Source organism: Triticum urartu, chromosome 2A (genome assembly GCF_056163025.1).
Source record: "Triticum urartu cultivar PI428250 chromosome 2A, HENAU_Tu73, whole genome shotgun sequence".
NCBI lineage: Eukaryota > Viridiplantae > Streptophyta > Magnoliopsida > Poales > Poaceae > Triticum > Triticum urartu.
In genome coordinates this window covers 13,866,783-14,010,961 of record NC_141874.1, presented here as the reverse complement: position 1 = coordinate 14,010,961, position 144,179 = coordinate 13,866,783, and the positions used below count along the sequence as shown (strand labels likewise).

General features: G+C 43.0%; 2 protein-coding genes and 1 pseudogene across 2 annotated transcripts; all 3 read left to right on the top strand.

Moving 5' to 3' along the window:
• The first annotated feature begins 91,071 nt into the window (after window positions 1–91,071).
• Window positions 91,072–116,938, top strand: LOC147982913 (uncharacterized). The gene is made up of 11 exons (XM_087540583.1): window positions 91,072–91,163; window positions 91,307–91,417; window positions 91,512–91,578; window positions 92,692–92,819; window positions 92,894–93,228; window positions 93,306–93,370; window positions 115,954–116,079; window positions 116,183–116,250; window positions 116,587–116,664; window positions 116,742–116,807; window positions 116,923–116,938. Exons 1-11 carry the CDS (start codon window positions 91,072–91,074, stop codon window positions 116,936–116,938), a joined length of 1,152 nt encoding a protein of 383 aa, XP_087396709.1.
• An 8,719-nt stretch (window positions 116,939–125,657) lies between these two features.
• Window positions 125,658–127,368, top strand: LOC147982912 (tyrosine N-monooxygenase-like). Its single transcript, XM_087539395.1, has 2 exons — window positions 125,658–126,626; window positions 126,748–127,368. The coding sequence occupies exons 1-2, from the start codon at window positions 125,658–125,660 to the stop codon at window positions 127,366–127,368; spliced, it is 1,590 nt and encodes a 529-aa protein (XP_087395521.1).
• A 9,595-nt stretch (window positions 127,369–136,963) lies between these two features.
• Window positions 136,964–144,179, top strand: part of LOC147982911 (uncharacterized) — a 13,630-nt pseudogene continuing 6,414 nt past the window's right edge.

The window sequence follows — 144,179 nt, the reverse complement described above, 5'->3', positions numbered from 1 at the left end:
CACCCAGTGGCAGTCAGAGTCTTCTTCATCGCAGTATGACCCAGCTTCACCTACGGGTATCCGCCAGGCTATCCCTGGCAATAGACCAACTTAGGCCAAAAGCCTAAGCTTGGGGGAGTACGTATTTCTCACCGACATTACATTCATGTTCACACACACTCATTGCTAGATGTCGGTGCTCATACTCTTTCACTGTAATATCCATGCTAGTTTATTTTCTTTTTCCTGCTTTCTTCTTGTGTGTTTAATAAACCTTAAAAAAACAAAAAAATAGTAGTAGTTTATTTCTTTGCTGTAGTAATTAAAAAGAAAACCCAAAAATATTTCCCGTTCTTCTTTTGCTTGTTGGGAGCTTTCCCGTGTAAATAGTTTTCTTTCTTTTCTTTGGGGTCGAGAAGACTATATTGAAAATGCTTAGTGGCTCATACATGCATGATTGTTTATTTAACTTAGAGCCCATATTACTTGTCTTCTCTCTTGAGTTGAATGCTTGCAGATTCCAGCTTAGTCCAATGCACGTGCACTCTTATTATTATACACATCGTTCGGTCGTGCAAGTGAAAGGCAATAATGATGATATATGATGGACTTATTGGGATGAGAAAAGCTGGTATGAATTCGACCTCTCTTGTTTTTGTAAATATGATGATTCATCATTGCATATTTACAATGACATTTAGAGATTATAGTTGCTTGTGCCATGCTTGATTAGCTATGAGTTATAATGGTTTACCTTACGTGCCAACATGCTATTAGAATGATTATGATGTGGTATGATGGGATGGTATCCTCCTTTAAATGAATTGAGTGACTAGACTTGGCACATGTTCACGCATGTAGTTGAATCAAATCAACATAGCATTCATGATATTTATGTTCATGGTAGATTATATCCTACTCATGCTTGTATTCGGTGTAAATTAATTTTAATGCATGTTTACGACTGTTGTCGCTCTCTCAGTTGGTCGCTTCCCAGTCTTTTGCTAGCCTTCACCTGTACTAAGCGGGAATACTGCTTGTGCATCCAAACTCCTTAAACCCCAAAGTTGTTCCATATGAGTCCACTATACCTACCTATATGCGGTATTTACCTGCCGTTCCAAGTAAATTTGTATGTGCCAAACTCTTAACCTTCAAATGAAATTCTGTTTTGTATGCTCGAGCAGCTCATGTTTCAACTAGGGCTGCCTACATCTTCCATGCTAGGTGGGTTATTCTCAAGAGGAGTAGTGGACTCCGCTCCTAATTCACGAGAAAGGCCGGGATGCCCAGTCCCATGATCCAAAAAGATCAAAGAAAATCAAAATAATCAAACAAAACTCCCCTAGGGCTGTTGTATGTTGGAGGCACTCGTTGTTTCGAGCAAGCCATGGATTGATGCTTGTTGGTGGTTGGGGGAGTATAAACCTTTACCATTCTGTTTGGGAACTGCCTATAATGCATGTAGTATGGAGGATACAGCCATCTCATAGTTGTTACGTTGACAGCAAAAGTATGCCGCTCAAAATGTTATTCAATCTCTATTTTAAAACCAAGCTCTGGCACCTCTACAAATCCCTGCTTCCCTCTGCGAAGGGCCTATCTATTTACTTTTATGTTGAGTCATCATCCTTCTTATTAAAAAGCACCCGCTAGAGAGCACACTGTCATTTGCATTCATTATTATTGGTTTATATTGGGTATGACTTGCCTGGATGTCTTTTACCATGAATTACAATGTTTAGTCAGTCCTTGATCTTTAAAGGTGCTCTGCATTTATGTTTTGCGGTCTCAGAAAGGGCTAGAGAGATACTATTTTGTTATATCATGTTATGATTATTTTGAGAAAGTGTTGTCATCCGAGTTTTGTTATTATAGCTCGCTAGCTGATTATGCTATTGATATGAGTAATTGTGAGACCTATGTGTTATTGTTAGTATGGTTAGTTCAAAATATTTGCTGAAACTTGAATGCTGTCTTTTCATGTTACAACAACAAGAGCAAACAGAGTTTGTAAAAGTTTTTCCTTTTCTCTTTCAGTTTGTCAACTGAATTGCTTGAGGACAAGCAAGGGTTTATGCTTGGGGGAGCTGATACGTCTCCGTTGTATGTACTTTTCCAAACACTTTTGCCCTTGTTTTGGACTCTAACTTGTATGATTTGAATGGAACTAACCCGTACTGACGCTGTTTTCAGCAGAATTGCCATGATGTTGTTTTATGTGCAGAAAAAAAAGTTCTCGGAATGACCTGAAACTCCACAACGAAACTTCAGAACATCAATTCCAAAGGGTCATGGTAGTTTCGTTTTTTATTAGGTCATATGTAGTTTAAGTATAGGTGTTATGGCTCTTTTGTTGTATGTGCCATGGCCGCTTTATATTCTAGGTGACATGGTATTTTGATTTTGCAATTTCTCAATAGGTCATGGCAAAAATAGTAGAAAAACTCTATAGGACAAAGTGATAAGTATATAACTAATGACATCGCAATTTTCATGGGTGATAAACTGAATTTGTGTGGCAACTTCATAATGACACCCGATGTTAAAATCCAGAAAGTGGCAATTTTGTCGTTCTATTTGCCCATGGCAATTCCTACATCAGATGTTCTATTTCAAGTGTGTGTCCCTGCATTTTTAAATCAAATGCGACCACGCTCACATACAAACCATGGCAAAAATTCCACAATCCCAATAGATTCAAGTAGCACTACACTAAATAAGCATAAATAGTTGAACAAGAGAAGAAGAGGGCGGTCAACCTTCATGAACTCCGTGGCAACGACCTGGTCGCAGCCTCCAGCTCCTCCTAGTGCCCTCATCCCGTCATTGCCTCGCCACCTTCCTCCATCCTCACGCGGGACTCCTCCTCCACACATGCCAAATGCAAAGTTAGCGGATTTGCATCGTCATCTGTACATAAGGTATATATATGTTAGGTTGGGCTGGCCCATTATCGATTCCATTGGTCTGTCTTTTCTACTTTTTCATCCAGTTTTTCTCCAATTTCAACCTATTTTGTTTTGTTTTTTATTTCTATTTTTTCATATATTTTGTGGAAACACGCTTGCATAGGTCTAATTGCTCATGTCCATTTTTAGTCATAAGCTTTTTCCTCATGCATGAACATTTTCTTGAAATGTGAACATTTCGCAGGAAAACACATGATTTTTTTCATTATATGAACTTCTTTAATAACTTGAATTTAAATATGGGATATATATTCTAGTTGAACATATGATTTAGTTTCATAATATATTTCAAGAAAAATGGATATAATAATATTGCTATTATATAAATAATTGACACATTTTCCCAAAATAACAAAATAAAAATCTTAACATGCCACTCGTTTGCTGGACCATAATAGAGCTGTTGTTGGGATAACAGTCTCCCACGTCGTTTTATGGTCGAAGGAAGTAGGATGGACCATGGCTTGCCCAAACCAGATCTGGCGTCATATGCACCCATTAAACTCCATTTGGCAACTGGCGCACACCCCCTCGGAACGAACAGGCCGGCCCATATGAAGCAGTGTACTTTTTTGTATGGGATTTATGTGTTTCGTGTTGGCTGGTTACTCTTTGGTTTTATTTTCTTTCTTTTTTGTTGTTTTTCTTTTTTCCATTTTCCTGATTTATTTTGAAATGAGTGAACTTTTTTCAAAATCGTGAACTCTTTCTAAGTCTTGTGTTTCTTAAATTTATATGAACTTCTTTCCAAAAAACTAATTCTATTTTTTTTTCATATTTGCAAAATTTATTGAAATTATGAACTTTTCCTAGTCGTGAACTTATTTTAAATTCTTGAACTTTTTCCAAAAAATATATTAAATCTTGAACTTATTCCATCTCACAAAGTTTTTCCAAATTCCTGAATTGTTTCAAAATTTATGAACTTTTTCGAATCCATAAACATTTTCCCAAATTCTTAAACTTTTTTCAACCAATGGGAATTTTTTGAATTTGTGATTTTTATTTATAATTTCATGAACTTTTTCAGAGTAATCAATGGTCAATGGCCTTGGTCAATGGCTAGGTCTATGCTCGATGAACGTGGCGACGTTAGCGAAAACCAGCGAATGAGCGAGCTGGCCGACCGAGCCAAAAAGAGATAGCGTGCTAATGGGCCGCAACCCGCGTGAATCATGTGAGCGCCCTAGAGTTTCCCAACGCCTCAAGCGCTAAAGAGGAGCCCTCCATGGCTTGGGCGTTCTAGAAAGAGGAAAGTATAGTTTTCACCCTCAAATCCCTTTGGTAGATCAAACCCCCCTAAACTCTAATATCATATGACTGCACTTCAAACTTGACAAACCGGTTTAATCGTGCCTGTGAGTGATTTTGAACATTTGATAGGCTCTAACTCACTCATCATCTGCTCCTCACGATCAATTCATTGGGGCGGGGCAGAGGTCCTCAAGCCCTTCTCTGCCGAAGCAGGTCAGTACTGGCTGAAGCGTCGATTCTCGTGATGCTTCCTCTGAATTGACGTCGAGGAGGCGCTCCACACCAACTGCGTGGACCGACACGTGGAGGATAGGGTCGACGCCAGCATGGGAGAGGAGTTGTGAGATTACTTAGCCTAAGCCACCGCCTTGAAGCATGTTGCACACGCCATTGGGGAGCTTCCGTGCGACCGTTGACGGCATCAAGCCAACACCAGTCGCCTCGATGCAATGCAGGCGTCCAAGGTCTGCCGCATGGCCAACTCCTGCTACTGGTCCATGCACAGGTTGGATGCCACTGCCACCATCCTTGCTGGCCTTGTCAGCCTCGGCCCGGCCACCGAGTTCGTAGCATGGTAGCGTGATTTTTAGTTTTTTTTCAAAGATTCCTGCATTCATCAGGATCTTTTGTTTGTGAATTTCAAAAATGATTGCAGGTTGAAAACAATTATGCATAGCTGAAAAAATCACATATTAGATTTTTTGATAAAATTTTAAAATCTTAATAAAAAATGCTCATGCATTTAAAATAGTCTAGGAATTTAGAAAATATTCAAATATTCAAAAATATTCATATTTTTTGGAAAATAAATATTATTTTGTTTAGAGATAAGAGGTAAATTAAAAAAAGGAGAAAAGGACAAACAAAGTGAAAATAGTAAAAAAAATTCTAAAAAAGGTCAAAAGCTTGCCAAAATCGAATGGAAATGAAAATGGTTAAAGCTACATGGGCTGGCCCATTACAAACCTAGCCCGTTGGGGATATGGAGAGAGCATCTAACTAAGCAGCAGGGCGCGGTCCAGGAAAAAGGGTAGGAGTCTAGCTCTACCTATCGCCGTTGAGTTTCTCCCACCTGTCCGGTACATGATCCGCTCCGGTCTCCTAGTGCCATACCCCGAGCTGAACAAGGGGACGACGGGTCCGTCCGCCCGGCCTTAGGGTTTTGGCGAATGCAGTCCTTAGAACTATGAAGGGAGAGGAGAGTGCAGAGGCCATTAATGAGACAGTTTTGGTCCTTATTACAGAGGTAGACAATCCTACTCTACTTTCTCAATTCAGACCCATCAGCTTATGCAATGTTCTCTACAAGATTGCATTTAAAGTTATTGCTAACCGGTTGAAAGTTATCATGACGGACATTATCTATGTTGAACAATCAGCCTATGCTCCTGGAAGGCTAATTACAGACAATATCATATCAACCTATGAGTGCTTACACTTTATGAAAAGAAACAGGGCAAAGAAAAAATGTTTTGCAGCTCTAAAACTGGATATGATGAAAGCATATGATAGAGTGGAATGGCAGTACTTGGAGGCCATCATGCTCAAACTAGGCTTCAACCAACATTGGGTATCTGTTATTATGGGTATGGTCAGATCAGTTTCCTTTTCAGTTCTATTTGATGGAAAAAGTTTGGAGGAATTTAAACCATCACGTGGTATTCGACAGGGAGATCCAATTCGACCTTATATTTTCTTAATAGCACCGGAGGGCCTTTCGTTCCTATTGAAATCTAATAAGTCGTCGAACTTAAGTGACATTAAGGTGGTCTCATCGACTCCCCTAGTGAACCATCTTCAGTTTGCAGATGATAGCCTGCTGTTCGTCAAGGCGAGTGTGGAAGGGAAAATGAGGTGTAAAACTTGTTGAATTATTACTGTCTTGCTTCAGAACAGAGAGTAAAGAGAAATAAGTATTTGATCTTCTTCAGTTAGTGATGCCCTAGTACTACTAGATAAGTTGTGAAGCAAGCATTACAAGTGCCCAATGACTCCTGCAAGACCCATCATCATTAAGCACCAGTATACTGAAGGTTGTTTACTACCCAACCACAGAAATCTTGGAAGCTCACCTGGGCTTGAATCCATCACAAATATGGCGTGCAATAGTTGATGGCAAATACGTTTTACAACAAAGCTTAATTAAGCGCATTGGGGATGGCCTTTCCATGCCAATATGGGACTGTAACTGGGTACCTAGGCCGCTTTTACCACTTACACAAAACCCTCCACAGATGGTTCACAAACTGATTAATCACATCGATGCTACTTGGAACGTGCCCCTGGTGAGGCAAACTTTTCAGCCAATGGACACAGATGCCATCCTCAGCATCCCTCTGTACCAGCGGCATACAGGATTTTTGGGCATGGCACTTCGAGTGCAAGGAAATTTTTTCGATTTGCTCTGCATACCGAATGTTAGAAGATACTACATAGATAAGGAGGGGAAATTGGTTAGATGGTACTGCCGAGACATCCTACATGCAGCAGGCACGGAAAGAATGGACCAAGTTGTGGAAACTTACTATACCATCTAAAATCAAAGTTTTCATCTGGAGATTGTCACAACAGTCACTGCCAACAACAGACCTCCATCAGCACCGGCATATGGGAACGACAAATTCATGTAAACTGTGTGGCCGAGAGGACTCATGGCGCCATTCCCTCCTAGATTGCTCTATGACGCGCTGTACATAGGCTTTGGCAGATGACTATCTGGCAGACCTAGTGGCTTTGGAGAAGTCGGTTATTCAGAAGGAGAGGAGAAATCCTGATCGTCGCCACAAATTGCTCCCACCACGATCAGCTCATGTCAAAATCAATGTGGATGGGGACTTTGCTCGTGTGGGAGATAGGAGTGCAGCTGCTGCCTTTTGTAGGTATGCCAGTGGAATGGAGTCTATATTGGTGCCTCGGCTTTGGTTGTCAACAACATACGTACATGATCCAACATGCATTGACGCCCTAGCTTGCCGGGAGGGCTTGGCTTTGGCAAAAGACCTACAACTTAGTAGTGTGGATATTGCACCTGACAACTCAACGGTAGTGCAAGATATCAACCAACGATCCCAAGGAGCTTATGGTAAAATTAGCAAGGAGATCGTCGAACGTAAATCGTTGTTACATAGTTGCTTTTTTTTGATGAACATAGGAACTTCAATCTCAAGGCTCATAGCCTTGCGAAGCAAGCGACAACTCTAGGTATAGGACGCCACATCCGGCTAGGTCATCCTTATGATCCTATTTCTGTACCGGTAAACCTTCTTGAGCAATAAAGTTTTGTATGATCACCTAGAGAAAAAACTAACTAAGGGTGACCCCTTGCGGGCTCCGGAAGGGTCACTCTTTTGGCCTGGGAGCGCGCCAAGTGGTGCGCCCAAGCCGCTGCCACATGTCGTGTGTTGAGCACTCCCTCTGAATTTAGTTTTTCTGCTTTTTATGCATTTTTGGTAATTAGATGTTTCCTTTCATTTTTATTCGCCTTTTGTTTTTCAACCGGTTTCCCTAGGTTTTAGAGAGATTTTTTTTTGCGAAGCATAGTTGAGATTCTACAAAAGGGAAAAATATATGGTTCGAGAACCACAAATTTGCTTCTACGAGAAGCTCAGTTGTGCTTCTCGAAAAACATGTGCTTACATAGTAAGCACATAGTCGCTTCTCATGGAAGCACATGTTTGCTTCTGTTAGAAACATAGTTGTGCTTATCGTAAATAATATGCTTCCACGAGAAACACGGGTTTGCTTCTTATAGAAGCACAAAACTTTTCTTTTCAAGAAGCACAGAGATTTGTTTCTCGTGGAAGCACATATTTTTTTCCTTCTCGAGAAGCACAACGAAAAAAATATGTGCTTTCACGAGAAGCACAGATTTGCTTTCACGAGAAGCACACTATGCATCTAAAAAAAATGTTCTTCCACAAGAAACATGGAAAAGAGGAAAAGGTCAAAAAGCACAACCGCGCTCTCAAGCTCCGGTTTTTCTTCCGTTTTTTCGTATTTGCTTTTTTGCTTTTTTTTGGTTCTTTCTTTTCTTTTGGTATTTGGTTTTTGGGTTTCGGGTTTTTTTAGTATCTTGGTTGTTCCAGGTTTTTTCATGTAAAAAGTTTGTTGAAACCTATTAATATGGGATTTAGTTTCGAAGATCTCGACACGAGAAATCCAAGAGTGAAAACTGTTCGGGATTTGGATGCACGATTCAAGAGATAAAACATTTTGAATAAATGAACAAACAGGAAATGGGAAAATTTCTAGGTTACAACAAGCAGTGCATCACTTGTCAGCGTCTAAAAAATTTGGGGAGTAACCTTTGCAAATGGTAACTCTAACGGGTGATTTTGGGGTATTTGACGCCTTAAACCCAAAATATAATATTTCAGTTAATCTTTTTGTGTATGTGTGAAGATCATACTCTTATTAATCGTCTGCTTGGGTGATAGAGGCAAAGGTGTCCCGTCTTTCAATGAGATGGTGGCTGTCGTTTTTTTGGAATAGACTTTGACGATCTGACTACGAACGTGCGAGGATGTCAAGCCTTGCCAATCGCTAAATCAACCCCGAGAGGTTATTGACGGTGCCGGAGCACGATCAACCTGACCACGAGGTCTGTTTCCTGCATGCAAACAAAGAACAAGCAAGAAACTGAAATTGCAGAATGGATATTGCGATTATAAAAGGAAAGCTTTATTAATGAAGGTGGGTTTTTGTGACGTTTTTTTCTGGTTGTAGAAGTTGGAAACAATATTTCCTTGATTGATGCTCACTATTACAAAGTACAGAGAATAAGTAGGGAAAGTGGAGCACCCGTCACCCTACAATGTAGGCACGCAGGCCATGGAGCGGCATGATCCAACAAACCCGGAGAGTACAACAAGATAAACGTTACAATGTACAACGCTATATACACAGATTCTAACACCCCCCCCCCCTCAGCCAGAACTCCGTTGGGAAGGATGTTCAGGCTGTAGCGAAAATCTGTGAAGACTGGAGACGGCAACCCCTTCGTGAAAATGTCTGCATATTGAGAGCTTGATGAGACATGAAGAACGCGAGCTTCCCCAAGAGCGACACGGTCACGCACAAAGTGCAAATCGATCTCAATGTGCTTTGTTCGTTGATGCTGAACTGGGTTGCAGGCAAGGTAAGAAGCACTGACATTGTCACAGTAGACTAGGGTTGCACAAGTCGGAGGGAGTTTGAGCTCATGGAGAAGTTGGCGTAACCAGCAGGACTCAGCCACACAGTTTGCAATGCCCCTGTACTCAGCTTCGGCACTGGAACGTGAAATGGTAGGTTGCCTCTTCGAAGACCAGGAAATGAGGTTGTCCCCAAGAAACACACAGAACCCGGAGGTGGACCGACGGGTGTCCGGGCAACCTGCCCAGTCGGCATCGATGTAGGCAAGAAGATCCATGGAGGAGGACTTGAATAGCTGAAGACCATAATGAGACGTGCCTTTGATGTAGCGCAAAAGCCGTTTGACAAGTTGCGTGTGCGTATCCCAAGGGGCATGCATGAAGAGGAACACTTGTTGAACGGCATAGGCAATGTCTGGGCGGGTAAGGGTGAGATATTGTAGGGCCCCAACAAGGCTACGGTAATGTGTAGGATTGGAGAGTACAGCGCCGGTGTGAGAGGACAGCTTGGAGCTTGTGTCAATGGGCGTGGAAACGGGCTTGCAATTTAGCATCTTGGCGCGCTCGAGAATCTCAAGAGCATACTGCTGTTGGCACAAGAAAAGGCCAGAGGAGTTGGTGGTGACATTGATGCCCAAGAAGTGATGTAGAGCACCCAGGTCAGTCATTGAGAACTCGGACTTGAGAGAGTTGATGATATATGTGAGGGTGGTGGAGGAGCTAGCCGTAAGTATGATATCATCAACGTAAACGAGCAAGTATGCAATGGAGTTACCGTGGTGCAAGATGAAAAGAGAGGAGTCACTCTTGGATGCCCGAAATCCCAAGTGAAGAAGAAATGCCTAAAACCGGAGAAACCAAGTCTGTGGGGCTTGCTTAAGGCCGTTGAGGGACTTGCGAAGAAGGCAAACATGATCCGGTTTGGAGCTATCCACGAACCCCGAAGGCTGGCTGCAATACACTGTCTTGTGAAGATCCCCATGAAGAAATGCATTCTTGACGTCGAGCTGGTGAATAGGCCATGAGCGAGAAGTAGCAATGCTGAGTACCACACGGATGGTTGCTGGTTTGACCACCGGGCTGAAAGTTTCACCATAGTCCACACCCTCCTCTTGAGTAAAGCCACGCATGACCCACCGAGCTTTGTAGCGAGCAAGAGAGCCATCCGGGTTAAATTTGTGCCAAAAAATCCATTTTCCCGTGACAAGATTGACACCTGCAGGTTTAGGCACCAAGGACCAAGTAAAGTTGTTCATTAAAGCAGTATATTCCTCGAGCATTGCCTGGTGCCAATGTGGGTCTTTGAGGGCTGATTTGTAGGTGGGTGGGATGGGAGATATGGTGTCGGAGGAGGTGGCAGCAAGAAATAAGCGTTTTGGCATAAGATAACCAGTTTTAGCGCGTGTGGACATCCTGTGTGCATTGTTGGGTGGCTGAACTGGAATGGCATGGCGAGGGAGGTGTGGCACAGGCGGAGTGGACGGTGTGGAAAGCGAGGAGGATTCGGTGGGGACAGGAACATAGGACGCAGCTGCATGTGGCGAGTGATCCGAGGCGGATACGGTGGCAGACGAGCTAGTGGGAACTGATCGCGAGGGGGATCGGGGGGTAGTTGGGGATACAGGCGCGCTGGACGAGGCGGATTGGCAGCGAGCGGGGGGCGAGCCAGGGGTGGGCAAGCACGTGGCGGAGGGGGTGGGAGAGGGGGTTGCGGGATTGGGTGGCTGAGTCGCTGGTGGAGGAGGTGGGGCCCCGTCCGAGGTAGGTGGAGGTGGGTACGGGCGATCCAAGAGATCCGGTGGGGTCGAGGCTGCATGGGGATTTTCTGTGGTCGTGGTGCTGGTGTGCCAGGGCGGTGTGGGCGTGTACGGGAACACGTTTTCATCAAACGTGACATGGCGCGATACAATGACGCGGCGAGTGGTGAGATCATAGCACCGATAGCCTTTGTGCTCGAGTGGGTATCCTAGGAAGATGCAGCGGGAGGAGCGGGGAGCTAGTTTGCGGTCGGTGGTGGCATATAAATTGGGAAAACATAAACACCCAAAGACCCGTAAGTGTGAATAATCAGGTTGTGTGCCATGGAGAAGGTAGTATGGTGTGTGAGGTGCAATGGTGCGAGAGGGGCGGCGGTTCAGCAAGTACGTGGCGGTGTGGAGGGCCTCGACCTAGAACGGGGGAGTGAGGTTGGCTTGGAGTAAGAGCGTGCGGACGATATCGTTGGTTGTGCGAATGAGTCGTTCGGCTTTACCGTTTTGTGGGGAGGTGTGGGGGCAAGAAAAGCGATAGACAACGCCGTTTGAGGAGAAGAAGGAGCGGAGAGAAGAGTTGATAAACTCACCTCCGTATCACATTGCGTGGTTTGGATGATGACATGAAATTGGGTGTGAACATATGTGAAGAAGCGTTGGAGGATAGTGGAGGTGTCGGACTTATGGCGCATAGGAAAGGACCACGAATAATGCGTGTAATCATCCAACAGAATGAGGTAGTATTGATATCCAGAGAAGCTTACAACCGGAGAGGTCCACAAATCACAGTGAATTAATTGAAAGGGAGCACAAGTTTTGCTAGTAGAGGAAGGAAAAGGGAGACGTGGTTGGCGTCCTAGTTGACATGCACTACATACAGAGTGTGGCTCCTTATTACAAACACTAAGAAAGTCGCGAGATAATGTGGACAGAGTGTGAGCGCTTGGGTGTCCAAGTCGGCGGTGCCACAACGCCGAGGAAGTGGTGAGGAAAGCGGTCGCCGTCGCCGGATTATTGCCGATGAATGGATATAGGTCGCCGGTGCTAGCGGAGATCATGAGAACTTTCCGAGTGCGTAGATCCTTCACAAGAAAACCACACGGATAAAATTCATTGGAGCAAGAATTATCTTTAGTAAACATGCGAACAGAAATAAGACTAGTGACGATGTTTGGGGAGACAAGAATATCGGTAAGTTTAAAATCGTGAGGGGGGAGGACGGTAGATCCAGTGGTAGTGACGGGAAGAGAGTGACCATTGCCAACAAGAATGCTGCGAGGTACATGCGTTAATGAAGAACTTGACGTGGTGAAGTTACCTTGACTGCCCGTCACATGGGAAGAGGCGCCGCTGTCGAGGAACCACTCGGTGTCGGGAGTGGTGGGGAAGCCGGAGTTGCTGTAGGCGGCGTTGAGCATCGCAAGGTGCTCCCATGACGGCGGTTGGAGCGGGTAGGACGGAGGAGGCGGTGCAGGCTAGTACATGGGGTAGGCGTGCGCGTGGGAGCCGGGGCGTGGGCCGAGGACGCCGTCGGCGTTCGGCGGCACCCATCCAGAGCGGGGTGAGGGGAGCGCCATGCCGTAGGGCGCAAAGTAGCCTGTGAACGGCGAGAACTGGAGCTGCGATCCAGATCCGCGGCCCGACTGGTCGCCCCGGCCACGTCCACGACCGCAGCCACGTCCGCGGCCACAGTCACCGCCATCGGCCGAGCGATCACCGCGTCCACGACCAGGGGCAGGCTGCTGCTGTTGAGGAAGGTGGCCCTGGGCGCGGTTGTTGGTGCGGTCTCCACCGGAACCGCGAGCACCACCGCCGGAGCCACTGCTCTGGCCGCGGTCACCACTGGGGAGCGCAAACGCCGAGGCGCTCTCCTCAGCGGTGCGCTGCGCCTGGGACTCTTCGACCAGGATGACCCGAGAGAGGACGGTGTTGAAGGGCAGCTCCTGGTTGCCGAGGACGACTCGAATGGTGTCGAGGCCGTGAAGAAACTGAGTGCGGAGATCGACCTCGGTGACGGCGTGCTCGATGTCGGCGAGACCGTCGGTGAGGAGTTTCATGCGCCGCGCGTACTCGGCCACAGGAAGATCGCCCTGCTTGAGGTTGCGATACTGCCGGTTGAGGATCATGAACCGGGCAGCACGATTGGCAAGGAAGAAATCCTTGATCTTGTGCCAGAGAGCGAAGGTGTTGGTGGCGCCGCCGACGTGATCCACCATGGAGTTGGCGAGCATGGCGTAGATCCAGATAACGACGTGGGCATCGAGCTCGAGGTAGGCAGCATCGGCGTTGGGAGGAGGAGGATGCTCGATGAGAAACTTGACGCCGTGGCGAATGAGGACCATGAGGAAGAAGGACTTCCATTTGTGGTAGTTGTGATCCGCAGGGTTGAGGAGGAACTTGATGTGGTTGGAGATATGGTCGTTGTAGATGGAGAGGCGGGGGCAGGGGGTGGTGGCGCCGTAGTGGCGGAGGAGAAGAGAGGGGCGAACTGCGATCCGGTCGCGGCGGAGCTGCTGCTGAAGAGAGAGGGTGCCGTGCCGAAGACGAACGGCGGGGAGGAAGTGGAGGAGGAGGCCGCGGCAGTGGTGGCGGCAGGCGCGGTGGAAGTGAGGGAGGCCGGAGAGGTGACAGAGTCCATGGCGGCGACGGACGGGGAGGAGTTTGTGCCGGCCATGAAGGGGACCTGGAAGCAGCTGATACCAAGTTGGAAACAATATTTCCTTGATTGATGCTCACTGTTACAGAGTACAGAGAATAAGTCAGGAAAGTGGAGCACCCATCTCCCTACAATGTAGGCACGCAGGCCATGGCGCGGCATGATCCAACAAACCCGGAGAGTACAACAAGATAAACGTTACAATGTACAACACTATATACACAGATTCTAACAGTAGAACACAAACAAAGTACGCGAAGCTACAACTATGGCGAACTTTTGATTTAAACAAAACTAAAGTCTAAATAGTGCCTTAAGGGATGTATTTTTAGGGGAAAAGAGAAGGGATTTCATCCCCCATTGGCAAGGTGGGACTAAAACACTTCCTGAGTCATTTCTCCTACAATACGGACTCTAAAAAATAGTCTATAAGTAGTATTTTAAAATTACATGGGACTGGCCCAAAAATAAGATGGGGCAACACCTATATTAAGCTATGGACGAAATTTATGAAAGACCATCTTGTATATTTCGTCCATGTCCTTGTACGTCAACATGGTGGCTCCAAAGTGCTGAAAACTCCACCAAAAACTTTGTTCTTGTTCCCCATGCACATGCCATCATCTCCATGCTTGATCATGCTCCTATGTTCATTCTTCTTGTCCAATATAGACCCTTCATTTGTAAGGAAAACAAATGTATTTAATTTAGGCAACATCATATTCTCATGAACATTAGAATCATTACCAAGAAAAGAAAGTACATGGTAATTTAATTGGCATGCACGAGTTCTAGTAAATGGTCCCATGTATGTAACAACAGGGGCTGTGGGTGTAACGTTGAATCCAATTGGGTTGGACAGTGCACGAAATAAACCTTCCAACAAAAAAAGAATCACCCAATTCAGAGTCTGGATGCAAAAGTTCTTGGCATTTTGAGTCAGGTATGTCTGTGCAGTACGAATCTGAGTCCAGAACGTGAGAGACTTGGACTCTATCTTCTCTTGGGCTAAAAGTGACGAGAGATAATTTCTTGAACAACACCTAAATGTCTCTTTCTCCCTTATCTACATATGTGGATTGTACAAGTGTCCGGTAGTTCTGCAATTAGGCATGAAACAAAAAGAGGTGAAGTACTCTTGTTCTGTATAGTATAAACTAGTAAGCGTGCACGTGCAACGCATGTATAATCGTAGAGAGAAATTTCTTGAGTCATCCTAGTTAAGACATAATTATCTCATATCAAATATGCACGCAGCGGACTTCTCAACCAGACAACCATACATAATTAACGTAAACACGCCAATACAACAGTACCTTAGTCAAACTACAAGTCAGACCAGAGATGTACATTTACATCACAACCAACTCCAACTGTGCCTAATGACCTACAAAGGTATTCATACAATATAATGGTTTTGAACGTGTAAGGTATATCACAAGCTGTATCAAACTGCATGATGAGTGCGGTGCAGGGACGGGTGATCCGAAAACAGTTTCCCTTTATTTACAGAATCACAAAATAATCACCAAAAGAGAGTGGAAAGCATGGAACATTGGGTACTATTTTCTCAAAGCAGGTTCGACCAGGGAATTTCAGATTGCACTGGTTCTGCATATGTTGCATGTGTCCATGGACTGAAAGCAGAAGATGCAAATAAACAAAACTAACAGGACATGTTAGGTTGCATATACTAACGTTAGGACTGACACAATATATATATAAACTACACCTTCAGCAGAATCAGTAAGTATTCTGCTTGCAAGCAACACAATGGCTGGCAAAAGTTATCTTCTGAAAAGAAACACAATCTGCTCTCTTTCTGTACAAGTACAATCCGTGAAACCTCTCTCCACATTCCATAAATTTGATCCTCTCACTACCATTATCTACAAGCACAATCTGCTTTCTTTCTATATATCAAAAAGGTTCCAAAGTCGCAATCTTCTCAATCCTGCAAGAAAGAAAAGGTGAGTTCTGAACCTTCCTCTAACAAAGTCAGATTCCACAGTTCACCCAATTAAATCTTATTGTGAGTAGTAAATTTCTTCCTTTTTATTCTCACCACCAAAGGAGTCTTTTTTCATAGCACAGAGCAAACATGTATGTACAGAGGTCTAATAATGAACCCTCCTATACATGTTCACGAGTAAAGCAATTAGCTTTGATGGCCTTACTAATTGTACAAGGCTCCAAGAATCCTCCTGTGCATGTATTTACATATAGGTCTAATAACGGTAAACCACGAATCCTCCTATCACATGTTCACCAGTAAAGCAATTGGCTTTGATGCTCCAAGAACAATATTCAGTAGAATAGCAGTAGGGGGACATAGTAAATCTCGACAGATAGGAGGGAAACTGTGCAGTGATGGGACTGAACCAAGGAGCCCCATCCGACCACGACAGAGGGCTTGACACCCTTGAGGCATCCGAGAGCAGTGCGAAAAGGTTCTGCCCGCCCGCCACCATATACTGCAGAGGCACACACAAAACAAAAAAACATCAGAAACCAATTCCTGGAGAGGGACAAGGAATTGGAACGGGAGTGCAGGTCCGGACCTCGTCATGGCCGGCGAGCGAGATCTTCTCCTTGTTGAAGACGGCGATGTCGAAGTCGAGCGTGCGGCCCTATGCCATGCAGCCGCCCCGGTACCATCAGCATACAAAATAATCTCCATCACTGGCCATAATCTAGTCGGGATTTTAGCATCAATGTTGCATTTTTCCAAGCAATTTATGACCAGGAAAAAGTCATGTTGTTCATATTATATACAACTAAAAATAAGAGTATAGGCATCGATGTTATGCATTTCAGCAAAAAATAAAATGAAAAGGAGGTTGAAACCCCCGGCCTCTGCATCGATCAGTGCGCACAGCCATCTTTATTAATTATTCAACAACGGGTTGACAAGAACATACATCAAACCACCCGAAACCACCACTCATAACTACAAACTCGATAATGCGGAGTGCCCTCACTCCCACCATCTAGAACCGAGGTCATCGCCGGTCCGCCCGCATGACGCATCAGGAACCTGCACCCGGTTTAGCAAAACTAAAGCGTATACCGCATGCACACGTTTTAGAAGCCGCCATCACCATTGAACCGCTGACCCATCTCCAGGAAGGAGATCCACATCATCCTTGCCAGGCCAGCCATCCGTCGACGCCGCCACGGCTCCTCCAGTGCCACCGCCCTGCGCTCTTCCATCCAGATGCATCCATCGCCGAGGCTCAGCTGCACCATGCCGCCAAGACCTGCCGTCATCAACGCGGTAGATGCCACGCCGCTCCACCTGCCAACCTCCACCCACCGTCGTCGCTCGAGCCCTGGTCACCCGGAGCCCACCGCCTACAGCAACCCTTTCCCATAAACCCAAGCATCCCAAGACGGCGCCTCCATGGAGGGTACGACGCACATGGCGCCGCCGCCGCCCAATCCAAGGCAGATTTTGAACTTTCTTCTGGGAGGGGGGTCGGGTGTGGATAAGAGGGACCTCGATTGTGCCTCCAATGAGGAAAACGACATCGAGAGACGTCACCACTGCCGGGCCAGTCGACCAAAGTTTCCTCCGGTCCCAATCTTATAATATCTATCTGTTCTGCTCCAGATCCGACAACCTCGAGCTGCCATCAACCGGAACCTACGGGGAAGAGAGTACCATAGGGGAAGTACAACCCTCCAAATCGGTTGGCGAGGAAGGTCTGCTCTGCGCGCACCACCCCGCACCACATCCGCGTCGGGGAGCAGAGTCCCGAGCAAGAGCAGCCGCCCCATGGAGTCAGCCAGACTTTAAGATTTATGAAAGTTCATTGGTTGACTGACTTTACGATTTATATGACCAAGAGATGCAAACACTCAAGAAGTCCAAAAAAATTAGCCTGCCATTAGCTTTGAGATAACTGTAACTCCCCCTGACGTACAGTTGCAGCCACAGAATATGTTGGACATTCAGATAGACCCGGACTTAATATGAGTCCATTGAGAAAAATTAATGTGATGAACAGCTTCCCTATATGTCCATAACCTACTCTATTTATCCACCTTATGTTCCAGGGTCCCCATCATACAGACCAAGGTTTCGAGTTATGCGTGTGGTAAGAAATGCATGTGAATCAAGTAAATTGTGATCTCCTGATGCAAAATGTGTTATGGTTACACCATAAGAATAAGGTGTTTAGAGTAGTGTGAGTTACCTCCCAATCGGTGCCTCTATCTGAAGATCAAACACAATTCTGTATTTGTTCAAGTGTAAACATTAAGTTGATCTGTACCTAGCACCTGGTCATTAGTACAAAAGGACCTTGTTACTGACTGCAATACCTTCAACCAAAAAGTGAAAGATGATATTCAACACGCATGCACACACCTTTATGAGGAAATAAAAGACAATTGTTACTAACCTCGGCTTTCTGTAAAGTTGATCATGGTTGCCGTGACCATAAAAAATTGGGTCATTACGAAATATAATCCTCGAATCATGAATAGTGTACAGAAGCAATGCATGTGCACTTTCAGAGCCAACAACGGATCGGCTTGGCCCGTTGCCCATCTGGGGAAGAAAGAGTTTCTAGATCTGCACATATGCAGTCTTCAAATCATTAGAACTAATTCTTCTTGCAGGATTCAATCATAGTGACTATCACTGCAATTAACAACAAAGAGCATATACTCAGCCTTAGACAAGTAGCACAGACCAACCTTTTCAGCTAATTCTTCTTGCAGGATGGTCCAAGTTCCTGGAGCTAAAAAATTGCAGGCGGCGTTAGATGGCAGCACTGTACTTAGGCTCAAGAGTACCATGGTTACCTTGGAGGACATGTATAAAGGATAAACAGAAAAATGACTAACCATTAATACATTTGTCTTAAGTATACACATGTGATTCATTCAACACGTTAATCTGATGCATCCAATAATTAGATAATTACATGTGGACCTCTTTGTGTGTACACTGTATATACCTTGAGCGTTACCGAAAATTTGGATGCCATTGCCGGTAGTGTAGCTCCGGCGATCAGCACTGCCGAGCCTTCCGGTGGCGCACCGATTTCCCTTCGGTTCATGCCAACTTCTGCACATCGATTGGTTCTACCATACACACTGCATGCACATATAGTACACAACAATTTCAGATTTAAGCCTGGAAACAGTCATACAATTCACTCCCGATTTAAGATTGGGAGGCTGGGACGAAGTACCAACCACAAGGTAATGAATGTTGAACCACATACTATAGGTGTGTGTCAATGAGCTCTATATCCAGAGAAGTATCTCACTAATTGTTTTGACCCTTTTTATAGTCACTGTACATCACAGCAGTAAGCATAAGATCGAGATATTCCTGAGCAATTTTCCGTTGCCTATGCCTATGCTCCAATTTCCTTTGCACCATTTCCTTGGATTGCTTTGAAGAAAAGAGCCGGAGAGAACCATTATTTGTGTTGTAGGTTCATCCCTAACCAGATTGTTTTCAGGAAAAATGTTTTGGTTGGTTAACAGAAGAAGAAATAGAACGGAGAAGTTCTTGGCTCGGCGGTGGATCGAGGGCTGGTCACGTAGTCCTGGCCGGAGAGGACCTCCGCGCTGTCTGGTGCTTCCCGGTTCTCCACGATCCGAGACCCTATCTGACAGCCTGCAGAGCGCGTAGGTGGGGCAAAGTGGAGGCGTACCTAGGTTGCTGCCGCGCGCACGGAGGAGCAGCTGGAGTGCTGGGCGGCGAGGTCAGTGAAGGAGGCGCGGCGGGCGAGGATCTGGTCGCGGAGCTCGCCGAGGCGCGCGGCGACATCGGTGCGCGTTGTGGCGGAGATGACCCGACCCTTGGGATCCTTCCCGGATGTAGGACGCCCGCCCCGTCTCCTCCCCCGCCGCCGCAAACGCCATCTCCCCATTCCTCCGCCGTTTTCCGCTCCGGTTGCTTCGGGGGTTGGTTCCGTTCGCTCGCGCCCTCGATAGCAGAGGAGGAACGGCAGGCGGCGGCGGCGATGGGAACAGGAAGGAGTTCTGTGGCGGCTAGAGGAGGGGCGCTATGGCTGAAGTTGGAAACGTGATGTGTTTTTTTGGAAGCCGAGACGTGATGGCAGACGGGCAGAACATTCAATCTTGTCCATTCGTTTCGATGGCAGACCATCGAAGTAATACGGGCTCTCAGATATAATTAAGTGGAGTAGATCTGACGGTGCTGGTTTTCTTGTGTACATTAAGTTTGGTTGGTTTAGACTAATTCATGTTTGCTCTTTTAATAGTAGTATATTAATAGTAGTATATAGATAAATTATTGCATAACTTTTATTAGAAATCACCTCAGTTAATTACGCATAAGCAATATTTGTGATCATATCCAAGGTAGCCATGTCCTCTTCGTCCTCCCATTCTTGAAAACAAAGCCGTCATCGGCGTTACTTAATTTGAAATGTGGCTACCAAAAAAGACAAGGTGTACACGTCATGTATGTATATGTCATCCATTTTCACTTCTCTTGGTTTTTGCACATATGACACATGTTTACATGAGTAACTTTCATATGTTATGAAATATAAAGCCAAAATATTATCACAAGAAGTAGAAGGCATAAAAATATTGCAACTCAGTTTGCACATATAAGTAAAGCCCTTATTCATATCAAAATATTAACAATGTTCATCATTAAACCATCCCAAACATTGGTAAATAAACTTTAACTGCTTCAAATTTACATTCTACAACATGCTTAAATAAGCAAACATACAACAAGTCATTTGACACAAAATCATCACCAAGATTAGATGTCATAAAAAATGATTAAACATTGGCACAATTATTTTCAAACGTATTTGAGCCAAATCTGATTTATTTCCTGATTCACATGGTTCTTTCGCATCAACAGTTAATTGAATGGGTGCACTCGACATTGTTGATATGTAGATGTTTGATCACATGACACATTGATAATTGTAACACGATTCACTAAAATAGGTGTTATGCTCAAATCAATAGGTAACTCAACACATGATGTATTCAAGTCAACTAGGCATTCATCATCCTCATGTGAAGTTATGTCATAAATACCTTTAGTGTTACCTTGTTGCAATGACTCGGGTGCTTAGGTACGGATGATGGTAATGTACCATAAACTTGAGGTGATACCGTGCTCACAATCTGAGCTGTGGCCGCTCTAGTAGGTGCATTGAGGGAGGGTACAACCAGTGTTAGTGAGCCTCAACTAGAATAGTAGTTGTCATAGTCTCCCAACGCATTTTTCCTATATTTTTCTCTCAAACGTACAAGTACAGACATATATACTAGTAATGCAACATGGAATATAACAAAATATTGCGCGAATGTCATGGTTTAAACCATGAAAAAAAATCTATTCTTTGAATCATCTTCAGATTCATCTCTGTCACAAATATGCATGTACGATTTGAACTCCTGGTAGTAAGCATTAACAATGTTACTTCCTTCTTTTAATTGTTCTAATTTGCGAAGCAATTCACGACGATAATAAGCAGGAATAAATTGGTCTCTTATTATAGCTTTCAAATATTTCCAAGTTGTGGGTTGGTTATCAATGTTTTTCTTACGATGCCCACTCCACCCAACAGAAGCAAAACCAATAAATGCTCGAGTGAAAGCTCACACTCTGTCAAGTTCAGAAAAATCATGGCGGCTAAAAACTATTTCTACCTCAAGCTCCCAATCAATATACATAACAGGATTAAATCTACTCTGAAAAGGTGGTAGAGAGATAACTTGGTCGTAAGCTAGTGTGTGTAGTCGCACCTCTCGTGGTGGTGAAGATGTGTCCGTCGTCAAAAAACTTCTATCTCCGGAACCTGTCATGATTAGTAGAAACAAGAAACAAAATCCAAATAATGTTCCTATGAACTACTAGGATATGGTGGTAAAGCGCTCACAGTAAAGCAATTATCAATATCTTACAAGTTCCTGCCATGTAGCAGGTGGTGACCGGCAACCAGCGGTGTCGAATAACTCCAAAGATTGAGTAAAGCGATTGCCAGGTGAATGTATGCATACACGGTGTAGAAATATGTGGATCTTGGAAGGCTTAAATATATGGTTGCAAAATATTATCAATAATCAATTCAGAGATGCAGTGTTGAATAAACGGTTAACAACGGTACTGTGCTGGTTCTAGGCTAGATTGAACTACAGACACGAGCCTAGAACACTAATGGGGTCACGGCGTAGCACGACTAGCAGCAACATAGGATATGAAGTAGCTCTGGATAACAAGATATACGCGAAGATCACAATGGCAGTAAAGATAATGATGATAAACAAGTTCCAAGCAGGATATACCAAACACTCTCTCTCCTACTTACCTCTGGAAAAAATGTGCCAATTTTCTGATAATTTTTCTCAAGAATGCTACTAGCTCAAACTTTTCAAAGCAAAAGATTCACTCAATTCCGAGTTGAAATGAGGAGTCAAAAAATTATAAAACTAGCCTAAAAACAGGGAGAAACTATGATTGCGAACTTCGAAGGGCAAATAGTCCTATTCAGGAGCTGATTTGGAAGTCAAAATAATGAACATGTTTTATGAACTATTCAGATGCGGCTCGTCGATAGCTTGAATTTGAGTATTTGTGGAGCCAAAACGGACTTCATATGTGGAAGTTACACCTGTTTTGCTGAACAATGCACAAAATAGATTCCAATCTGAATTCACGTACGGGACTGAGTCTAGATAGATCCAAAATTAGGTTTTTTTCTTCTTATTTTTCTCTCACTTTTCTCTTTTTTCTCATCCTTTTTGTTTTTACTTTTCTTTTTCTGTCTTCTCTCTCTCTCCAAAACAAACTAGGTAAGATGCAAATTAGATCAAGCAAAGATGTGAATGACCTCAACTATGATTATGACAATGGACGAGAGGTAGCATGTGGTGGAAATTGATGGATGGGGTGATAGACAGTGGAAGGGACAGAGATGCAGTGGCGGCATGACTAATGTGAACAGAAATGGAAACTCTAATGGAACTAGACACTAAAACCAGCAACTTGACACGACGATGCAACCGATAATTCAACTATGCAAACAAAGAAAATAAAATTGCAAAGGCTCAGACTGGCCTGGACAAGGGCTGAACAGATCAAACTTTTTTCATGATTTTTTCTTGGACAATAGGTAAGAAAATAAATATAATCTAGGGATAATTGGAAATTCTCACCGAGCAACCTGAAAACTGATACCACTTGATAGAGGCAAAGGTGTCCCATCTTTCAATGAGATGGTGGCTATCGTTTCCAGTGGAGTAGACTTTGCCGATCCGATTACGAACGTGCGAGGACGTCGCGCCTTAGCAATCACTAAACCAACTCCTATAGGTTATTGATCACGCCGGAGCACGATCAACCTGACCACGAGGGTCTGTTTCCTGCACGCAAACGAAGAACAAGCAAGAAACTAAAATTACAATCTAGATATTGCGAATATAAAAGGAAAGCTTTATTAATGATGCGAGGGTTATGTGACGTCTTTGTTTGGTCGTATAACACAAACGAAGTACGCAAAGCTGCATCCATGGCGAACTTTTGATCTAAACAAAACCCAAAGTCTAAACGGTGCCTGAAGGGCCATATTTGTAGGGGAAAAGAGAGGGGATTTTGCCCCCATCCGTTGCAAGATGGGACTAAAACACCTCCTGAGTCGTTTCCCCTACAATACGGACTCCAAAAAATAGCTTATAAGTAATATTTTAAAATTATATGGGTCTGACCCAGAAATAAGGTGGCGTAACGCCTATATTAATCTATGGACGAAATTTATAAAAGTACATCTTTTATATTTCGTCCATATCCTTGTATGTCATATGGTGGCTCCAAAGTGCTGAAAACTACACCAGAAACTCTATTCTTGTTCCGCTTGCGCTTGCCATCATATCCATGCTTGATCATGCTCCAATGTTCTTCCTTCTTGTCCAACATAGGCCTTCATTTGTAAGCAAAACAAATGTATCTAATTTAGACAACATCATATTCTCATAAACATTAGAATCGTTACCAAAAAAATGAAAGTACCTGGTAATTTAATTGGCGTGCACGAGCTCTAATGATTGGTCTCATGTATATAACACGAGGGGATGTGGGTGTAACGGTGAATCTAATTGGGTTGGATAGTGCGTGAAATAAACTTTTCAACAAAAAAGAATCACCCAATTCGGAGTCCGGATGCAAAAGTTCTTGGTGTTTTGTGTTAGGTGTGTTTGTGCGGTCTGAATCTGAGTATAGAACGTGAGAGACTTGGACTCTATCTTCTCTTAACCTAAAAGTGACGTTAGAGAACTTTTTGAACAACATCTAAATGTCTCTTTTTCCCTTATCTTCATATGTGGATTGCACAAGTGTCCGGTAGTTCTGCAATTAAGCATGAAACAAAAAGATGTGAAGTACTTTTGTTCTGTATATCATAAATAAATTATTGCATAAATTTTATTAGAAATCACCTTAATTAAATAGGCATATGCAATATTTGTGATTATATCCAAGGTAGTGATGTTGTCATCATGGAGTCATGTAGAAAGATAGTCACACACGCACCAGACGTGTGATTGTCTCTTTTCCTGTTATAATAGAATAATGCCCGTCTGTTGCAACGGGATATAAATATTCTAATATGTTATCTTGTGATTTACCCGTACAAAATAATGTGATATGTAAATAAATGTTCATCAAATTCTGTCCGTGAATTACCTTATATTTTGATCAAAAGTTTCTTAAGTAAATTAAAATGAAATTGGTTAAGAAGTTAAGTAAATTAAGTTGTTCGAGTATCATACATAAAAGGTTGGATGAAGACGTGGTGGAAAGAAAGGTGAAATGAAAATCTTACATTTTTTTTAAGTAGTAGAGATTATTCTCTTCGGAGCATCTATTTCGGGCAATATGCGCTCGTGATGGAGCAAGGCGCATCCCCCTTTTGGGCCATCCCATGCGGGGTGGAATGTGCCCTGTTATTTCCACTAGAAGATGCCCCACGCGTTGCGGCGGGATTTTGTATGAAATAAAAACTACGCTGAATTAACCATTTAGCTACTGTCTTTATAGCTTCTCCTGTAGTAAGATAATTTGTTTATCAGTATTTTAAAAATAAATAAGTAAATAAATATCTCTATCTATAATTCAAAGTTAGACCAAAACGAAATAAAAATGCATTCACGACTCACTTTTCTTTCATATAGAGCATTCAGCATGAGGCTATGAGCTGCATGCATGCGTCAGTATTTTTTCATTGAGTAAAATATTTATAGGAGGGAGTTACTGCATGCATTTGCATGCATGCGGCAGTTACTACATATGATAGCTTTAGTAGCTCTTTGTGTCTTGATCGGACGGATATTATTGATTGATCTAGTATATCCAAGGGGCAAATTAATTTGGGTGATGTGGCTCAAGGAGAAGCTAGAGAATCCCTAATCGTGGGGGCTAGCTATTTAGATATAGTAAATTATGTTTTTCACTTTTGTGTTTTCTACACTGTTTTTTTATTTAAATAATTTGGGATTTATTAAAATTCCATAATTCACAAAATTTTGAATTAAAAATAGTTCTAGAAACCATAAAATATTTGTGGCTTAAAAACAATTTTCATGATTTAAAAGAATGTTTATGTACTTAAAAATGTTTGTGAATTTGAGAAGATTGTCTGCAATTCAAAAAATGTTCTCAGAAACCAAAAGGATTGTGAATTAGATTTTTTTATCAATTAAAAAAATGTTCATACTTACAAAAAACTGTTCGTAGAAAAATGTTCATGAATTTAGAAAAATGTACGTTGATTAAAATACACTCCCTGATTTAAGAAATGTTCATGAGTTTCTAAATATATTTACAATCTTTTTAAACAGTTCGCAAATTTGAAAAATATTTATGATTAAGGAAAATGTCCGCAAATTAATAAAAAAAATTCACACAGCTTAAAGCTATTTCAATGGATCTCTTTGCTTGTTTAGAATATGATTCCAGCCCTTCTGATATTTGTCGTAGCCTCTTGCTCCAGTTTTCAAGAACCTGCGATTTTAGAACATAAAAAATGCCCTTTATTAGAACACCCATCCTTCTTCTCAGGTAGTCCGAATAATTTGTTTCTGATTTTTCCAACATGTAGTTTGATAGATGCCTTTGTACATGTGATGCACGTCAGCTCAGCTGGCGAAAAAACTTCTTTTCCCCATTTGTACTCATGTATCGAAGTCACCTATAGAATAGAATGTGTATTTAAGGGGGGGATTTCCTATTTGACGCTTATGCGCCCGTTTGCGAACGGGCGCCTGCATCGCTCCCCCCTTCGCTGGCGAGCTGGGCCGGCTCATGTACGTTCTGTTTTATTCTGGAAAAAGGTTCAAAAAAGGTGCGGGCTGCCCGGAGTCGAACTCGCGATCACTGCCTTTCATCTCCAACGACGGTAACCACAACACTACACGTGATTTGCGGCTTGTTTTTTTCTCTAGTTTTTCTCTTCAGCTGCAGGGGTCCTCCGGTTTTGGGAAGCTTCCCAACCCGGGGTTTTCCTCTATTTCTGATCTGTGAACTACCATCTTTTCCCTCTATTTCTTATCTATTCTTTCCTCTTTTCCTTTTTCCTTTTTCCTATTTCTTTTTTTCCTTTTTTTGTTTTTCCTTTTTTCTTCTTCGTAGTTTGATGTTTTTGCTTGAAGTTTGTGAACTTTTTTCTTAAAAATCGATGAACTTTTTTCCAAATCTGATGAACTTTTTTCCAAATCCGATGAACTCTTTTTCCAAACTCGATGAACTATTTCCAAATTCAATGAACTTTTTCCAAATCCGATGAACTTTTTTCCAAATATGATGAACTATTTTCAAATCCAATGAACAATTTTTCAAATCCAATGAACTTTTTTCAAATTCGATGAACTCTTTTCCAAACTCGATGAACTATTTTCCAAATTTGATGAACTTAAAATCCGATAAACTTTTCAAATTCGATGAACTATTCTTGAAAAATTATTAACTTTTTTTCAATTTCGATGAACGTTTTTCAAATCCGATGAACTATTTTCAAGTTTGATGAACATTAAATGAAAATCCATTAACTTTTTTTCAATTTTGATGAACGTTTTTCAAAACCAATAAAAGTTTTTTCAAATTTGATGAACCTTATCTGGTAATATGTGAACATGTTTTCAAATAATTAGAAAATATAAACACTACAGTGTAATGCGCAATAAATTGCGTGTCTAGTTTCCATTCTTTAAAAACTTCGCGTTGTGAATATTAACAAGCAGGAAGCAGGTCCAGTGGTTAGCCTCTTCTTATAGAAGCTCTAGGTCGCGAGTACGAATCCCAGGCGAGATGTATTTTTGGCGATCTTTTTCCACGTTGCGTCTTGCGCGATCGTGGGCCGGCCCATCCAGCGGCTGCTGCAGGCGCCAGTTCTCTTTGGCGGCGCTGAAGGCGCGCAATAGGAGCTCCCATTTAAGGGTCCTGCACTCGCGTTTGTCGGAGGATAAATGTGTTGAATTATAGGTGGTCCTTGGGCCCATGTAAACAATAAAGGATAATTAGTTTTATGCCCATAGTTGGGTCACAGACTCACAGTCGGCTGGTTTGCCCCTAGTTTCAGAAACTACATGTTCCCGCCCAAACCACTTTGCCCGTCTTATACTTTTGCCCTTCGACTGTTTGACCATCATTTTAGAAACTTTATAAAAAATTCATACTAACCCAAAAAAATTCAAATAAAATATCAAAATGTTCAGAAAAACTTCACCTATATGTGCATGCCATTTGCATTCATGAAAAAGTGTTGGATAATCCCCATCACCTAGATTTGAGTTCAGGTTTATAGCATGGACCAATGTTGCTAGGATAGATCCTGTTTCAGATGCTTTTCCACTGTATGCGCATAGACTTCGCTCTATTAAGGATATAACGGCTACAGTGACTGACAAGACCTATCTTGCAGGTGAATATTAATTGCTTTTGTCATTTATATTGTCCACTTGATTAGATTGTTATGTAGTTTCCTTTGTGTTGTGTTTTTAATGGTGTTGCTTATGTGAATGCATGCAGATGTTGTCGGCCTCATCAATGCAGTATTAGCTCTTACACACATAGACATTAAAGGCAGACAGACTGCTAAGAGAAATTTACGTATAACAGAGGGGAGGTTAGTTTCCGGATTAGAGTTAATGCATCCACTGATTGTTGGTTTGTTATTCGTGCTTCTCAGTAAAACACATCTCAAACAAATTATTATCGAAATGCCAAAATATATTATTGTGAATATATTCATTGGTCTGGTTGATGTGTTTTCATATGTGGATCTTATTTGTAGAAATACTGCTTTTTTGGTTTTGTAGAGCGAGAAAGCTTTACAAATAGATGCTGATGAGCTTATAAGGAGAGGCCATCACGAACCTATCATTGTTCTTGTTATGGGTTGTACTTTTAAGATGCAGAACTGTAAGTGCTATTATGCATGAGTTGAGTTTTCCTTAGATTTTTTATATCAGTAAAGGGTTTACTATCTGCTAAGCATTATGTATGCATGGGGATTTGTTTTCCTGTTGTTTTGTAGCAATGCTTACGCTTACTGGGAATTGTGGCTCTAAGATCTGTCCGAACCTTGCTAATCCTGACGTCTCTTCTTTTCGCAATAGGTAATATCTTATATGTTTCTGTGTTCCGTAGATTTACATTAGCTGATTACTTCTGCTATATGAAATTAAATCTTGCTATTCGTTATAGGATTACTGGTATGGATCATTATATTGAGCTAATTGCTGAAAGAGCTTGCCGCCTTGGCACTAGTGAGATTGAGCAGACAACCGTTGCTTATCTAGCAAGTGCTATTCCACATGTTATCATGGTAATGCTCGATTTACTCACTAGTAGAAAAGAGGGCAAAGGTCCAGGCCAGGTCAGCCCATTAGTCCCGGTTCAGTCCAGAACCGGGATCCATGGGGGCATTGGACCCGGTTCGTGAGCCCCGGGGGCCGGTCGGGCCACGTGGGCCATTGGTCCCGGTTCGTCTGGACCTTTTAGTCCCGGTTGGTGGGACGAACCGGGACCAATGGGCCTCGCTCTTGGCCCACCACCATTGGTCCCGGTTGGTGGCTTGAACCGGGACCAAAGGCTGCCCTTTAGTCCCGGTTCATGCCACCAACCGGGACCAATGAGGTGTCTATATATACCCCCTCGCATAAGAGCAGAGCACAGTGCTCTGTTTTTTCTGGCCGCCGAGGGGGAGAGGGCTTGGTGGTGCTCTAGCTCACCTCCTATGCACACAAGGTGTTCGATGGAATGCCCGAGCCACACTACTTAAGCTTCCTCCTCTCCAAGCTCGACCTCCAATCTCCATTTTCCTCAATATTTGTCTAGGTTTAGCGGTCCGTCACGCCCCGTCCCCGTCTTCACCGCCGTCGATCACCCGCGCCGATCTCATCGCCGGCACCACCGTGGTGAGCCTCTTGTTCTTATCTTCTTTCTGAAAGGAAAAATATTCTTACTTGTATGTTTAGATAGATACTTGTATTATTTTCTTACTTTTATTATTGCATCTTATATAGTGCAATGGTTTTGGTATCCGCCCCCATCGGCCCTCGTCCTGTCTATAATTCAGATGTGGTATATATTATATTTTCATAACTATTGGTTCATTTATTGTTTATGAAAATTATGCCGACCAACGTGACATAGATTTTATTTATCTAGGAGGTTGTTGAACCGGAAATTCGAACTGACCCTATTGTCGAGAGGTTAAATTTAGTTGAAGAAGAAAACCATTTCTTGAAGGAAAAAATAAGAAAAATTGAGGAGGAGGAGATGATATTGGAGTTGCATGTTGCGGATGTCGTCGATGATCACAAGATCAAGATGGATGCAATGCGCTTGAAGATTAGAAAGATTAGAAAATATGCCATTCATACCGAGGCTTGGTATCATTATGCAGTTGGATCAGTTGTTACCTTGATTGCGATTATGATCGCATTTGTTTTCGCATTGAAATGTTTTACATAGTTTCAATGTATGGTTTAATTAATTAGATGCTCTGGAGAGCTATATGTTGTTAGATGAGAACTATGTATGTACTTTGGTTTTAATGTGATGATGAACTTCTATTAATTTGGTCACTTATTTATCTATTCATGATGTTCTGTAATGGTTTTTGACACACTTAATTATATATAATGCACGCAGATGAACCGGCAATGGATATACGGTGACAGACACAGCTCCGAGTACATTAAGGGCGTGCATGATTTTCTCGAAGTGGCTGAGGCAAACAAGAAGAATGGTTTTATGTGTTGTCCATGCCCTATATGTGGGAATACGAAGTCTTACTCTGACTGGAAAATCCTTCACACCCACCTACTTTACAAGGGTTTCATGCCACACTATAATGTTTGGACGAGGCACAGAGAAATAGGGGTTATGATGGAAGACGAAGAAGAAGAGTACGATGAAAACTATGTGCCCCCTGAATACGGTGATGCTACTGAAGATCAAGAGGAACCAGACGATGTGCACGATGATGCTGCAACGGGCGAAGCTGCTGAAGATCAAGAGGAACCAGACGATGCGCCCGATGATGATGATCTCCGCCGGGTCATTGTCGATGCAAGGACGCAATGCGAAAGTCAAAAGGAGAAGCTGAAGTTCGATCGCATGTTAGAGGATCACAAAAAGGGTTGTACCCCAATTGCAAAGATGGCAACACAAAGCTCGGTACCGTACTGGAATTGCTGCAGTGGAAGGCAGAGAATGCTGTGCCTGACAAAGGATTTGAGAAGCTACTGAAAATAGTGAAGAAGAAGCTTCCAAAGGATAACGAATTGCCCGATAGTACATACACAGCAAAGAAGGTTGTATGCCCTCTAGGATTGGAGGTGCAGAAGATACATGCATGCCCTAATGACTGCATCCTCTACCGCGGTGAGTACAAGGATTTGAACGCATGCCCGGTATGCAGTGCATTACGGTATAAGATCAGACGAGATGACCCTGGTGATGTTGACGGCGAGCCCCCCAGGAAGAGGGTTCCTGCGAAGGTGATGTGGTATGCTCCTATAATACCACAGTTGAAACGTCTCTTTAGAAACGGAGAGCATGCCAAGATGATGCGATGGCACAGTGAGGACTGTAAGAAAGACGGGAAGTTGAGAGCACCCACTGACGGGTCGTAGTGGAGAAAAATCGAGAGAAAGTACTGGGATGAGTTTGCAAGTGACCCAAGGAACGCATGGTTTGCTTTAAGCGCGGATGGCATTAATCCTTTCGGGGAGCAGAGCAGCAATCACAACACCTGGCCCGTGACTCTATGTATGTATAACCTTCCTCCTTGGATGTGCATGAAGCGGAAGTTCATTATGATGCCAGTTCTCATCCAAGGCCCTAAGCAACCCGGCAACGACATTGATGTGTACCTAAGGCCATTAGTTGAAGAACTTTTACAGCTGTGGAATGGAAACGGTGTACGTACGTGGGATGAGCACAGACAGGAGGAATTTGACCTAAAGGCGTTGCTGTTCGTGACCATCAATGATTGGCCCTCTCTCAGTAACCTTTCAGGACAGACAAACAAGGGATACCACGCATGCACGCACTGTTTACTTGACACCGATAGTATATACCTGGGAAGCTGCAGGAAGAATGTGTACTTGGGCCATCGTCGATTTCTTCCGACCAACCATCAATGTCGAAAGAAAGGCAAGCATTTCAAAGGCGAGGCAGATCACCGGAAGAAGCCCGCCATGCGTACCGGTGATCACGTACTTGCTATGGTCAATGATTTACACGTAATCTTTGGAAAGGGTCCCGACGCACTAGCTGTTCCGAATGACGCTGAGGGACACGCACCCATGTGGAAGAAGAAATCTATATTTTAGGACCTACCCTACTAGAAATACCTAGAGGTCCGCTCTTCAATCGACGTGATGCACGTGATGAAGAACCTTTGAGCGAACCTGCTAGGCTTCTTGGGCGTGTATGAAAAGACAAAAGATACACCTAAGGCACGGGAGGACCTGCAACGTTTGCACGAAAAAGACGGCATGCCTCCGAAGCAGTATGAAGGTCCTGCCAGCTATGCTCTTACGAAAGAAGAGAAAGAAATCTTCTTTGAATGCCCGCTCAGTATGAAGGCCCCGACCGGCTTCTCGTCGAATATAAAGGGAATAATAAATATGCCAGAGAAAAAGTTTCAGAACCTAAAGTCTCATAACTGCCACGTGATTATGATGCAACTACTTCCGGTTGCATTGAGGGGGCTTCTACCAGAAAACGCCCGATTAGCCATTGTGAAGCTATGTGCATTCCTCAATGCAATCTCTCAGAAGGTGATCGATCCAGAAATCGTACCAAGGCTAAGGAGTGATGTGGCGCAATGTCTTGTCAGTTTCGAGCTGGTGTTCCCACCATCATTCTTCAATATCATGACGCACGTCCTAGTTCATCTAGTCGACGAGATTGTCATTCTGGGGCCCGTAATTCTACACAATATGTTCCCCTTTGAGAGGTTCCTGGGAGTCCTAAAGAAATATGTCCGTAACCGCGCTAGGCCAGAAGGAAACATCTCCATGAGCCATCAAACAGAGGATGTCATCGGGTTTTGTGTTAACTTCATTCCTGGCCTTAAGAAGATAGGTCTCCCTAAATCGCGGTATGAGGGGAGACTGACTGGAAAAGGCACGCTTGGAAGGGACTCAATAATATGCAGGGACGGATATTCTTGGTCTCAAGCACACTGCACAGTTCTACAGAACTCTACCTTGGTGACCCCGTATGTCGATGAACACAAGAACAGTCTGCGCTCCAAACACCCGGAGCAGTGCGACGACTGGACTACATGTGAACACATTAGGACTTTCAGCAGTTGGTTGGAAACATGTCTCATAGGTGACAACACTGTTTGTGATGAGCTGTACTTGTTGTCCAGGAGACCATCTTTGACTGTATTGATTTACAAAGGATACGAGATAAATGGGAGTACATTTTACACGATTGACCAAGATCAAAAGAGCACCAACCAAAACAGCGGTGTCCGCTTTCATGCAACAACCGAGAGGGGAAAGGACACATATTATGGTTACATAGTGGACATATGGGAACTTGACTACGGACATGATTTTAAGGTCCCTTTGTTTAAGTGCAAATGGGTCAATCTGTCAGGAGGCGGGGTATAGGTTGACCCACAGTACGGAATGACAACAGTGGATCTGAAAAATCTTGGGTACACTGACGAACCATTCGTCCTAGCCAATGATGTGGCACAGGTTATCTATGTGTAGGACATGTCTACCAGACCGAGAAAAAGAAAAGATAAGGAAGCGAATACATCATACGATGAGCCAAAGCGCCACATAGTTCTTTCAGGAAAAAGGGACATCGTGGGAGTGGAGGGCAAGACAGACATGTCTGAAGATTATGAAAAGTTTCATGAAATTCCTCCCTTCAAAGTCAAGCCTGACCCCAGCATCCTGATAAACGATGAAGATTATCCATGGTTATGGCGCAATAAGCAAATGACACAAGCAAAGAAAAAGTGAAGACTTTCTCCCGCAACTATTATGATGATAGCATGCCAACTTTGTAACAGACGAGTATGATACCATTGTACGTTTTGTACATGCACATGCTATGTGGGTGAAATTATGATACCATGCCAACTTTCAACTTTTCTAGAGTTCATTTGAAATGCTTTAATGTCTTATGGTTCGGCCCTCATAATACCATTAATCCCGGTTCGCTCCTTGTCAACTATGTTCTAACCAAGAACACTCTCAAGAGGGCAACCACGTGGGCCATTGGTCCCGGTTCGTCTGGACCTTTTGGTCCCGGTACCACGCACGAACCGGGACCAATGCGCCTCGCCCCTGGCCCATGACCATTAGTCCCGGTTTGTGCCACAAACCGGGACTAAAGGGTTGGTCCTCGTTGCGCTCAGAGTTTAGTCCCACCTCGCCAACCGAAGGGCGCTCACATCGGTTTATAAGCCTGTCCCTCTCTGCCTTGTTGAGCTCCTCTCAAAGTGAAAATAGATGCCCCTATACAAGGAATTTGACCTAAATTCATAGTGAATTTCTCTGAAATTCATAGAAATTTATTATAAATTTAGGTTGAATTTTCTCTATAGGCGCATCTATGTTCATTTTTTAGTAAAGTTAATCACAAACTTGTGATTCACACAAATTTCAAAGAATTCAAATTTTAAGTATTCAAATTTGAAAACTAATGGCACTAACAGAAAGTTTATAACTTTTCTAAAACTAATGGCACTAACAGAAAGTTTATAATTTTGCTGACTTAAAAGCAAAAAGAAATAAAAAATAAAGCAAAAAACAAAATAAAATAAATAATGCAGAAAACAAAACAACAAAACTGAAAATAAAATAAAAATAGCAACAATAAGTATTTTGTTGTAAGTAGAAACAAAATAAAATAAATAAAGCAAGAAAGAAAACAAAAAAAATGTTTTCAAATTTGAAAACTAATGGCACTAACAGAAAGTTTATAATTTTTCTAAAACTAAAAGCAAAAAGAATTAAAAAATAAAGCAAAAAACAAAAGAAAATAAATAATACAGAAAACAAAACAAAAAAACTGGAAAAAAATAAAAATCGCAACAATAAGTGAAGAAAAAAAAAGTGCCTCCTACTGGGCCCCCACGGCCTGAATACGACTAGAAACCCAACAATGGGCCAGGATTCAGGCCCGTAGTAAGCCCAGTAGGCCCACAGGCACATAGAGACAGATTAGGCCTGAAAGCCTGCTTTAGAGAGGAGCTCGAGAGGGTTGGCGCATCCCACCTTATAAACAGGTGCGGCTCTCTCTCAGCTAGCGAGGTGGGACTAAACTCTCACCACCACGCCGTTGTGCAAGGCCCATTGGTCCCGGTTGGTGGCACCAACCGGGACTAAAGGGGTGCATTAGTCCCTGTTAGTGCTGCGAACCAGGACCAATGCCCCCCTTTAGTCCCGGTTGGTGCCACCAACTGGGACTAAAGGGTGCATTAGTCCCGGTTGGTTTCACGAACCGGGACCAATGGCTTTGCTATATAAGCAAAGACTTAACGTTTTTCATTTCATCTCTGCAGTTGCCCGCGCTGCCGCCGCCGCCAGGCTGCCCGGTTCACACACCGCCGACGCCGTCGCCGCCCCCGTCGCCGCCCGTGCCCCGCGCCGTCACCACCCCGCGCCGCCCCGACGCCATCGCCGCGCGCCACCCCGCGCCGTCACGGTCACCTCCCCGCGCCGCCCTGACGCCGTTGCCGCCCCGCGTCGCGCCTCAACGCCGTTGCCGCCCCGCCGACACCTCGCTGCCACTCCCCGCGCCCCTGCTCGCTCCGACGCCGCCCGCCGCTCACCCCTGCCCGCCCCGACGCCGCCCTTGTGAGCACCGCGCGCCCCTGCCGGCCCCGCCGCTGCCGCCGTTGTTTTCAGATGTTTTTACATGTTTTTAGATGTTTTTATATTTTCATATATGTATGTATGTATTTTTTAGATATATGTATTTCTTATGTTTGTTCATATATGTATGTATGTATTTTTTACATGTTTTTTGTATGAATGTATGCATTTTTTCAATTGTAATATGCATGGTGTTTTAAAAATACATTAATTTTAGTACATTAATGTTCTCTGATTTAGTACATGATAACCCATAAGTATAGAGGATCGCAACAGTTTTCGAGGGTAGAGTATTCAACCCAGATTTATTGATTCAACACAAGGGGAGCCAAAGAATATTCTCAAGTATTAGCAGATGAGTTGTCAATTCAACCACACCTGGAAACTTAGTATCTACAGCAAAGTGTTTAGTAGCAAAGTAATATGATAGTGGTGGTAACGGTAACAAAAGTAAAGACAGCAAAAGTAATGTTTTTGGTATTTTGTAGTGATTGTAACAATAGCAACGGAATAGTAAATAAGCAAGACCAGTATATGGAAAGCTCGTAGGCACCGGATTAGTGATGGATAATTATGCCGGATGCGGTTCGTCAAGTAACAGTCATGTAACATTAGTCATGTTCGTCATGTGACACAGAACTAGCTCCAATTCATCAATGTAATGTAGGCATGTATTCCGTATATAGTCATACGTGCTTATGGAAAAGAACTTGCATGACATCTTTTGTCCTACCCTCCCGTGGCAGCGGGGTCCTATTGGAAACTAAGGGATATTACGGCCTCCTTTTAATAGAGAACCAGAACAAAGCATTAGCACATAGTGAATACATGAACTTCTCAAACTATGGTCATCACCGGGAGTGGTCCCGATTATTTTCATTTCGGGGTTGCCGGATCATAACACATAGTAGGTGACTATAGACTTGCAAGATAGGATCAAGAACACACATATATTCATGAAAACATAATAGGTTCAGATCTGAAATCATGGCACTCGGGCCCCAGTGACAAGCATTAAGCATAGCAAAGTCATAGCAACATCAATCTCAGAACATAGTGGATACTAGGGATCAAACCATAACAAAACTAACTCAATTACATGATAAATCTCATCCAACCCATGACCGTCCAGCAAGCCTACGATGGAATTACTCACGCACGGCGGTGAGCATCATGAAATTGGTGATGGAGGATGGTTGATGATGACGACGGCGACGAATCCCCCTCTCCGGAGCCCCGAACGGACTCCAGATCAGCCCCCGAGAGAGATTAGGGCTTGGCGGCGGCTCCGTATCATAAAACGCGATGATTTCTTCTCTCTAACTTGTATGGTTTGAATGGAACTAACCCGGACTGACGCTGTTTTCAGCAGAATTGGCATGATATTGTTTTATGTGCAGAAAACAAAAGTTCTCGGAATGACCTGAAACTCCAGGAACATCTTAGGAAAAATAATAAAAAATCCTCGCCAAAGATGAAGGCCAGGGGGCCCACACCCTGTTCACGAGGGTGGGGGGCGCCCCCCCTCCTGGGCGCGCCCCCTACCTCGTGGGCTCCCTGGTGGCCCTCCGACGCCAACTCCAACTCCATATATTGGCTTTCGGGGAGAAAAAAAATCAGAGAGAAGAAATCATCGCGTTTTACGATATGGAGCCGCCGCCAAGACCTAATCTCTCTCGGGAGGGCTGATCTGGAGTCCGTTCGGGGCTCCAGAGAGGGGGATTCGTCGCCGTCGTCATCATCAACCATCCTCCATCACCAATTTCATGATGCTCACCGCCGTGCGTGAGTAATTCCATCGTAGGCTTGCTGGACGGTGATGGGTTGGATGCGATTTATCATGTAATCGAGTCAGTTTTGTTAGGGTTTGATCCCTAGTATCCACTATGTTCTGAGATTGATGTTGCTATGACTTTGCTATGCTTAATGCTTGTCACTAGGGCCCGAGTGCCATGATTTCAGATCTGAACCTATTATGTTTTCATGAATATATGTGTGTTCTTGATCCTATCTTACAAGTCTATAGTCACCTACTATGTGTTATGATCCGGCAACCCCGAAGTGACAATAATCGGGACCACTCCCGGTGATGACCATAGTTTGAGGAGTTCATGTATTCACTATGTGTTAATGCTTTGTTCTGGTTCTCTATTAAAAGGAGGCCTTAATATCCCTTAGTTTCCAATAGGACCCCGCTGCCACGGGAGGGTAGGACAAAAGATGTCATGCAAGTTCTTTTCCATAAGCATGTATGACTATATACGGAATACATGCCTACATTACATTGATGAATTGGAGCTAGTTCTGTGTCACCCTATGTTATGACTGTTACATGATGAACTGCATCCAGCATAATTATCCATCACTAATCCGGTGCCTACGAGTTTTCCATATACTGGTTCTCGCTTATTTACTTTTCCGTTGCTACTGTTACAATCACTACAAAATACCAAAAACATTACTTTGGCTGTCTTTACTTTTGTTACTGTTACCACCACTATCATATTACTTTGCTACTAAACACTTTGCTGCAGATACTAAGTTTCAGGTGTGGTTGAATTGACAACTCAGCTGCTAATACTTGAAAATATTCTTTGGCTCCCCTTGCATCGAATCAATAAATTTGGGTTGAATACTCTACCCTCAAAAACTGTTGCGATCCCCTATACTTGTGGGTTATCAAGACCTTTTTCTGGCATCGTTGCCGGGGAGCATAGCTCTATTCTTTGAGTCACTTGGGATTTATATCTGCTGGACACTATGAAGAACTTGAAAGACGATCGAACTACTATTTTGCCCTCAACTACGAGGGGAGGTAAGGAACTTCCATCTAGCTCTGCACTAGATTCTCCTTCCGTTATAAGTAAGCTTGGGACACCTAAACCTGCTACTGCTATGAATTCTGATATGTCGCATGTTATTGATGATGCCACTTCTGCTATGCATGATACTTATGATGAAACTACTTCTATGCTTGATACTACTATGCCCCTTGGTGAATTCCTTGATGAGCAAATTGCTAGGTCTAGAGAAAGAGAAATTATTGAATCTGAATACAATGATGAGAGTGATGATGAAAATATGCCTGCTATTCCTGAGGGTTATCTTTTTGATGCAGAATCTTCTGCAGCTATTTTTGCTTGCCAGGATAGATACGAACTTAAGAGGTTGCTAGTTAAATGGGGTAAAGAATCTCTTAGAGATAGAATGAGAACCGACCCTGCTTTTGCTACTTCACCTATCTGTGTTCCCGATAAGGATTATTATGAATTTTCTGTTGATCCAGATATAATTACTTTGGTTGAATCTGATCCTTTCTATGGCTATGAATCTGAAACTGTTGTGGCACATCTTACTAAGTTAAATGATATAGCCGCCCTTTTTACTAATGATGAGAGATCGCGCTACCTTTATTTACTCAAAATATTTCCGTTCTCATTAAAGGGTGATGCTAAGATATGGTTTAATTCTCTTGATCCTGGTTGTGTGCGTAGTCCCCAGGATATGATTTATTACTTTTCTGCTAAATATTTCCCTGCTCATAAGAAACAAGCTGCTTTGAGGGAAATATACAACTTCGTGCAAATTGAAGAAGAGTGTCTCCCACTAGCTTGGGGGAGGCTTCTCAAGTTACTTAATGCTTTGCCTGATCATCCTCTTAAGAAACCTGAAATGCTTGATATCTTTTATAATGGACTAACTGATGCTTCCAGAGATTACCTGGATAGTTGTGCTGGTTATCTTTTCAGGGAAAGAACACTGGATGAAGCTGAAATTCTATTGAATAATATGTTGACAAATGAAAATAAATGGGCACCTCCTGAGCCAACTCCCGAGCCAGCTCCTGAGCCAATTACTGGGCCTATTCCTAAACCAACACCGAAGAAGAGAGGTGTTCTATTTCTCAGTCCCGAAGATATGCAAGAGGCAAAGAAATCTATGAAAGAAAAAGGTATTAAAGTTGAAGATATTAAGAATTTACCTCCTATTGAAGAAATACACGGCCTTAATTTACCGCCTGTTGAAGAAGTATATGATCTCAATTCCTTATTCATTGAATAACCTCCTGATCCCGATATCCTGGCACAGGTAGTAAAGGTAAATTCTCTTTATAGATATGATAAAGCTGAAGTCCCTCCTACTAAAATTGCTAGTCAGTGCTTGGATGAGTTTGATGACTTTATGTTTAAGCAAGATGACTTTAATGCTTATTTTGGTAGAGAATTAAAACAGAATACCTTTATGATTAAACGCTTGGGTGATTATATGGCTAATATTAGAGGTGAACTTAAACTTGTTAGCAAACATGCTTCTATGGTTACCACTCAAGTAGAACAAGTACTTAAAGCTCAAAAAGAAGTGCTTGATGAAATGAATAGTCAGAAAAATGATTATGCTGTTAGAGTGGCTACTAGAACTGGTAGAATGACTTAGGAACCTTTGTATCCTGAAGGCTACCCTAAGAGAATCGAGCAAGATTCTCAGAGAAATAATATTGATGTACCTAGTTCTTCTAAAAGGAAGAAAAAGAAAAATGATAGGACTTTGCAAACTTCTAGTGAACCTATTGCTAAACCACCTGAGAATCCAAATGATATCTCTATTTCTGATGCTGAAACACAATCAGGTGACGAACATGAACCTAGTGAAAATGTTAATGATAATGTGCATGTTGATGCTCAACCTAGCAAAGACAATGATGTAGAGATTGAACCTGCTGTTGATCTTGATAACCCACAATCAAGGAATCAACGTTATGATACAAGAGACTTCGTTGCTAGGAAACATGGTAAAGAAAGGGAACCATGGGTTCAGAAACCCATGCCTTTTCCTTTGAAACCATCCAAGAAAAAGGACGATGAGGATTTTGAGCGCTTTGCTGAAATGATTAGACCCATCTTTTTGCGTATGCGATTAACTGATGTGCTCAAAACAAATCCTTCTGCTAAGTATATGAAGGATATCATTACTAATAAAAGAAAGATACCGGAAGCTGAAATTTCCACCATGCTTGCTAATTATACTTTTAAGGGTGGAATACCAAAGAAACTTGGAGATCCAGGAGTGCCTACTATACCATGCTCCATTAAGAGAAATTATGTTAAAAATGCTTTATGTGATCTTGGAGCCAGTGTTAGTGTTATGCCTCTCTCTTTATATCGTAGACTTGACTTGAATAAGTTGACACCTACTGAAATATCTTTGCAAATGGCTGATAAATCAACTGCTATACCTGTCGGTATTTGTGAGGATGTGCCTGTTGTAGTTGCGAACGTAACTATTTTAACAGACTTTGTTATTCTTGATATTCCCGAGGATGATAGTATGTCTATTAATCTTGGAAGACTTTTCCTTAATACTGCAGGGGCTGTTATTGATTGCAACAAAGGCAATGTCACTTCTCATGTTAATGGTAATGAGCACACGATACACTTTCCGAGGAAACAACCTCAAGTTTATAGTATCAACTCTATTGGAAAAATTCCATCGATTATATTTGGAGGTTTTGAATTTCCTCTCCCTCCTGTCAAGAAAAAGTATGATATTCTTATTGTTGGGGATTTTCATATCCCCGTTGAGGTAACTTAGTGTTATTCGAAATTCTCCTGTTCCGTGATTATTCGGAATGAGTTTGTTAACAAGACTCGATCAACCTTGTTAGTGGGTTCATTTTGATGATCACGAGATGGATGAAACTAGAAGCACAACCTTCTATACCCTCTTTATATTTTCTGTTATTTAGTAGAAATAAAGTAAAATAGTATTTTTCCGTCTGTCTCCTGACTTATCCGTGCAATATAAAAATATCCCGAAAATAAAAGTCCTCAAAATGCCATGCCAATTTAATATGATTTTTCGGGAATATTTGAGGATTTACCGTACAAAAATTACCGCGGGGGGAGCTGCCACCTAGCCACGAGGGTGGAGGGCGCGCCCTACCACCCTGGGCGCGCCCCCTGCCTCATGGGCCCATGGTGGCCCTCCTCCACTTATCCCTGCACCCATCTTCTTCCTCCTTTTCACACAAACACGAAAAACCAACTCAAGCACGAGTTCCATCCCCCGTTGCTGTGATTTTCGATCTCCTTGCTTAAAGCACCTCTCGCAAAACTGCTTGGGGAGATTGTTCCTTGGTATGTGACTCCTCCATTGGTCCAATTAGTTTTTGTTCTAGTGCTTTACTCATTGCAAATTTGTGCTGCATAGGTGACCATGTTCTTGAGCTTGCATGTCAAACTTATATGGTTCCAAGTAGTTCTAATGCTTGATATAGGCTCTAGGCACTTGTGGGAGTTGTTGCTATCGATTTTATTGAAGTTGGTTCACTTTTATTTGAAGTTACTAAAAATTTCAGATTATTTCAGAAAATAATGAAGAGACTTTTAAGGGGCTCGTCGAGCCGAAGCTCGAAGGAAAACCAAAAGGAAGAAGAGCAGAAGCCCAAATTTAATTTGCCTCGCACCGCGGAGGTCCGGCCGTGTGAATGGCCTTCTGATGACTTCTTGAGGAGAGCCGGGATTTATGAGGATTTCTATTTATTGATTGAGAATGCTGGCCTCACCGACTTCCTCCGTGACCAACGTCATCAGTATCTCTTACTCACAAATACTTTTGTGCAAAACTTCTACTTTTTCCCTAAGAAATCACCTCCATCAGTAGAGTTTCATTTATATGACATTGTTAAGGAGATGCCATTAGCTGAATTTTGCGAGGTTTGCAAAATACCCTTTGAAGGCACCTTGGATGAACCACACCGTAACGAAGTAGAAGCTTTTATTAACACTATCTCTGTGGGAGAAACCAGGAAGGTTTCGGATGCAAGGATTACTAGCATACATTTTCCTGTTTTACACTACTTTGCCTTATTTTCTAGTCGTTGCTTGATTGGACGTGGGAACTGTGGAAACCTTAGTGTTCCTGATATTATTATTTTGTTCCATGGTTTACACCACAATAACTCTGTTAGTATGGGTGGAATTGTTGCTAGATGTTTAAGTCTGAATCGTACTAAGGGCCCCATCTTTGGAGGCATTTATGCTTCATGCCTAGCTGAATATTTTGAAATACGTATTAGGCATGAGGAGAAGGAAGAAACATCGTTGCCCCGTGCTTATTTAGATTATAAGAGTATGCTAGCGCATGACTTTCTTGTTAAGAGTCGTGAAGGGGAGCTCAAATATAAATTATACTTTGATAAACATCACCTTGAGACTATTACTTTGCCTGCTCCCTCTTTGTTTAACTTGTCTGTAGGTCCTCACATTGTTCCGTGGGCGGCCATTCAAGCCTATCGGAATCCTATACCAGCCCCGGAATCGGAGCCACAAGATGAGCCTCCACGACAGTCTGTTTATTCTTGGGATCCAGAGGTGGTTGCCACCCAGTGGCAGTCAGAGTCTTCTTCATCGCAGTATGACCCAGCTTCACCTACGGGTATCCGCCAGGCTATCCCTGGCAATAGACCAACTTAGGCCAAAAGCCTAAGCTTGGGGGAGTACGTATTTCTCACCGACATTACATTCATGTTCACACACACTCATTGCTAGATGTCGGTGCTCATACTCTTTCACTGTAATATCCATGCTAGTTTATTTTCTTTTTCCTGCTTTCTTCTTGTGTGTTTAATAAACCTTAAAAAAACAAAAAAATAGTAGTAGTTTATTTCTTTGCTGTAGTAATTAAAAAGAAAACCCAAAAATATTTCCCGTTCTTCTTTTGCTTGTTGGGAGCTTTCCCGTGTAAATAGTTTTCTTTCTTTTCTTTGGGGTCGAGAAGACTATATTGAAAATGCTTAGTGGCTCATACATGCATGATTGTTTATTTAACTTAGAGCCCATATTACTTGTCTTCTCTCTTGAGTTGAATGCTTGCAGATTCCAGCTTAGTCCAATGCACGTGCACTCTTATTATTATACACATCGTTCGGTCGTGCAAGTGAAAGGCAATAATGATGATATATGATGGACTTATTGGGATGAGAAAAGCTGGTATGAATTCGACCTCTCTTGTTTTTGTAAATATGATGATTCATCATTGCATATTTACAATGACATTTAGAGATTATAGTTGCTTGTGCCATGCTTGATTAGCTATGAGTTATAATGGTTTACCTTACGTGCCAACATGCTATTAGAATGATTATGATGTGGTATGATGGGATGGTATCCTCCTTTAAATGAATTGAGTGACTAGACTTGGCACATGTTCACGCATGTAGTTGAATCAAATCAACATAGCATTCATGATATTTATGTTCATGGTAGATTATATCCTACTCATGCTTGTATTCGGTGTAAATTAATTTTAATGCATGTTTACGACTGTTGTCGCTCTCTCAGTTGGTCGCTTCCCAGTCTTTTGCTAGCCTTCACCTGTACTAAGCGGGAATACTGCTTGTGCATCCAAACTCCTTAAACCCCAAAGTTGTTCCATATGAGTCCACTATACCTACCTATATGCGGTATTTACCTGCCGTTCCAAGTAAATTTGTATGTGCCAAACTCTTAACCTTCAAATGAAATTCTGTTTTGTATGCTCGAGCAGCTCATGTTTCAACTAGGGCTGCCTACATCTTCCATGCTAGGTGGGTTATTCTCAAGAGGAGTAGTGGACTCCGCTCCTAATTCACGAGAAAGGCCGGGATGCCCAGTCCCATGATCCAAAAAGATCAAAGAAAATCAAAATAATCAAACAAAACTCCCCTAGGGCTGTTGTATGTTGGAGGCACTCGTTGTTTCGAGCAAGCCATGGATTGATGCTTGTTGGTGGTTGGGGGAGTATAAACCTTTACCATTCTGTTTGGGAACTGCCTATAATGCATGTAGTATGGAGGATACAGCCATCTCATAGTTGTTACGTTGACAGCAAAAGTATGCCGCTCAAAATGTTATTCAATCTCTATTTTAAAACCAAGCTCTGGCACCTCTACAAATCCCTGCTTCCCTCTGCGAAGGGCCTATCTATTTACTTTTATGTTGAGTCATCATCCTTCTTATTAAAAAGCACCCGCTAGAGAGTACACTGTCATTTGCATTCATTATTATTGGTTTATATTGGGTATGACTTGCCTGGATGTCTTTTACCATGAATTACAATGTTTAGTCAGTCCTTGATCTTTAAAGGTGCTCTGCATTTATGTTTTGCGGTCTCAGAAAGGGCTAGAGAGATACTATTTTGTTATATCATGTTATGATTATTTTGAGAAAGTGTTGTCATCCGAGTTTTGTTATTATAGCTCGCTAGCTGATTATGCTATTGATATGAGTAATTGTGAGACCTATGTGTTATTGTTAGTATGGTTAGTTCAAAATATTTGCTGAAACTTGAATGCTGTCTTTTCATGTTACAACAACAAGAGCAAACAGAGTTTGTAAAAGTTTTTCCTTTTCTCTTTCAGTTTGTCAACTGAATTGCTTGAGGACAAGCAAGGGTTTATGCTTGGGGGAGCTGATACGTCTCCGTTGTATGTACTTTTCCAAACACTTTTGCCCTTGTTTTGGACTCTAACTTGTATGATTTGAATGGAACTAACCCGTACTGACGCTGTTTTCAGCAGAATTGCCATGATGTTGTTTTATGTGCAGAAAAAAAAGTTCTCGGAATGACCTGAAACTCCACAACGAAACTTCAGAACATCAATTCCAAAGGGTCATGGTAGTTTCGTTTTTTATTAGGTCATATGTAGTTTAAGTATAGGTGTTATGGCTCTTTTGTTGTATGTGCCATGGCCGCTTTATATTCTAGGTGACATGGTATTTTGATTTTGCAATTTCTCAATAGGTCATGGCAAAAATAGTAGAAAAACTCTATAGGACAAAGTGATAAGTATATAACTAATGACATCGCAATTTTCATGGGTGATAAACTGAATTTGTGTGGCAACTTCATAATGACACCCGATGTTAAAATCCAGAAAGTGGCAATTTTGTCGTTCTATTTGCCCATGGCAATTCCTACATCAGATGTTCTATTTCAAGTGTGTGTCCCTGCATTTTTAAATCAAATGCGACCACGCTCACATACAAACCATGGCAAAAATTCCACAATCCCAATAGATTCAAGTAGCACTACACTAAATAAGCATAAATAGTTGAACAAGAGAAGAAGAGGGCGGTCAACCTTCATGAACTCCGTGGCAACGACCTGGTCGCAGCCTCCAGCTCCTCCTAGTGCCCTCATCCCGTCATTGCCTCGCCACCTTCCTCCATCCTCACGCGGGACTCCTCCTCCACACATGCCAAATGCAAAGTTAGCGGATTTGCATCGTCATCTGTACATAAGGTATATATATGTTAGGTTGGGCTGGCCCATTATCGATTCCATTGGTCTGTCTTTTCTACTTTTTCATCCAGTTTTTCTCCAATTTCAACCTATTTTGTTTTGTTTTTTATTTCTATTTTTTCATATATTTTGTGGAAACACGCTTGCATAGGTCTAATTGCTCATGTCCATTTTTAGTCATAAGCTTTTTCCTCATGCATGAACATTTTCTTGAAATGTGAACATTTCGCAGGAAAACACATGATTTTTTTCATTATATGAACTTCTTTAATAACTTGAATTTAAATATGGGATATATATTCTAGTTGAACATATGATTTAGTTTCATAATATATTTCAAGAAAAATGGATATAATAATATTGCTATTATATAAATAATTGACACATTTTCCCAAAATAACAAAATAAAAATCTTAACATGCCACTCGTTTGCTGGACCATAATAGAGCTGTTGTTGGGATAACAGTCTCCCACGTCGTTTTATGGTCGAAGGAAGTAGGATGGACCATGGCTTGCCCAAACCAGATCTGGCGTCATATGCACCCATTAAACTCCATTTGGCAACTGGCGCACACCCCCTCGGAACGAACAGGCCGGCCCATATGAAGCAGTGTACTTTTTTGTATGGGATTTATGTGTTTCGTGTTGGCTGGTTACTCTTTGGTTTTATTTTCTTTCTTTTTTGTTGTTTTTCTTTTTTCCATTTTCCTGATTTATTTTGAAATGAGTGAACTTTTTTCAAAATCGTGAACTCTTTCTAAGTCTTGTGTTTCTTAAATTTATATGAACTTCTTTCCAAAAAACTAATTCTATTTTTTTTTCATATTTGCAAAATTTATTGAAATTATGAACTTTTCCTAGTCGTGAACTTATTTTAAATTCTTGAACTTTTTCCAAAAAATATATTAAATCTTGAACTTATTCCATCTCACAAAGTTTTTCCAAATTCCTGAATTGTTTCAAAATTTATGAACTTTTTCGAATCCATAAACATTTTCCCAAATTCTTAAACTTTTTTCAACCAATGGGAATTTTTTGAATTTGTGATTTTTATTTATAATTTCATGAACTTTTTCAGAGTAATCAATGGTCAATGGCCTTGGTCAATGGCTAGGTCTATGCTCGATGAACGTGGCGACGTTAGCGAAAACCAGCGAATGAGCGAGCTGGCCGACCGAGCCAAAAAGAGATAGCGTGCTAATGGGCCGCAACCCGCGTGAATCATGTGAGCGCCCTAGAGTTTCCCAACGCCTCAAGCGCTAAAGAGGAGCCCTCCATGGCTTGGGCGTTCTAGAAAGAGGAAAGTATAGTTTTCACCCTCAAATCCCTTTGGTAGATCAAACCCCCCTAAACTCTAATATCATATGACTGCACTTCAAACTTGACAAACCGGTTTAATCGTGCCTGTGAGTGATTTTGAACATTTGATAGGCTCTAACTCACTCATCATCTGCTCCTCACGATCAATTCATTGGGGCGGGGCAGAGGTCCTCAAGCCCTTCTCTGCCGAAGCAGGTCAGTACTGGCTGAAGCGTCGATTCTCGTGATGCTTCCTCTGAATTGACGTCGAGGAGGCGCTCCACACCAACTGCGTGGACCGACACGTGGAGGATAGGGTCGACGCCAGCATGGGAGAGGAGTTGTGAGATTACTTAGCCTAAGCCACCGCCTTGAAGCATGTTGCACACGCCATTGGGGAGCTTCCGTGCGACCGTTGACGGCATCAAGCCAACACCAGTCGCCTCGATGCAATGCAGGCGTCCAAGGTCTGCCGCATGGCCAACTCCTGCTACTGGTCCATGCACAGGTTGGATGCCACTGCCACCATCCTTGCTGGCCTTGTCAGCCTCGGCCCGGCCACCGAGTTCGTAGCATGGTAGCGTGATTTTTAGTTTTTTTTCAAAGATTCCTGCATTCATCAGGATCTTTTGTTTGTGAATTTCAAAAATGATTGCAGGTTGAAAACAATTATGCATAGCTGAAAAAATCACATATTAGATTTTTTGATAAAATTTTAAAATCTTAATAAAAAATGCTCATGCATTTAAAATAGTCTAGGAATTTAGAAAATATTCAAATATTCAAAAATATTCATATTTTTTGGAAAATAAATATTATTTTGTTTAGAGATAAGAGGTAAATTAAAAAAAGGAGAAAAGGACAAACAAAGTGAAAATAGTAAAAAAAATTCTAAAAAAGGTCAAAAGCTTGCCAAAATCGAATGGAAATGAAAATGGTTAAAGCTACATGGGCTGGCCCATTACAAACCTAGCCCGTTGGGGATATGGAGAGAGCATCTAACTAAGCAGCAGGGCGCGGTCCAGGAAAAAGGGTAGGAGTCTAGCTCTACCTATCGCCGTTGAGTTTCTCCCACCTGTCCGGTACATGATCCGCTCCGGTCTCCTAGTGCCATACCCCGAGCTGAACAAGGGGACGACGGGTCCGTCCGCCCGGCCTTAGGGTTTTGGCGAATGCAGTCCTTAGAACTATGAAGGGAGAGGAGAGTGCAGAGGCCATTAATGAGACAGTTTTGGTCCTTATTACAGAGGTAGACAATCCTACTCTACTTTCTCAATTCAGACCCATCAGCTTATGCAATGTTCTCTACAAGATTGCATTTAAAGTTATTGCTAACCGGTTGAAAGTTATCATGACGGACATTATCTATGTTGAACAATCAGCCTATGCTCCTGGAAGGCTAATTACAGACAATATCATATCAACCTATGAGTGCTTACACTTTATGAAAAGAAACAGGGCAAAGAAAAAATGTTTTGCAGCTCTAAAACTGGATATGATGAAAGCATATGATAGAGTGGAATGGCAGTACTTGGAGGCCATCATGCTCAAACTAGGCTTCAACCAACATTGGGTATCTGTTATTATGGGTATGGTCAGATCAGTTTCCTTTTCAGTTCTATTTGATGGAAAAAGTTTGGAGGAATTTAAACCATCACGTGGTATTCGACAGGGAGATCCAATTCGACCTTATATTTTCTTAATAGCACCGGAGGGCCTTTCGTTCCTATTGAAATCTAATAAGTCGTCGAACTTAAGTGACATTAAGGTGGTCTCATCGACTCCCCTAGTGAACCATCTTCAGTTTGCAGATGATAGCCTGCTGTTCGTCAAGGCGAGTGTGGAAGGGAAAATGAGGTGTAAAACTTGTTGAATTATTACTGTCTTGCTTCAGAACAGAGAGTAAAGAGAAATAAGTATTTGATCTTCTTCAGTTAGTGATGCCCTAGTACTACTAGATAAGTTGTGAAGCAAGCATTACAAGTGCCCAATGACTCCTGCAAGACCCATCATCATTAAGCACCAGTATACTGAAGGTTGTTTACTACCCAACCACAGAAATCTTGGAAGCTCACCTGGGCTTGAATCCATCACAAATATGGCGTGCAATAGTTGATGGCAAATACGTTTTACAACAAAGCTTAATTAAGCGCATTGGGGATGGCCTTTCCATGCCAATATGGGACTGTAACTGGGTACCTAGGCCGCTTTTACCACTTACACAAAACCCTCCACAGATGGTTCACAAACTGATTAATCACATCGATGCTACTTGGAACGTGCCCCTGGTGAGGCAAACTTTTCAGCCAATGGACACAGATGCCATCCTCAGCATCCCTCTGTACCAGCGGCATACAGGATTTTTGGGCATGGCACTTCGAGTGCAAGGAAATTTTTTCGATTTGCTCTGCATACCGAATGTTAGAAGATACTACATAGATAAGGAGGGGAAATTGGTTAGATGGTACTGCCGAGACATCCTACATGCAGCAGGCACGGAAAGAATGGACCAAGTTGTGGAAACTTACTATACCATCTAAAATCAAAGTTTTCATCTGGAGATTGTCACAACAGTCACTGCCAACAACAGACCTCCATCAGCACCGGCATATGGGAACGACAAATTCATGTAAACTGTGTGGCCGAGAGGACTCATGGCGCCATTCCCTCCTAGATTGCTCTATGACGCGCTGTACATAGGCTTTGGCAGATGACTATCTGGCAGACCTAGTGGCTTTGGAGAAGTCGGTTATTCAGAAGGAGAGGAGAAATCCTGATCGTCGCCACAAATTGCTCCCACCACGATCAGCTCATGTCAAAATCAATGTGGATGGGGACTTTGCTCGTGTGGGAGATAGGAGTGCAGCTGCTGCCTTTTGTAGGTATGCCAGTGGAATGGAGTCTATATTGGTGCCTCGGCTTTGGTTGTCAACAACATACGTACATGATCCAACATGCATTGACGCCCTAGCTTGCCGGGAGGGCTTGGCTTTGGCAAAAGACCTACAACTTAGTAGTGTGGATATTGCACCTGACAACTCAACGGTAGTGCAAGATATCAACCAACGATCCCAAGGAGCTTATGGTAAAATTAGCAAGGAGATCGTCGAACGTAAATCGTTGTTACATAGTTGCTTTTTTTTGATGAACATAGGAACTTCAATCTCAAGGCTCATAGCCTTGCGAAGCAAGCGACAACTCTAGGTATAGGACGCCACATCCGGCTAGGTCATCCTTATGATCCTATTTCTGTACCGGTAAACCTTCTTGAGCAATAAAGTTTTGTATGATCACCTAGAGAAAAAACTAACTAAGGGTGACCCCTTGCGGGCTCCGGAAGGGTCACTCTTTTGGCCTGGGAGCGCGCCAAGTGGTGCGCCCAAGCCGCTGCCACATGTCGTGTGTTGAGCACTCCCTCTGAATTTAGTTTTTCTGCTTTTTATGCATTTTTGGTAATTAGATGTTTCCTTTCATTTTTATTCGCCTTTTGTTTTTCAACCGGTTTCCCTAGGTTTTAGAGAGATTTTTTTTTGCGAAGCATAGTTGAGATTCTACAAAAGGGAAAAATATATGGTTCGAGAACCACAAATTTGCTTCTACGAGAAGCTCAGTTGTGCTTCTCGAAAAACATGTGCTTACATAGTAAGCACATAGTCGCTTCTCATGGAAGCACATGTTTGCTTCTGTTAGAAACATAGTTGTGCTTATCGTAAATAATATGCTTCCACGAGAAACACGGGTTTGCTTCTTATAGAAGCACAAAACTTTTCTTTTCAAGAAGCACAGAGATTTGTTTCTCGTGGAAGCACATATTTTTTTCCTTCTCGAGAAGCACAACGAAAAAAATATGTGCTTTCACGAGAAGCACAGATTTGCTTTCACGAGAAGCACACTATGCATCTAAAAAAAATGTTCTTCCACAAGAAACATGGAAAAGAGGAAAAGGTCAAAAAGCACAACCGCGCTCTCAAGCTCCGGTTTTTCTTCCGTTTTTTCGTATTTGCTTTTTTGCTTTTTTTTGGTTCTTTCTTTTCTTTTGGTATTTGGTTTTTGGGTTTCGGGTTTTTTTAGTATCTTGGTTGTTCCAGGTTTTTTCATGTAAAAAGTTTGTTGAAACCTATTAATATGGGATTTAGTTTCGAAGATCTCGACACGAGAAATCCAAGAGTGAAAACTGTTCGGGATTTGGATGCACGATTCAAGAGATAAAACATTTTGAATAAATGAACAAACAGGAAATGGGAAAATTTCTAGGTTACAACAAGCAGTGCATCACTTGTCAGCGTCTAAAAAATTTGGGGAGTAACCTTTGCAAATGGTAACTCTAACGGGTGATTTTGGGGTATTTGACGCCTTAAACCCAAAATATAATATTTCAGTTAATCTTTTTGTGTATGTGTGAAGATCATACTCTTATTAATCGTCTGCTTGGGTGATAGAGGCAAAGGTGTCCCGTCTTTCAATGAGATGGTGGCTGTCGTTTTTTTGGAATAGACTTTGACGATCTGACTACGAACGTGCGAGGATGTCAAGCCTTGCCAATCGCTAAATCAACCCCGAGAGGTTATTGACGGTGCCGGAGCACGATCAACCTGACCACGAGGTCTGTTTCCTGCATGCAAACAAAGAACAAGCAAGAAACTGAAATTGCAGAATGGATATTGCGATTATAAAAGGAAAGCTTTATTAATGAAGGTGGGTTTTTGTGACGTTTTTTTCTGGTTGTAGAAGTTGGAAACAATATTTCCTTGATTGATGCTCACTATTACAAAGTACAGAGAATAAGTAGGGAAAGTGGAGCACCCGTCACCCTACAATGTAGGCACGCAGGCCATGGAGCGGCATGATCCAACAAACCCGGAGAGTACAACAAGATAAACGTTACAATGTACAACGCTATATACACAGATTCTAACACCCCCCCCCCTCAGCCAGAACTCCGTTGGGAAGGATGTTCAGGCTGTAGCGAAAATCTGTGAAGACTGGAGACGGCAACCCCTTCGTGAAAATGTCTGCATATTGAGAGCTTGATGAGACATGAAGAACGCGAGCTTCCCCAAGAGCGACACGGTCACGCACAAAGTGCAAATCGATCTCAATGTGCTTTGTTCGTTGATGCTGAACTGGGTTGCAGGCAAGGTAAGAAGCACTGACATTGTCACAGTAGACTAGGGTTGCACAAGTCGGAGGGAGTTTGAGCTCATGGAGAAGTTGGCGTAACCAGCAGGACTCAGCCACACAGTTTGCAATGCCCCTGTACTCAGCTTCGGCACTGGAACGTGAAATGGTAGGTTGCCTCTTCGAAGACCAGGAAATGAGGTTGTCCCCAAGAAACACACAGAACCCGGAGGTGGACCGACGGGTGTCCGGGCAACCTGCCCAGTCGGCATCGATGTAGGCAAGAAGATCCATGGAGGAGGACTTGAATAGCTGAAGACCATAATGAGACGTGCCTTTGATGTAGCGCAAAAGCCGTTTGACAAGTTGCGTGTGCGTATCCCAAGGGGCATGCATGAAGAGGAACACTTGTTGAACGGCATAGGCAATGTCTGGGCGGGTAAGGGTGAGATATTGTAGGGCCCCAACAAGGCTACGGTAATGTGTAGGATTGGAGAGTACAGCGCCGGTGTGAGAGGACAGCTTGGAGCTTGTGTCAATGGGCGTGGAAACGGGCTTGCAATTTAGCATCTTGGCGCGCTCGAGAATCTCAAGAGCATACTGCTGTTGGCACAAGAAAAGGCCAGAGGAGTTGGTGGTGACATTGATGCCCAAGAAGTGATGTAGAGCACCCAGGTCAGTCATTGAGAACTCGGACTTGAGAGAGTTGATGATATATGTGAGGGTGGTGGAGGAGCTAGCCGTAAGTATGATATCATCAACGTAAACGAGCAAGTATGCAATGGAGTTACCGTGGTGCAAGATGAAAAGAGAGGAGTCACTCTTGGATGCCCGAAATCCCAAGTGAAGAAGAAATGCCTAAAACCGGAGAAACCAAGTCTGTGGGGCTTGCTTAAGGCCGTTGAGGGACTTGCGAAGAAGGCAAACATGATCCGGTTTGGAGCTATCCACGAACCCCGAAGGCTGGCTGCAATACACTGTCTTGTGAAGATCCCCATGAAGAAATGCATTCTTGACGTCGAGCTGGTGAATAGGCCATGAGCGAGAAGTAGCAATGCTGAGTACCACACGGATGGTTGCTGGTTTGACCACCGGCCTGAAAGTTTCACCATAGTCCACACCCTCCTCTTGAGTAAAGCCACGCATGACCCACCGAGCTTTGTAGCGAGCAAGAGAGCCATCCGGGTTAAATTTGTGCCAAAAAATCCATTTTCCCGTGACAAGATTGACACCTGCAGGTTTAGGCACCAAGGACCAAGTAAAGTTGTTCATTAAAGCAGTATATTCCTCGAGCATTGCCTGGTGCCAATGTGGGTCTTTGAGGGCTGATTTGTAGGTGGGTGGGATGGGAGATATGGTGTCGGAGGAGGTGGCAGCAAGAAATAAGCGTTTTGGCATAAGATAACCAGTTTTAGCGCGTGTGGACATCCTGTGTGCATTGTTGGGTGGCTGAACTGGAATGGCATGGCGAGGGAGGTGTGGCACAGGCGGAGTGGACGGTGTGGAAAGCGAGGAGGATTCGGTGGGGACAGGAACATAGGACGCAGCTGCATGTGGCGAGTGATCCGAGGCGGATACGGTGGCAGACGAGCTAGTGGGAACTGATCGCGAGGGGGATCGGGGGGTAGTTGGGGGTACAGGCGCGCTGGACGAGGCGGATTGGCAGCGAGCGGGGGGCGAGCCAGGGGTGGGCGAGCACGTGGCGGAGGGGGTGGGAGAGGGGGTTGCGGGATTGGGTGGCTGAGTCGCTGGTGGAGGAGGTGGGGCCCCGTCCGAGGTAGGTGGAGGTGGGTACGGGCGATCCAAGAGATCCGGTGGGGTCGAGGCTGCATGGGGATTTTCTGTGGTCGTGGTGCTGGTGTGCCAGGGCGGTGTGGGCGTGTACGGGAACACGTTTTCATCAAACGTGACATGGCGCGATACAATGACGCGGCGAGTGGTGAGATCATAGCACCGATAGCCTTTGTGCTCGAGTGGGTATCCTAGGAAGATGCAGCGGGAGGAGCGGGGAGCTAGTTTGCGGTCGGTGGTGGCATATAAATTGGGAAAACATAAACACCCAAAGACCCGTAAGTGTGAATAATCAGGTTGTGTGCCATGGAGAAGGTAGTATGGTGTGTGAGGTGCAATGGTGCGAGAGGGGCGGCGGTTCAGCAAGTACGTGGCGGTGTGGAGGGCCTCGACCTAGAACGGGGGAGTGAGGTTGGCTTGGAGTAAGAGCGTGCGGACGATATCGTTGGTTGTGCGAATGAGTCGTTCGGCTTTACCGTTTTGTGGGGAGGTGTGGGGGCAAGAAAAGCGATAGACAACGCCGTTTGAGGAGAAGAAGGAGCGGAGAGAAGAGTTGATAAACTCACCTCCGTATCACATTGCGTGGTTTGGATGATGACATGAAATTGGGTGTGAACATATGTGAAGAAGCGTTGGAGGATAGTGGAGGTGTCGGACTTATGGCGCATAGGAAAGGACCACGAATAATGCGTGTAATCATCCAACAGAATGAGGTAGTATTGATATCCAGAGAAGCTTACAACCGGAGAGGTCCACAAATCACAGTGAATTAATTGAAAGGGAGCACAAGTTTTGCTAGTAGAGGAAGGAAAAGGGAGACGTGGTTGGCGTCCTAGTTGACATGCACTACATACAGAGTGTGGCTCCTTATTACAAACACTAAGAAAGTCGCGAGATAATGTGGACAGAGTGTGAGCGCTTGGGTGTCCAAGTCGGCGGTGCCACAACGCCGAGGAAGTGGTGAGGAAAGCGGTCGCCGTCGCCGGATTATTGCCGATGAATGGATATAGGTCGCCGGTGCTAGCGGAGATCATGAGAACTTTCCGAGTGCGTAGATCCTTCACAAGAAAACCACACGGATAAAATTCATTGGAGCAAGAATTATCTTTAGTAAACATGCGAACAGAAATAAGACTAGTGACGATGTTTGGGGAGACAAGAATATCGGTAAGTTTAAAATCGTGAGGGGGGAGGACGGTAGATCCAGTGGTAGTGACGGGAAGAGAGTGACCATTGCCAACAAGAATGCTGCGAGGTACATGCGTTAATGAAGAACTTGACGTGGTGAGGTTACCTTGACTGCCCGTCACATGGGAAGAGGCGCCGCTGTCGAGGAACCACTCGGTGTCGGGAGTGGTGGGGAAGCCGGAGTTGCTGTAGGCGGCGTTGAGCATCGCAAGGTGCTCCCATGACGGCGGTTGGAGCGGGTAGGACGGAGGAGGCGGTGCAGGCTAGTACATGGGGTAGGCGTGCGCGTGGGAGCCGGGGCGTGGGCCGAGGACGCCGTCGGCGTTCGGCGGCACCCATCCAGAGCGGGGTGAGGGGAGCGCCATGCCGTAGGGCGCAAAGTAGCCTGTGAACGGCGAGAACTGGAGCTGCGATCCAGATCCGCGGCCCGACTGGTCGCCCCGGCCACGTCCACGACCGCAGCCACGTCCGCGGCCACAGTCACCGCCATCGGCCGAGCGATCACCGCGTCCACGACCAGGGGCAGGCTGCTGCTGTTGAGGAAGGTGGCCCTGGGCGCGGTTGTTGGTGCGGTCTCCACCGGAACCGCGAGCACCACCGCCGGAGCCACTGCTCTGGCCGCGGTCACCACTGGGGAGCGCAAACGCCGAGGCGCTCTCCTCAGCGGTGCGCTGCGCCTGGGACTCTTCGACCAGGATGACCCGAGAGAGGACGGTGTTGAAGGGCAGCTCCTGGTTGCCGAGGACGACTCGAATGGTGTCGAGGCCGTGAAGAAACTGAGTGCGGAGATCGACCTCGGTGACGGCGTGCTCGATGTCGGCGAGACCGTCGGTGAGGAGTTTCATGCGCCGCGCGTACTCGGCCACAGGAAGATCGCCCTGCTTGAGGTTGCGATACTGCCGGTTGAGGATCATGAACCGGGCAGCACGATTGGCAAGGAAGAAATCCTTGATCTTGTGCCAGAGAGCGAAGGTGTTGGTGGCGCCGCCGACGTGATCCACCATGGAGTTGGCGAGCATGGCGTAGATCCAGATAACGACGTGGGCATCGAGCTCGAGGTAGGCAGCATCGGCGTTGGGAGGAGGAGGATGCTCGATGAGAAACTTGACGCCGTGGCGAATGAGGACCATGAGGAAGAAGGACTTCCATTTGTGGTAGTTGTGATCCGCAGGGTTGAGGAGGAACTTGATGTGGTTGGAGATATGGTCGTTGTAGATGGAGAGGCGGGGGCAGGGGGTGGTGGCGCCGTAGTGGCGGAGGAGAAGAGAGGGGCGAACTGCGATCCGGTCGCGGCGGAGCTGCTGCTGAAGAGAGAGGGTGCCGTGCCGAAGACGAACGGCGGGGAGGAAGTGGAGGAGGAGGCCGCGGCAGTGGTGGCGGCAGGCGCGGTGGAAGTGAGGGAGGCCGGAGAGGTGACAGAGTCCATGGCGGCGACGGACGGGGAGGAGTTTGTGCCGGCCATGAAGGGGACCTGGAAGCAGCTGATACCAAGTTGGAAACAATATTTCCTTGATTGATGCTCACTGTTACAGAGTACAGAGAATAAGTCAGGAAAGTGGAGCACCCATCTCCCTACAATGTAGGCACGCAGGCCATGGCGCGGCATGATCCAACAAACCCGGAGAGTACAACAAGATAAACGTTACAATGTACAACACTATATACACAGATTCTAACAGTAGAACACAAACAAAGTACGCGAAGCTACAACTATGGCGAACTTTTGATTTAAACAAAACTAAAGTCTAAATAGTGCCTTAAGGGATGTATTTTTAGGGGAAAAGAGAAGGGATTTCATCCCCCATTGGCAAGGTGGGACTAAAACACTTCCTGAGTCATTTCTCCTACAATACGGACTCTAAAAAATAGTCTATAAGTAGTATTTTAAAATTACATGGGACTGGCCCAAAAATAAGATGGGGCAACACCTATATTAAGCTATGGACGAAATTTATGAAAGACCATCTTGTATATTTCGTCCATGTCCTTGTACGTCAACATGGTGGCTCCAAAGTGCTGAAAACTCCACCAAAAACTTTGTTCTTGTTCCCCATGCACATGCCATCATCTCCATGCTTGATCATGCTCCTATGTTCATTCTTCTTGTCCAATATAGACCCTTCATTTGTAAGGAAAACAAATGTATTTAATTTAGGCAACATCATATTCTCATGAACATTAGAATCATTACCAAGAAAAGAAAGTACATGGTAATTTAATTGGCATGCACGAGTTCTAGTAAATGGTCCCATGTATGTAACAACAGGGGCTGTGGGTGTAACGTTGAATCCAATTGGGTTGGACAGTGCACGAAATAAACCTTCCAACAAAAAAAGAATCACCCAATTCAGAGTCTGGATGCAAAAGTTCTTGGCATTTTGAGTCAGGTATGTCTGTGCAGTACGAATCTGAGTCCAGAACGTGAGAGACTTGGACTCTATCTTCTCTTGGGCTAAAAGTGACGAGAGATAATTTCTTGAACAACACCTAAATGTCTCTTTCTCCCTTATCTACATATGTGGATTGTACAAGTGTCCGGTAGTTCTGCAATTAGGCATGAAACAAAAAGAGGTGAAGTACTCTTGTTCTGTATAGTATAAACTAGTAAGCGTGCACGTGCAACGCATGTATAATCGTAGAGAGAAATTTCTTGAGTCATCCTAGTTAAGACATAATTATCTCATATCAAATATGCACGCAGCGGACTTCTCAACCAGACAACCATACATAATTAACGTAAACACGCCAATACAACAGTACCTTAGTCAAACTACAAGTCAGACCAGAGATGTACATTTACATCACAACCAACTCCAACTGTGCCTAATGACCTACAAAGGTATTCATACAATATAATGGTTTTGAACGTGTAAGGTATATCACAAGCTGTATCAAACTGCATGATGAGTGCGGTGCAGGGACGGGTGATCCGAAAACAGTTTCCCTTTATTTACAGAATCACAAAATAATCACCAAAAGAGAGTGGAAAGCATGGAACATTGGGTACTATTTTCTCAAAGCAGGTTCGACCAGGGAATTTCAGATTGCACTGGTTCTGCATATGTTGCATGTGTCCATGGACTGAAAGCAGAAGATGCAAATAAACAAAACTAACAGGACATGTTAGGTTGCATATACTAACGTTAGGACTGACACAATATATATATAAACTACACCTTCAGCAGAATCAGTAAGTATTCTGCTTGCAAGCAACACAATGGCTGGCAAAAGTTATCTTCTGAAAAGAAACACAATCTGCTCTCTTTCTGTACAAGTACAATCCGTGAAACCTCTCTCCACATTCCATAAATTTGATCCTCTCACTACCATTATCTACAAGCACAATCTGCTTTCTTTCTATATATCAAAAAGGTTCCAAAGTCGCAATCTTCTCAATCCTGCAAGAAAGAAAAGGTGAGTTCTGAACCTTCCTCTAACAAAGTCAGATTCCACAGTTCACCCAATTAAATCTTATTGTGAGTAGTAAATTTCTTCCTTTTTATTCTCACCACCAAAGGAGTCTTTTTTCATAGCACAGAGCAAACATGTATGTACAGAGGTCTAATAATGAACCCTCCTATACATGTTCACGAGTAAAGCAATTAGCTTTGATGGCCTTACTAATTGTACAAGGCTCCAAGAATCCTCCTGTGCATGTATTTACATATAGGTCTAATAACGGTAAACCACGAATCCTCCTATCACATGTTCACCAGTAAAGCAATTGGCTTTGATGCTCCAAGAACAATATTCAGTAGAATAGCAGTAGGGGGACATAGTAAATCTCGACAGATAGGAGGGAAACTGTGCAGTGATGGGACTGAACCAAGGAGCCCCATCCGACCACGACAGAGGGCTTGACACCCTTGAGGCATCCGAGAGCAGTGCGAAAAGGTTCTGCCCGCCCGCCACCATATACTGCAGAGGCACACACAAAACAAAAAAACATCAGAAACCAATTCCTGGAGAGGGACAAGGAATTGGAACGGGAGTGCAGGTCCGGACCTCGTCATGGCCGGCGAGCGAGATCTTCTCCTTGTTGAAGACGGCGATGTCGAAGTCGAGCGTGCGGCCCTATGCCATGCAGCCGCCCCGGTACCATCAGCATACAAAATAATCTCCATCACTGGCCATAATCTAGTCGGGATTTTAGCATCAATGTTGCATTTTTCCAAGCAATTTATGACCAGGAAAAAGTCATGTTGTTCATATTATATACAACTAAAAATAAGAGTATAGGCATCGATGTTATGCATTTCAGCAAAAAATAAAATGAAAAGGAGGTTGAAACCCCCGGCCTCTGCATCGATCAGTGCGCACAGCCATCTTTATTAATTATTCAACAACGGGTTGACAAGAACATACATCAAACCACCCGAAACCACCACTCATAACTACAAACTCGATAATGCGGAGTGCCCTCACTCCCACCATCTAGAACCGAGGTCATCGCCGGTCCGCCCGCATGACGCATCAGGAACCTGCACCCGGTTTAGCAAAACTAAAGCGTATACCGCATGCACACGTTTTAGAAGCCGCCATCACCATTGAACCGCTGACCCATCTCCAGGAAGGAGATCCACATCATCCTTGCCAGGCCAGCCATCCGTCGACGCCGCCACGGCTCCTCCAGTGCCACCGCCCTGCGCTCTTCCATCCAGATGCATCCATCGCCGAGGCTCAGCTGCACCATGCCGCCAAGACCTGCCGTCATCAACGCGGTAGATGCCACGCCGCTCCACCTGCCAACCTCCACCCACCGTCGTCGCTCGAGCCCTGGTCACCCGGAGCCCACCGCTTACAGCAACCCTTTCCCATAAACCCAAGCATCCCAAGACGGCGCCTCCATGGAGGGTACGACGCACATGGCGCCGCCGCCGCCCAATCCAAGGCAGATTTTGAACTTTCTTCTGGGAGGGGGGTCGGGTGTGGATAAGAGGGACCTCGATTGTGCCTCCAATGAGGAAAACGACATCGAGAGACGTCACCACTGCCGGGCCAGTCGACCAAAGTTTCCTCCGGTCCCAATCTTATAATATCTATCTGTTCTGCTCCAGATCCGACAACCTCGAGCTGCCATCAACCGGAACCTACGGGGAAGAGAGTACCATAGGGGAAGTACAACCCTCCAAATCGGTTGGCGAGGAAGGTCTGCTCTGCGCGCACCACCCCGCACCACATCCGCGTCGGGGAGCAGAGTCCCGAGCAAGAGCAGCCGCCCCATGGAGTCAGCCAGACTTTAAGATTTATGAAAGTTCATTGGTTGACTGACTTTACGATTTATATGACCAAGAGATGCAAACACTCAAGAAGTCCAAAAAAATTAGCCTGCCATTAGCTTTGAGATAACTGTAACTCCCCCTGACGTACAGTTGCAGCCACAGAATATGTTGGACATTCAGATAGACCCGGACTTAATATGAGTCCATTGAGAAAAATTAATGTGATGAACAGCTTCCCTATATGTCCATAACCTACTCTATTTATCCACCTTATGTTCCAGGGTCCCCATCATACAGACCAAGGTTTCGAGTTATGCGTGTGGTAAGAAATGCATGTGAATCAAGTAAATTGTGATCTCCTGATGCAAAATGTGTTATGGTTACACCATAAGAATAAGGTGTTTAGAGTAGTGTGAGTTACCTCCCAATCGGTGCCTCTATCTGAAGATCAAACACAATTCTGTATTTGTTCAAGTGTAAACATTAAGTTGATCTGTACCTAGCACCTGGTCATTAGTACAAAAGGACCTTGTTACTGACTGCAATACCTTCAACCAAAAAGTGAAAGATGATATTCAACACGCATGCACACACCTTTATGAGGAAATAAAAGACAATTGTTACTAACCTCGGCTTTCTGTAAAGTTGATCATGGTTGCCGTGACCATAAAAAATTGGGTCATTACGAAATATAATCCTCGAATCATGAATAGTGTACAGAAGCAATGCATGTGCACTTTCAGAGCCAACAACGGATCGGCTTGGCCCGTTGCCCATCTGGGGAAGAAAGAGTTTCTAGATCTGCACATATGCAGTCTTCAAATCATTAGAACTAATTCTTCTTGCAGGATTCAATCATAGTGACTATCACTGCAATTAACAACAAAGAGCATATACTCAGCCTTAGACAAGTAGCACAGACCAACCTTTTCAGCTAATTCTTCTTGCAGGATGGTCCAAGTTCCTGGAGCTAAAAAATTGCAGGCGGCGTTAGATGGCAGCACTGTACTTAGGCTCAAGAGTACCATGGTTACCTTGGAGGACATGTATAAAGGATAAACAGAAAAATGACTAACCATTAATACATTTGTCTTAAGTATACACATGTGATTCATTCAACACGTTAATCTGATGCATCCAATAATTAGATAATTACATGTGGACCTCTTTGTGTGTACACTGTATATACCTTGAGCGTTACCGAAAATTTGGATGCCATTGCCGGTAGTGTAGCTCCGGCGATCAGCACTGCCGAGCCTTCCGGTGGCGCACCGATTTCCCTTCGGTTCATGCCAACTTCTGCACATCGATTGGTTCTACCATACACACTGCATGCACATATAGTACACAACAATTTCAGATTTAAGCCTGGAAACAGTCATACAATTCACTCCCGATTTAAGATTGGGAGGCTGGGACGAAGTACCAACCACAAGGTAATGAATGTTGAACCACATACTATAGGTGTGTGTCAATGAGCTCTATATCCAGAGAAGTATCTCACTAATTGTTTTGACCCTTTTTATAGTCACTGTACATCACAGCAGTAAGCATAAGATCGAGATATTCCTGAGCAATTTTCCGTTGCCTATGCCTATGCTCCAATTTCCTTTGCACCATTTCCTTGGATTGCTTTGAAGAAAAGAGCCGGAGAGAACCATTATTTGTGTTGTAGGTTCATCCCTAACCAGATTGTTTTCAGGAAAAATGTTTTGGTTGGTTAACAGAAGAAGAAATAGAACGGAGAAGTTCTTGGCTCGGCGGTGGATCGAGGGCTGGTCACGTAGTCCTGGCCGGAGAGGACCTCCGCGCTGTCTGGTGCTTCCCGGTTCTCCACGATCCGAGACCCTATCTGACAGCCTGCAGAGCGCGTAGGTGGGGCAAAGTGGAGGCGTACCTAGGTTGCTGCCGCGCGCACGGAGGAGCAGCTGGAGTGCTGGGCGGCGAGGTCAGTGAAGGAGGCGCGGCGGGCGAGGATCTGGTCGCGGAGCTCGCCGAGGCGCGCGGCGACATCGGTGCGCGTTGTGGCGGAGATGACCCGACCCTTGGGATCCTTCCCGGATGTAGGACGCCCGCCCCGTCTCCTCCCCCGCCGCCGCAAACGCCATCTCCCCATTCCTCCGCCGTTTTCCGCTCCGGTTGCTTCGGGGGTTGGTTCCGTTCGCTCGCGCCCTCGATAGCAGAGGAGGAACGGCAGGCGGCGGCGGCGATGGGAACAGGAAGGAGTTCTGTGGCGGCTAGAGGAGGGGCGCTATGGCTGAAGTTGGAAACGTGATGTGTTTTTTTGGAAGCCGAGACGTGATGGCAGACGGGCAGAACATTCAATCTTGTCCATTCGTTTCGATGGCAGACCATCGAAGTAATACGGGCTCTCAGATATAATTAAGTGGAGTAGATCTGACGGTGCTGGTTTTCTTGTGTACATTAAGTTTGGTTGGTTTAGACTAATTCATGTTTGCTCTTTTAATAGTAGTATATTAATAGTAGTATATAGATAAATTATTGCATAACTTTTATTAGAAATCACCTCAGTTAATTACGCATAAGCAATATTTGTGATCATATCCAAGGTAGCCATGTCCTCTTCGTCCTCCCATTCTTGAAAACAAAGCCGTCATCGGCGTTACTTAATTTGAAATGTGGCTACCAAAAAAGACAAGGTGTACACGTCATGTATGTATATGTCATCCATTTTCACTTCTCTTGGTTTTTGCACATATGACACATGTTTACATGAGTAACTTTCATATGTTATGAAATATAAAGCCAAAATATTATCACAAGAAGTAGAAGGCATAAAAATATTGCAACTCAGTTTGCACATATAAGTAAAGCCCTTATTCATATCAAAATATTAACAATGTTCATCATTAAACCATCCCAAACATTGGTAAATAAACTTTAACTGCTTCAAATTTACATTCTACAACATGCTTAAATAAGCAAACATACAACAAGTCATTTGACACAAAATCATCACCAAGATTAGATGTCATAAAAAATGATTAAACATTGGCACAATTATTTTCAAACGTATTTGAGCCAAATCTGATTTATTTCCTGATTCACATGGTTCTTTCGCATCAACAGTTAATTGAATGGGTGCACTCGACATTGTTGATATGTAGATGTTTGATCACATGACACATTGATAATTGTAACACGATTCACTAAAATAGGTGTTATGCTCAAATCAATAGGTAACTCAACACATGATGTATTCAAGTCAACTAGGCATTCATCATCCTCATGTGAAGTTATGTCATAAATACCTTTAGTGTTACCTTGTTGCAATGACTCGGGTGCTTAGGTACGGATGATGGTAATGTACCATAAACTTGAGGTGATACCGTGCTCACAATCTGAGCTGTGGCCGCTCTAGTAGGTGCATTGAGGGAGGGTACAACCAGTGTTAGTGAGCCTCAACTAGAATAGTAGTTGTCATAGTCTCCCAACGCATTTTTCCTATATTTTTCTCTCAAACGTACAAGTACAGACATATATACTAGTAATGCAACATGGAATATAACAAAATATTGCGCGAATGTCATGGTTTAAACCATGAAAAAAAATCTATTCTTTGAATCATCTTCAGATTCATCTCTGTCACAAATATGCATGTACGATTTGAACTCCTGGTAGTAAGCATTAACAATGTTACTTCCTTCTTTTAATTGTTCTAATTTGCGAAGCAATTCACGACGATAATAAGCAGGAATAAATTGGTCTCTTATTATAGCTTTCAAATATTTCCAAGTTGTGGGTTGGTTATCAATGTTTTTCTTACGATGCCCACTCCACCCAACAGAAGCAAAACCAATAAATGCTCGAGTGAAAGCTCACACTCTGTCAAGTTCAGAAAAATCATGGCGGCTAAAAACTATTTCTACCTCAAGCTCCCAATCAATATACATAACAGGATTAAATCTACTCTGAAAAGGTGGTAGAGAGATAACTTGGTCGTAAGCTAGTGTGTGTAGTCGCACCTCTCGTGGTGGTGAAGATGTGTCCGTCGTCAAAAAACTTCTATCTCCGGAACCTGTCATGATTAGTAGAAACAAGAAACAAAATCCAAATAATGTTCCTATGAACTACTAGGATATGGTGGTAAAGCGCTCACAGTAAAGCAATTATCAATATCTTACAAGTTCCTGCCATGTAGCAGGTGGTGACCGGCAACCAGCGGTGTCGAATAACTCCAAAGATTGAGTAAAGCGATTGCCAGGTGAATGTATGCATACACGGTGTAGAAATATGTGGATCTTGGAAGGCTTAAATATATGGTTGCAAAATATTATCAATAATCAATTCAGAGATGCAGTGTTGAATAAACGGTTAACAACGGTACTGTGCTGGTTCTAGGCTAGATTGAACTACAGACACGAGCCTAGAACACTAATGGGGTCACGGCGTAGCACGACTAGCAGCAACATAGGATATGAAGTAGCTCTGGATAACAAGATATACGCGAAGATCACAATGGCAGTAAAGATAATGATGATAAACAGGTTCCAAGCAGGATATACCAAACACTCTCTCTCCTACTTACCTCTGGAAAAAATGTGCCAATTTTCTGATAATTTTTCTCAAGAATGCTACTAGCTCAAACTTTTCAAAGCAAAAGATTCACTCAATTCCGAGTTGAAATGAGGAGTCAAAAAATTATAAAACTAGCCTAAAAACAGGGAGAAACTATGATTGCGAACTTCGAAGGGCAAATAGTCCTATTCAGGAGCTGATTTGGAAGTCAAAATAATGAACATGTTTTATGAACTATTCAGATGCGGCTCGTCGATAGCTTGAATTTGAGTATTTGTGGAGCCAAAACGGACTTCATATGTGGAAGTTACACCTGTTTTGCTGAACAATGCACAAAATAGATTCCAATCTGAATTCACGTACGGGACTGAGTCTAGATAGATCCAAAATTAGGTTTTTTTCTTCTTATTTTTCTCTCACTTTTCTCTTTTTTCTCATCCTTTTTGTTTTTACTTTTCTTTTTCTGTCTTCTCTCTCTCTCCAAAACAAACTAGGTAAGATGCAAATTAGATCAAGCAAAGATGTGAATGACCTCAACTATGATTATGACAATGGACGAGAGGTAGCATGTGGTGGAAATTGATGGATGGGGTGATAGACAGTGGAAGGGACAGAGATGCAGTGGCGGCATGACTAATGTGAACAGAAATGGAAACTCTAATGGAACTAGACACTAAAACCAGCAACTTGACACGACGATGCAACCGATAATTCAACTATGCAAACAAAGAAAATAAAATTGCAAAGGCTCAGACTGGCCTGGACAAGGGCTGAACAGATCAAACTTTTTTCATGATTTTTTCTTGGACAATAGGTAAGAAAATAAATATAATCTAGGGATAATTGGAAATTCTCACCGAGCAACCTGAAAACTGATACCACTTGATAGAGGCAAAGGTGTCCCATCTTTCAATGAGATGGTGGCTATCGTTTCCAGTGGAGTAGACTTTGCCGATCCGATTACGAACGTGCGAGGACGTCGCGCCTTAGCAATCACTAAACCAACTCCTATAGGTTATTGATCACGCCGGAGCACGATCAACCTGACCACGAGGGTCTGTTTCCTGCACGCAAACGAAGAACAAGCAAGAAACTAAAATTACAATCTAGATATTGCGAATATAAAAGGAAAGCTTTATTAATGATGCGAGGGTTATGTGACGTCTTTGTTTGGTCGTATAACACAAACGAAGTACGCAAAGCTGCATCCATGGCGAACTTTTGATCTAAACAAAACCCAAAGTCTAAACGGTGCCTGAAGGGCCATATTTGTAGGGGAAAAGAGAGGGGATTTTGCCCCCATCCGTTGCAAGATGGGACTAAAACACCTCCTGAGTCGTTTCCCCTACAATACGGACTCCAAAAAATAGCTTATAAGTAATATTTTAAAATTATATGGGTCTGACCCAGAAATAAGGTGGCGTAACGCCTATATTAATCTATGGACGAAATTTATAAAAGTACATCTTTTATATTTCGTCCATATCCTTGTATGTCATATGGTGGCTCCAAAGTGCTGAAAACTACACCAGAAACTCTATTCTTGTTCCGCTTGCGCTTGCCATCATATCCATGCTTGATCATGCTCCAATGTTCTTCCTTCTTGTCCAACATAGGCCTTCATTTGTAAGCAAAACAAATGTATCTAATTTAGACAACATCATATTCTCATAAACATTAGAATCGTTACCAAAAAAATGAAAGTACCTGGTAATTTAATTAGCGTGCACGAGCTCTAATGATTGGTCTCATGTATATAACACGAGGGGATGTGGGTGTAACGGTGAATCTAATTGGGTTGGATAGTGCGTGAAATAAACTTTTCAACAAAAAAGAATCACCCAATTCGGAGTCCGGATGCAAAAGTTCTTGGTGTTTTGTGTTAGGTGTGTTTGTGCGGTCTGAATCTGAGTATAGAACGTGAGAGACTTGGACTCTATCTTCTCTTAACCTAAAAGTGACGTTAGAGAACTTTTTGAACAACATCTAAATGTCTCTTTTTCCCTTATCTTCATATGTGGATTGCACAAGTGTCCGGTAGTTCTGCAATTAAGCATGAAACAAAAAGATGTGAAGTACTTTTGTTCTGTATATCATAAATAAATTATTGCATAAATTTTATTAGAAATCACCTTAATTAAATAGGCATATGCAATATTTGTGATTATATCCAAGGTAGTGATGTTGTCATCATGGAGTCATGTAGAAAGATAGTCACACACGCACCAGACGTGTGATTGTCTCTTTTCCTGTTATAATAGAATAATGCCCGTCTGTTGCAACGGGATATAAATATTCTAATATGTTATCTTGTGATTTACCCGTACAAAATAATGTGATATGTAAATAAATGTTCATCAAATTCTGTCCGTGAATTACCTTATATTTTGATCAAAAGTTTCTTAAGTAAATTAAAATGAAATTGGTTAAGAAGTTAAGTAAATTAAGTTGTTCGAGTATCATACATAAAAGGTTGGATGAAGACGTGGTGGAAAGAAAGGTGAAATGAAAATCTTACATTTTTTTTAAGTAGTAGAGATTATTCTCTTCGGAGCATCTATTTCGGGCAATATGCGCTCGTGATGGAGCAAGGCGCATCCCCCTTTTGGGCCATCCCATGCGGGGTGGAATGTGCCCTGTTATTTCCACTAGAAGATGCCCCACGCGTTGCGGCGGGATTTTGTATGAAATAAAAACTACGCTGAATTAACCATTTAGCTACTGTCTTTATAGCTTCTCCTGTAGTAAGATAATTTGTTTATCAGTATTTTAAAAATAAATAAGTAAATAAATATCTCTATCTATAATTCAAAGTTAGACCAAAACGAAATAAAAATGCATTCACGACTCACTTTTCTTTCATATAGAGCATTCAGCATGAGGCTATGAGCTGCATGCATGCGTCAGTATTTTTTCATTGAGTAAAATATTTATAGGAGGGAGTTACTGCATGCATTTGCATGCATGCGGCAGTTACTACATATGATAGCTTTAGTAGCTCTTTGTGTCTTGATCGGACGGATATTATTGATTGATCTAGTATATCCAAGGGGCAAATTAATTTGGGTGATGTGGCTCAAGGAGAAGCTAGAGAATCCCTAATCGTGGGGGCTAGCTATTTAGATATAGTAAATTATGTTTTTCACTTTTGTGTTTTCTACACTGTTTTTTTATTTAAATAATTTGGGATTTATTAAAATTCCATAATTCACAAAATTTTGAATTAAAAATAGTTCTAGAAACCATAAAATATTTGTGGCTTAAAAACAATTTTCATGATTTAAAAGAATGTTTATGTACTTAAAAATGTTTGTGAATTTGAGAAGATTGTCTGCAATTCAAAAAATGTTCTCAGAAACCAAAAGGATTGTGAATTAGATTTTTTTATCAATTAAAAAAATGTTCATACTTACAAAAAACTGTTCGTAGAAAAATGTTCATGAATTTAGAAAAATGTACGTTGATTAAAATACACTCCCTGATTTAAGAAATGTTCATGAGTTTCTAAATATATTTACAATCTTTTTAAACAGTTCGCAAATTTGAAAAATATTTATGATTAAGGAAAATGTCCGCAAATTAATAAAAAAAATTCACACAGCTTAAAGCTATTTCAATGGATCTCTTTGCTTGTTTAGAATATGATTCCAGCCCTTCTGATATTTGTCGTAGCCTCTTGCTCCAGTTTTCAAGAACCTGCGATTTTAGAACATAAAAAATGCCCTTTATTAGAACACCCATCCTTCTTCTCAGGTAGTCCGAATAATTTGTTTCTGATTTTTCCAACATGTAGTTTGATAGATGCCTTTGTACATGTGATGCACGTCAGCTCAGCTGGCGAAAAAACTTCTTTTCCCCATTTGTACTCATGTATCGAAGTCACCTATAGAATAGAATGTGTATTTAAGGGGGGGATTTCCTATTTGACGCTTATGCGCCCGTTTGCGAACGGGCGCCTGCATCGCTCCCCCCTTCGCTGGCGAGCTGGGCCGGCTCATGTACGTTCTGTTTTATTCTGGAAAAAGGTTCAAAAAAGGTGCGGGCTGCCCGGAGTCGAACTCGCGATCACTGCCTTTCATCTCCAACGACGGTAACCACAACACTACACGTGATTTGCGGCTTGTTTTTTTCTCTAGTTTTTCTCTTCAGCTGCAGGGGTCCTCCGGTTTTGGGAAGCTTCCCAACCCGGGGTTTTCCTCTATTTCTGATCTGTGAACTACCATCTTTTCCCTCTATTTCTTATCTATTCTTTCCTCTTTTCCTTTTTCCTTTTTCCTATTTCTTTTTTTCCTTTTTTTGTTTTTCCTTTTTTCTTCTTCGTAGTTTGATGTTTTTGCTTGAAGTTTGTGAACTTTTTTCTTAAAAATCGATGAACTTTTTTCCAAATCTGATGAACTTTTTTCCAAATCCGATGAACTCTTTTTCCAAACTCGATGAACTATTTCCAAATTCAATGAACTTTTTCCAAATCCGATGAACTTTTTTCCAAATATGATGAACTATTTTCAAATCCAATGAACAATTTTTCAAATCCAATGAACTTTTTTCAAATTCGATGAACTCTTTTCCAAACTCGATGAACTATTTTCCAAATTTGATGAACTTAAAATCCGATAAACTTTTCAAATTCGATGAACTATTCTTGAAAAATTATTAACTTTTTTTCAATTTCGATGAACGTTTTTCAAATCCGATGAACTATTTTCAAGTTTGATGAACATTAAATGAAAATCCATTAACTTTTTTTCAATTTTGATGAACGTTTTTCAAAACCAATAAAAGTTTTTTCAAATTTGATGAACCTTATCTGGTAATATGTGAACATGTTTTCAAATAATTAGAAAATATAAACACTACAGTGTAATGCGCAATAAATTGCGTGTCTAGTTTCCATTCTTTAAAAACTTCGCGTTGTGAATATTAACAAGCAGGAAGCAGGTCCAGTGGTTAGCCTCTTCTTATAGAAGCTCTAGGTCGCGAGTACGAATCCCAGGCGAGATGTATTTTTGGCGATCTTTTTCCACGTTGCGTCTTGCGCGATCGTGGGCCGGCCCATCCAGCGGCTGCTGCAGGCGCCAGTTCTCTTTGGCGGCGCTGAAGGCGCGCAATAGGAGCTCCCATTTAAGGGTCCTGCACTCGCGTTTGTCGGAGGATAAATGTGTTGAATTATAGGTGGTCCTTGGGCCCATGTAAACAATAAAGGATAATTAGTTTTATGCCCATAGTTGGGTCACAGACTCACAGTCGGCTGGTTTGCCCCTAGTTTCAGAAACTACATGTTCCCGCCCAAACCACTTTGCCCGTCTTATACTTTTGCCCTTCGACTGTTTGACCATCATTTTAGAAACTTTATAAAAAATTCATACTAACCCAAAAAAATTCAAATAAAATATCAAAATGTTCAGAAAAACTTCACCTATATGTGCATGCCATTTGCATTCATGAAAAAGTGTTGGATAATCCCCATCACCTAGATTTGAGTTCAGGTTTATAGCATGGACCAATGTTGCTAGGATAGATCCTGTTTCAGATGCTTTTCCACTGTATGCGCATAGACTTCGCTCTATTAAGGATATAACGGCTACAGTGACTGACAAGACCTATCTTGCAGGTGAGACAGACTGCTAAGAGAAATTTACGTATAACAGAGGGGAGGTTAGTTTCCGGATTAGAGTTAATGCATCCACTGATTGTTGGTTTGTTATTCGTGCTTCTCAGTAAAACACATCTCAAACAAATTATTATCGAAATGCCAAAATATATTATTGTGAATATATTCATTGGTCTGGTTGATGTGTTTTCATATGTGGATCTTATTTGTAGAAATACTGCTTTTTTGGTTTTGTAGAGCGAGAAAGCTTTACAAATAGATGCTGATGAGCTTATAAGGAGAGGCCATCACGAACCTATCATTGTTCTTGTTATGGGTTGTACTTTTAAGATGCAGAACTGTAAGTGCTATTATGCATGAGTTGAGTTTTCCTTAGATTTTTTATATCAGTAAAGGGTTTACTATCTGCTAAGCATTATGTATGCATGGGGATTTGTTTTCCTGTTGTTTTGTAGCAATGCTTACGCTTACTGGGAATTGTGGCTCTAAGATCTGTCCGAACCTTGCTAATCCTGACGTCTCTTCTTTTCGCAATAGGTAATATCTTATATGTTTCTGTGTTCCGTAGATTTACATTAGCTGATTACTTCTGCTATATGAAATTAAATCTTGCTATTCGTTATAGGATTACTGGTATGGATCATTATATTGAGCTAATTGCTGAAAGAGCTTGCCGCCTTGGCACTAGTGAGATTGAGCAGACAACCGTTGCTTATCTAGCAAGTGCTATTCCACATGTTATCATGGTAATGCTCGATTTACTCACTAGTAGAAAAGAGGGCAAAGGTCCAGGCCAGGTCAGCCCATTAGTCCCGGTTCAGTCCAGAACCGGGATCCATGGGGGCATTGGACCCGGTTCGTGAGCCCCGGGGGCCGGTCGGGCCACGTGGGCCATTGGTCCCGGTTCGTCTGGACCTTTTAGTCCCGGTTGGTGGGACGAACCGGGACCAATGGGCCTCGCTCTTGGCCCACCACCATTGGTCCCGGTTGGTGGCTTGAACCGGGACCAAAGGCTGCCCTTTAGTCCCGGTTCATGCCACCAACCGGGACCAATGAGGTGTCTATATATACCCCCTCGCATAAGAGCAGAGCACAGTGCTCTGTTTTTTCTGGCCGCCGAGGGGGAGAGGGCTTGGTGGTGCTCTAGCTCACCTCCTATGCACACAAGGTGTTCGATGGAATGCCCGAGCCACACTACTTAAGCTTCCTCCTCTCCAAGCTCGACCTCCAATCTCCATTTTCCTCAATATTTGTCTAGGTTTAGCGGTCCGTCACGCCCCGTCCCCGTCTTCACCGCCGTCGATCACCCGCGCCGATCTCATCGCCGGCACCACCGTGGTGAGCCTCTTGTTCTTATCTTCTTTCTGAAAGGAAAAATATTCTTACTTGTATGTTTAGATAGATACTTGTATTATTTTCTTACTTTTATTATTGCATCTTATATAGTGCAATGGTTTTGGTATCCGCCCCCATCGGCCCTCGTCCTGTCTATAATTCAGATGTGGTATATATTATATTTTCATAACTATTGGTTCATTTATTGTTTATGAAAATTATGCCGACCAACGTGACATAGATTTTATTTATCTAGGAGGTTGTTGAACCGGAAATTCGAACTGACCCTATTGTCGAGAGGTTAAATTTAGTTGAAGAAGAAAACCATTTCTTGAAGGAAAAAATAAGAAAAATTGAGGAGGAGGAGATGATATTGGAGTTGCATGTTGCGGATGTCGTCGATGATCACAAGATCAAGATGGATGCAATGCGCTTGAAGATTAGAAAGATTAGAAAATATGCCATTCATACCGAGGCTTGGTATCATTATGCAGTTGGATCAGTTGTTACCTTGATTGCGATTATGATCGCATTTGTTTTCGCATTGAAATGTTTTACATAGTTTCAATGTATGGTTTAATTAATTAGATGCTCTGGAGAGCTATATGTTGTTAGATGAGAACTATGTATGTACTTTGGTTTTAATGTGATGATGAACTTCTATTAATTTGGTCACTTATTTATCTATTCATGATGTTCTGTAATGGTTTTTGACACACTTAATTATATATAATGCACGCAGATGAACCGGCAATGGATATACGGTGACAGACACAGCTCCGAGTACATTAAGGGCGTGCATGATTTTCTCGAAGTGGCTGAGGCAAACAAGAAGAATGGTTTTATGTGTTGTCCATGCCCTATATGTGGGAATACGAAGTCTTACTCTGACTGGAAAATCCTTCACACCCACCTACTTTACAAGGGTTTCATGCCACACTATAATGTTTGGACGAGGCACAGAGAAATAGGGGTTATGATGGAAGACGAAGAAGAAGAGTACGATGAAAACTATGTGCCCCCTGAATACGGTGATGCTACTGAAGATCAAGAGGAACCAGACGATGTGCACGATGATGCTGCAACGGGCGAAGCTGCTGAAGATCAAGAGGAACCAGACGATGCGCCCGATGATGATGATCTCCGCCGGGTCATTGTCGATGCAAGGACGCAATGCGAAAGTCAAAAGGAGAAGCTGAAGTTCGATCGCATGTTAGAGGATCACAAAAAGGGTTGTACCCCAATTGCAAAGATGGCAACACAAAGCTCGGTACCGTACTGGAATTGCTGCAGTGGAAGGCAGAGAATGCTGTGCCTGACAAAGGATTTGAGAAGCTACTGAAAATAGTGAAGAAGAAGCTTCCAAAGGATAACGAATTGCCCGATAGTACATACACAGCAAAGAAGGTTGTATGCCCTCTAGGATTGGAGGTGCAGAAGATACATGCATGCCCTAATGACTGCATCCTCTACCACGGTGAGTACAAGGATTTGAACGCATGCCCGGTATGCAGTGCATTACGGTATAAGATCAGACGAGATGACCCTGGTGATGTTGACGGCGAGCCCCCCAGGAAGAGGGTTCCTGCGAAGGTGATGTGGTATGCTCCTATAATACCACAGTTGAAACGTCTCTTTAGAAACGGAGAGCATGCCAAGATGATGCGATGGCACAGTGAGGACTGTAAGAAAGACGGGAAGTTGAGAGCACCCACTGACGGGTCGTAGTGGAGAAAAATCGAGAGAAAGTACTGGGATGAGTTTGCAAGTGACCCAAGGAACGCATGGTTTGCTTTAAGCGCGGATGGCATTAATCCTTTCGGGGAGCAGAGCAGCAATCACAACACCTGGCCCGTGACTCTATGTATGTATAACCTTCCTCCTTGGATGTGCATGAAGCGGAAGTTCATTATGATGCCAGTTCTCATCCAAGGCCCTAAGCAACCCGGCAACGACATTGATGTGTACCTAAGGCCATTAGTTGAAGAACTTTTACAGCTGTGGAATGGAAACGGTGTACGTACGTGGGATGAGCACAGACAGGAGGAATTTGACCTAAAGGCGTTGCTGTTCGTGACCATCAATGATTGGCCCTCTCTCAGTAACCTTTCAGGACAGACAAACAAGGGATACCACGCATGCACGCACTGTTTACTTGACACCGATAGTATATACCTGGGAAGCTGCAGGAAGAATGTGTACTTGGGCCATCGTCGATTTCTTCCGACCAACCATCAATGTCGAAAGAAAGGCAAGCATTTCAAAGGCGAGGCAGATCACCGGAAGAAGCCCGCCATGCGTACCGGTGATCACGTACTTGCTATGGTCAATGATTTACACGTAATCTTTGGAAAGGGTCCCGACGCACTAGCTGTTCCGAATGACGCTGAGGGACACGCACCCATGTGGAAGAAGAAATCTATATTTTAGGACCTACCCTACTAGAAATACCTAGAGGTCCGCTCTTCAATCGACGTGATGCACGTGATGAAGAACCTTTGAGCGAACCTGCTAGGCTTCTTGGGCGTGTATGAAAAGACAAAAGATACACCTAAGGCACGGGAGGACCTGCAACGTTTGCACGAAAAAGACGGCATGCCTCCGAAGCAGTATGAAGGTCCTGCCAGCTATGCTCTTACGAAAGAAGAGAAAGAAATCTTCTTTGAATGCCCGCTCAGTATGAAGGCCCCGACCGGCTTCTCGTCGAATATAAAGGGAATAATAAATATGCCAGAGAAAAAGTTTCAGAACCTAAAGTCTCATAACTGCCACGTGATTATGATGCAACTACTTCCGGTTGCATTGAGGGGGCTTCTACCAGAAAACGCCCGATTAGCCATTGTGAAGCTATGTGCATTCCTCAATGCAATCTCTCAGAAGGTGATCGATCCAGAAATCGTACCAAGGCTAAGGAGTGATGTGGCGCAATGTCTTGTCAGTTTCGAGCTGGTGTTCCCACCATCATTCTTCAATATCATGACGCACGTCCTAGTTCATCTAGTCGACGAGATTGTCATTCTGGGGCCCGTAATTCTACACAATATGTTCCCCTTTGAGAGGTTCCTGGGAGTCCTAAAGAAATATGTCCGTAACCGCGCTAGGCCAGAAGGAAACATCTCCATGAGCCATCAAACAGAGGATGTCATCGGGTTTTGTGTTAACTTCATTCCTGGCCTTAAGAAGATAGGTCTCCCTAAATCGCGGTATGAGGGGAGACTGACTGGAAAAGGCACGCTTGGAAGGGACTCAATAATATGCAGGGACGGATATTCTTGGTCTCAAGCACACTGCACAGTTCTACAGAACTCTACCTTGGTGACCCCGTATGTCGATGAACACAAGAACAGTCTGCGCTCCAAACACCCGGAGCAGTGCGACGACTGGACTACATGTGAACACATTAGGACTTTCAGCAGTTGGTTGGAAACATGTCTCATAGGTGACAACACTGTTTGTGATGAGCTGTACTTGTTGTCCAGGAGACCATCTTTGACTGTATTGATTTACAAAGGATACGAGATAAATGGGAGTACATTTTACACGATTGACCAAGATCAAAAGAGCACCAACCAAAACAGCGGTGTCCGCTTTCATGCAACAACCGAGAGGGGAAAGGACACATATTATGGTTACATAGTGGACATATGGGAACTTGACTACGGACATGATTTTAAGGTCCCTTTGTTTAAGTGCAAATGGGTCAATCTGTCAGGAGGCGGGGTATAGGTTGACCCACAGTACGGAATGACAACAGTGGATCTGAAAAATCTTGGGTACACTGACGAACCATTCGTCCTAGCCAATGATGTGGCACAGGTTATCTATGTGTAGGACATGTCTACCAGACCGAGAAAAAGAAAAGATAAGGAAGCGAATACATCATACGATGAGCCAAAGCGCCACATAGTTCTTTCAGGAAAAAGGGACATCGTGGGAGTGGAGGGCAAGACAGACATGTCTGAAGATTATGAAAAGTTTCATGAAATTCCTCCCTTCAAAGTCAAGCCTGACCCCAGCATCCTGATAAACGATGAAGATTATCCATGGTTATGGCGCAATAAGCAAATGACACAAGCAAAGAAAAAGTGAAGACTTTCTCCCGCAACTATTATGATGATAGCATGCCAACTTTGTAACAGACGAGTATGATACCATTGTACGTTTTGTACATGCACATGCTATGTGGGTGAAATTATGATACCATGCCAACTTTCAACTTTTCTAGAGTTCATTTGAAATGCTTTAATGTCTTATGGTTCGGCCCTCATAATACCATTAATCCCGGTTCGCTCCTTGTCAACTATGTTCTAACCAAGAACACTCTCAAGAGGGCAACCACGTGGGCCATTGGTCCCGGTTCGTCTGGACCTTTTGGTCCCGGTACCACGCACGAACCGGGACCAATGCGCCTCGCCCCTGGCCCATGACCATTAGTCCCGGTTTGTGCCACAAACCGGGACTAAAGGGTTGGTCCTCGTTGCGCTCAGAGTTTAGTCCCACCTCGCCAACCGAAGGGCGCTCACATCGGTTTATAAGCCTGTCCCTCTCTGCCTTGTTGAGCTCCTCTCAAAGTGAAAATAGATGCCCCTATACAAGGAATTTGACCTAAATTCATAGTGAATTTCTCTGAAATTCATAGAAATTTATTATAAATTTAGGTTGAATTTTCTCTATAGGCGCATCTATGTTCATTTTTTAGTAAAGTTAATCACAAACTTGTGATTCACACAAATTTCAAAGAATTCAAATTTTAAGTATTCAAATTTGAAAACTAATGGCACTAACAGAAAGTTTATAACTTTTCTAAAACTAATGGCACTAACAGAAAGTTTATAATTTTGCTGACTTAAAAGCAAAAAGAAATAAAAAATAAAGCAAAAAACAAAATAAAATAAATAATGCAGAAAACAAAACAACAAAACTGAAAATAAAATAAAAATAGCAACAATAAGTATTTTGTTGTAAGTAGAAACAAAATAAAATAAATAAAGCAAGAAAGAAAACAAAAAAAATGTTTTCAAATTTGAAAACTAATGGCACTAACAGAAAGTTTATAATTTTTCTAAAACTAAAAGCAAAAAGAATTAAAAAATAAAGCAAAAAACAAAAGAAAATAAATAATACAGAAAACAAAACAAAAAAACTGGAAAAAAATAAAAATCGCAACAATAAGTGAAGAAAAAAAAAGTGCCTCCTACTGGGCCCCCACGGCCTGAATACGACTAGAAACCCAACAATGGGCCAGGATTCAGGCCCGTAGTAAGCCCAGTAGGCCCACAGGCACATAGAGACAGATTAGGCCTGAAAGCCTGCTTTAGAGAGGAGCTCGAGAGGGTTGGCGCATCCCACCTTATAAACAGGTGCGGCTCTCTCTCAGCTAGCGAGGTGGGACTAAACTCTCACCACCACGCCGTTGTGCAAGGCCCATTGGTCCCGGTTGGTGGCACCAACCGGGACTAAAGGGGTGCATTAGTCCCGGTTAGTGCTGCGAACCAGGACCAATGCCCCCCTTTAGTCCCGGTTGGTGCCACCAACTGGGACTAAAGGGTGCATTAGTCCCGGTTGGTTTCACGAACCGGGACCAATGGCTTTGCTATATAAGCAAAGACTTAACGTTTTTCATTTCATCTCTGCAGTTGCCCGCGCTGCCGCCGCCGCCAGGCTGCCCGGTTCACACACCGCCGACGCCGTCGCCGCCCCCGTCGCCGCCCGTGCCCCGCGCCGTCACCACCCCGCGCCGCCCCGACGCCATCGCCGCGCGCCACCCCGCGCCGTCACGGTCACCTCCCCGCGCCGCCCTGACGCCGTTGCCGCCCCGCGTCGCGCCTCAACGCCGTTGCCGCCCCGCCGACACCTCGCTGCCACTCCCCGCGCCCCTGCTCGCTCCGACGCCGCCCGCCGCTCACCCCTGCCCGCCCCGACGCCGCCCTTGTGAGCACCGCGCGCCCCTGCCGGCCCCGCCGCTGCCGCCGTTGTTTTCAGATGTTTTTACATGTTTTTAGATGTTTTTATATTTTCATATATGTATGTATGTATTTTTTAGATATATGTATTTCTTATGTTTGTTCATATATGTATGTATGTATTTTTTACATGTTTTTTGTATGAATGTATGTATTTTTTCAATTGTAATATGCATGGTGTTTTAAAAATACATTAATTTTAGTACATTAATGTTCTCTGATTTAGTACATGATAACCCATAAGTATAGAGGATCGCAACAGTTTTCGAGGGTAGAGTATTCAACCCAGATTTATTGATTCAACACAAGGGGAGCCAAAGAATATTCTCAAGTATTAGCAGATGAGTTGTCAATTCAACCACACCTGGAAACTTAGTATCTACAGCAAAGTGTTTAGTAGCAAAGTAATATGATAGTGGTGGTAACGGTAACAAAAGTAAAGACAGCAAAAGTAATGTTTTTGGTATTTTGTAGTGATTGTAACAATAGCAACGGAATAGTAAATAAGCAAGACCAGTATATGGAAAGCTCGTAGGCACCGGATTAGTGATGGATAATTATGCCGGATGCGGTTCGTCAAGTAACAGTCATGTAACATTAGTCATGTTCGTCATGTGACACAGAACTAGCTCCAATTCATCAATGTAATGTAGGCATGTATTCCGTATATAGTCATACGTGCTTATGGAAAAGAACTTGCATGACATCTTTTGTCCTACCCTCCCGTGGCAGCGGGGTCCTATTGGAAACTAAGGGATATTACGGCCTCCTTTTAATAGAGAACCAGAACAAAGCATTAGCACATAGTGAATACATGAACTTCTCAAACTATGGTCATCACCGGGAGTGGTCCCGATTATTTTCATTTCGGGGTTGCCGGATCATAACACATAGTAGGTGACTATAGACTTGCAAGATAGGATCAAGAACACACATATATTCATGAAAACATAATAGGTTCAGATCTGAAATCATGGCACTCGGGCCCCAGTGACAAGCATTAAGCATAGCAAAGTCATAGCAACATCAATCTCAGAACATAGTGGATACTAGGGATCAAACCATAACAAAACTAACTCAATTACATGATAAATCTCATCCAACCCATGACCGTCCAGCAAGCCTACGATGGAATTACTCACGCACGGCGGTGAGCATCATGAAATTGGTGATGGAGGATGGTTGATGATGACGACGGCGACGAATCCCCCTCTCCGGAGCCCCGAACGGACTCCAGATCAGCCCCCGAGAGAGATTAGGGCTTGGCGGCGGCTCCGTATCATAAAACGCGATGATTTCTTCTCTCTAACTTGTATGGTTTGAATGGAACTAACCCGGACTGACGCTGTTTTCAGCAGAATTGGCATGATATTGTTTTATGTGCAGAAAACAAAAGTTCTCGGAATGACCTGAAACTCCAGGAACATCTTAGGAAAAATAATAAAAAATCCTCGCCAAAGATGAAGGCCAGGGGGCCCACACCCTGTTCACGAGGGTGGGGGGCGCCCCCCCTCCTGGGCGCGCCCCCTACCTCGTGGGCTCCCTGGTGGCCCTCCGACGCCAACTCCAACTCCATATATTGGCTTTCGGGGAGAAAAAAAATCAGAGAGAAGAAATCATCGCGTTTTACGATATGGAGCCGCCGCCAAGACCTAATCTCTCTCGGGAGGGCTGATCTGGAGTCCGTTCGGGGCTCCAGAGAGGGGGATTCGTCGCCGTCGTCATCATCAACCATCCTCCATCACCAATTTCATGATGCTCACCGCCGTGCGTGAGTAATTCCATCGTAGGCTTGCTGGACGGTGATGGGTTGGATGCGATTTATCATGTAATCGAGTCAGTTTTGTTAGGGTTTGATCCCTAGTATCCACTATGTTCTGAGATTGATGTTGCTATGACTTTGCTATGCTTAATGCTTGTCACTAGGGCCCGAGTGCCATGATTTCAGATCTGAACCTATTATGTTTTCATGAATATATGTGTGTTCTTGATCCTATCTTACAAGTCTATAGTCACCTACTATGTGTTATGATCCGGCAACCCCGAAGTGACAATAATCGGGACCACTCCCGGTGATGACCATAGTTTGAGGAGTTCATGTATTCACTATGTGTTAATGCTTTGTTCTGGTTCTCTATTAAAAGGAGGCCTTAATATCCCTTAGTTTCCAATAGGACCCCGCTGCCACGGGAGGGTAGGACAAAAGATGTCATGCAAGTTCTTTTCCATAAGCATGTATGACTATATACGGAATACATGCCTACATTACATTGATGAATTGGAGCTAGTTCTGTGTCACCCTATGTTATGACTGTTACATGATGAACTGCATCCAGCATAATTATCCATCACTAATCCGGTGCCTACGAGTTTTCCATATACTGGTTCTCGCTTATTTACTTTTCCGTTGCTACTGTTACAATCACTACAAAATACCAAAAACATTACTTTGGCTGTCTTTACTTTTGTTACTGTTACCACCACTATCATATTACTTTGCTACTAAACACTTTGCTGCAGATACTAAGTTTCAGGTGTGGTTGAATTGACAACTCAGCTGCTAATACTTGAAAATATTCTTTGGCTCCCCTTGCATCGAATCAATAAATTTGGGTTGAATACTCTACCCTCAAAAACTGTTGCGATCCCCTATACTTGTGGGTTATCAAGACCTTTTTCTGGCATCGTTGCCGGGGAGCATAGCTCTATTCTTTGAGTCACTTGGGATTTATATCTGCTGGACACTATGAAGAACTTGAAAGACGATCGAACTACTATTTTGCCCTCAACTACGAGGGGAGGTAAGGAACTTCCATCTAGCTCTGCACTAGATTCTCCTTCCGTTATAAGTAAGCTTGGGACACCTAAACCTGCTACTGCTATGAATTCTGATATGTCGCATGTTATTGATGATGCCACTTCTGCTATGCATGATACTTATGATGAAACTACTTCTATGCTTGATACTACTATGCCCCTTGGTGAATTCCTTGATGAGCAAATTGCTAGGTCTAGAGAAAGAGAAATTATTGAATCTGAATACAATGATGAGAGTGATGATGAAAATATGCCTGCTATTCCTGAGGGTTATCTTTTTGATGCAGAATCTTCTGCAGCTATTTTTGCTTGCCAGGATAGATACGAACTTAAGAGGTTGCTAGTTAAATGGGGTAAAGAATCTCTTAGAGATAGAATGAGAACCGACCCTGCTTTTGCTACTTCACCTATCTGTGTTCCCGATAAGGATTATTATGAATTTTCTGTTGATCCAGATATAATTACTTTGGTTGAATCTGATCCTTTCTATGGCTATGAATCTGAAACTGTTGTGGCACATCTTACTAAGTTAAATGATATAGCCGCCCTTTTTACTAATGATGAGAGATCGCGCTACCTTTATTTACTCAAAATATTTCCGTTCTCATTAAAGGGTGATGCTAAGATATGGTTTAATTCTCTTGATCCTGGTTGTGTGCGTAGTCCCCAGGATATGATTTATTACTTTTCTGCTAAATATTTCCCTGCTCATAAGAAACAAGCTGCTTTGAGGGAAATATACAACTTCGTGCAAATTGAAGAAGAGTGTCTCCCACTAGCTTGGGGGAGGCTTCTCAAGTTACTTAATGCTTTGCCTGATCATCCTCTTAAGAAACCTGAAATGCTTGATATCTTTTATAATGGACTAACTGATGCTTCCAGAGATTACCTGGATAGTTGTGCTGGTTATCTTTTCAGGGAAAGAACACTGGATGAAGCTGAAATTCTATTGAATAATATGTTGACAAATGAAAATAAATGGGCACCTCCTGAGCCAACTCCCGAGCCAGCTCCTGAGCCAATTACTGGGCCTATTCCTAAACCAACACCGAAGAAGAGAGGTGTTCTATTTCTCAGTCCCGAAGATATGCAAGAGGCAAAGAAATCTATGAAAGAAAAAGGTATTAAAGTTGAAGATATTAAGAATTTACCTCCTATTGAAGAAATACACGGCCTTAATTTACCGCCTGTTGAAGAAGTATATGATCTCAATTCCTTATTCATTGAATAACCTCCTGATCCCGATATCCTGGCACAGGTAGTAAAGGTAAATTCTCTTTATAGATATGATAAAGCTGAAGTCCCTCCTACTAAAATTGCTAGTCAGTGCTTGGATGAGTTTGATGACTTTATGTTTAAGCAAGATGACTTTAATGCTTATTTTGGTAGAGAATTAAAACAGAATACCTTTATGATTAAACGCTTGGGTGATTATATGGCTAATATTAGAGGTGAACTTAAACTTGTTAGCAAACATGCTTCTATGGTTACCACTCAAGTAGAACAAGTACTTAAAGCTCAAAAAGAAGTGCTTGATGAAATGAATAGTCAGAAAAATGATTATGCTGTTAGAGTGGCTACTAGAACTGGTAGAATGACTTAGGAACCTTTGTATCCTGAAGGCCACCCTAAGAGAATCGAGCAAGATTCTCAGAGAAATAATATTGATGTACCTAGTTCTTCTAAAAGGAAGAAAAAGAAAAATGATAGGACTTTGCAAACTTCTAGTGAACCTATTGCTAAACCACCTGAGAATCCAAATGATATCTCTATTTCTGATGCTGAAACACAATCAGGTGACGAACATGAACCTAGTGAAAATGTTAATGATAATGTGCATGTTGATGCTCAACCTAGCAAAGACAATGATGTAGAGATTGAACCTGCTGTTGATCTTGATAACCCACAATCAAGGAATCAACGTTATGATACAAGAGACTTCGTTGCTAGGAAACATGGTAAAGAAAGGGAACCATGGGTTCAGAAACCCATGCCTTTTCCTTTGAAACCATCCAAGAAAAAGGACGATGAGGATTTTGAGCGCTTTGCTGAAATGATTAGACCCATCTTTTTGCGTATGCGATTAACTGATGTGCTCAAAACAAATCCTTCTGCTAAGTATATGAAGGATATCATTACTAATAAAAGAAAGATACCGGAAGCTGAAATTTCCACCATGCTTGCTAATTATACTTTTAAGGGTGGAATACCAAAGAAACTTGGAGATCCAGGAGTGCCTACTATACCATGCTCCATTAAGAGAAATTATGTTAAAAATGCTTTATGTGATCTTGGAGCCAGTGTTAGTGTTATGCCTCTCTCTTTATATCGTAGACTTGACTTGAATAAGTTGACACCTACTGAAATATCTTTGCAAATGGCTGATAAATCAACTGCTATACCTGTCGGTATTTGTGAGGATGTGCCTGTTGTAGTTGCGAACGTAACTATTTTAACAGACTTTGTTATTCTTGATATTCCCGAGGATGATAGTATGTCTATTAATCTTGGAAGACTTTTCCTTAATACTGCAGGGGCTGTTATTGATTGCAACAAAGGCAATGTCACTTCTCATGTTAATGGTAATGAGCACACGATACACTTTCCGAGGAAACAACCTCAAGTTTATAGTATCAACTCTATTGGAAAAATTCCATCGATTATATTTGGAGGTTTTGAATTTCCTCTCCCTCCTGTCAAGAAAAAGTATGATATTCTTATTGTTGGGGATTTTCATATCCCCGTTGAGGTAACTTAGTGTTATTCGAAATTCTCCTGTTCCGTGATTATTCGGAATGAGTTTGTTAACAAGACTCGATCAACCTTGTTAGTGGGTTCATTTTGATGATCACGAGATGGATGAAACTAGAAGCACAACCTTCTATACCCTCTTTATATTTTCTGTTATTTAGTAGAAATAAAGTAAAATAGTATTTTTCCGTCTGTCTCCTGACTTATCCGTGCAATATAAAAATATCCCGAAAATAAAAGTCCTCAAAATGCCATGCCAATTTAATATGATTTTTCGGGAATATTTGAGGATTTACCGTACAAAAATTACCGCGGGGGGAGCTGCCACCTAGCCACGAGGGTGGAGGGCGCGCCCTACCACCCTGGGCGCGCCCCCTGCCTCATGGGCCCATGGTGGCCCTCCTCCACTTATCCCTGCACCCATCTTCTTCCTCCTTTTCACACAAACACGAAAAACCAACTCAAGCACGAGTTCCATCCCCCGTTGCTGTGATTTTCGATCTCCTTGCTTAAAGCACCTCTCGCAAAACTGCTTGGGGAGATTGTTCCTTGGTATGTGACTCCTCCATTGGTCCAATTAGTTTTTGTTCTAGTGCTTTACTCATTGCAAATTTGTGCTGCATAGGTGACCATGTTCTTGAGCTTGCATGTCAAACTTATATGGTTCCAAGTAGTTCTAATGCTTGATATAGGCTCTAGGCACTTGTGGGAGTTGTTGCTATCGATTTTATTGAAGTTGGTTCACTTTTATTTGAAGTTACTAAAAATTTCAGATTATTTCAGAAAATAATGAAGAGACTTTTAAGGGGCTCGTCGAGCCGAAGCTCGAAGGAAAACCAAAAGGAAGAAGAGCAGAAGCCCAAATTTAATTTGCCTCGCACCGCGGAGGTCCGGCCGTGTGAATGGCCTTCTGATGACTTCTTGAGGAGAGCCGGGATTTATGAGGATTTCTATTTATTGATTGAGAATGCTGGCCTCACCGACTTCCTCCGTGACCAACGTCATCAGTATCTCTTACTCACAAATACTTTTGTGCAAAACTTCTACTTTTTCCCTAAGAAATCACCTCCATCAGTAGAGTTTCATTTATATGACATTGTTAAGGAGATGCCATTAGCTGAATTTTGCGAGGTTTGCAAAATACCCTTTGAAGGCACCTTGGATGAACCACACCGTAACGAAGTAGAAGCTTTTATTAACACTATCTCTGTGGGAGAAACCAGGAAGGTTTCGGATGCAAGGATTACTAGCATACATTTTCCTGTTTTACACTACTTTGCCTTATTTTCTAGTCGTTGCTTGATTGGACGTGGGAACTGTGGAAACCTTAGTGTTCCTGATATTATTATTTTGTTCCATGGTTTACACCACAATAACTCTGTTAGTATGGGTGGAATTGTTGCTAGATGTTTAAGTCTGAATCGTACTAAGGGCCCCATCTTTGGAGGCATTTATGCTTCATGCCTAGCTGAATATTTTGAAATACGTATTAGGCATGAGGAGAAGGAAGAAACATCGTTGCCCCGTGCTTATTTAGATTATAAGAGTATGCTAGCGCATGACTTTCTTGTTAAGAGTCGTGAAGGGGAGCTCAAATATAAATTATACTTTGATAAACATCACCTTGAGACTATTACTTTGCCTGCTCCCTCTTTGTTTAACTTGTCTGTAGGTCCTCACATTGTTCCGTGGGCGGCCATTCAAGCCTATCGGAATCCTATACCAGCCCCGGAATCGGAGCCACAAGATGAGCCTCCACGACAGTCTGTTTATTCTTGGGATCCAGAGGTGGTTGCCACCCAGTGGCAGTCAGAGTCTTCTTCATCGCAGTATGACCCAGCTTCACCTACGGGTATCCGCCAGGCTATCCCTGGCAATAGACCAACTTAGGCCAAAAGCCTAAGCTTGGGGGAGTACGTATTTCTCACCGACATTACATTCATGTTCACACACACTCATTGCTAGATGTCGGTGCTCATACTCTTTCACTGTAATATCCATGCTAGTTTATTTTCTTTTTCCTGCTTTCTTCTTGTGTGTTTAATAAACCTTAAAAAAACAAAAAAATAGTAGTAGTTTATTTCTTTGCTGTAGTAATTAAAAAGAAAACCCAAAAATATTTCCCGTTCTTCTTTTGCTTGTTGGGAGCTTTCCCGTGTAAATAGTTTTCTTTCTTTTCTTTGGGGTCGAGAAGACTATATTGAAAATGCTTAGTGGCTCATACATGCATGATTGTTTATTTAACTTAGAGCCCATATTACTTGTCTTCTCTCTTGAGTTGAATGCTTGCAGATTCCAGCTTAGTCCAATGCACGTGCACTCTTATTATTATACACATCGTTCGGTCGTGCAAGTGAAAGGCAATAATGATGATATATGATGGACTTATTGGGATGAGAAAAGCTGGTATGAATTCGACCTCTCTTGTTTTTGTAAATATGATGATTCATCATTGCATATTTACAATGACATTTAGAGATTATAGTTGCTTGTGCCATGCTTGATTAGCTATGAGTTATAATGGTTTACCTTACGTGCCAACATGCTATTAGAATGATTATGATGTGGTATGATGGGATGGTATCCTCCTTTAAATGAATTGAGTGACTAGACTTGGCACATGTTCACGCATGTAGTTGAATCAAATCAACATAGCATTCATGATATTTATGTTCATGGTAGATTATATCCTACTCATGCTTGTATTCGGTGTAAATTAATTTTAATGCATGTTTACGACTGTTGTCGCTCTCTCAGTTGGTCGCTTCCCAGTCTTTTGCTAGCCTTCACCTGTACTAAGCGGGAATACTGCTTGTGCATCCAAACTCCTTAAACCCCAAAGTTGTTCCATATGAGTCCACTATACCTACCTATATGCGGTATTTACCTGCCGTTCCAAGTAAATTTGTATGTGCCAAACTCTTAACCTTCAAATGAAATTCTGTTTTGTATGCTCGAGCAGCTCATGTTTCAACTAGGGCTGCCTACATCTTCCATGCTAGGTGGGTTATTCTCAAGAGGAGTAGTGGACTCCGCTCCTAATTCACGAGAAAGGCCGGGATGCCCAGTCCCATGATCCAAAAAGATCAAAGAAAATCAAAATAATCAAACAAAACTCCCCTAGGGCTGTTGTATGTTGGAGGCACTCGTTGTTTCGAGCAAGCCATGGATTGATGCTTGTTGGTGGTTGGGGGAGTATAAACCTTTACCATTCTGTTTGGGAACTGCCTATAATGCATGTAGTATGGAGGATACAGCCATCTCATAGTTGTTACGTTGACAGCAAAAGTATGCCGCTCAAAATGTTATTCAATCTCTATTTTAAAACCAAGCTCTGGCACCTCTACAAATCCCTGCTTCCCTCTGCGAAGGGCCTATCTATTTACTTTTATGTTGAGTCATCATCCTTCTTATTAAAAAGCACCCGCTAGAGAGCACACTGTCATTTGCATTCATTATTATTGGTTTATATTGGGTATGACTTGCCTGGATGTCTTTTACCATGAATTACAATGTTTAGTCAGTCCTTGATCTTTAAAGGTGCTCTGCATTTATGTTTTGCGGTCTCAGAAAGGGCTAGAGAGATACTATTTTGTTATATCATGTTATGATTATTTTGAGAAAGTGTTGTCATCCGAGTTTTGTTATTATAGCTCGCTAGCTGATTATGCTATTGATATGAGTAATTGTGAGACCTATGTGTTATTGTTAGTATGGTTAGTTCAAAATATTTGCTGAAACTTGAATGCTGTCTTTTCATGTTACAACAACAAGAGCAAACAGAGTTTGTAAAAGTTTTTCCTTTTCTCTTTCAGTTTGTCAACTGAATTGCTTGAGGACAAGCAAGGGTTTATGCTTGGGGGAGCTGATACGTCTCCGTTGTATGTACTTTTCCAAACACTTTTGCCCTTGTTTTGGACTCTAACTTGTATGATTTGAATGGAACTAACCCGTACTGACGCTGTTTTCAGCAGAATTGCCATGATGTTGTTTTATGTGCAGAAAAAAAAGTTCTCGGAATGACCTGAAACTCCACTGAACATCTTAGAAAAAATAATAAAAAATCCTCGCCAAAGATGAAGGCCAGGGGGCCCACACCCTGTTCACGAGGGTGGGGGGGCGCGCCCCCCCTCCTGGGTGCGCCCCCTACCTCGTGGGCCCCCTGGTGGCCCTCCGACGCCAACTCCAACTCCATATATTGGCTTTCGGGGAGAAAAAAATCAGAGAGAAGAAATCATCGCGTTTTACGATACGGAGCCACCGCCAAGCCCTAATCTCTCTCGGGAGGGCTGATCTGGAGTCTGTTCGGGGCTCCGGAGAGGGGGATTCGTCGACGTCGTCATCATCAACCATCCTCCATCACCAATTTCATGATGCTCACCGCCGTGCGTGAGTAATTCCATTGTAGGCTTGCTGGACGGTGATGGGTTGGGTGAGATTTATCATATAATCGAGTTAGTTTTGTTAGAGTTTGATCCCTAGTATCCACTATGTTCTGAGATTGATGTTGCTATGACTTTGCTATGCTTAATGCTTGTCACTAGGGCCCGAGTGCCATGATTTCAGATCTGAACCTATTATGTTTTCATGAATATATGTGTGTTCTTGATCCTATCTTGCAAGTCTATAGTCACCTACTATGTGTTATGATCCGAAAACCCCGAAGTGACAATAATCGGGACCACTACCGGTGATGACCATAGTTTGAGGAGTTCATGTATTCACTATGTGTTAATGCTTTGTTCCGGTTCTCTATTAAAAGGAGGCCTTAATATCCCTTAGTTTCCAATAGGACCCCGCTGCCACAGGAGGGTAGGACAAAAGATGTCATGCAAGTTCCTTTCCATAAGCACGTATGACTATATACGGAATACATGCCTACATTACTTTGATGAATTGGAGCTAGTTCTGTGTCACCCTATGTTATGACTGTTACATGACGAACCGCATCTGGCATAATTATCCATCACTAATCCGGTGCCTATGAGTTTTCCATATACTGGTTCTCGCTTATTTACTTTTCCGTTGCTACTGTTACAATCACTACAAAATACCAAAAACATTACTTTGGCTGTCTTTACTTTTGTTACCGTTACCACCACTATCATATTACTTTGCTACTAAACACTTTGCTGCAGATACTAAGTTTCCAGGTGTGGTTGAATTGACAACTCAGCTGCTAATACTTGAGAATATTCTTTGGCTCCCCTTGTGTCGAATCAATAAATTTGGGTTGAATACTCTACCCTCGAAAACTGTTGCGATCCCTTATACTTGTGGGTTATCAGTGACCCAATGACGGTGCAAGAAGGAGACCGTGATGATGGCTCCGGTGACCGAACCGAGTCTGGCCAGGTATATATATTAGTTAAGCCTGTGCTGACTAGCTAATTGATGCATTCATTGTTTTGGTATATGTACACATATTAATTAACTCTCATCTTTCTTCTTTTTTCTAGCCCTCCGGATCGAGCACAACTTTGGTAAGGAGACGAGGCCCGAAGAAAAAGTTGAGCTCGGATGAAAGGTTTGAGATCACAGCAATCACGCGCGACGGCAAACCGATTGAACCCATCCGGACAAAGAACGCATTTGCTACTCAGTGCAGGGTTCTTGTTAGGGACAAGGTCCCGATTAGCATCCACCAATGGTATAAGCCTAAGGAGGAAGACCCTGAGGTGTCTTATGTTAATGATATGCAGAAAGATGATCTTTGGACTGAGCTGAAGGCAAATTTCACCCTACCGCCAGAGGAGGATCCGGAGAAGCCAGTTAAAGAGCAATTAATCAAGTCTTGTGCTCTTAAGAAGATGGCAGGCCTATTTAGGAGGTGGAGGAAAGAGCTGAACAAGTTTGTCGACAAAGAAGAGACACCAGAATTCATCGGCAAATATGAGAAGATCGGAGATCACTGGCCCGCATTTGTGGCCCACAAGACATCGGAAAAGAGTAAGAAGATGTCGGCGACAAACAAGCAAAATGCTACGAAGAAGAAGTTTCACCATCGCACTGGGTCAGGTGGCTACCTCAAAGCCCGGCCTAAGTGGTCCAAGGCTGAGAATGATCTGCTTGATAAAGGGATCGAACCAGAGACAATGAACTGGCCAGACCGTTCCCGGACTTGGTTCTTCGGGGCTGGCTGAACCTTGGACCCTGTATCAGGGAAGTGCTGTTGGACGGACGAGCAACTGAAAATACCAGTCAACAGGCTTCGGCACTATATCGATGCAGCGCAGCAAGGGACGTTCGTTCCAGACAGGGAGAAGGACGAGCTCACAATGGCCCTCGGGAATCCTGAGCACCCTGGACAGACACGAGGCACGCCAGGCTCCATTCCGTGGAAGGTTGGTTTTCCGGACGCAGGGGGTTACAAAACCCAGGAGAGGAGGAAGAAACTGGAGTAGAGCCAACTATAGGCACTGCACGAAACGGTACAAGGGCTAGAGGAACGAGAAGCAGATCGCAACAAACGACCTGCCGAAGCTTCCCCCGAAGCTACCCCGCCATCTCAGCGGAGAAGCAACGTGGCTTCCACCGAGCTGCTTCAGCCGGAGCATGTCTTGACGGCTCCTGCTAGCTACCCCGTGGATTTTATCACGGAGTCTCAAAATTGGCACCTTATGACGCAATGGCAGAACTTCAAAGTCAAGGCGGCTGTCGGCCAAGTTCGACCTTCTGAACCCGGCGCAACTTTTCACTGTCGTCCGATTCCAGAAGGATATGCTAGGGTGACGGTGGACAAAATAACGGAGGGATTTGAGGACCTCCAGCTTGACCACCCTACCAGTGAAGGGGAGACTCGGCTGGGTTCTGCTCTGAAGACTCCATGCCTATGCGGAAGGAGTTCATCAAGCTTCCGAACTGGACGCCTCCTCCTCCTCCTCCGGCGATTCAGGGCACTCCGCCTCCTCCACCGCCTCCTCGTCCGGCGAGTGATGATCAGGGCACTCAGCCTCCTTGTCCGGCGCGTGGCGGCACTCCGCCTCCTTCTCCGCCTGCACCGGCGTGCCCGAACAGCCAGCAGCCGCCTCCTTCTCCGCCTCGCCAGCAAGGGCGGAAGAGACTCACCGCCGCCCCGGCTGCTCCGGCGCGTCGTAATCCTTCTCCTCCGCCTCGTAAGCAAGCACGAAAGAAGACAGATGCCGCAGCCGCTTCGTCTGCTCTGGCGTCTAGCAGTACAGCCAACAGAGGCGGGAGGCAATACAAATACGGTCCTTCTCTCAAGCCTCTAGAGAAGTTACCGTACGAGAGGACCAAGGAGGAAAACGCGAAGATCATGTGGGGCGAAGTGGACGACTTCTTTGAAGGGTTGAAAGTAAAGAGACATCCACCTCCGGAGGAGAAGGTAGATCCAATGAAAGCAAAGCGCACTATCGATGCCCTGAGGAAATCACCAAAGTCTCCGCCGAGAACCAACTATGAGCGCATTACTGAACAGACATATCTCGAAGCGGAGCGGTCGGGAAGTACTGTCAGACATCAAAGGTCAAAAGAACGTGCAGCTGCGAAAAAAATTGCCCAGCTTGGCGAACAAGAAAATCAATCGTGCCCCCCGCTCAATGTGTCTAGCGGCGACATCGTCGCTAATGCTACGTGGACGGTGGCCGGTTATGGCAATCTTGCAGATTACCTGCCTGACGATCAACTTCCTGATTTCATGGAGGTGGACGAACACTGATACGAGTATGGGAAGCCTCTCGCCAAGGATGAAAAATCTCTAACAACGATGATGCGAAGATTCCATAATTGGTACATGAAAACCTGCAGAGAGTCTGGTGGGACGAATACTTGGTATCTGAACATTAAAGAGGAGCACGACCTCGATGGAACTGATCTGTTGCCTGTTCCATTTGAGGAGTTCTTCGAGTTCTTCAATCAAAAGGCCCTCGATAAATTAACGGTCTTTTGCTACTGTCTGTAAGTACTATTTCTGTCGTTAAGTCTCTATATATAGCTCAGCTCTTTCATTGCATGTATTTATAATTAATTATCCTCACTATATTATGCAGATTGAAGATCGTCGAGTGTAGAAAACAAGAAATGTATGATATTGGGTTCATTAACACAAATATCACAGATGAAATTCAGGTTAAAAAGCACGCCGAAGAGGCCGAGGCCAACTTGCTACAATCGTTGATCAAAAATCAAAACAAAGATACCATACTCTTTCCTTACAACTTCAAGTGAGTGTTACTATCGTGTGCATATTCGGTTTCCCTTATTACTCGAGCGAGGTTATAGTAATGTAATTGATGAGTTATGCATACGTGCGCAGCTTCCACTATGTTCTTCTGGAGATTAAGCTTGAGTGGGGACTAGTAACCGTCTTAGACTCGAGACGAAAAGATCCCGAAACCTATGCGGACGTGACTAAAATGCTCAACAAGTAAGTTCAATCGATCATTATCGCACCATATCGGCAACTTTTTGTTCATTTCCTGATATCTCAAGTAATAATAATTATTTTCTTTGTCTTGCAGGATTTGGAAACAGTTCACCGCAGAAGCTCCGGGACTACCGAAGGAGCTGCGATATACATACCCGAAAGTAAGTACTACTGGCTAGCTAGTTGCGCGCATCTCCCATTGATTCTATAGCTATACTTTCATCAGTGCCATTTATAATGCTTCATTATCAGTTTGATTGACCTCTATTTCTCGTAAAGTGCTTGTGGCAGGAACAAGGGAATAATTACTGTGGATAATATGTGTGCGAGTTCATCTACAACGCGACTTTGAAAAATAAGCGGGGCTACTCTAAAAGACAATATGAAGTGCGTAAGCAATAATATTCACAATTTCATTTTATTACACCATCATTTCTGTTGAGTTTCATTCATATATATGTATTAATTAACCCCCTTCTTCAAATTAGACGTGGCAGATGCGGAATGAACTCCTAGAACAAGATAGCATGAAAGCAATTCCAGAGGAATTGGCGGGATTCTTTCTTGACCACATCATCAATAAAGCCGGAGAATACCATGTGGAAGTTGATTTCAATTGCTAGGGGATTGTAAGAGATCTTACATATTGTATATGTATGTAGCCAGTAGCGTCGGATAGATAATACGAAAACTTGTTGTTCGACCAATCTCTCGGAGAAGGAGAGGTCGATCGATCACTTCTCTCGGTATGCATGACGAACTTCTATAGTTAATGGTTCCCTTCATTTTCTTACTAGCTAGCGTGTCGAGGGCCTCTCTATGTATAGTACGTAGCGTTGACCAAGCACGGACATAAGAGAGGACACTTCTCTCTATTAATTAGCTAGCTAACACAATATATGGAACACCTAAATTAACCCCCCAAAAACCCCCAACCCCCCCCCCCCCTTTCAAAAAAAAACAAAAACCCCAGCCACTGAAATGCTGACGTGTGGATGCCTTTTGGTCCCGGTTGGTGCCACCAACTGGGACCAAAGGCCCTCCTGCCTGGGCTCGGCGCACCGGCCACGTGGAGGCCCATCTGGAGGCCCATCTGTCCCGGTTCGTGTTAGAATCGGGACTAAAGGTCTAGGGCATTAGTAACGACCCTTTAGTCCCGGTTCAAGAACCGGGACAAAAGGCCCTCACCAACCGGGACTAATAGGGGTTTTTCTACTAGTGACTCCTCGGCTAAATTTATACTATGTTTGTTCTTATTGTTGGTATTTTTGCAGAACAAGGTCTTTAGGTGCAAGATCACCGTCCAGGGTATTGCGTCCAACCACACTTGGAAGGCTATGGAGGATGGTGATGCATATCATTGTACTAATCTGAATTGTGTTAACAGGACTGCTAGCCCTAGGTCTCTTTAATTATTTGTTACGTGTTTTGGTTTTGTTGTAATGAGGTTTTGAACTGATATCTTTGCTGCTGTAGGTACAAGCTTCCTATAATCGCAGCTGATGGAAACGCTGCAGTGGAAATGGTTTTCTTTGATGATGTTGATAGGGATGTTGTGCGCAGGCCAGCCGATCAGGTGCTGGAGAGTTTTCTAGCAAATAGCTCCGTCATGCCAGCAAAGATAATGGCTCTGGTTGGAAGGAAATATATTGTAGAGGTCACTGTGTCAAAGTATTCTTGTAGGAGAAACAAGGATGGGCTGAGCTTTCAAGTGCTCAGATTTTTCACGGAGGGTGGTTCTATGTACCATGATTTTGTTGTGGGTGTGGGTTCTTCCAGTAGCGCTCCAATGCAGCAAGTTCCATTTTCTGGTTAGTGTTTTTTGTCAAGCTTGAATTTTTCCTAATTAGTATTCAGCTGTATTCATTCATCCGTAAGATTTACGCAGGAGGTGTACATACCAGCCATGCAGGGCTTCCTCAGGGTACCTGCTCGCTTCCAGTGGCAATGGAGGCCTGCTCCGGTGCTCCTCCCTAACCTAATTTCGGAGGGGTATTTTTGCCCCTGCGATTTTTTTTTCTGGCCCGCCGTAGCCCAGATCCAAGCCCTGTCTAGCCCTGCCAAGCCATGTATAGCCCAGATCGTATACGTATAGTACCTGGTCCGAAAAAAAACATCACACGACCCCACGACCACGTAGGACCTGCTGGATCCAATCATTCACGCAGCTCCATCAATCTCGCGAGCATTCATGCCGCTCCATAATTCACGCGGTAGATCTCCAGCGGGGCGCGCAGGGCTATCTCGTCGCCGACGATCTCGTCGGACAGCGGGCGCGACAACATCGTGAATCTCCAGCGCTCACAGGTACCGCATCCTGCATCCCCCCGCACCCCTCTAGTCTCGCTCGCGGCAACATCGAACGAACTGCCGCCGTCAGAGATAGTGGTTAGCCTACCGGGGCGGGAAACCTACCTACCCGGCAGCGCACGCAATCGTGGATCTTGTTCAGGTAGTGCTGCTCCTCGTGATATGGGTTTCTTCAATGTAGGGTTCACGTAGCGTCTGTTGCCGTCTGCTGTGTCCACCAGGACTATCATTATTTGATGTGGCGGCTAACCTAGGTATCCGGCGGCAGAGGTAATCACAGATCTAGCTAGGTTTTGTAGTGCTGCTCCTTGCGATTGAAAGTGATCACGATGGGTGTCGTGGCCATCTTCCTGACTTGGTTTGGCAGATCTGAACGGCCTCGGTTGGGGTTGTTTACATAACATCCGTGATCGTGAGCTATGTGTAGATATTTCATCATTGATAATGTTTTCATCATTTGTTGTAGGAAATGGCGGACGAGGAGTTAACTGATATGATGGTAGACATGGAGTTTGGAGAACTGATGAAAGACTGGATAGAAGATTGGTCAGATGATGAAAATTCAGATCTTGGGAATCAGTCAGAGAATGGGAACGAATGGGAAGATTTGAATGTGAGTGACATTACCATGTTGTAATATTTTGGTGCCATCCTACAACATTATATTTTTGTGTTGAAAATTTGTAGATGGATGAGCATGATGATGGTCAGGAAACAATTCGGAGCTCTCAAATGAAGATTACATTAGTCAGGTACGTAAGTGAAAAAATTTATTGGCATGCAAATTGAATTCATTCTGGAATATTATATGATAAGTAATTATGTATTTGTGTTGTATTTTCAGTTCATTTCCGAATGTCATAATGCGTACGACTATTACGGTGAATCCGACGCGGAGACAAGCCTTAACGACGAATCATCAAATGCACTTGATTCTGGGGATTCTCAGTCGTCGGTCACCATGAGTGAGGTATTTGTGTAATCAATGTTCTATGAAAGTAATGTTAAACCATACAAAACAGTTTTCATGACTATGTTTTGACTGTGTAGGTGACAGAAGATGGTGGGGTAATGAATGTCCAAGATACTGCCAGTGTGGATGATAAGAGGGATATGTTCATGCAGATAATGGACATGACTTTTATGACTCACGATGCTGCGTATGATTTCTACAACAGCTATGCTAGAGCTAATGGTTTCAGCATTAGGAAGAATAAGGTCAGGTATACCAAAACCGAGGCACATCTTATGCGTTATAGGAAGTTTGTTTGTTCCAGACAAGGGAAACGTGACAGCAAGTTGCTAACCGAGGAAGGGCACAGCCGTCGGCTCAGAGCCGAGACACGCTGCTTTTGCAAAGCACACCTGACTGTCAAGCTTGACCAAAAGCGTGGGGTTTGGTATGTTGCAAGTTTTGAGGACAAGCATAGCCATATGTTGGCAGGACCGGACGAGGTACCTTTTTTTTGGTCCCACAGAAAAATCAAAGAGTTTCAGAAGCATGAGATAATGTCCATGGGAGCGGCAGGGATTAGAATTCACGACATGATGGATTCCCTCATCAGCAAACATGTATGGTATGGCGGTGTTGGTTTTACCAGGCGTGAAATATACAACCTTTGTGCCAGGGAGAAGAGGATGCTGCTTTCAAAAGGTGATGCTGCCACAACCATAGGCATCATGGCCAGTAGGAAACAGAGGGATCCTAGCTTCTTTTTCGAGTACATGCTAGATAAGGAAGGACACTTGAATAGGATGTTCTGGTGTGACTCCCAGTCTCGTCATGACTATGAGGACTTTGGCGACGTGCTTGTATTTGACAGAACGTACAAGATGAACCGCTATGGTATGCCATTCATACCTTTTGTTGGTCTTAACAATCACCGGAAGACCACTGTTTTTGGTTGTGCCATAGTTTCGGACGAGACCGAACAGACATACGTGTGGCTGCTGCAGACTTTTTTGAGGTCCATGTGTCAAAAGATGCCGAAGAGTGTAATCACAGACGCCGACGCTGCGATGATCAAGGCAATTCGCTAAGTCTTGCCAGACATGTGGCACCGTATATGTACGTGGTATATAGAAAAAAATATGAAGATTCACCTCAGTCCCATGTCCTTGAAGGAGTTCCAAACCCTTCTGTACTACAACACGTCCACGGCCACGTTTGAGGAGAGATGGCACGCGTTTACCAAAAGATGGCAGTCGGAAAAAATAGTAACATGGTTGAGATGGATGTATAAGAAGAGGAGACTGTGGGCCGCGGCTTATCTGACAGAGGGGTTTTGGCTTGGCATGAAAAGCAACAAGCGGAGTGAAAGCCTAAACTCATGCCTTCACCTCCACCTAGACGGTGAAATGACCCTGGTGGATAAGATTTTGCATTATGAGAACGCTGTTGTACGTATCTGTGAAAACGAGGCGCGAGATGACTGCATGGCCTCACAGAGTTTACTGGTGCCAGTTACTAGCTCGAGGGAACTTGAGATAGCTGCTTCTCACGTCTTCACTCTAGCAAACTTCTATATGTTGCAAGATGATCTTAGAAAAATTGATGGCATGGAGATTGTAGAAATTAAGCTGGGAAATAGATCACAGCAGTACATCGTAGCCTGGAAGAATAACCGGAATAGCCGTTTTTGGGTGGAGTATACAACAGTAAATTCCGCAGAACCTATACGGTGCCGCTGCAGAAGAATGATTCGAAAGGGTCTACCTTGCAAACACATATTCCACGTACTGAAGTACTTGAACATATCTGAAATACCAAAGTGTTTAGTTCTTGTTCGGTTCACGAAACAAGCAAGGTTGGGACTGCCCGCGAGGTGCACAAGCAATCTTTTGGGATATGGTTGGACTGGGGCAGAGGAAAGAATGAAATATAGCCAGGTCAGTGTGTTAGCGTCAGAAGCTATGCATGCGGCATGCAAACACCCAGCTTTGTGGGATCAGTTACAGGATAGTTTGAAGGCTGTGATAGCTAAGAGTCATGAGTATGATCTGCTACAGGAAAATTTGAGCAACAATATAAATGACTTCAGTAAGTGTGCAGTTGAATATGTAGACGATGGTGAAGGCAACATGGTCGCAGTTAAAGATCCTATGAAAGTGTCCAGCAAAGGTGCAACAAAGGTAGATGAGAACCGCCCTGTCTCGAAAAATGGTAGACCACTCTCTTTTGATGAGTTGAAAACCCGGTGCGGCACTTGCAAATTGCTAGGACACACTAAACGTAGCAAGAAATGCAAACTGAATCAGAAGTAAGTGTTTGTATGCATTCTGGATTATTGAAAAATTTATCATTCATTAACTTATCTTGTCTTCTATGATGTGCAGAACAATGGAGAAGGAAGAAGTGTAGAACACTTGCTTCAATTTTTTACGGATGAATCGAGTGAACATGGCAGTATATCCTTTTCACATTATGGCATCAATTTTAGTTCGACGTTTAACATCGTGTTTGGATCCTATATATATCTTCTATACCTAAATAGCTAGCCCCCACTACTAGATTTGTCTACACATGCGTGCTTCCACATCACCTCAATTATTTACAGCCTTCCGATTAAAATTGTGTGGCATCAAGGAATCATGCATGTGCTCATAAGTTACTTTTTGCATTAATGTAAATTATGCCACCTCATTGGTCATGCATGCCTTTTTTTCCCAACGCATGCATGCATTTTTTGCATTAACCTATCAACTCAAACAACGCCACTTCATCAATCATGTCTTCTATTTGTGGGGATTTTTTTCTCTTTTATACATCATTTTGCCACACACACTTCTTTTAAGTTTTATCTTTTTTAACATGTAAAACTCTTACATTTAATTTCATTGGTTTTAAGCACTAATTTATGGATTGGTTTTAACACGGTTCCCGCAGCAACGCGCGGGGCATCATCTAGTTGTAGCAACTCGATCGACACTTTGTTTAGTGGGAGTGTCAAATTTTTACATCTCTAAATAAACAACAAAATATGACCTAAATAAATTACACCTATAAATTAGAAAGAATATTGTACATTTCCCCTCCCCACGTCCTAACTGCCATTAAATCACCTAACTTACCACTCCCCACCACACATTCACCCACCTACCTCGCGCGCCGGTTCGAACTCCCCTTATCCCCACCTACAGTAGATCGAGAAAACCCCCGCCGACGACCGCTGCAGCCGCCTCCATGGAGAAAAGCCTCGGCTGGCAGAGAGCGATGATGAAGCTCACCGGCGATGACGAGGGGTGGTGCGCCCAGTTGGCGGAGGTGTGCGGCTGGTTCCCCGGCACAGAGATGTTGGTCAACCACGCGCGTGGCCTCGTCAAAGTCCTCACCGATGCAAAGAAGAAGCACGCCTTCCCCTACGGCTGCGGCGTCCCGCCGGCTCTCCTCGTCTGGGCAATGCAAGAGGCCACGCTGAGCGACTCCCCTGTTCAGCGCGCAAGGTGGTGGATGTACCGCTCCACCACCATGACGCTGCGGCTAGATCCAGCATGCGTCGCGTCGATGGCGGAGCGCGTCGACGTCGAGCTCGCTATCCCTGCGCCCGTGAGCCCGGACTACCAGGTCCGCCACGTGCCGAAGCCAGTCCTGCCGTTGAGCTCTGACATCATGGAGGACGACGTGGGCGAGGTACTGCTCATCCCTGATGACCCTGAGGAGGGCGAGGAGGACGCCGTGCAGATGGTAGCGCCGGTTGCCGTGGAGGGTGGCAAAACAATGCCCATCGACGTCGAGCTCCTTCCCCTGCACCCTGACATAGTGAAGGTGGAAGAAGAGGAGGTGGCTCAGGATCAGGTGGCGCCGGCGATGGTCAAGAAGAAGGCTTCTCCGTGTGTGGTGCGCCGCTCACGCCGCCTCAAATTTCTGAAGAAGTGAAGATGGGCACAGTTGCTGAAGGAGGAGGAAGCTGCTGGTTATCTTAGGTATGCTGTTATATGTTTCAGCATATAAGTTTGCTGTTCTCCTAGTTGCTACTAGGCTCCTTCAGCTCCATGCTTGCTTTTGATGTAATAATGATCGATGTAGGGTGGATTGTGTCGTCGCTTGTGAACTTGTTTGGGTCATTGCGCGGTTTGGCTGGCCTGTGTTGGCCTTCTGGGATGTTGCGATGTCATGCTGGTAGCGTTTTAATCCTTCTCTTTTTAGACTGAACTTGGTTGTGAACTTTGGTGGTTTTCAGTAATGAAAATCGGAAGGGGCAAGCCCTTCTTTGATCAAAAAAAAATTGGGCTTGATGTTGGTTAGGTGTGCTTTTCTCCAGGTAATTATATAAGTTATGGAATCAGTACGGTTTGGTCGGGTTCTTTGTGGCTAAAGAACTGAATATCTATTGCCTACCCTAAGTGTGAAGTTCAGTTAAATTTCAATATGTACTGTGGTTTTGCTTCAGTGTTGAATCAAAGGTGTAGGTGCTGCTAGATGTTGCTCCTATGTTGCAACAAGACAATGAGGTGGGCAGCTGCACAAATCAGTAGTGTTGCTATGTGATGTGCCCATGTGCATCACTTACCAAATATAGAACATGACAAAACTGCAGAGTCTGCCAAATGTAGAACATGCCAAAAGTGCATTGTCTACCAATCATGATGGCCCCATGTTATTTCTGCTGCAATGTCTATTACACTTTGCCCATAAACTGAGTAGCAAATAATTCATCAGGATTTCATCATGTCAACTACAATGATGTCAATAACTTTATGAACAATCTACTTGGTAACTATGACAACAATCATAGTGGCAAGCAGGCCAAGATACAGAAGACCTCCAAATCCTAAAATCCTATCCCTATAGAGCAATATTTCCTTGTGCATCTTAACCATTGCCCTCTTTTCTTTCTCATTCCTTTTAATTTCAGCTTCACATTCTGTAATCTTAGTCTCCAGTTTCTTGTTCTTCATGGCTATAAAAAATTGTAGAACGAGAAAAATATTAAGCAAGAACAATTGATAGTTGAAGCCAAAACTTTATTGGTACGACCAAATTGTCTTCTCGAGCGAATTGAATGACCGAATGGTCTGGTACGAGCCTATTGTTTGACAGACACATACACATGTATGTGTCACAATATTCGAGATGCCCTGTTTATTACATAAAAATGATAGAAACCGTAAGATAATCATGCCGTCGAAACCTTCGACCGGACTAAATCCAAAGCACTAAAACTTGACTCTTGCATGCCGCATGAATTCTTCAGGCGCGCCTTTTACTTGCGATTTCGCGAATTTTGTTCTTCACACACTCCATCGTGTTCGAAGGTGACATAATCAACTCGGCGACGAAACGTCTTCTCCTTGCGTCAACGGTGGCCTGCAAAAAATGACATACAGGTTACATGAACCTAATTTTGCACACGACCATAGTAGCTACTCTACAAACGTAAAAAACAGCATACCTGTGAAAAATCACGGGTCATTCGGTCCCCGTCCCAATTCTCTAGACACTGTATGACAAAAAGGCCACAAGAGTTCCTGGTATATATGCAAACATTAGCGGTGGGCAATACGAACATGTGTATTGTTGTTTGAATGTGCATGATGTCCTACTAACTCACCCATCCTCTTGCTGGGGCATGTCATACTCATTGATAGGCCATTTACTAACGTCCGGATATTTCCCTGGTGTAATAAGATTTGCTTGGCGCATATCGTTTTCTATAGCCATTCGCTATAAAGAGGATAGTGTTAAAGAAGAATCATAAACAACATGTAAGACCAATGGTACAAAAGTTGGTTATACTACCAGTGCTTTCATAGTCTTTTCTGTCTGGTCCAGAGGATAGAGTGAATCGAGAACTTGGAATTCTTGCTTGATCAAGTGCATGACCACGGTCATCCAGTGGGCATTTTCGATATTCAACGTGATATACGTCTACAGTGCAAAAACCAATTATGGATCAAACGTAATACTAGATGTAATGTCCTGAAGTGAAGAATTACAAACATAACATACCTTATCACACACAATATACTCTTTCGTGACTCTATTAACTGCTCCAGCTTTAGACAGAGCACTGTCCATGTTGCAGCTCGACGACAATGGATCATCTCGTGCGATAGCACGATCTACAAGGAATTTGGACCTCCACGCTGGACAGAGGTAACGATCATGACCAATGCGCAGCTCCAAATGTCCCATATAAGCATCAATAACCTTCATAGAATATCAGGGCATTACATGTTGAAAGTTGAGACATAGATTATTGACAATTTAAATAACAAAACATGCAATTAGTACTTGCATCGTCCGAGAGCCATCTATGAGTTAGTACCGGTTGAATCCTTTCGGAAGTCAGAGATATACCACGCCCTTCACTGTAGTAAATTTTCTTCCCCATATTCTTGTCGGTGCTAGCAGCTAACTTGACAAATGAAACAGCTGCATCAATTATTTTCGGCGTTAACTCATCCAGCTCATCAATTTTAGAAAAGAGAGTTGCATGAAATAATATGAATGTCAACAATGGTGATCATATGCATTTGTAGTATACAACAAACCAACAAAGTTAGTTACGATACCTCTACTAGCAGAACGGGTACCGGAGGGTTTTTGACCACGGTTGGTATGCCTGCTGGGCTTGTCAAGTGCGTAGGGGGATTCAAATTTCTTGGGAATGGTCCGCTTCCGCTTACCGGACATAACTTCCTCATCCTTATCGACTGTTGCACCCTTTTTTCCATTCACCTTAGCCATTAACTTGCTGACAGAAGATGGACAAATGTCTATGTCCGATGAAGGTGCTTGTGTAGAATTACCAACGATCCAAGGGTTTTCGGGTGTAGCGCCACATTCATCATTACGCTTAATAGGTGAAGCTTCCTTGTGTCCATTCATCTTTGCTGGGGTTTTCTGTTTGGCAAACAAAATGGTGTGAACATTTCAGCCCGTAAAAAATTGAAGGACAAAATTATAGACAGAAATATATATACATAGTACCTCAGGTACGGTTTTATGGTTGGGAACTACTTCATCAGGCTGCGTCATGTCAATGACAGGCTCTCCGTGTGAGTCTATGTCATCCTTGTACACGAATTCCTTCTTTTCATATGGACCGTTCTCGAACGAATCCACTTCTTGATCCACATCATTGTCCACGGATGGCACGGCAGCAGCCGGCGTGTACATGACACCTGATTTGTTCATCTTCTCCAACAACCTCTGCAATAGATATATAAAGTTAAGAATGCTTGCATGGTTTAAAACAGGGAACAAACTGTAAACTATTATGTTATGGTGTGACACCTCAGCAACTTGATCAGGGATTTGCCTCATCTGGGTGTGTATGAAGTCCATGCACCGCTTCATTAGAAGCTCCATCAAATCTTCCGACATTGGGGCTGTCGTTGACTTCTTTGCGTTTCCATTAGCAGGTTTGGTTTTTGGCTTCATGGCAGGCACATTACATGGGATTTTGGGCTCCTGCACCCTATACTCTTGGGTGATATTATTTTCGATCTGCATGCGATATTGAAGTACATGTGATGAATTAAAAATAAATATTATTTAGTTACAAAACATTTAAGAAAGACAGAACACAATGGCTTACCTTGACGTTACCACGGGCGCGCCCTTTGTCATAGTCGAACCGATCTCTCCTAGTGGCTGCACCTTCGGTCCAGTTCCTCATAAGAGGTTGTATGGAGAAGTTGGGATTATAGGCGCAATCGCCTTCGACAGGTTGCACCTTCTCCCAGTACAAGTACTACAAAAATATATAAGGATTTAGAGTTAGTTCAATACATCACATAAAATTGCAATGATATAATAATTGACATTATGCAATAGGCCTCATTTGTGTACCTACAACAGAGCCAAATTGCCTTTCGGCCATTGGCGTAGGTGTTTGCCTTTCTTGACTATGCGAAGGCAATCGAGTAGAACACGCAGGGTGAAGGCATTCCAGTTAATCTTTGAAATATGTTTCACATCATGGACCAAAGCGTAGTACTGCTTTGGCACAATCTTGCTCGACATGGGAGCAATAATTGTTCCTAATAGGACAAGGACTAATTTCCGAAGAAAATCGTCGTCGGTGGCTTTACTTTTAATTATGTCCTCAATGAGATTATCTATCACTATGTTTTCTGATGTCTTACTGAGAAATTGTGGCGGCACCCGCTCCTTCATGTCCTCTCCTTCTTCAATCAGAATGTCCGAAGCGGAGAGTCCTTGGTTCTCGAGGTTCAAGATGCACTCGACGTCGACCGCACCGAGAGTCACCTCCCCAACCCGCTCTTGTATAATGAATCTGGACTTGCTAGCATCAAAATTCTCAATCATATACCTAATCAGAAGGGTACGCATCTTAATAGATGGTATCTGCAGCATGCTGCGCAATGTTGTATCAGCCACTGTAGCGTGTTGACCGCTCGATAGAGCGGCAACAAGCTTGCACCATTTTTCAACAGCGCACACTATTTCTCCATTCAGCTCGTCCATCCTATAGAAAGAAAATATAAAACTTCGTTACATTTGCCAACACAAATGCAAAAGTAACAATAGACATGCAAAATTATAAAACTTTCTGGCAGCATCAAACAAAAATGCAAAAATAACACTAATGCAAATATAAAACTAACAACATGTATACAGCAACATGCACCCAAGTGTGTGCTGATATGAGGCAATAAAAAAGTAACTACAACTGTTTTTTTTTGAAGTGAAAATTTTAACCACTACAATAAATTAGAGCTTGTGGCCTTAACACAAAATTATATTCATATTCCCTATATTGATTTCAAAGTACATATATACTACAAAAAAGAACTATACCAAAACTTTGATACATATACGGCTGAGCTTTCAAACCCCAACGAGTTACTACCAAACCATGGAGGTACTACTACTACAGATCAGCTTTTCATTCTCCTTTTTACTCCTAATTCAAGTAACTAGCTAAACAATTATGTGCTGCCAATCGTTTATGTGTTGCCAACAACAAGACAAATCCTTAATGCGACCGAGTGAATAGGAGTACTAATCAAACTCATACATACAGGGAACCAAAAGAAGTAGACGAGCAGTGGCCAGCCGGCCGGGCGTTCATGCAGACGCATGCAACAACATAGGCGGCAACGGACTAGTGGTGAAGACACGAAGCTCGGCCGTGTTCTCGTTCCTCCCCGCACGGCGCTGTCGCCGGCTACACATGTGGCCCAGAATGGGAGCACTTCGCGAGTCTGCGTCGAGCCTGTGCGGGATGAGATGCCATGGAGCAGCCGAGCTGTGCATGCGTAGAGATGATGGGCGTACTCATGCGTGCGAACATGGGAGAGAAGGCATACTACTGCTTCATAAAAAATAAATCTCGTTTGGGCTGGGGGGGCCACAGCCCCCTCAGACTTCCACATAGCTCCGCCGGTGAACCTAAGTCCATGAAAGCAACAAGACGGAGGAACTTACTTGATCGGTCGACGAAGATGAAAGAAGTCGGCGATGCATTGTCGACGTAGTTCGTCGAGGGTGGCCAGCACGTGCGGACGATCTCGATCTTCTCGGGGTTTTTGTGGCATGTGGGATGCGGCGGACGGAGGTGTCGACGACTCGCCGGCAGGAGGCGATCTAGACGACGACATGTGCGAGGAGGTTGAGATTATATACGAGGTCGCCTCGGTCTTCGTAACTTCCCTGTGGCCAATCTGGCGATCTATATTTTCCTCCGTTGAATCGAGGCAGAACGTGGTCCTCAATCGTAGGGATTAGGAACATATGGATTAGCATGATCCCGGAATTGTGTAACAGAACGGCAACTACTCCCGTGATCGACGTGCATGTGATCGACGTGCATGGAAAGCGCAGCGTGGTGGGCCCCCACAATATGGATTCAACAGTTATTTGCGGTCTGGGCCGGCCCACCTACCTCTACATTGTTTTTTCCTGAAAATTAATAGCATTGTTTCTTCCCTCAATAAAAAATATTTGTGACACCTATTAGTGATTGTAGACTTGTATATGTTTAACAATATTTATAGTATCTCTATCATTTCTGCAATATTATATATTCAAATGTACTGTTCCTCTTTCCCTTTTAATTTGGTTTTCCTGTTATTTATGTTTTGTCCTTCTTATTCCTAATTGTTTTTTCATGTTTCATAATTCCATATCACTTCTTCTCATATTTTTCAAATTCATATCAAATATGTATGATTAAATGTTGTCCTATTTATGACTTGTTAATTGGTGGGGAAGGTAAACCACTTTCAGACCTGCCCTCCGGCAGACCCGAATGGTCCTGTTTGTACATGGTGCATGTGGAGGCATGCATGAGATGACCCCAACTTTTGTGACCATGTGGGCATGGCCAATGTGGTCCCTCAGGCAAGGTGTGCACAAATTCGGACACAAAACACACGTTGGGTCACGTGGGGGCAGTGTTGTAGGGTTTTGTCGCCGGATAAACCCTAGAAAATGCATTGAGTGTCGGAAATGAACGATATTTGTCATGCATGCATGCCATGATCATCCTAGGGTATGCATAAAGTTTGGGATCATTTGGTGGGACCGGGAAGGTAAACCACTTTCAGACCTGCCCTCCGGCAGACTCGAATGGTCCTGCTTGTACATGGTGCATGTGGAGGCATGCATGAGATGACCCCAACTTTTGGTACCATGTGGGCATGGCCAATGTGGTCCCCCAGGCAAGGTGTGCACAAATTCGGACACAAAACGCACGTTGCGTCATGTGGGGGCAGTGTTGTAGGGTTTTATCGCCGGATAAACCCTAGAAAATGCATTGAATGTCGAAAATGAACGATATTTGTCATGCATGCATGCCATGATCATCCTAGGGTATGCATAAAGTTTGGGATCCTTTGGTGGGACCGGGAAGGTAAACCACTTTCAGACCTGCCCTCCGGCAGACCCGAATGGTCCTGCTTGTACATGGTGCATGTGGAGGCATGCATGAGATGACCCCAACTTTTGGGACCATGTGGGCATGGCCAATGTGGTCCCCCAGGCAGGGTGTGCACAAATTCGGACACAAAACGCACGTTGTGTCACGTGGGGCAGTGTTGTAGGGTTTTGTCGCTAGAAAAACCCTAGAAAATGCAACGGCTGTTAGCAATGAACGATACTTGTCATGCATGCATGCCATGATCATCCTTGGATATGCATAAAGTTTGTGATCATTCGGTTGGACCGGGAAGGTAAACCTGCTTCTAGTACATGGTGCATGTGGAGGCATGCATGCGATTGTCCCAACTACATTTGATTTAAATAATATTTCAAGTATGAAACAGAAAAGAAAATTTATAATTGAAAAAGACAACCATGAAAAGTGAAATAAAAGACAACATTATATCATACATTGTTTAAATTTATAACCGTCAGAACAAAGAAAAGAGGATAATATAGAAAACAGAAGAAAAATTTGAATGAATAAGTGCAATAAAAGACAACATATTATCTTACATTTAAAAAATAATTCAAATATAAAAACGATAAGATCTATTAGAATGTAGAAGTGAAATAAAAGACAACATATTATCTTACATTTAGAAAATATTTCAAATATAAAGAAGAGAACAAAAATTAGAATGAAGAAGTGAAATAAAACAGAACATTTTATCTTACAAACTAAAAATATTTTAAATATAATAAAGATAAGAAATATTAGAATTGGGCCCAAGGCTGCCCTGGGCCAGATCAGTGCGCCGCGGGTAAGGCTTCCTTGGGCCAGCCCGCCCGAATTGGGCCCAAGGCAAAGCCGCGCAGGGCGCAGCGCAACGCACTGCCGTGGGGTGGTGGGAGTTTAGTCCCACCTCGCCAAGCGAGAGAGCGTCGCACCGTTTTATATACCCGACTGCGACTCCCCTCCCAAGCTCCTACCATATGCAGGCAGTACATTGCCTAACTCTAGTCACCTCTGCCCAGTGGGGCCTACTAGCAGCAGAATTATTCTGCACCACGGGCCTGCATCCTGGCCCATGAACCGCTGGGTTCCTAGTCGTATGCAGGCCGTGGTGTATGAATGATCCTGCTCTGGTTGGTGGGCACTTTTTTTTCGCATATTGCCAGGTGTTTTGGTCTTCAAATCACAAACTAAATTATACACATGCTCACTTGCATTGAATACACATTTTCTCTTTGCATATATGCCAAGTTAATGTTTTGACCTTCAAATCACATAATAAATTTTACACATGCACACTTACATGTAATACACATGGCTATTAATGAGATTTCAACAAAATTAGGCCGTGGTGTATGAATTCTCCTCCCAGATGCATGCCATGGTCATGGTAGGGTGTGCATATAGTTTGGGATCATTTGGTGGGACCGGCAAGGAAAACCTCTTTCAAACTTGCCCTCCGGCAAACCCGAATGGTCCGGCTTTTACATGGTTCATGTGGAGGCATGCATCAGATGACCGCAACCTTTTCGGAGCACGTGGGCATGGCCAATGTGGTCCCCCACTTCGGCTATGCACAAATTCGGACACAATACACACGTTGTGTCACGTCGGGGCACTGTTATAGGGTTTGATCGATGCAAAACACCTACAAATTACATCGAGTGACCAAAATGAACGATAGTTGCCATGCATGCTTGCTATGCTCATCGTAGGAAAACCTGCTTCTAGTACATGATTCAGGTGGAGGCACACATGCGATTGTCCCAACTAGATTTCATTTAATAATATTTCAAGTATGAAACAGAAAAAAAAATTATAATTAGGAAAGACAATCATGAAAAGTAAAATAAAAGACAACGTTATATCATACATTGTTTAAATTTATAACCGTCAGAACAAAGAAAATAGGAGAATATAGAAAACAGAAGAAAAATTTGAATGAATAAGTGCAATAAAAGACAACATATTATCTTACATTTAAAAAATAATTCAAATATAAAAAAGATAAGATCTATTAGAATGAAGAAGTGAAATAAAAGACAACATATTATCTTACATTTTGAAGATATTTCAAATATAAAGAAGAGAAAAAAATATTAGAATGAAGAAGTGAAATAAAACACACCATTTTTGTTTATATTTTGTAAATATTATCAATATAAAAAAGAGAACGAACAAATGAAATAAAACGCAATAAAATTTGGCTCACTTTTTAATTTTAATAAACACTGTTAGAAATAATATAGAAAAAAAGAGATTTGATTTTAAATATAAGAAATATAAGCAAGAAAATAAATTTTGGAGTTAAGAATTATAAAAACAAATGAATTTATAAAACACAGATCAGCACGCCGCGGGTAAGGCTGCCCTGGGCCAGCGCGCCCGAATTGGGCCCAAGGCAGAGCCGTGCAGGGCGCAGCGCAACACACTGCCGTGGGGTGGTGGGAGTTTAGTCCCACCTCGCCAAGCAAGAGAGCGTCGCACCGGTTTATATACCTGGCTGCGACTCCCCTCCCAAGCTCCTATCATATGCAGGCAGTACATTGCCTAACTCTAGTCACCTCTTTCCAGTGGGGCCTACTAGCAGCAGAATTATTCTGCACCACGGGCCTGCATCCTGGCCCATGAACGGCTGGGTTCCTAGTCGTATGTAGGCCGTGGTGTTAGGAATTATCCTGCTCTGGTAGGTGGGCACTTTTTTTTGGCATATTCTCCTGTTCTTCAAATCACACACTAAATTATACACATGCTCACTTGCATTCAATGCACATTTTTTTCTGGCCCGGCCAAGTTAATGTTTCTACCTTCAAAACAACTAGTATTTTTGGCATATTGCCATGTGTTTTTGGAATATTCTCCTGTTCTTCAAATCACACACTAAATTATACACATGCTCACTTGCATTCAATGCACATTTTTTTTGCATTGTAAAATATTCTTTTTCCAAATTTTCTTTGATAGCCATGTTTGGCACATGTGGGTCACCATTTACAAGAAAATTTGGGTGATTTGGAGGTGGTGGAAAAAACCACCTTTGTTCAAAAAGTGGCTTAAGTTAGACCAAATGGCCCCTCCGGAATGCGGTGATTTTTTCGACCACCTCCAAATCACCTTTGTTTTGGCACACATGACCTATTGCACAAACAAAGCTAGGTTTCCAAGCTTTGTATTTTTTTGATTTTTTTTGAATTTATACTGCCCCCTAGACTGGCTGCTCAAAACATCGGTCTATAACTCAAGGGGGCATTGTAAAATATTCTTTTTCCAAATTTTCTTTGATAGCCATGTTTTGCACATGTGGGTCACCATTTACATGAAAATTTGGGTGATTTGGAGGTGGTGGAAAAAACCACCTTTGTTCAAAAATTGGCTTAAGTTAGACCGAATGGCCCCTCCATAATGCGGTGATTTTTTCGACCACCTCCAAATCACCTCTATTTTTGAACACATGACCTATTGCACAAACAAAGCTAGGTTTTCAAGTTTTTGTATTTTTTTGAATTTTTTTGAATTTGTACTGCCCCTAGACTGGCTGCTCAAAACATCGGTGTATACCTCAAGGGGGCATTGTAAAATATTATTTTTCAAAATTTTCTTTGATATCCATGTTTGGCACATGTGGGTAACCATTTACAAGAAAATTTGGGTGATTTGGAGGTGGTGGAAAAAATCACCTATGTTCAAAAAATGGCTTAAGTTAGACCGAATGGCCCCTCCGGAATGCGGTGATTTTTTCGACCACCTCCAAATCACCTCTATTTATGCACACACGAACTATTGCACAAACAAAGCTAGGTTTTCAAGATTTTTTTATTTTTTGATTTGTTTTTGAATTTATATTGCCCCCTAGACTAGCTGCTCAAAACATCGATCTATACCTCAAGGGGGCATTGTAAAATATTCTTTATCCAAATTTTCTTTGATAGCCATGTTTGGCACATGTGGGTCACCATTTAGAAGAAAATTTGGGTGATTTGGAGGTGGTGGAAAAAACCACCTTTGTTCAAAAACTGGCTTAAGTAGACCGAATGGCCCCTCCGGAATGCGGTGATTTTTTTGACCACCTCCAAATCACCTTTATTTTGGCACACATGACCTATTGCACAAACAAAGCTATGTTTTCAAGTTTTTGTTTTTTTTGATTTTTTTGAATTTATATTGCCCCCTAGACTGGCTTCTCAAAACATCGGTCTATACCTCAAGGGGCCATTGTAAAATATTCTTTTTCCAAATTTTCTTTGATAGCCAACTTTGGCACATGTGGGTCACCATTTACAAGAAAATTTGGGTGATTTGGAGGTGGTGGAAAAAACCACCTATGTTCAAAAACTGGCTTAAGTGACCGAATGGCCCCTCCATAATGCGGTGATTTTTTTGACCACCTCCAAATCACCTCTATTTTGGCACACATGACCTATTGCACAAACAAAGCTAGGTTTTCAAGTTTTTGTATTTTTTTTGAATTTTTTTGAATTTTTTTGAAAATTTGGAGGTGGTGGAAAAAATCACCTATGTTCAAAAAATGGCTTAAGTTAGACCGAATGGCCCCTCCGGAATGCGGTGATTTTTTCGACCACCTCCAAATCACCTCTATTTATGCACACATGAAGTATTGCACAAACAAAGCTAGGTTTTCAAGTTTTTTGTATTTTTTGATTTGTTTTTGAATTTATATTGCCCCCTAGACTGGCTGCTCAAAACATCGGTCTATACCTCAAGGGGGCATTGTAAAATATTCTTTATCCAAATTTTCTTTGATAGCCATCTTTGGCACATGTGGGTCACCATTTAGAAGAAAATTTGGGTGATTTGGAGGTGGTCGAAAAAACCACCTATGTTCAAAAACTGGCTTAAGTTAGACCGAATGGCCCCTCCGGAATGCGGTGATTTTTTTGACCACCTCCAAATCACCTTTATTTTGGCACACATGACCTATTGCACAAACAAAGCTAGGTTTTCAAGTTTTTGTTTTTTTTTTTGATTTTTTGAATTTATATTGCCCCCTAGACTGGCCGCTCAAAACATCGGTCTATACCTCAAGGGGCCATTGTAAAATATTCTTTTTCCAAATTTTCTTTGATAGCCAACTTTGGCACATGTGGGTCACCATTTACAAGAAAATTTGGGTGATTTGGAGGTGGTGGAAAAAACCACCTATATTCAAAAACTGGCTTAAGTTAGACCGAATGGCCCCTCCATAATGCGGTGATTTTTTCGACCACCTCCAAATCACCTCTATTTTGGCACACATGACCTATTGCACAAACAAAGCTAGGTTTTCAAGTTTTTGTATTTTTTTTGAATTTTTTTGAATTTATACTGCCCCTAGACTGGCTGCTCAAAACATCGGTGTATACCTCAAGGGGGCATTGTAAAATATTCTTTTTCCAAATTTTCTTTGATAGCCATGTTTGGCACATGTGGGTCACCATTTAGAAGAAAATTTGGGTGATTTGGAGGTGGTGGAAAAAACCACCTTTGTTCAAAAACTGGCTTAAGTTAGACCGAATGGCTCCTCCATAATGCGGTGATTTTTTCGACCACCTCCAAATCACCTCTATGTTGGCACACATGACCTATTGCACAAACAAAGCTAGGTTTGCAAGGTTTTGTATTTTTTTTGATTTTTTTTGAATTTATACTGCCACCTAGACTGGCTGCTCAAAACATCTGTCTATAACTCAAGGGGGGCATTGTAGAATATTCTTTTTCCAAATTTTCTTTGATAGCCATGTTTGGCACATGTGGGTCACCATTTACAAGAAAATTTGGGTGATTTCGAGGTGGTGGAAAAAACCACCTTTGTTCAAAAACTGGCTTAAGTTAGACCAAATGGCCCCTTCGGAATGCGGTGATTTTTTTGACCACCTCCAAATCACCTCTATTTTGGAACACGTAACCTATTGCACAAACAAAGCTAGGTTTTCAAGGTTTTGTATTTTTTTATTTTTTTTGAATTTATACTGCCCCCTAGACTGGCTGCTCAAAACATCGGTCTATACCTCAAGGGGGCATTGTAAACTATTCTTTTTCCAAATTTTCTTTGATAGCCATGTTTGGCACATGTGGGTCACCATTTACAAGAAAATTTGGGTGATTTGGAGGTGGTGGAAAAAATCACCTATGTTCAACAACTGGCTTAAGTTAGACCGCATGGCCCCTCCGGAATGCGGTGATTTTTTCGACCACCTCCAAATTACCTCTATTTTGGCAAACATGACTTATTGCACAAACAAAGCTAGGTTTTCAAGTTTTTGTATTTTTTTGAATTATTTTTGAATTTATATTGCCCCCTAGACTGGCTGCTCAAAACATCGGTCTATACCTCAAGGGGCCATTGTAAATTATTCTTTTTCCAAATTTTCTTTGATAGCCATGTTTGGCACATGTGGGTCACCATTTAGAACAAAATTTGGGTCATTTGGAGGTGGTCGAAAAAATCACGTATGTTAAAAAACTGGCTTAAGTTAACCAAATGGCCCCTCCGAAATGCGATGATTTTTTCGACCACCTCGAAATCACCTCAATTTTGGCACACATGATATCTTGCACAAACATAGCTAGTTTTCCAAAGTTTTACATTTTTTAGAATTTTTTATTAATTTATAATGCTCTCTAGACTAACTGGTCAAAACATCGGTCTATACCTCAAGGGGCATTTCAAATAATCAACTTGCTCTTCATGAAAAAACTCCTTCATATTGCAAATAATCCTTACACCTTTATTAAAATGTTGTTTTTTCCACACACACACACCATCTTTAACTACTTTTTTATTAGTATTTCATGAAATGATGGAATATGTGCTCAGTTATTGGAATATTTGATCATATGGTGGAGTATTTGCTATTTTTGCTTCCTCAAATGAAGGAAAGATGTCATATGTGTGGATGAACAATTTCCACTTACTTCACTAAACAACATTAATTAACTTAACGCAAAGTTTTACATTTGGTCCGATTTGCTTATGGGCAGAGCTTGTTGCACATGGCCACATTATGGGAATTTATTGCACCATTGCCACAGCATGTTCCACATGACCGCAACATGGGAAGTGTTTGCAGCATGCCTCATCAGTGAAGCAACACTGATGCGGCATGTCTGATCATTGCAGCAGCTAAATTCAAGCAAATCATACATCTAAGGAACCATACATCTAAGGAACCATAATGGCAAATTTAAGGGACACAAATATAGCTAGCAATATATATTACTACCATAGATAGCAACATCCACACAGCACACTTGCTGATGCAGACCACTAGCATATTAGATATGTTTAGACCACACATCACAGTACTACACTTAGATAAAGTTCATACTAAATTACCACTAAAAGTTTCCACCATCAGAATACCACATAAAGTTCACCAAAAGGACTGAGCCTTCCTCCATCATAAGACAACCAGGGTCTAGGGCAACTACATGTGAGGGTTTTTCAGGACCTTGTGGAGGGCAGAATGCTGAGCCCTGATCTTGTACTCATCATTGCTGATGGATGTAGCCCGACAATGTTCCATCAGATGCTCCAGCAACCCAGACCTGGGCTTGGGCCTGCTGCAGTAGGGGCACCGGTACTTGTCCGTCTTCCAGTTGTAGTACATAGCAGATCCTTGGGCCCTGATCTTCTGCACCACCTTCTCTTCAAAGGACTCGACGTTCCCCTCGACCACATCATCTCCAGATTGATACTGCACACATTAATGACTGACATTAATACATTATGCATTCAAATACTATAAACATCTAACACTAAGCAATGCACAAATAACATTACAACTAGGCCTTACCTCGTACGGGTCATCCTCATCACTGTCATAAGGGTAGTAGCCAGATGAGTCCCACTTCCTCTTGTTGCCAACAAGAACCTCCTTCTGCTATATTGTCAACCAAGCAAGTCATTTACAAGGAATTGAATTGCAGTTCAAATAATGTCATTACAAACAAGTTGATTTTGCATAATGATGGAAAGCTCCTAACTATATTGAAAAGGTGCACAGGTTACACATGGTATGTACATTTCAACAACTAATTCATATACTATATATCAAGCTATATACATACTAAACAATTGGGTTATGAACATACAAGTTCATTCATATGGACATACAAATTCAGATTTTGCTTTTGAACATGCATATGAAGGTATAAATGAATATCATTCCTCTCTTATTAACCAATGAGATAGCAGTTTTTGACAGACAATGCAAATAGGACCTTTATATATAACTTCACAAACATGTCAGGTTTTCATTTCAATTGTAAATATTAATGAATATTTAGTTCAGAGCAGTTCTCAATGATCACTCATATGTCAGAATAAGTGAAATGGTGAAGCCTAACTCCTACATCTAATTAAAATACCCTAACTACAGCATCTAATTAAAAAACACTAACTCCTAGATCCACTGGAACATTGAATCACAGAATTTACTTACATATATCATTGGATATAAATGAATCTACTACAAATAACACTAACTCATACATCTAATTAAAATATCATAACTCTTACTTCTACTGCATCATTCAGTCACACCATTTAATTACATTTATCTCTGCCTATAAATGAATCCAATACAAAAGATACCTAACTAAACATCTAATTAAGAAACACTAATTAGTACATCTACTACTTCATTCAATCACAGAATCTATAGAACTGTCTATAAATGAATAATAGCAATAAACCTTAACTAATCAACTAATTAAAAAACCATAACTACTACATCTACTGGATGATTCAATCATAGATCATACATATAACTGGCTATAAATGAATCCAATAAAAGAAAACCCTAACTAAACATCTAATTAAAAAAACCTTTACTAATACATCTACTTGATGATTCATATGACATTCATGCATGGAGTTATGCAACAACAATTTAATATGAGTTAGTCATCTGGCATAGTTGCATGTCTAGCAAACCTACTTATGGTTCACTTTATAAGTACAGGAATCCTACAGATCAAAAATAAACCTACCTACAATTTGAAATTATAGATAATGAAGTGAAGCTCCTAACTATTTTGAAATTGTGCACTAGTTAAACATACTGTGTTCATTTCAACAATTAATTGATAGACTTCAGATGAACAAAGTAGGATTTTAACCTCATTTGTACAATATCAACTTTAATAGATACACTGGGTGGCGGCTCAGCTCCTGCCGTGGCCCACTGAGGGAATATGCAAAACAAATCTAACAACATCTACATCACAGAACAAAATCTGAGCACATGAGGCAATCCAGATTCTAATATAAAAAACATAACTCTCATTATGATCTCTCTAGCATTCAACCACGAATCAACTACAAAAAAACCCTAACTCTCAAATGGGTTCTCCATTCAATCAAAAAACCCTAACAAGCAGAAGGGGGTGCCGCATTCAATCACAAATCTACAATAAAAAACCCTATCTACTAAATCTTGTGCTTAACAACTACAACTAAGAGAGGAGGGGAACGAGAAGGATTACCACATCCACCACCTGCTTGTCGCTCGCCTCCGCACCTGCATCCAGTGCGCCGCGAGACGCCGTCACCACCAGGTCCGGCACGACGGAGTCCGAGCCCAGCACCCCCTGCTCCACCAGATCCGCCGCGGCAGCGACCGATCCAGCGACTGCGGGTGCAGCATCTCCCGCACCGCCGACGACGACCACTTCTTGGACGACATCTGTCGCGATGTTCGCGGCCTCGACCGCAACTCCGTGCGCAGCGGCGGCACCGCCACCACCTTGCACCATCGAAGCCTATGAGAACCCACTGGAGAGAGGGAGGCGGTGGGGTTGAGCGAGTAGGTGCGGTGGCGGGGCGATGGAGACGAGGGGTAGACGATGCGGCAAGGAGAGAGAGGGAGTGAGCCGATTTGGGGGGAAATGGTGGGGGCGATGCGGCCGGTGGTGGTTCCCCTCCCTCTTTATAGGATGTGACGTTTTTGGAAGTTTTCGTGCGCCGCGTGGCTGCGTGGCTAGCCCACGACCGCCGCCGCCCACGCCCACGACCGCCGCACGTGACAAGGGAAAACGAAACGCCCACGTAAAATACATGTATACCCTCACTGTACAAAGGTAATTGGGCCGGTGCGGGCTTGTACAGGGCTGTACGCGCGCTCTCCGCGGGCATAAAAAAACGATCGTGCCCCTCTTCACGAATCGTTTTTGACAGATCTCACCCGTCCTTGTGTTTCTCCCCCTCGCGTTCAGCCCAAGGGGGGAGCACCGGAGCAGAAACGGTGGCGATGATGGTGAGCTCAAGCAAACTTTCCTTTGCTTCATGATACTGCTGGTCATTTATTTCTTCTCCCTAGCTGTTTATTTTTCTGATAGTCCATATATTGTTCTTTTCTACGGGGTGGAAAAATGTAGAATACAGTTTCTAGCGTGCACACCAGTCATGCTGAGCTTCCTCAGGACACTTCCTCACTTCCTAACGTGCGCACCAGTAATACTGAGTTTCCTCAAGGCACTTCCTCACTTCCAGGGGACATGTTGGTGAGTTTGAACATAATTTCCTTTGCTTTATGGTGCTTGTGGCCATTAATTTCATCTACTAGCTGTTTATTTTAGTTATAATTCGTTTTTTATTATTTTTCAGGGGACGGAAATGCAGAATCCAAATCTTACTAATGTTGCTCAGCTCATGTCCATGCGCCGAGAAGACATGCTGGTAACCATATGATGTTCTTTTGTTAACTATATGCTACTGTTTTTTTCCTAAACTATTTCTTGCTTCCAATGTATTCTTGTTCTTGTTTAGGAGGCACAACCTCAAAATGTGGGGTCTTGCTGACTTTCCTCAAGCCATTCATACGCCTCCAGGAGCCATACTGGTTACTTTATTCCTATTTGCTTTTGTTGTTCGGTGTTGTTGGATCTTTAGTTCTTCTAAATATTGTCTATCTTTCATATGCTGTGTTCTTCATGTCACCATATGATGGTATGCCTTTCTTTGAAAACTTTGTATAGATTGCGTTCCTGAGGCTTTTATTCGCTTTTTAGCAAATTAACACAGTCCCATAACGTATGCACTGCTGATGTGCCGGACAAGACTAAGGTGAAGGAGACCAAGAATAAAAAGTTTGGCTACTATTGCATATGATTTTCTTTTTGAGTGAGCATCCTGTAATACAGGTGATGTTATGGTATACGCGCAGGTCACGTTCAAAGTCGACTGCATCTAAAAACTTGTTCGTTGATGGGAGCGACACAGCTGGACATAGGTATGCTTCGGCATATGCTATCTTTTCTTACTATTTTCTTGTGAAATTCTTGTGAAAAGAGTGAACTTTAGAAAACACTACTTATGTAATGATTCACCTTTCACTATATTTGTAGGGTGGACGATAAGTGATGGGAGCAGGTGGTTTGCAAGGTGGACGACCAGTGATGGAAGCAGGCTGTTTTCTTAGGCACTTTGTCAGGATTTCGCGTTCCCTAGGCTAGGCGTGCTTATATGTGAGAATGGGATTTATGTAGTGGCGGTGCTTAGTGTCTTAGCCTCTGTAAACAGTTTCAGTTGCATCCGTGGTGGTGTGGTCTATGCGATGGTTAAAAAAGATTTCAGGTAAGCCTGGGTTTTGGAGTGTTGTTGTATGAGACGAGTAATCCAGTGTTTTGATGTGGTGTTGTATGAAAAACTGGCGCGGCGCAAGCGCGAGTATCCCTCTAGTGTGTATTGATGGCGTGTGAGTAGTTTACACACAAATGATATCAGAGCCGGCAAATCCATTATAAAAAACTATAAATTTACTAGTGGCATGCGTACTACTCCCTCCGTTCCTAAATATAGGTATTTTTAGACATTTCAAATGGACTATAATATATGGATGTATGTAGATATATTTTAGAGTGTAGATTTACTCATTTTGGTCCGTATGTAGTCATGTGTTGAAACCTCTTGAAAGACTTATTGATAACCTACATGTATTTGTGTGTATGAGCATTGTATGTAGTCTACTGTATAGGCTAGCATAGAGTACGTGTGTGCAGTTTTCCCCCAAGCACACACGACGCTCCACCTCTCTCGAGCATGGCCTCCAACGATCTCCATCATGGCCAAGTCACCCCCTGCTCCTGCTGTTCAATGGAACAAGTGTGTTCGATCTCTTCACTGAAACACTTATATTTGGGAACGGAGGGAGTAGAAGGCACGCTACCACGCCGACCCAAAACCAAGCCTGACCTAGCAAGCTGTCTTCCTCCTCCTTCATTGGTCTCGCGTCTGTCTCAACCGACTCTCTCACTAGTGGCAGTACTTCTTTCCCAAAGAAGACACACCTTTTTTGCGGGATCATTTTGTTTGATAACGTTTTTCAAAGAGTAGAAATCCAGTCTCAAACCTTTAGCTATGTGACGCTCACTCTAGAAGGTGGAGGTCAGAATGATCAACAGTACTATAGGAGAAAGGGTAATTGGATTCCGATTCTTTGCCCTTCAATCACGGATCACACGAGCTATGCATTGATGACAACTAGCGAGCAATATGCATGTGTAATAACTAGTCAACCAATGGTTTGAGCGTCGATCGGTAACTCGTCAACATCTCCCGCATGCTCATGGAAGGACAGTACTGAGGCTAGCAGGAGCCGTTGCCTGCAGCTAGCGCGTATGTGGAAGAGAATGGATCCGGACACTCGTGCATCATGTGCTACTTGCAGCTAGTAGTGCGTGTGTGGATGAGAATAGATCCGGACAGTGAACGTACGGGTCGACGGACACCCACAGAAACCCGGCCAGCCTCAGTCCAAGATTCCAAAGCAAGACCGAACTGGCGTCGGTACCAAATTTTGGCATAGCCAAGATGGCAGCCAAGAGCCGTTTCCTCGCTTTGCTCCCATGAAAATGATGTGAAAATTCTTTTTCTTGGAATCAGTTTTCTATTTTTATATGTTTGATGAATTGTATTTGGCAAGAGATTCTATCTTTAGTCTAGTGGTTATTGTTTGGTAATGCTACGTGTAAGTTCTTGTTGTTTGTTTCTACTGTGAACTTTTTTGTAAGTTATTGCTAGCAGGTTTTTCATTTCTTTAATTTCTCTTCATTTCATCAGTGCAACAACAACAAAGATAGAAAGATAAATATATTGCTGAATTGCACAGGCAAAGGTTCTATAGTAATTACATTTGGCACAAACTGCAAATTAGTCTAAAAAACAGAATCATCGTTATCCATTATCATGCATTTTTTTATATTTTGTTGATTTAAAAAATGACTTTATGTGTTTTCCTTTGCAAGAATTTTTTTACTTATATATTTCTTTATGCCTGATGAGCTGCCAATAAGGTACACTATATACCATCATGCTATCCCGGACCCGTAGTTTTCCAATAAAGGGCACCTCTATTGACTCATAATATGGCATTTAGTAGATTCACTCACAATGAGTACACACCCAGTCTCTGCATGATTAAGATGCACATCGCAGTCGTTAGTGCCTTCTGGTCTACATCGACGACTTCCCGGCCATTGCTTTTAATTAAAAGCTCCTGGGTTTAACCAAGTTTGCTCCACTGAGAGGGGGCCAAGAGGCGGCAACGAGCTTTGCTGACCGTGCGCTGGCGGTGGATGCAAGAGGAAAAATACTTTAGTTATGGATTTTTTGAATTCTGGAAGGGCATTCGATAAGGGTATGTACTACTTAATATATGACTTTTTGGCCTTTTCAAAGAAAAAAGATGCACATGGCCAACACCCCGTTCCAAACAGACTTATTTATGTTCACTAGGACAATGGTAGTGCGTCGCAACGTGATATAAATATTCTAGTTCATTAGGTTGTGCTTTACTTACCCATATTAATGTTATTTTTAAAATAAATGTTTATCAAATCCTACCCGTGATTGACCTTATATTTTGATATGAAGTTTGGCAAGTAAAATAAAGTAGAATTTGTTCAAAAGGTAAGTAAATTAAGGTGATTGATACGGACATGAAATCACGATGCATGTTTTCAGATGATAGTGCTACGTCAGAAGAATCTGTTAAGCAGACTAGACAGCCACAATGACTACATAGAGATAGAGATGGAATAATACGTGAGTTATGTGGGCTTGGGATTAGTATCGCGCCAAAATATTCAATGTCTCTTACAAAACATATATATGAAGTTACACGACAACACAAAGCTATTTGGCGTGGCAAAAGATATACTGCAGCAGCATGTCCTGATTGTTTGGAATCAAGAATCCACGGAAGGTTCGGATCCAGCACGAAGGAACAATATCCTCTTGACTTATTTAAAAGGAAACAACCTTGCCAAGTAATGCATGTACGCTTTGGTAAGACAAAGGAGATCAAGAAAGATTATGCACCTGCCAAAGTGGAGCCAAAGTTCAGAACGCCACCTCGACAGATACGCACTGGAGATATACCACCAAATATTTGATTTAGTTTGCTAGTGACGAGTCAGTTTAGATTCCCTATTATTAGGTGGTCTGGTTTAACTTTTTGTTAATCCCAAGTTGTACTCACGTGAACTATCAACATGAGAAACAAGTTGTACTAGTATAGGTGTTGTGGGCCTTAGGCCAAGCGCGTGCGTGAGTCTGGCTATATAACAGCCAAGGGATTTGTACGTGATAGATCAGTTTTGATTTTTATTTGGAGTATGAGATATATAGAAAAATGTCCGAGTTACGGGCGGCCATATCTTGTGTATTATCTGTGATTTTCCCATCGTGGAAATTTACTAGCGACGGAGGGCTGATCATCGCATCGACGCCTACGTGCTGATCCGAGGGGGTCATTATTTTCGTTTGTGTATTTTCGTACACAGGTGAAAATTATCTTGAGGTTGCGAGGAGGAACCAGGGGACGAACTGTTGATCAAGCATCACCGTGAAAGATCGGGCTATCTACACGCGCGAATTAGCATCTCGCTAGTCCGTGCCTCATCAAGTGGTATTCAGAGCAAAGGTTAGTCACGGAGACTCAGTTTGTAATATCGTCTGCAGAGTCAAGCATCAACATGTTGAGCATGAACATATTGATGGAGGAGGAAGGCATTGGCGAGGTCACTCTTTTTCACACTCGTTGCGTCGTGAACGAACGACATGTCAATCTGACAATCGATGAGAGTACTGCAGTCAATATGGTGAGCATCGAGGTGGTGGAAAAATTGGGGCTGAAGATGGTGCCTCTGGAAAGACCATACACGCTGAAGTGGTTTAAAGGTGAAAGCAAAATTACGCATCAGATTTTGCTAATTTTTTATCTAGGAAAATATTGTTGTGCGGAATTTTTTCATGTTTGTCCTGTGTCCATGGTGTCGTGCCATCTGCTACTTGGGAACCCATGGTGCAAGCGTGTTGGGGCTGTTCGGGATGTCAAGAAAAATAGTTATTCTTTATCACGGAAGGGCAAACAAATTTGTTTTATTCCCATGCCAATGGATGTGTTCGCTGCTGATTGGAAAGATCGTTTGCGAAAAAGAGAAGAAGAGGTAGAAGAAATAAAAGAAGAAGTTGATGCACCGATGAAGGGTCTAAATCTCTTAGTGAAGAAGGTGCAGGAGGATGGTGATCCTAAAGGGCAGTGATGGAGTGTTTTTAAAACACAGTGTAAGATCAACAATCGTGCTTGCAAGTTGATAATTGATGGTGGTAGCTTTACAAATGCCATTAGCAAAGATCTTGTGAAAGAATTGGGTTTGTCTATGTGGAAGCACCCTCAACTGCACCACGTGTTGTGGCTATACAACTCTGGTAAATTAAAGATTATGCACAAGGTACGTGTAACTTTTGCGGTTGGAGATTATATTGACAAGGTAGACTGTGATGTCATGCCGATGGATGCTTGTCAGTTGTTATTGGGAAGACCGTGGCAGTTCGATCATGATGCAGTGCATGCCGGAAGATCTAACACCTACACATTCATGCATCTTGGTAGGAAGCATGTGCTAAATCCCATGGCGGATAGTGCAACCACTAGAAAACAACAAGCTCCGGAGAAGAAGGTCGTGTTAAAAATAGACTTGAAACCGAGACGGTTTCGCTTCAAGGAAGGGAGGATGATACGGACATGAAATCACGACGCATGTTTTCAGATGATAGTGCTACGTCAGGTGAATCTGTTAATCAGACTAGACGGCCACAACGACTACACAGAGATAGAGATGGAATAACACGTGAGTTATGTGGGCCTGGGATTAGTATCGCGCCAAAATATTCAATGTCTCTTACAAAACATATATATGAAGTTACACGACAACACAAAGTTATTTGGCGTCGCAAAAGATGTACTGGTGCAGCATGTCCTGATTGTTTGGATCAAGAATCCACGGAAGGTTCGGATCCAGCACGAAGGAACAATATCCTCTTGATTTATTTATATAAAAGGAAACAACCTTGCCAAGTAATGCATGTACGCTTTGGTAAGACAAAGGAGATCAAGAAAGATTATGCACCTGCCAAAGTGGAGCCAAAGTTCAGAACGCCACCTCGACAGATACGCACTGGAGATATACCACCAAATATTTGATTTAGTTTGCTAGTGACGAGTCAGTTTAGATTCCCTATTATTAGGTGGTCTGGTTTAACTTTTTGTTAATCCCAAGTTGTACTCACGTGAACTATCAACGTGAGAAACAAGTTGTACTAGTATAGGTGTTGTGGGCCTTAGGCCAAGCGCGTGCGTGAGTCTGGCTATATAACAGCCAAGGGATTTGTACGTGATAGATCAGATTTGAGTTTTATTTGGAGTATAAGATATATAGAAAAACGTCCGAGTTACGGGCGGCCATATCTTGTGTATTATCTGTGATTTTTTCATCGTGAAAATTTACTAGCGACGGAGGGTTGATCATCACATCGACGCCTACGTGCTGATCCGAGGGGGTCATTATTTTCGTTTGTGTATTTTCATACACAAGTAATTATCTTGAGGTTGCGAGGAGGAACCAGGGGACGAACTGTTGATCAAGCATCGCCGTGAAAGATCGGGCCATCTACACGCGCGAATTAGCATCTCGCTAGTCCGTGCCTCATCAGTGGTGGTGGAAAGAAAAGTGAAACATTTAGCTTTACATTCTTTTGAATTAGTAGATATAGAGATTACTTGGTTAAACATGGATTTGTCATTGTATTGGTGATGTTGCTTTATTTGAAAAGCTGGATGAAATCCTAGTTTCTGAAAATTATCGATCCCTTAAAATCAACAAGAAGTAATTCAAATTAAAACTGCATAGTTAATTCAAACATAAATATCATTCAGAGGATAAAGTTCAAATAGAAAACTAATGGTTTCCTACATGAATCCAAATATGCTTCACAAGATCATCGAGTAGTTGCACATGCGCTTATTAGTGTTGAAGTTATTGATGCATCTATGAAAGTTGACAACATGCTCTGGATCTTCTTTTAAGAGGCGAACATGTACCTTGGGCCTATAAAATATGAGAGGTAGGGCGAGCATTGTCAGCCTCATCCTTTACATTATGTTATGCATGATCATACAACAAGCCATCATCTTCCACAGTATCTCAAAATCCCATATATTTGCAGCTTCATGAACAATACCCAAACGAAGTAGGAGCATTCGAAATGCCCATCGCAAAGTCTCTTTACAAATGGAGATCGCTGAAGTATGTTGATATCATCGTGAGACCCTGGCATGCCAAAGCCGCAAGTCATGAGGCGTGGCTTCTAGTCCGCATGCCACTAGTACAATTTTCCCAAAGTATACATACATTATTTTTGCGGGATCAAATACCACAAACTTTAGCTATGTGACGCTCACTCTAGAAGGTGGAGGTCAGAATGATCGACAGTACTATAGGAGAAAGGGTAATTGGATTCTGATTCTTTGCCCTTCAATCACGGATCACATGGCTATGCATGGATGACAATTAGCGAACAATATGCATGTGTAATAACTAGTCAACCAATGGTTTGAGCGTCGATTGGTAACTCGTCAACATCTCCCGCATACTCATGGAAGCACAGTACTGAGGCTAGCATGAGCCGTTGCCTGCAGCTAGTGCGTATGTGGAACAGAATGCATCCGGACACTCGTGCATCATGTGCTGTGGATGAGAATAGATCCGGACAGTGAACGTACGGGTCGACAGACACCCACAGAAACGCGGACATCGAACGTACGGGCCGACGGACACCCACAGAAACCCGGCCAGCCTCAGTGCAAAATTCCAACGCAAGACCGAACTGGCGTCACGGTACCAAATTTTGGCATGGCCAAGAGATGGCAGCTAGGAGCCGTCGCCTCGGTTGGATCCCATGAATAACACATTTTAGTGATGATACTTCCAGGATTTTTCTTCTGTCGGGTTCTGCTAGCCCGTGTTCTTAATTTCTCTACTTCATAGTCTTGGTTCAAAGTTGTGACATTTATTTTGGATCCAAGGAAATAACATTTAGAGCATCTACAACCATATACAACAAATTTGATCCCTCAAACTCCATAGACAGTGATCGGTCAGACATGAAATTGACGTTTCCACAACTAGATACCTCAATTAGCTAGTAATCCTCAAATCCATACAATTACATGCACATGAAACCTAAACATAAGCGGAGCTTGTCCGGCTCTGCCGTGCCCTAGTTTGGCGGCTGGCAGCGCCACTCGGACTATTGATGCAGTGGTCGGCAATGTAGAGTAGGACATGGGACTCGCACCGGCTCATGGGACTCGAGGCGTTGTCGTCTCCCATGTCCTACTCTTCGTCATCAGAGGCCGTCAGCTGCTGCACGTCGCTGGTCAAAGTGAGGTCAATGAAGGATTTGTCATGGTCGGAGGCCACCACGTGCATGGCGAGTATGAATCTGCCTCGCCGACGTCCGTCGCGAGGGCTGCCTCCACCTCCCGTGCCTTCTGCCTCACACTGCCGGCACGCCGAGCCATATTAGCCTCCGACGTGGACGGGCCATGGAAGGCCTCGTCATCGGCACACCTACGTCTCTACGGTGTTCAAACGCCAGACGAAGCGGACCGCCTCAGGCGAGGGATTAGTGACGCGCCTCGCGCCGGATCCAAGCGCCATTTGGGAGGACGTTATGGATTCCCTCCGGATCGAGTATGACCGTTGTGAGGCGTTCTCCTCGCCGGCGCGGTGGAGTGGACCGACATGTCCTTCTCCAGCCCTACTTGGATGAGGTCACAGTTCACAGATCGGGTGACGAAGGACTCGGATCCGCTACCCGCCATGCCAAAGAAGGCCAGAGATCGCCGAAAGTGAGCTTGGGGCGGAGGGGAGTGGCTAGCATTTGGTTTGACAAACGAATGGGGATAAATATATGTGGGGTCGGGATGGGCCAGTGTGGGTCGGATCCGACGTGGCAGACGCGCCTAAGCGCGCCCAGACCTCCCCATCCCCGTCCTAGAATTCGACAGGATATGAGGGGTGTCGGTCCGCCCGGGTGTTTAGGGCCGGTATCAGGAGCCCTACCGAGTCACTTTTTCTTGACTAGTGAATGACCAGACTGTCTGTCCGGACGTTTAAGATGGATACAAGGCACTTAATTGTAGATGCTCTTACTTCCGAGGTTGAAACTTTGCAATAATAGATCGTTGTGTGCATCAATCGATAGAGGCCGGAGAATCGTAAATCTTTATATGCCTATGACACTCTGAAATGAGAAGGATTTCCATAAAACATTTAAGGTTCCTTCTCACCGGCAAAGTCTGAATGAACGAAAGACTCCATGTGAGCTAGCATTCCCTGAATATGTCAATTGGAAGAGCTCATGGAGATGATCAAGTGAAGAACGTCTCCAAGTGAGTGGCCAGCATTCACTTAATTTGCTCTCTATCAATTTGTCCAACCAAAAGAATGTGGACCCTCCAGAATGCATTGAACTTGCATGAGGCGACATGAATAGTATATGTGGCCACGTGGGGCAATGAAAGGAGTCACTAACTGATTAAATAATTATTATGTACGTCAAGGATGCTGGCTCCCCGGCTGTCCTATAAATACCTGCAGAACTAACCAGCTAAGATGCACCAAGAGCAAGAGTGTCTTCAAACACAACTGTTAAAACATCTGTCCATTACGGATCAGTTCCACAAATTGCCTTCTATCCTACTTCATATAGCACCCTGACGAGCTCATGCAATATGGCTCTTGGTACTCTGGTTATCATGGCCACCATGCTGGTGTATTTTCTCTTGAAAAATAAAAGAGTGCTATTGTCCCAGCAACAATGGGGACGACGAGGCAGGCTGCCCCCAGGGCCTGCGGCGCTGCCCATCATCGGTAACATGCATCAGGTGATTCTGAGCAAGCCGGCGGTGTTCCGATGGATCCACGCCCTGCTCAAGGAGATGAACACAGACATCATGTGCCTCCATCTCGGAGCTACTCATGTCATTGTTGTAGCATGTCCACAGATAGCCTCTGAGGTACTAAGAAAAAATGATGAAGTTTTTGCCTCCCGTCCCACCACCTTCGCCTCGGGCATATTCAGCTTCGGGTACAAGGGCTCCATCTTCTCACCGCACGGAGACCAGTGGAAGAAGATGAGGCGCGTCCTCACTGTTGAGATCCTCGCCTCGTCCATGGAGCGAAAGCTCCACCACCTCCGGAAAGAGGAGTACGACCACCTTGTGAGGTACATTAATAAAACTCATTGCAGCGACATGGCATGTCCATGCAACATTGTCAACGTCCGTCATGTAACCCAACACTTCGTTGGCAACATGATAAGAAGGCTTGTGTTTGGTAAAAGATACTTCAGTGACCTACCAGCTTCATCCACTAGTGGGCCTGGACATGATGAGGTGGCACATGTTGCCGCTCTCTTCATGGCCCTCAACCATCTGTACAACTTTTGTGTGTCCGACTACTTCCCAGCGCTCATAGGCCTCGACCTGGATGGCCATGAAAAGGTTTCTAAGGATGCCATGCAAACAATCAACCGGTTGCATGATCCTATAATAGAGGAGCGGATCCGTGAAAGGTCATCCACTCTTGAGAAAGGGGGTGAAAAGAAAGAGGCCCGAGACTTTCTAGATGTCCTAGTTCATCTTAAAGATGAGGATGGACAACCAATGCTTTCCCTAGAAGACATTAGAGCACAAACAGCGGTTAGTATCTCATCTTAATAAAAAGTTCATTCATTGTTCTTCGATCCATTTTATCCGTGTATTGACCTTTTCTGTTGCGTTATATTGATTACTTTATTTATTCTCAAATCTATGGATGTAGGAAATGATGTTCGCAGCAGTCGATAACCCATCTAATGCGGTTGAGTGGGCACTCGCTGAGATGATGAACATGCCAGAGATCATGCAAAAAGCAACCGAGGAACTCGATGCTGTCATCGGTAAAGATAGACTGGTGCAGGAGTCTGACATTCCTCAGCTAAACTATCTCAAATCATGCATCCGGGAGGCCTTCCGCTTACACCCATACCATGCTCTTAATGTACCCCATGTCGCCATGGCGGACACAACTATTGCTGGCTACACCATCCCCAAGGATAGCCACATACTTTTAAGCCGGCTTGGACTTGGCCGCAATCCCAAGATCTGGACTGAACCACTGGAGTTTCAGCCTGAGAGGCATTTGAACACTGCGAATGTACTTCTCACTGATCCAGGCCTACGTTTCATTTCATTTAGCAGTGGGAGGAGGGGTTGTCCTGGGATTTCACTTGGTACCTCTATGACAATGATGTTGTTCGCAAGGATGTTGCAGGCATTCACTTGGACAAAGCTTCCCGGCGTTAAGAGTATCAGTCTCAAAGAACGCAATGCGGGCCTTGCACTAGCTGAACCCCTTGTTCTGCAAGCTACACCACGATTGGCTGCACATCTCTATATATGATCCAATTAAATAGATTTAATACGTGTTTTCTCATTTATGTATCAATAAAATGTATCTGGAACTAGTGTATGTTACATGTTTTTGGCGCTACGTTGGGTTCACTTGCATGTGTGCAGAAACAAAGAAGCAATCGATGGTTGCATCACTAATGTAATGTGTGTAGTTATCATTATGTAAAACAAAACCTCTGTATTTTCCATTATGGTGTACCATGCAAATAATCCTTGGAATTGCACAAAAGTTTTATGTTTATGTTGTATACATGCCTGGCTATACAATTGTGTGCCCAGCTTTGACCCCATCTTACCATTCTGTCATTCAAACATTAATATGTTCTGTATTGCCAACTTGTTGTTCTATGAACTAAGTTTTTTTATTCTATTACCTAGGGTTTGTTTTGTTGTGAGAAATCTTTTCTTCTGAAATAAAATTATACACAATGATTAACGAGCCGGGCAGGTTCACCATCACCGAAAAGGCGAAAAAAAGGAAAATGCTCATCCTAATCAGGCTCAAGGCCCGGTTCATTTCCCTTTGAAACAACCAAAATTCTGATGAACTAGACTGCGGCAGATTCTGCTTAATAATCAAGTGAAACAGGTTGTCCAAAGAGATGGCTTGGTACTTGAAAACGATGCGAGAATTCTTATTTTGGAAGTAATTTTGTAGTTTTCATATGTTTAATGAATTGTATTTTGCAGGACAGTGTATTGTCAGGCTAGTGGTTATTGTTGATAATGCTACGAGTAAGTTCTTGTTGTTTGGTTTGTACTGTCAGCTTTTCGTTTATTGCTGCAGGTTCTTCATTTCAATAATTTCGCTTCATTTCATCAATGCAACAACAAAGACAGAAAGAAAAATTTATTGCTGAATTACACGGGCAAAGCTGCTATAGTAATTACAGTCTTCGGCATAAACTGCAAATTAGTCTAAAAAACAGAATCGTCGTTATCCACAGGTGTTTATGGAATAGACTATCTACCTGTGGCAAAGATCATATCATACATCGTACAAGTTGCATCCGTGGAATGAATTCTATATCTAGTATTGCAAAAGGAAAAAAAAGATCAGTTTTAAGTAGACTATCATAGGTGGGGATAGAGTTTCCAAGATTATATTGTACCAATCTGCTCATTTTTCTTTTAGGTAGCATGATATTCATTGCTTTACTAACTAGGGAATTAAAAACGTGATTGTTCCTAAAGTATTTTCAGTTTTTTCTTAATTTTCTTAGATTAATTGTGCATTTTGTTGAACTTTATTTTTCTTTTAATCATTAATTTCATATTATAAAAATGTGATAAGTTTTAATTTTGCTGGAAATTATAATCTAATATATTTTTTATCGTTTTCTAAACACTTATAGCCTTTCAGTTTATGTCTGTCTCTTTCTGTTTAAATTTTTGTCCGGTAGACAATCAGGCCTGCAAATCTGTTGGAATGCAATTTTTATCAGTTGTTGATTTATTTTATGTGTTTTCAAGAATTTGGTTATCTATATATTTCTTTATGCCCGGTGATCTGCCATGTGTTCTGCTGACGATCTAGTCGATGGTGAATTATGAATCCCTAATCCAATTGTGGAGCCATATTAACACCAAATACAAATAGTACATATGTCTCCGGGGAAAGGGCAGTTCTGAGACTGGGACTTGCAGCTACCTTATTTAAGAAATAACGCCAACTGGGTTTTGAGCTAGCCAAGCTCGAGTTTTATTTGTTTTACAACTTCTCTTTATTACTTTCATCAACTTTAAAAATATGCAGATACGATGTTTATAAATCATATGCATATATGTATCTCAAAAGGTACTTCTGAAACATGTAATTTTGTTGATAGGAGTTTGCTGGCTGATATAGTTGATGGTGGATTTTTTTTAATTCCTGTTTATAGCCTGCAGATGTGGAGAATGGATAGTCATGCACTTTTGCTAGATTTAATTTCCATAATACTCTTACGGGTTCCGTTAAGAAAAGTCCTCCTGTTCGATACTAACATCTCCTATGTTATATTACATACCATCATGCTATCCTGGAGTAGTTTTGCATAAAGGGCGCCTTTATTGACTCATAATATTGCATCTAGGAGATACGTACAATAAGTACACATCAGGTCTCTGCATGGTTAAGATGTACATCACGAAGATCGACGTCTTCTGGTTTATATCGATGACCTCCTGTTCATTGCTTTTACATGTTCCCTCGTTTAAACAAGTTTGATCCGCTGCGGCAACGAGCTTTGTTCAAAACGTGTGGCTGGTGGATACATGACGAAGAAGACTTTGGTGCCCTGAAGGGTTGGATGTAGTTTTTAATTTTACGAGTGATCTTGTAAGGGTTTGTGCTACTTAATATAGGTGGCCTTTTCGGAAAAGAAAAAGATGCACACGGTCTGCTTTACCAAGAAAGCTGGACCAAACTCTAGTTTCCGAAAAATACCTATCCCTATTAACACCAAACAGAATACAAATTGTACATGTCTCCAGGTGACAGAGCAATTCCGAGACTGGGAGTCACAACCAACCTTAGCTTGTCTTGTAACTGTGACATGTGATTATCACAATCACTGACACTAGCCGGTCCTCCCTGAGACGGTGTGTACGAGAAGAGAAGAGAGGAGTCAAGGCAACCACAGCCCGCATGATCGCACGGGTGAAACGCGCGGGGTTGAATTGTCATCGGGAGCACGTACCTACGTACTGTATGTCGGAGGTCGTCACATCTGCAGCAGTAGCAGCAGCAAGTTAATCATGTACTCCCTCCGTCCGAAAATACTTGTCATCAAAATGGATAAAAAGGGATGTATCTAGAACTAATATACATCTAGATACATCCCCTTTTATTCATTTTGATAACGAGTATTTTCGGACGGACGGAGTACCGTGTTAATAAGTGGCTCTGCGTTCGTGGATGAGAACGTCCACAAGATTATTCTCACAACTAACAAAGTGTCCCGCTCGTTGCGCTGGCTAGAATTTTGAAAGTTTAATAATGAGATCTTATTATTTGATATGTGTAAAGAAACACCGGAGCCATGGTATTCTATTTACATATAAAAGTATATATGTCGTCCATTTATCATTTAGCTTGTAGTTATGCATGACGTTGTCGTTGTATATTTTCTGATCGGTCGTGTTGTGCGTATTATATTTAGATATTTTTTACATCATTTTTACCAATGTTGCATTGTAATATAATTTCTTCAAGCGTTAATTGAATAGATCTCATTGCATCCATGTAGGCATAAGAATATTCGTAAATATTGTGTAAGATTTACATATTAATTACTATTTTTCTGTTTTTTACTGTAACTTTTTCTAATCTTGTATAAAAAAATAGAATGCATTTATATACTATATGTAGTGTCTTGTTATATATTTGTTTCCATGATCATTTGATTTAGGTAAGTTAAGGCTCGTGCACTAAGCGGGACAAATAATGGCTTATATTATGTCATAAGCGAAGTTTGCTACTATAACAGTGCCCACAATTTATAGGGAAAAAACATCCTCCAAGATAGTGTGGACACTACTTCCGGACAAAAGCATTGTCCGCACTATTATGTACATTACAACTTTGAAAGTTAATTTTAGCATTCCTAGTTCCAAGATAGTTAGAACCCATTTTAAAAATTATTATAGTATATTATTTGGGCGTGCCATGCTTAAGTTTGTCAGATTCTCCAGGATTTTTTTTATATTGAAATGAGTGTGATGAAAGGACTGACGTTTATAGATATATTTAACTTGAATTGCAGATTGTTTTTTTAAAGAAATGTAATCACGTTTGGCTAGTCAAACTTACATAACAAAGATGTAAACCATGTGTGCATGCATGGCGGCAAAATGCTCGTCAAATATGGATTACTTTCACTATGCTTGAATAGTCAATAGGAAGTAATTAACACACATCTTATCTGCATATATCCTACCTGACGGTTAGCATGGTACTTTGATTGGTCTTGTTTTCATATGTATTTTGTTATCGCTCTGACCCAGATCAAAGCGGTCATGCAACACTCCTGACTTGGTCCTGGTCCGTTGCCTGTAGGCTGAGAACCTCTTCAGGTAATTGGACTCACCGTGGTTGATGAACAGGGCGAGGTTGTTGGCCATGTTGCCAATGAGATGTACACTTGGGGCGACATCATGTTGGCAACTTGGCAACCATGGCCTGACATAAAAAGTGCACGGATAGAGTTTGAAGCATATGCGTTTAGAGATATATACGTGGATAGTTTTTTTAAGTTGATGTTCTCATAGTTTAGGTATAGCATGTGATGCATGCATATATCAATGGACATGTGTGCAGGTTTTCTTCTTCCAAAAAATCCATTAATGCATGTATATTGCAAGGTATGTACGCTAGCTTTTTTTTAAATGGACCGCTCATGTATGCGTATTGCATCCATGCACACGTAGATAGATTGTTTTTGTTAGATTAATCTCTCATGCATGCATATTGGTTGGCATGAGCCCATATCCCACCCACATTAATTTTTTCTGCCCATGTCCCATGTACGTTAGCTTGTTTTTTTGATTGATTTCTCATGCGTGCATATTGTTTGGTATGTGCCCATGTCCCACGTACGTTAATTTTTTCTGCCCACGTCCCATGCACGTTATGGTTTAATTTTTTAGATTAATCGCACATAGATCTAGTCTGTTGGTTAAACAATGGGTCCACCAAATTACGTTTTCTCTTTTTTTTTAGATAAGCCGCTTTTAGATCTAGTCTGTTAGTTATATCTTTTAAGTGATGGGTCCACAAAATTAACGGCTAGATTTTTCTGATTTTTGTGGTAATTTCTTGCTTATTTGTCTTTTTTCTGGGTATCCCGTCAATTACTTTTAATGGTTTAATTTTTTAGATTAATCGCACATAGATCTAGTCTGTTGGTTAAACAATGGGTCCACCAAATTACGTTTTCTCTTTTTTTTTATATAAGCCGCTTTTAGATCTAGTCTGTTAGTTATATCTTTTAAGTGACGGGTCCACCAAATTAACGGCTAGATGTTTCTGATTTTTGTGGTAATTTCTTGCTTATTTGTCTTTTTTCTGGGTATCCCGTCAATTACTTTTAATATATAAATAGATGCGATTCGGTGTCCGTCGTACGTAACTTGTCCATCATTGGTTGTGTAGGCAATAGTCCTGTAGATTGGACCGGAGAGAAGAGAAGGCTTCAGGACCTTAACGTGCGATCTAGAACACGACAGTGAAGAGACAGACGACGGCGATGACAGTACGAGTCTGTGCACATTCGAACGGTCGACAAATGGAATTTCTCTTGGCTGTTCCAGATGCATGCACTTGCCAATTTCAAATCGTTAAGAAGTTTTTTTTTTCTATGACACGTGTTAGCTCGCATGTGCATTTTTAATGTAAAGGCGATGACACACAAGGGCGACATCACAAAAGGCAAGATGGTGATACATGCAGCAAACCATCCAGCCAAAGCAGGGCCGAGTACGATGCATGGACACGCACTGAAGGCGAGATGGATGAGACCACCACCGGGCTGGGCGAAACTGAACGTAGATGGATCCTGCATGCATGGAGAGAGCACAGGTGGAGCTGGAATGGTACTCAGGGATGAGCTGGTCTCCTTTACAGGCGGAGCTAGCTGCATGCCTAGAAGGAATACCCCTAGCACTTGCACACACTAACAACGACTTGATCATGGAAATGGATTGCAAGGAAGGGGTAGAGCAGCTTAATTGCTTGGGCACTAGTCGCTCGTCCGTTGCTGGACTGGTGGCGGAGATAAACAGCCTGGTGCATGGAGTCCGAAGGCACAGATTTGTGCATGTAGGGAGATCATGCAATGCTGCCGCACATTGCATGGCGCAGCTGGGGCGTGGTTTGCAGCGCACAGCTATTTGGTTTGGTTCAGGGCCAGATGATTTATGCAAGATTTGTGAAAACGAGTGTAGCCACATTCATTAATTAATATATACTCGTTTCACCCGCAAAAAAAACGGCGATGAGTTGTTGCTCTCTCATGATTTCTAATTAAACTCCCCTCCCGGGCGCTCCGACGGCGGAAGGGTGGGGAGGGGGAACCTCGGATCTGGCTGTCCAGTGTGAAAATAGGGTGTGGGCTTGCGTCTAAGGCGGTGCCGTTGTTGGTGCAGCAGTCTCGACGCGTATGAAAATAATGTCCACCCAATCCTTGCTCCACCTCAACGACGGCACCGGGCTTCAGCGCTGAAGGACCAGTGGATTCTGGGCCTCGTGTTGCTGTGAAGGCGGCGGCCACAGCAGTACCGTTGGCTGTTTTGTCCTCGAGTTTCGTCCACGTCCTGACAGCGGCTTATGCAGCATCACCGGGAAGCTTCGAGAGTTTGTGCAAGCTTTGTGGTTGGCTTTTTTGTTTTCGTCCTATGGAGCAGTGACGGTGTGCCATCTTCTGGTGCTTCTACGTTGGCTTGGTCAGCCTCGAGGCTCTCAACTCTTGGACTTCGAATCGGGCGACTATGACTTCATCTCCGAAATGTTTGACAGTGTGCGTTAGACTAGAACGCTCGCCCGAATCTAGCAGTGGGGAGGCTATTGGAGCGGCTGCGGTGGCGCACCATCGGCCCATCCAGGAGATTGGAGGAGTGATGCACCCTAGGGACTTAGTTGTAATATCTATCTTTTTTTACGGGTGAGACCTCACTGCTTGATCTGTGGCTAATAGATCCGAGGGTCTTTTCGATTTTTCTTCAAAAATAAATCATACTATGTAACCTTATCTTTTATAAACATAACGTTTTCTAATAGTTTCTAGCATATATTAATTTCCCAAATTTTATGATCTTTTATGTTTGTCTCTTTTGTTTGCACCGAATTGGCTGTACGGCGTGCAATTCTTGTCAGGGTACCAAGAGGTAGCCGGGGAATTGATAGTCAGGTTGGAAAATCACTTGCTTGGCTGATCACACCACTTTGATGAAGATCAAGGACGATGATCAACTGTGCAAATAATTTCATGATGTTTTTTTATGTGTGAGAAACCATGCAACTAAGTCAAGTGTACCTGGCACTACAAAGAATACCAGAGGTAATACAAATTACAACAGACCCATGGACCACCAAGCACTTGCATGGTTTCTCACGAATAAAAAAACATCATGAAATTATTTGCACTGAGACAGGGACCTAGAGGCGGCAATGAGCTTTGCTTACGGAGCGCTAGCAGTGGATGCAAGAGGAGAAAGACTTTGGTACCCTCAAATATTTGAATGGTTTTTTCAAATTCTGAAAGGGTGTTTCTATAAGCGTATGTGCTACTTAACTTTTTGGCCTTTTCGCAAAGAAATAAGATGCACACAGCCAACACCCGGTTCCAACGGACCTATTTATTTTCACTAGGACAATGCCCATGCGTTGCAACAGAATATAAATATTCTAGTTTGTGAGGTTGTGATTTAACTGCCCATATGAAGGTAATTGTGTAAATAAATGTTTACTAAGTCGCGACCGTGATTTACCTAGGCCTTATATTTTGATGAGAAATTTGAAAAGTAAATTAAAATGGAATTGGTTCAGAAAATAAGTAAATTAAGATGATTGATTATCATATGAGGATGGTTGAACGAAAGGGTAGTGAGAAGGAAAGTAAAACATGATACCTTACATTCTTTTTAACTAGTGTATATAGCGATAGAGATTACATGTTTTTTTTCTGGAAAACTTCCGATTTATTCATCTTCAATCACGGCAGTACGATGAACACCAGAAATAACTAAGCTTTTTACACAGAGATTACTTGGTTAAACTTGGATTCGTGGTTGTATCGGTGATGTTTCTTTATCTGGAAAGCTGGATGAAATCCTAGTTTCTGAAAATTAACAATCCCTTTTAAAACCAATAAAAAATACTTCATCAAATTTATACTACAACCACGACCTTTATTTTGGATCGGAGGGAGTAATACATGTCTCCATGGGAGAGGGCAATTCTGAGACTGGGACTCACAACCAACCTTAATTAGCTTGTCTTCTAGCTGTGGCCTGTGATTATCACAGTCACGAACACTGGCCTGTCCTCCATGTCTATGTACGCATCATCATGTGGTGCAGACAAACAGTGTGTGCGTACGAGAAGAGAAGAGAAGAGAAGAGAAGAGTCAAGGCAACGAAACCTGCACGATCCCACGCGCGTTGTCATCGGGACCATGTACGTACGTCCAAAAAACGAGCAAGTTAATCATGTAGCATGTCATGTGGCTCTGCGTTCGTCGATGAGAACGCCCACAAAATTGGTCTCACGGAGATTCGCTGTCCGTCGTATGTAACCTGTCTATCATCAGTTGTGTGGGCAAATAGTGCTGCAACCTGTCTATCATCAGTTGTGTGGTCAAATAGTGCTGCAGACAGCGTGTGGGTTCGGAGAAGGGCCTCAGGACCTTAACTTAGTACGATCTGGACTGCTGCTCTGGCTCCAGAGCACGACAGTGAAGAGACAGACGACGGCGACGACAGTACGAGAATGCAGTGCGCATTTGAACGGTCGCCAAATGGAATTTCTCTTGGCTGTCCGGGATGCATCTGCCCTTGCCAATTTCAAATCTTAAAGAAGAAGTATTTTTTTTCAGGCCACCTATTAGCTCGCCTGCGCACTTTCTAATGTGGAGCCCGGGAGTGTTGGTCTCTCTTCTTTGTCTACATAAACTTCAAAAATAAATCATACTACGCAGCCTTATCTTTTAGCTAGGATCATAATGTTTTCTAATAGTTTCTAGCTTATATCTATTTTTCAAAATTGATGATCTTCTTTTATGTATGTCTCTTTTTCTTTTCTGCATCAGAAGGGCCATAGGTTGTGTAATTCCTGTCGGGTTACCGAAGAGGTAGTAGGGGAATTGATAGTCAGGGTTAGAAAATCATCTGCTTGGCCGATCACATCACTTTGATGAAGCTCAAGGACGATGATCAATCTTCCAAATCATTTAACGACGTCTCACTTTGATTAATTTTAACTTTTCATTTATTGTGCAAGGTAGAGTAGTTAGACTTAATTGGACAAAGTACTAGTCTCCTATGTCGGGGAGGAGCCCTCTCTGCCTTCAGCGCTTCCTCCGGCGCGGCTGGGCTCTCAGAGCTCCAAGGAGGTGCTCGCTCCCGACGCTGTTGTGCGGGCCTCGCAGCCGCCGCTGGCCGTGTCGTGGGCTTCCCTCGCTGATGAAGTCTGCAGCATTGACGACGACGAGGAGCTCGCCCCGCTGACGCCATTGGCTGCCAGATGCTCCGGCGGGGTGAGCGATAAGGCTGCTGCTGTTGTTGCTACTGCCCCTGAGGTATCTTCGGAGCTAGGATGGGTGAAAGTGGAGGGCCGGCGTCGGTCGGCGTCGCCGGCCTTGGCTCTAGCTCCCCGGCCAATCCCCGCTTGGCTTCACGGTCGCTGCTGCAGATGCCTCATCCGTGGCCACCGTGCTGCGGTTTGCAGAGATCCCTTCCGATGCTCTCGTTGCTTGGAGAATGGTCATCGTGCGCGCAACTACAGCAACCAATGGTGTCCTCTCAGTTCATTGGCATGTCATGTCGTCCCGCCCGTCTCTCGCCTTGCCACCCAACGTCGTCCACCTCCTCCTTCAAGAGAGGGCCAAATGAAATCCACGCTCCCCTTCACTGCGCTTCGCCGTGGGTCCTGGGCATCCGTGGTTTCTGCTTCTGCTAGCCCGAAAACCTCATCTTCTATGGTGCTCCAGACCGCCCTTGCTGATCAGACTGAGTTGCTTCAAGGCTGACAGGCACGAATTGAGATCTTCCTGGAGCGGGCAGAGGCTGCTTTGAGTAGGCTCTCCCTTGTGCCGGCTATGTTGCAGGCCACGCTACAACCTCTTGGTGTGACAGTTGTTGACTCCACGGAGGACCGGGGGACAGAGCCCTATGGTTGTTTCTCTCCTCGTGTTCGGGAAAATTCACCATCGGTGTCTGCTTCTTCCATTGTGTTGCCTCCCGCTGTGGGCGAGTCCATCGTCGGGCTTGCGGCTCCGGTGTTGCAACTCATGCCCGAGCTTCGGGATATATGTTCGAACCTTGCTTTGCCTTTGTCCTTGGAGCGATTGGAGGTGGACTCGTCGACGACGTTGTGTAAGGAACATGTTTCATCTCTATCATGTGAGCAACTAAAGGTGTCGAAGTCGATTGTGTCGCTGGTTCCTGTGGTGGAGGATGTTATGTCGGTGGTTCCTCGGGTCGATGTTGTTGATGCTGCCGGTTGGTTGGTGCCTGCTCCTACGAGCCCCTTGGTTGACGACAACGACACAAAGAAATTCAATGAGTTTTACGATTTTCTTGACAAATGGGTGGCTCAACAGCCGACATCTAGCAAGACAAGTGACCTTGCAAAGAAGATGCCAAGTAAGGAGAAACCAAAGAAGAAGAAAAACAAGAAGTGTGGCGCCATCCGAAAGGCGTCTGTGGTTTCATGATGGAGGGTGTTCAGTTTTCGTTAGTGTGCTTGTTAGGAGTTTCATTGTGTCCTTCAAGTGTTGAGGGTTGCGGTTGTTGTTTGTTTAGAGGGCCGCTTAAGCGGTTTTGGTGTTTCCTACTTTGCGAGTAGTCCGCATTTGGGAGTCTGTATCGGTTTTCGCCCGGTTTTCCGTAAATTAACTCGGCAATTCTCTTCTTCTTAATTAATCGACGAGGCAAATATTTTTGCCTCCGTTTCAAAAAAAACTAAATGTGCTAATTAAGGCTTTTTCTAGATGAAAGAAAGCTAGGCATTAGCCTTGCTATCATTTTTATCTACATTAAATTTCCAGGTAAACAAGTGTGTGGGTGATCTTTCCATACCAGTTGTAAGTGAACCCTGCCGTCTTCAAATTTCAGGAGTAAACTTTTGTCCATTATGGATGTTTCTTGCTCATGCATGATTAACAGTTCAACTGGGAAGATTAGATAAGCGGATCCTACACCCTTAATTTCCGGAGTTGAATCTTCATATTCCCAAGAATGTTCTTGGATTATCCCTATAAGTTGTCTACAAATGAGTATTTTGCATGATATGCAAATCTCACTTGGGTACGTATTTCATCACCAGATTAGGATCTATAAGAAACGGCGATCACTTGTACTATGTATAATGCCGCAAGGCCTAATACACATTATTGAAGATCTATTTAAGGAGGAGAGGAGGCACTGGAAATGGATTTCGAGTCCCAACCACCGAGGCTTGTGAATTCTACCATTGCATAGTAGGCACTCTATCAAAGGCCTCCATAGTTATCTCCATCGCCATTAGCACATCCATTTAGATCAAGCCCTAGTACTCCACCAATTGGATTGGACTAGTACATAAGCGGACATTAGAAGTGATTGGCGGAGACGACTTCTAACAATAAAAATACTAGTCGTGTAACATCCCAAATTTCCAAATTAGGATGTTAATAGAAGCATATCACTTGCATATCATTCTTTCATGTATATTTGGATGTTGAAATGTTCAAAATGGTTTCCAACTGAGAGAAGAGTGAAGATAACATGATTTCTTCAAACCAATGATGGAAAACCTAGGATAGGGCCTGGGGATTCTGGATCTTGATGTGATGAACAAGATCTTACTATGAAAGTGGTATGGATATTGGAGAACTTTGAAGGCATATGGTAAGAAGTAATTTCAAATAAATACCTGAGTGAGCAGGTGCTATCTGAAGTGACAACTGACATGGGAGGATCACATTCCTTCAGGGTCTGGCTCATATCAATGAAATATTCCAAAAACGCATTCAAAGGATTGTTGGTGCTGGGGTAAAAACATTTTTCTAGGATGGTGATTAGCATGGAGGTAGACATGGCTGGACATTTTCTTAGGCTCTACAATATAGCCTTCACTAAGAACAGCCCCTTTAGTTCATAATGAAATTTTGGCTGAGGCTTCTTCTCAATGGAATTTGCTGAAATATGCTGTGGGTAACTTTATCTTGCCCAGTGATAAGGATAAGGTGAGGTCGAAGCTAATCTGAATTGTGATTTTTTTTCTGGCTTCGGGATTTTTCCCTTCATTTTTCCTTGGTTTTATCCTTTGTGTTAGTTTTTCGGCATACCTCCTTCTTCTAATCTTGCAAATGAAAGGAAAAAGGGTACATGAATTATGCCATAACGTATAAAAACATGGATATAATTGAGCAATCTATATCAAGAAATAGTGAAGCAAAATGCACATATCAATTATCAGTCACGCAAGTGAAGTCATTTAAATTATGATTACAAGTAGTTAGTGACATTAAGATCTTTTATGCCATGGCTTAATTCAAATGCATCACTCATAACCCTGCCATGTTTTCTTTTTGTCACCATTTCCATGTACCCGCATATTTGCAAATGTTTGCTGTAAGTTTGCTTGATTTTGCACCTCACTTGAGAAAAATTGCTCACGAATATCACTCTTTCTGGTGGTTATAGACTATGGTGAATCATCAAATCAACGTAGGACCTTCCAAGGCAAAATCCATATGTTCCAAATAGTGTTATTCCTACAAAATTAATGTAAACTTTTACTTTCCTGATGACCTCCTTAAAATAGATCGAGTTTTATTCATAGGGAGCATGGGTTGTTTTATTTTATTCAACTCAAGTTGCACACATTATTAATTTCAGTAAACCATGCCACATAAACGATTGGCGGAGTGAAACACATCAATTCAAAGAACCTATCATTGACCAAAAAGCAGTACAAGAGCGCTAAAGGGAAAATGTCGCAACAAAGCACACGCGTACTTCTAGTACAAAACTACTCTAGCTAAAGTAGCAACACAAATTAAAACATTAAGTGTGTCTCAAAAACCAAAAGGTAGAATGAAGTTTATCTCTCTCTCTGACTGTAAAAAAGCCTAGAGTGGGAATACTGGGGAGCATGCCTCAGCGACATTCTACCCCATTTTCCAAAACCCAATTTTATTTCGGTGCCAAATTATTGAGGCAAACGTCTGAATGGTCTATATTACAAAGAATCCTTGAATGGGATAACTAGACATGCCTGATTAGATAGAGTGACTATTAGACTTGAACCGTCTGTGTGCCCTCCATGATGTGCTGGTAATCTTAGCATCAAATCGTGGTTGCGTGACTCATGTGAGTCAACCCTAGACCTATGGTATAGTTACATGTTAATACTACAGATAGATCTTCACCAATTGTCGATTAGTATTTCTGTTAGATCTATTATAAATTATATACTAGTTAAATCGCGAACATGTTTTGGGCTAGGATGATGTGGCAAGAGAAGCAATATGAGGAGAAGTAACACTTGGTCAATTGGCATACAGACTTTGGGGGACTAGGGATTCTGACTCTCAGTGTGATGAACAATAGCTTACTATGCAAGTGGTCATGGAAATAGGAGAATTCTGAAGGCTTATGGCAGCAGATGATATAAAAGAAATACTTGAGTGTTTGAGGTCACGACTGGTGTAGGAGGATCACATTTCTTGCAGGGCATGGCTCATTTTAGTGAAATACTCCAAAAACACGTATTCAAGTGATTGTTTTTTAGAAAAGCTGGAGGACCTCCGGCCTCTGCATCCGGGCATGCATGCAGCCACTTTATTAATTATTCACACAAGACCTTACAAAGTCATACAACAGTAAGACTAAAACCACCGTCTAGGCGACATATGTCGCTACTCCTATCCAGTTGATGTAGACATGCTGATAGTCTGGGCCTAATACCAAACAGACCTCACAACCAAACCTAACATGTAAGACCTGAGGTCCCAACCAGGACGCCTGCCGGGTATGGGGCACCCACCAGTACGGCACACTCCTCAACCAGGACGTCTGCCGGGTATGAGGCCGCCGCAGCCACCTGCCACCAATCCATCTTCAGTGTTGTACTGCTGCATCTACCTTGCCCGGTCTAGCTGCCGTCGACACCACTACGACGCCAGACAACACGACCATCCTGCGCTCGTCCATCCTCACACACCCACCGGCGAGACCCCGCTGATCCATGCCGCCGAGACCCGTCATCGTCGACGCGAGAGAAGGCACACCACACCACCTCACGCCTCTTCCATCCGGCGCCGCTCCACAAACGATGCCCCCAATAGGGAACACGACACCGCAGCACCGCCATCGTCCGATCCGGTGATCTTAGGATTTCTCCAGGAGCGGCACGGGCAGGTTGACGACAGTTGCTTGACGATGCCTTCATCAAGGTAACGACGTAGACGCCACCATCGCCCGCCATGACCGGAGTCGGCTCGGATTTCACCAACGACTATGTCTCCTCAACTCGCCGCCGGTGCTAATAGTGGGATCCAAGATCCATCACCACCAGCCTAGCCAACCGCCTTTGGTGGAGAAGGCAGCCACCACCACCATGCCCGGCGTCCTCTATTGGAAATATGCCCTAGAGGCAATAATAAAATGGTTATTATTATATTTCCTTGTTCATGATAATTGTCTATTCATGCTATAATTGTATTAATTGGAAACCGTAATACATGTGTGAATACATAGACCACAACATGTCCCTAGTGAGCCTCTAGTTGACTAGCTCGTTGATCAATAGATGGTTATGGTTTCCTGACCATGGACATTCACTAGTAGAAAACAGGGCTATGGTCCAGGCCGGCTCAGCCCATTAGTCCCGGTTCAGTGTAGAACCGGGACCAATGTGGGCATTGGTCCCGGTTCGTGAGCCCAGGGGGCCGGCCGGGCCACGTGGGCCATTGGTCCCGGTTCATCTGGACCTTTTGGTCCCGGTTGGTGGGATGAACCGGGACCAATGGGCCTCGCTCCTGGCCCACCACCATTGGTCCCGGTTGGTGGCTTGAACCGGGACCAAAGGCTCCCCTTTAGTCCCGGTTCATGCCACCAACCGGGACCAATGAGGTGCCTATATATACCCCCTCGCGCAAGAGCAGAGCACAGTGCTCTGTTTTTTCTGGCCGAGGGGGAGAGGGCTTTGTGGTGCTCTAGCTCACCTCCTATGCACATGAGGTGTTCGATGGAATGCCCGAGCCACACTACTTAAGCTTTCTCCTCTCGAAGCTCGACCTCCAAGCTCCATTTTCCTCGAGATTTGTCTAGATTTAGTGGTCCGTCACGCCCCGTCCCCGTCTTCACCTCCTATTGCAACTCAGTTTGCACATATAAGTAAAGCCCTTATTCATATCAAAATATTAACAATGTTCATCATTAAACCATCCCAAACATTGGTAAATAAACTTTAACTGCTTCAAATTTACATTCTACAACATGCTTAAATAAGCAAACATACAACAAGTCATTTGACACAAAATCATCACCAGGATTAGATGTCATAAAAAATGATTAAACATTGGCACAATTATTTTCAAACGTATTTGAGCCAAATCTGATTTATTTCCTGATTCACATGGTTCTTTCGCATCAACAGTTAATTGAATGGGTGCACTCGACATTGTTGATATGTAGATGTTTGATCACATGACACATTGATAATTGTAACACGATTCACTAAAATAGGTGTTATGCTCAAATCAATAGGTAACTCAACACATGATGTATTCAAGTCAACTAGGCATTCATCATCCTCATGTGAAGTTATGTCATAAATACCTTTAGTGTTACCTTGTTGCAATGACTCGGGTGCTTAGGTACGGATGATGGTAATGTACCATAAACTTGAGGTGATACCGTGCTCACAATCTGAGCTGTGGCCGCTCTAGTAGGTGCATTGAGGGAGGGTACAACCAGTGTTAGTGAGCCTCAACTAGAATAGTAGTTGTCATAGTCTCCCAACGCATTTTTCCTATATTTTTCTCTCAAACGTACAAGTACAGACATATATACTAGTAATGCAACATGGAATATAACAAAATATTGCGCGAATGTCATGGTTTAAACCATGAAAAAAAATCTATTCTTTGAATCATCTTCAGATTCATCTCTGTCACAAATATGCATGTACGATTTGAACTCCTGGTAGTAAGCATTAACAATGTTACTTCCTTCTTTTAATTGTTCTAATTTGCGAAGCAATTCACGACGATAATAAGCAGGAATAAATTGGTCTCTTATTATAGCTTTCAAATATTTCCAAGTTGTGGGTTGGTTATCAATGTTTTTATTACGATGCCCACTCCACCCAACAGAAGCAAAACCAATAAATGCTCGAGTGAAAGCTCACACTCTGTCAAGTTCAGAAAAATCATGGCGGCTAAAAACTATTTCTACCTCAAGCTCCCAATCAATATACATAACAGGATTAAATCTACTCTGAAAAGGTGGTAGAGAGATAACTTGGTCGTAAGCTAGTGTGTGTAGTCGCACCTCTCGTGGTGGTGAAGATGTGTCCGTCGTCAAAAAACTTCTATCTCCCGAACCTTTCATGATTAGTAGAAACAAGAAACAAAATCCAAATAATGTTCCTATGAACTACTAGGATATGGTGGTAAAGCGCTCACAGTAAAGCAATTATCAATATCTTACAAGTTCCTGCCATGTAGCAGGTGGTGACCGGCAACCAGCGGTGTCGAATAACTCCAAAGATTGAGTAAAGCGATTGCCAGGTGAATGTATGCATACACGGTGTAGAAATATGTGGATCTTGGAAGGCTTAAATATATGGTTGCAAAATATTATCAATAATCAATTCAGAGATGCAGTGTTGAATAAACGGTCAACAACGGTACTGTGCTGGTTCTAGGCTAGATTGAACTACAGACACGAGCCTAGAACACTAATGGGGTCACGGCGTAGCACGACTAGCAGCAACATAGGATATGAAGTAGCTCTGGATAACAAGATATACGCGAAGATCACAATGGCAGTAAAGATAATGATGATAAACAAGTTCCAAGCAGGATATACCAAACACTCTCTCTCCTACTT

What these genes read in the sequence shown, in the direction of transcription:
- LOC147982913 (XM_087540583.1), top strand. Translation starts at nt 91,072, where the DNA reads ATGTATGATATTGGGTTCATTAACACAAATATCACAGATGAAATTCAG. An exon ending in GTGACTAAAATGCTCAACAA is followed by an intron (nt 91,418 to 91,511) that starts GTAAGTTCAATC and finishes TTTGTCTTGCAG; the next exon opens with GATTTGGAAACAGTTCACCG. An exon ending in AACAGGACTGCTAGCCCTAG is followed by an intron (nt 92,820 to 92,893) that starts GTCTCTTTAATT and finishes TTGCTGCTGTAG; the next exon opens with GTACAAGCTTCCTATAATCG.
- LOC147982912 (XM_087539395.1), top strand. Translation starts at nt 125,658, where the DNA reads ATGGCTCTTGGTACTCTGGTTATCATGGCCACCATGCTGGTGTATTTT. An exon ending in ACATTAGAGCACAAACAGCG is followed by an intron (nt 126,627 to 126,747) that starts GTTAGTATCTCA and finishes CTATGGATGTAG; the next exon opens with GAAATGATGTTCGCAGCAGT.